This window comes from Oryzias latipes, chromosome 7 (assembly GCF_002234675.1).
Source record: "Oryzias latipes chromosome 7, ASM223467v1".
NCBI classification, from domain to species: Eukaryota; Metazoa; Chordata; class Actinopteri; order Beloniformes; family Adrianichthyidae; genus Oryzias; species Oryzias latipes.
Window position 1 is genome coordinate 16,176,671 of NC_019865.2, and position 144,179 is coordinate 16,320,849.

At 38.2% G+C, this 144,179-nt stretch overlaps 6 protein-coding genes across 9 annotated transcripts in view; 2 read left to right on the plus strand and 4 right to left on the minus strand.

The window, feature by feature from the left end:
* The first annotated feature begins 10,244 nt into the window (after positions 1–10,244).
* LOC101165305 (poly(rC)-binding protein 4) lies at positions 10,245–45,223 on the plus strand. 2 transcript variants are annotated; one of them, XM_011477233.2, is made up of 14 exons: positions 10,245–10,569; positions 25,405–25,595; positions 25,698–25,721; positions 26,969–27,001; positions 28,451–28,567; positions 32,312–32,443; positions 33,612–33,740; positions 35,293–35,367; positions 36,634–36,705; positions 38,608–38,649; positions 38,742–38,817; positions 39,132–39,181; positions 42,327–42,496; positions 44,306–45,223. In XM_011477233.2, the coding sequence occupies exons 2-14, from the start codon at positions 25,488–25,490 to the stop codon at positions 44,649–44,651; spliced, it is 1,374 nt and encodes a 457-aa protein (XP_011475535.1). In that variant the 5' UTR covers positions 10,245–10,569; positions 25,405–25,487; the 3' UTR covers positions 44,652–45,223. The 2 variants fall into 2 exon arrangements, with proteins under 2 accessions (XP_011475535.1, XP_020560385.1); XM_020704726.2 differs by lacking the exon at positions 10,245–10,569 and adding an exon at positions 12,122–12,242.
* Positions 45,224–46,565: 1,342 nt separating this feature from the next.
* On the minus strand, positions 46,566–92,822 carry LOC101165978 (dedicator of cytokinesis protein 3). 2 transcript variants are annotated; one of them, XM_020704728.2, is made up of 54 exons: positions 91,923–92,822; positions 84,824–84,907; positions 84,122–84,162; positions 81,820–81,875; positions 77,966–78,062; positions 75,861–76,009; positions 74,517–74,601; positions 71,750–71,791; positions 70,951–71,105; positions 70,671–70,752; positions 70,518–70,578; positions 70,285–70,432; positions 69,183–69,271; positions 68,072–68,197; positions 66,361–66,485; positions 66,115–66,277; positions 65,912–66,018; positions 64,845–65,016; positions 64,672–64,769; positions 64,490–64,573; positions 64,294–64,394; positions 64,123–64,204; positions 63,594–63,764; positions 62,760–62,952; positions 61,629–61,756; positions 61,282–61,428; positions 61,065–61,163; positions 60,893–60,987; positions 60,670–60,745; positions 60,430–60,530; positions 60,293–60,351; positions 60,041–60,189; positions 59,850–59,935; positions 59,718–59,744; positions 58,604–58,699; positions 58,464–58,524; positions 58,266–58,359; positions 55,591–55,739; positions 54,892–54,978; positions 53,987–54,091; positions 52,959–53,100; positions 52,609–52,775; positions 51,972–52,058; positions 51,711–51,890; positions 51,541–51,624; positions 51,344–51,460; positions 50,935–51,056; positions 50,478–50,613; positions 50,284–50,365; positions 49,959–50,074; positions 49,767–49,851; positions 49,564–49,686; positions 49,405–49,487; positions 46,566–49,224 (listed from the first exon to the last, which is right to left on the minus strand). In XM_020704728.2, the coding sequence occupies exons 1-54, from the start codon at positions 91,957–91,959 to the stop codon at positions 48,616–48,618; spliced, it is 6,240 nt and encodes a 2,079-aa protein (XP_020560387.1). In that variant the 5' UTR covers positions 91,960–92,822; the 3' UTR covers positions 46,566–48,615. The 2 variants fall into 2 exon arrangements, with proteins under 2 accessions (XP_020560387.1, XP_020560386.1); XM_020704727.2 differs by having other exon boundaries at positions 50,935–51,059; positions 91,923–92,821.
* A 1,553-nt stretch (positions 92,823–94,375) lies between these two features.
* dcaf1 (DDB1 and CUL4 associated factor 1) lies at positions 94,376–110,077 on the minus strand. Its single transcript, XM_011477235.3, has 25 exons — positions 109,842–110,077; positions 107,822–107,952; positions 107,668–107,744; positions 107,505–107,578; positions 107,292–107,405; positions 105,891–106,028; positions 105,178–105,774; positions 104,698–104,799; positions 104,450–104,608; positions 104,106–104,285; positions 103,742–103,951; positions 103,425–103,594; positions 103,154–103,278; positions 102,638–102,873; positions 100,992–102,067; positions 100,709–100,907; positions 99,771–99,853; positions 99,266–99,350; positions 98,921–99,154; positions 97,906–97,999; positions 97,260–97,364; positions 97,088–97,161; positions 96,913–97,008; positions 96,537–96,816; positions 94,376–95,580 (listed from the first exon to the last, which is right to left on the minus strand). The coding sequence occupies exons 2-25, from the start codon at positions 107,932–107,934 to the stop codon at positions 95,525–95,527; spliced, it is 4,677 nt and encodes a 1,558-aa protein (XP_011475537.2). The 5' UTR covers positions 107,935–107,952; positions 109,842–110,077; the 3' UTR covers positions 94,376–95,524.
* Positions 110,078–110,099: 22 nt separating this feature from the next.
* LOC101165553 (protein SSUH2 homolog) lies at positions 110,100–116,080 on the minus strand. Of its 2 annotated transcripts, XM_011477234.3 has the most exons (13): positions 115,860–116,080; positions 115,706–115,773; positions 115,105–115,206; positions 113,911–113,986; positions 113,681–113,810; positions 113,474–113,534; positions 111,746–111,867; positions 111,579–111,641; positions 111,416–111,498; positions 111,210–111,302; positions 110,980–111,085; positions 110,658–110,765; positions 110,100–110,570 (listed from the first exon to the last, which is right to left on the minus strand). In XM_011477234.3, the coding sequence occupies exons 1-13, from the start codon at positions 115,880–115,882 to the stop codon at positions 110,430–110,432; spliced, it is 1,176 nt and encodes a 391-aa protein (XP_011475536.1). In that variant the 5' UTR covers positions 115,883–116,080; the 3' UTR covers positions 110,100–110,429. The 2 variants fall into 2 exon arrangements, with proteins under 2 accessions (XP_011475536.1, XP_004070564.1); XM_004070516.4 differs by lacking the exons at positions 115,706–115,773; positions 115,860–116,080 and adding an exon at positions 115,437–115,612.
* Positions 116,081–127,847: 11,767 nt separating this feature from the next.
* On the minus strand, positions 127,848–140,589 carry LOC101166474 (protein SSUH2 homolog). The gene is made up of 11 exons (XM_023956680.1): positions 140,438–140,589; positions 139,839–139,914; positions 139,609–139,738; positions 139,403–139,463; positions 129,667–129,788; positions 129,528–129,590; positions 129,365–129,447; positions 129,159–129,251; positions 128,872–128,977; positions 128,378–128,485; positions 127,848–128,294 (listed from the first exon to the last, which is right to left on the minus strand). The coding sequence occupies exons 1-11, from the start codon at positions 140,535–140,537 to the stop codon at positions 128,154–128,156; spliced, it is 1,083 nt and encodes a 360-aa protein (XP_023812448.1). The 5' UTR covers positions 140,538–140,589; the 3' UTR covers positions 127,848–128,153.
* A 1,776-nt stretch (positions 140,590–142,365) lies between these two features.
* The window catches only part of rpl32 (ribosomal protein L32), a 3,307-nt gene continuing 1,493 nt past the window's right edge, over positions 142,366–144,179 (plus strand). The window contains exons 1-3 of the mRNA XM_023956679.1: positions 142,366–142,481; positions 142,997–143,097; positions 143,181–143,362. Of these exons, the coding sequence (XP_023812447.1) occupies positions 143,002–143,097; positions 143,181–143,362 (278 nt within the window). The 5' untranslated portion in view covers positions 142,366–142,481; positions 142,997–143,001. The remainder of the gene's footprint in view (positions 142,482–142,996; positions 143,098–143,180; positions 143,363–144,179) is intronic.

Below are 144,179 nucleotides of genomic sequence, written 5' to 3' on the forward strand. Positions count from 1 at the left end.
TTTGACTAGAAATCTATAGCCAACAGTTTTAAGTGTTTTATTAGTTGGTAACAAATAGTCAGGCAAATAAGCTATCGTATTCCACAATAGAAATATCCAAATTCCTTTTTTTAATGGGATACAAATAAGTTTTACATATACTGACAGAGGAATCTCTTTAAGACTATGAATGTTATATAATTTGGAAATCAAGCAGAAGACAAACAATCTTATTGTGTTTGGAGAGAAATATATCGGACAAAAATACTGGGGTTGGCTTGCTTTTTTTATTTTTTTAGATAGGCATTAACCGGATCTCTTGCCTTGTTATTTCAGTCCCTCAGGGTAACCATGGATGTCAGATTTACTCACAGTTTGAGTCCTGCAAATGTGGGAGAGTTCAAACTCTGAAAGTATGACATGCCAATGAAACCTGACTCCATGTCCTCTTCTCTTACCTCTGTGGCTCTAGATAACTATTGACCTCCTATGTTTCCTGTCCGTGGCAGGCCGAGAGATTTATTAACTAAGAGGAAAATGTAAGGGCTCAGGAATGTGCTCTAGTTTTACCCATCTGACCTGACGGCGACTGGCACTCCTACTTACTGTGACAGATTAGTAAAAATAAGTTTATACAAACTGCCAAGTACCTGACAATCAGAGACCCCCAGCTTGGGAGCTAAAATGGGGAAAAGGCAAAGATCTGGGTCACAGCTGTTCCCGTAATGTTAGCTATCAACCTTTGTGATGGGTTAGGAAACCACAAGCCAGACAACTAACACAGACAGATTAAACCATGAGTAAAAGCCTTGGAATGTCCTTTATTCCCTTCTTGTCACAAGCTGGAGCTTGCATGTACCTGTGTATTTGCGTATAGGAGTCACACTACACTGTAAAATATTGGAGTTTGCTTGTTCCAAAACTGTGAAAAGAGAAACAATTTTTCCACTAGGTATCTACGGGACAAGTCATGGCAAATTATATAAAAGTGTTCAAATTTAAAGCTGCTTAATGTAAAAACAGAAATCTTAAATTGAAAAACCTAAACAGTTTAAAGTTATTGTTCCCGTTTTGAGTCTTCTGACAAATATTCATCAGTAAGTCAATAAGCTAACAAAAAAGGCTAATTTTTTCTCAGATTTCAGCACAATTTCAATTTATCAACAGCATTTTAGGAAAATATGTAATTTTTCAAAAAGGGGGCGACAATTGATCGGATACAACCATACCCACTGTGTTCAAAGAGGAGGTCTGCAGCATAAGAAGCTGCCTATTCTGTGTCTCCACATATCCACCCACTCTGTGGTCCAAGGCTGTCTGTGTGTTACAAGAGAAGTGACGTGGAGGTACCCAGACGCAGAGAGGAGGAGGCAGGAGGTTTCAGGGAAAACAGCAACTTTAATAAACTAAAACAGGCTAACAAAACCAAAAAAACCACTGCAGAGCAGGCTAGAAGAACTCAAAACTCAAAAATGCACTTGAAACACTAGAAACATGGGAACGATAACCTATGGATCAGCACAGGAGGAAGGGAATGACAGGACTTAAATACATAAAGGACTGACCAGACACAGGTGAACACAATCAGGACTGATGGGGAAAAGGTAAAACTCAAAACCAACACAAAACAGGAAAACCTACAAAATAAAACGGGAAGTTAAACTCAAAACATCACAGAATTAAAAAAACAACTAAAACACAGAAGCAAAGAACCTTAAACCGTGACACTGTGTTGCTGAGTATAACACAGGGAGTCTCAATGATGCAGTAGGGCTCTCAGTGCAGGGACCATGGCTGTGATGCCAAAGTAGTCTTATCCAAATCTGTCGACACAGTCTCATTTAACAGATAAGAGGCTACCCTCGGGCTGGCAGGAGATGGAAAAATACAAAGCCCCTCTTGTTGCTCACTTATCATTCTCACATTCCTGGAATGAATATGTGCATGTTTATGTGCAGACAACCAAAACCAGAATGAGATTTTTTTCCCCCTGCTCATATAGATTTTAATTCTAGGTAAATATGATTTTAATCTTACTTTTCTTTCAAAGAAAGCCACTGATGCTACGGGCTTCTAGCCTTGCAGTATCTTGCAGAGCAGTAAAATAGTGCTGGTGCAAAGTCAAATGTGACCTAAATCTGGAAATGCTGAACTTGCATTCCAACCGATGGAAATCAAACCATGTAATGAATTATTGGCCTCACTGCAGTCTCTGACGGCTTTTTAATCCTTAACACAAATGTGGATCACAGTTCTCATGCTTATGACAAAACAACCTCTTTTTTGTTTTTTAAATTTTTTTAAACTTGAACTCACTTATTGTTAAAGAACATAAAAAAGAAAGCTTCTTTGTTTGAATAATATATGATGTTTTCCATTAGTGTGCCACTTTTTAACAATCTTTAACCAGAAAGTTTGAAGATTAAAGCTTAATCCTTGGTCGAACTACCGGTAATCAGTTACCAACAGTAGAAAATGTTATTCTATCAAATGATATAAATATAATTTATCAATCGTCAATATATATAAATCAGAAAAAGACAAAACAAAGACTCTTTAAAGTCCTACTCTGATCACCTTTTGATATATTTTAAAAGCATTCCCAGTGGTTTTTTCCTTGTTTCTTTGTTTTGTTTTGTTTTTTGCCAAAATAAGAAAACATGTTGTTTTCTAGGACATATTTGGTTCTGCAGAGTGGCAAAAGTTCATTAAAAATTCATCTCTAGAGTTTTTGTCTGTTCCTGGGTCACAACAACTTAAATTAAGAAATACACAGAAATGCAATTTTAAGCTTAATTTTCTTTATCTATGTCCTCCATCATCAGAAAAATGTCACAAAAATATGTTAAAACATCAAAAAGATTATTTTTATTAGAGTGGGTCTTTAAAAATGCCCCAAGATTTACTTAATCTACTGACATAAGATATTTCTTGTATTACTATAAAAAGAAACAATTTCCAGTCTTGCCAGCATAGTTTATATCAAATGTGACAAAATGAAAATAAAATAGTTAAAACGGATGAATAAACAACGGCCTCGGTAGTTCAGGCTTGGAATCACAGATATGGGCAAAACCCAGTGCTTTAATCAGTTCCGAGATTTTTCTTTTGGTTTTAGCCACACAACACGGGCCTTTATCCTTTAGATAAGGACAGCACCCCTACAAATTATCCACACAGATGAAGACCTGGCATGGGCAAATATGATTCAAACAAGAATGTGCTTGTTTTTTGTTCAGAATCTTTTGTTATTTGAGGATGCATATATATCAGCCGTTGAATGCAGGGATACCAGTAACAACCAGCTCAGCGAAAGGCTCTGCTGTGAACAATCTGGAACTTTCAAAATAGCCCATGCTGCTTCATTGTGTTCTGTCTCATTACATTTTCTCAAACCTCAGTGAAAGATCAAAGGCTGTCTAGAGGTGCTTTGAGTCTCTGAAGAGATTGTATTTCTCTGGAAAGGTGCAGTCAAGGACTTTGATGTGGTCCTAGGACATGATACCAGCAGTAAGTTTTTTAAAAGCTCAATTTCACATTTCTGCACTACAGGATTTACAAAGGAACGTTCCCCTTTTTTCTGCCACATAAACAGTTGCAGGGATGGTGATAATGTAGGATTCATACATTTCGCTTCATCTACGGCTTTTGTAATTTTGTTTCTGCACATTTGACAAGAATAACAAAATGCTCCTCATACTAATCAGATTAAGTTTCTGTCTGCAGGCTGCTTTAACCACAACAATGGTGCCACAATGGTGCTTGCTTAGCACACTTGTGCACCTGCACATGACACATGATCCCCTTGCCCTGTCTCAGACATGCCCCGAAGGACCCCTTCTCCTCACATCCACCATGTCAGCCTTACTTTAGAATTATTATTTTTTCATAGATACCAAAGAGAGCATGTGACCCAAGGCTTTAGCTTTGGTCTTGTGGCTACGACATTAAGAATAAAGACAAGCACTTGCACTTGAAAATGGTTTAATCAATTCTGAAATGTGGTGTGGGAAAAGGTTTCAGTTATTACTCTGAATAAAAGCACTCATTATCACCATATAAAAGAAAATGTAGCTTCAATAAAATTGCAGAGGGAGAAAGAGTGAAAATTTTATGCATAGAAGACTAAAACCGTAGCTTCAAAGGCCTCTCAGTTTAATGAAATTATTCTAACACAAAGTGGTGTCAGAGTGTACAGTTTAGTTTAATCTACAAATATCTTTGCTATCAATTTAAACACTTAAAGTTGTTTTGTGTCTTTCTCGACATGTCGTGAAATTTCTGCATTTGACATGTCTTTCATGACAAACACTGCTGGTTGTTAGTTACTTTGTGGTTTTCAGGAGTGACGTGCTTGAAGCAGCTTTAAAGTGCTAAGAACTCTAACAAAGTTCTTCAAGGACGCACTAGAAGCATTTCTGCTCATGATTTATTCTCAAAAATAATGTTTTATACCAAACTGACATTTAATAGATTTGCTTTACGACAGAAAAGTTTTTTTATTGAGATTCAATTGCTGATTTTTTAAAGTTAATGTCTGTCCAGCCTTACATAAAATCTAAAAGCATCATATTTGAATTTAAATTCACAGCAAATGTGTCAGAGAACTGAAGCAAGCAGGTCAAAACTACATACATTTTCTTTTGTCTGTGTCCTTTCTTTTTTTAGCTCCTGGACATTTATTACCTTTTAAACTGTAAATGGTTGCGAGATTGCAACAGTCATTAACTTGAAGTCACAAGTCCAATATTTGCTGTCTATTAATTCTGTTTCCCCACCAACTCCTGTGGGAAATAAATGAACTGAGCTGTTGAATGCCGCAGTGGTCCACTTTGTCTTTTACTTTAGTTGTTGGTCCTGCAAAGAAAATACACACAGAAATTTGAGCTGTCCAACTGATGTAGAGCTGCAGCTTTAAGAATTGTTTTAGTTCAATACATTCAGCTTTTTAATTTGAGACTTTTGTGAATGATTGGCTAAAAAAGAAGTATGTGTGTAAGTGGGTTGCTTATCGAAGATTAGTTTGATTCATATCATCTTATTTTACATTTACCTAAAATGGTAAATATGAAACACAGATGTGTGCCTTTTCTGCATGCATCCACAAACACATTTTGTGTGGGTGGTGCATGTACAGTTGAAACCACTCAGAGATCTGGACCAAAGTAATTCTTTTTCTGAAAGTTCTTTAACAAGTAATTTCCCCTGAATATTTAAATTCTGATTGTTTCTGTGAAATGTCTTGGGCTTTGTCCACATTTGATCAAATCATTTCCTGTTCGCTTTTAAATGCAATTTCATGCATCTTTAATGAAAGTGAAAATAAGCTCTCTAAATCACACCCCCCTAATGCAAATCAGCTCCACCGCCATAAATATGTAAGGATGCATGTCTGAGAAGGTACACGCAGGTGTGTGTCTGCTTTATTTGCATTTCCAGCTCATTTTGAACATTGAAATAGCAGCTTTGGACTTCTCTTTATGTCAATGAAATATTAAACTATTTCTTCTTCGTTTTGGTTTGTACTAGGAGTCTCTTTCATGTTTCATAAATAAACACCAGAAAATAAATATCGGGCCATTGCTTTTTGCTTGAGACAGAATTAAAGATGATTTTAACTTTCATGAAGATCAAGCTGAAGCAGACGCTGCTTTAATGAAAGATTTACCTTCTGTGAGGATCAGGCAAAAGCAGAGATTCAGCCCTCCCTCCCATATGTCTTCACTCACCATTAGACAAATATAGGAAAACCGTGAATTTCCACACATACATTTTTAGACATGTGCCTGATAGCAGTTAAAAGGAAAAAGGTGCGCTAAAGCTTTTACCTTTTCCCATCACTTGATATGTGTTTTGACAGCCATTCAGTTTGAGGATTATTTCCTTGACTAAAATGCTTCAGGTAAGCAGAAAAAATGTATATTCTGTGTCCCCAGGAGAAATGAATGTCTACCAAGAACTGCTGATTGGAGCTCAAACAAAACACTTGTGACTGTTGATTGTCAAGTAATCATTTTATAAGGTGCCCAAGGTGTACCCCGCCTTTGTCTAACAGTAGCTGGGATAGGCTCCAGCAGCCTAGTGACCGCAAAAGAGATTAAGCAGGTTTCGAAACGGATAGCTGGCTGGATAAAAGGTGAGTTACAGCTACACAAACACAGGGTGAAGTTCTGACAGTTTAAACAGATCTTTTCATTAATGATCAATATTTTCTGACCAGGATAAGTGCTATCTCCAACAAAATAAAGTAACAGTATTACCTCAGTAATAGATTACAAAGTTCTGACTTTTGAAATAACAACAGATTGTGAATTTGGTGCATTATCCCTTAGCTCTTCTATGCTTTAAATTGCTCAACACAAACCCTGGAGGAAGGGTGGCCATCCATCCATCCATCCATCCATCCATCCATCCATCCATCCATCCATCCATCCATCCATCCATCCATCCATCCATCCATCCATCCATCCATCCATCCATCCATCCATCCATCCATCCATCCATCCATCCATCCATCCATCCATCCATTCATCCATCCATCCATCCATTCATCCATCCATCCATCCATCCATCCATACATACATTAATCCATCCATCCATCCATCCATCCATCCATCCATCCATCCATTCATCCATCCATTCATCCATCCATCCATCCATCCATTCATCCATCCATTCATCCATCCATCTATACATTCATCTATCCATCCATCCATCCATCCATCCAACCATCCATCCATCCATCCATCCATCCATCCATCCATCCCACTCTTCATTGACCAAAAGCATTTGAGAACTTTAAAAAAATATATATTATTGTAGCACATTTTATTTTAAAGGGCCTATATCATGCAAAATCTATTAAATTTTATTTATACAGCCCAATATCACAACACTGTCGTCTCAACGGGTTTCACACTGGTAATTGTACAAAAACATACAATCAGTCATAAAATACATTAGCTGATTGCTAAACTAAACTAAACGATGAAAGTAAACCGGTATCCCTGGCCTAAAACCAACCTTTTTGAATTTTTAAGTGTTTTATAATGTTAGTTTCTCACTATCAACAACCCCAAAGCAGTATTTTCATCCATTCACGTTTTTCTGAGCAATCCTCTGAAAAAACTCCACTCTGAGCACGAGCCCCTCCCATTCCATGAAAATGAGTAGGTTCTTTCAGATATATATATGAATGAGAACAGCCCCTTCCAGGAAGAGTCTGTGCTGCCGGCTCCACCAGGCTAACACACACACACTTTCTCTGAGGAGCTAACAGTGATCGTCAACAAAACGCTTTCCTTTTATCTGCTCAATATGCACATCCATCTTTGCAAAAACGTTGGATGTTTTTGTGGACGAAACGCAGGCACGCTGCCGAGGCTGACTCTAGGTTGATATCATGAATTGGGAGGCAACTATATGGTGCGAACGCTGGTGCCTTACTTCTGGGTAGGAATAGAACTGTGAAAATAACTAACTACTTTTTTAGTGTGCCTTTGAAAGGCATAAGAAAAGCATGATATAGGCCCTTTAAGTACTTCTGCAATCATCAATGAGATGTGACATTATTTGCACACAATGAGTTTTAAAGCTGCAACCTAATTTTGTGTGATGGTATTTCTCTTGCATTGTTTTTGAAACATTGCAGAGTAAAGGTAAGTGAAAAATCATTGGTTAAGACATTTTTGCTAATGCTATCACTCCATTATTAGGCAGCATAATGAAAAAAAAAATTCTTTCTATCCTCTCTATCACAGGGTAACCAAAACTAAGACTGTGTGGGAATACTCCCCTTACTAATTTCACTCACACAACTGGTCCTGCTGGAGTGATGTGTGCATGTGGAACACAATTATCAAGTCAGAGGAGAGGAAAGAATAGCCTCATGTCCCACCTACGGAGTCTTAAATGCCAAGACAAGGAGGGAGTGTTAATCAGCTGAGGGACTGCCTTGTGAAACACAATTGCATTTGTGCTCACAATGAAAGCACACCTCTTAAATTTCTTATTTCTGTTCCTGAGAACACTGTTCCGGGTACTTCCATTTCAGATTGCTCTTCAGTCCTTTCCGACATGCTGCAGTCACATTTACTGCTCGGGTTTCATGTGTCCGCTTTCCTCTACAGGGGCTTTATAACAGCTAAATGCTATACAGGCCCATAACAATCCTTTGGTGAGTTACTAAAAGGCTTATAGATCTATAATATAGATTTAATGACAAGTACTCATAATCCTGGTGCTATAGAAATATGCAGAAGAAAATAATTTAAATTGAGTTTTTTTTTAAAGCTTTGTAAATGTTGTCATTGTGAAACCTTACACTGAATGAATGTAACTCTTCCAATAGGAAGGTCTAATCAAGAAACATTACTGAAGTGTGGAATATGTAGAACAGTAATTTAAAGTATGATATTGCTGCATATTCAGGCTTTTTTTTTCCCCTAACTAATGCAGCTTTTACTCATTTTTGCCATATCTGTCTTTCACACAGCTGGTGGCAGACCCCCTCTCAACATGATGGATTTAAGATCACATAGCACCTCCTACTGTTTGAAAAAAGAACATCTATCACTTTTGTCAGCTCATATGGACCACAGCAGGTTGTTCGTTAAAGGTTTTTTGTGTAGTTTGGTGCCTGATACATGTGGTGTCGCTGTAGATACCCCACAGAGCTAGTTTGTGAGGGATCGGCTCGCTCTTTCTTAGCCCTGTGATGTGCTTTGAGGTTGCAGTTGATTAGAGCTGTTTTAATCTTACCTAGTGAATGCAGTTAAATGCAGTTATTTCATTCACTCACAGAAACACACTTGTGCCTCATTTCCGCCATGTTGGATGTGATTTTTCAACCTTTAGCCATTATCACAACCATTACCACCAGGGGTGCATTGCTTAATCGACTTAATCGAAGAATCAATTTATATTCCTACAATCCAACCATCGTAGGAATATAAACATGGTTTATATTCCACCACGGTGTGGTAGAATGTTCCAATTATGTTCCGCTTGTATTTTCACATGGAAAAACAACAGTGGGTGGGCTGAACTAAACTAAAATGGGAATGAATATGTTATTAATTCTTGTTTACTTGCTTGTTTGTACACATATTTAATTTACACTTGATTCTCTTGGAAGAAAGACGAGGAATTTGGAAAACTTCACCTGCACTGTTCAGTACGCAGATATTGTAACAAAGACATCAGTAAAGTTGTTATTATAGCTTTACAGTGACTGCAAATGCAATGTTTTTATTTGTATAAGATGAAATACAAGTGTGAGTTTCACCATGATACCAAATAAAATTCTTTAATCAAATTGCCTATCGTTGTTCTATAGGATATCAAAAAGTTGAGTGGATGCATACTTTTGGCATCTTTGGCTATCTTAGCAGATAGGCTACAATGGTTGAATTTAACCCTTGTGCTATCTTTGATGACCCCACCCTTACATTGACGTGTTCTCCCTAACATGACAAAGGTGGATGAAGGTGGAAAGATTTCATGTAATCCATGGACACCAGTGAGGTTCACAAATCATTGAAGAAAAAAGGTTCAGTGCACTGTCTAGACTCTAGTGGGTCTAGATGACCCAACTCCCAACGTTAAAGTGCCTAGGATAGCACAAGGGTTACAAGAGAACTATTCATAACTTTCCTTACTTTTGTTGTGTTTGTTAGACAATTAGAAACGATTAAATAAACCATTCATAAATCTTCTGTATATTTGGTTAAAAAAACAAACAAATAAACAAACAAATAAATAAATAAATAAATAAATGAATAAATAAATAAAAAACTGCAGTTTTTTAATTCATGTGGACAACTCAGAATGAAAAACACAAGTGAAAATGCTTCGTTTTCACAGACCATTACTGTGAACAAGACTTGTAATGTAAATAAAAACACACTAGATGGCACCACGACAAAAGAAAGCTGCCAATCAAGCCCACGCCATAAACTTGAAAGGAAATCATTAAGCTCAGGGGGAAAAAAGATATCGTCGATAATTTAGTGTAAGCAATAGAATGCATTAATACTGAGAGGAAGAAGGAGAAAGTCTGCATACTGTACGCTTTTATTACCAGCATCTCTTGACATTGCAAGAGAATTCCAGCAAAGCAAGAAAACGTCTCCATTCCTTCATTCAGCTCCCTCTCCTCAATTATCCAAACCGCGCGCAGAAACATGGGTGATGCTGAATAACCATAAATGTGCCAACCTGCGTGCGTCCGGCGCGCGCCACTAGCCCACGGCCCGGAAAAAATTATGTCCCCGCAGGACTTCACCCAGCAAACATGCACGCGCATGATACAAACAGCTGAGCTAAAACATTATTATTGGCTCACAATTTTTCTCCCTTCGTTTTATTTTACGCAGAGACAACTCTCCCAGCAGGAGATTTAGGTGCGCGCGCGCACGCGCCAGAGAGCAAGAGAGAGACAGAGGGAGCACTCTGCTTTGCTGACACTGGGGGAGGACAGTCCGCACTACACCCCGTGTGTCCCAGACATGCGTGGATACCTAGCGTGATCGGCGGAGATCCATGGAGATAGTTTAGTGGAAAGTCCAGTAACATTTTACATGAAAACAGGTGAGTGACTAAGCTCGTTTTTTTCTGCTCGTTGTTGTTTGGTCTGCGCATCGCCGGTTCTACAACTTAAATTGCTCCTCCTAATGAAGTCATAACATCTAGTATATCTGCAGTCTAATAGCGACTTTTAGTGTTTGTATTTCATCGAATGTTAAGTGTTTGTGTCCAGTTTAATCACCACACATTTTTGTATGTCTTAGAAAGCCAAAATTGAGCCTAACTTTACCACTATCCCTGTTTTTGCATAATTAGAATTATGGATTTGAATCCATGTTTATGAGAAGTGTCTGACATCTGTGTGTGTGCGTGCATAATGAACACTCTGACTGGCATGGTAAATCTGGAATATGGCAGAAAGTGTCCAGATGAGCAGATGAGACAACTGGGCTCTTGTTTGTGGACGGTTATATGTTAATAAAAGTGAACCCCAGTGATTCTCCAGGCCAGTGCAGAACACAAAGCTTGTTCTCAACAAGTCCCGTACAGTGGGCGCCTGGCTGCTGGTGCTGAGGCAGCGAGTGTGTGTGACAGCCCCATTATTCACCAAGAGGCCTAATTGCAACAGCATTACACACTTGATAGAAGATCAGCTTTAGGAGAAATATGGAAAAGGAAATGCGCCAAGAATTTGGCTGCAAATTTGCTGTTAGTTCAAGCTGAAAAAAGAAAAATGTATGGGTTATAATTGGTCAACTTTAGGGGAAGTTCAGCTGCACAGCATGTGAAGACTCTGAAACAGACCATCTTTTGTCCCTCCCTTCTCTTTGTTTAAGCAGTTTTCTGGGACAAACTTGCAGATTCTATAAACATTGGTCTCAATGTTTCTTTTAGATTAAAGAACAAAACAAGACCGCTTCAGAGGATGTTTCCATTTTATCCTCTATATGGCTCGGAAATCTAATCCTGAACCAGAGCATAATTCAAATTCTTCCAATTAAATCATCAGATTTAGAACCTGACTTGTTAAAAACAAAATTTAAAGCAAAGGGACACTATCAGAGTCTTGCAAGCCACATTGGTGTTTTGAGAGAAGCATGGTGAATGAAACACACTGTATGGGAGCTTCCATGAAGGATGAGAACATGGTTTAGATTTATCTTCTTGAGCACATAGTGGAAATCAATAAGGAACATAATTTTATTCAGCTGGTGTGTGGTTGCAGTGAAGAGGAAGCTTTTCTGGTTGCAAAGACACTGCTTTGCCTGTTTCTACAAACTAAAAAAGAATGTACAACTTGGCTGATGCGAGATACAGCCATGTTTTTAGTAGCTCTCAGGGGTATTTGTCTATTGTGTACTGCTGACTCTTTATCCGGGTTCAATTCAATCTTTTAATGCACTCTTAGAGTCAGGGCTCTAATAATAAATGGAAGAACATATTCAATAATGAAACTCCACCTGCATTTCTGCTGTAGATTGAGGGTCGGGGCTGAGAGCCTTCATAAATAACAGAAGCCAGTCCTGACACGTGCTCCTCCAACGCCTGGGAACTGCCAATAATCCCTCTCATCTTGTAATATGCTGTTGTTGCAGAGTAAGAGGAGTGCAGAAAAACAGTTTGGGTTTGGAATCTTAAGTAAGCCACAGCATCTTAGCACAGATACGAAGACAAATCATAGATATGCATCCGTGTCTGCTGACAAGGAGAGTGTCAGAGGAGCATTCTTGGAAAATGTAGGTATTGGTAAACAGAAGAAGACTCTCACTTTTTTTTTTTTTTGTGATTACCCACCTTGAAGTGTTACTGATTTTCCATGCATGTCTGGAATTAGCCCCACAACATTTTTATGTTTTTCACATGTTCTCTGTCTTGTCATGCTTCCCATTTCATAAGACAAATTAAATTTGTCACCTCATCTCAAGAATGAATTTCTTTGTTGCAGCTTTGCAGTGATCCAAATTAATTTCCTCTTCAGTCTTCTGTAATTAACCTGCTTTAAAGTAATTAACCTAAACATGTTGCAACAAAACATGCTTATTTGGTTTGCGATCTTTTTATCAAACACTCATGGTTTGTCATGGTGTGGCGCTTACAGCGTTGATTCATTTGTTTCTTTCATCTAAAAGAGGATCTTTTTTTCCATGAAAACACAATGTGACCCTGGTCTTAGCACAGACGCAATGGCTGACAGAGCTTCAGGCTTTCGCTTGCAATGAAAGGATAGCTCTGTGTTTAGCTCCACGGACCGACCCAGCGGGCCTCGTGACTCGCTCGCAAAGAGTCTCATGAGTGTGGTTTATTTAGTAAAGAAGTTAACTTACAATAGTCACTTTTATTCTGTTCTGTTGAGGAAACTACTGAGGAGCGAAACGCGGGTATATTCTCCAGCAAGTTTTAGACATTGAACAAGAGAGCCAAAAGACTGCACTTGTGACTGTAATTTGCAGAGCCTTGCAGGGCACTAAATGGAGGTTTCTCTCTAGTCTGTAGCCATTTGTATGTGTGTGTATTTTTCAGAAAGAGAGAAGGTTTTCATCTTTGTTCAGCTGGCGAGTGCCTGAAATATTTATCAGGGACTGCACTATTTTTGGGTTTGTGCTCAGTTGTTTTGGAGCTTACGTAAGGTGAACCTTTGTCTCAACATGCATGGTAATGTTTTATTCTAAGTAAAACATTATTAACTCTGTCACCTTGTGCATACTAATGCTGCGAACAGCACAGATTTTCCGCTAAGTTAAGGACTTTGGGAGTTATCTCTTAAATGGAGGAAACACTCCTACCCCATCTGTCTAATGTAAACTTCAACTATGACGTTTAGTGGAGGGGCTTTGTGTCAATTATGGAGCCTCTCTAGATCATCTCAGGTTTCCTGTTTCCTGGAGATATTGATCACCTCGTCTCTCTTTCCTCCAACTGTCTCCATCTCTCCTTTTTTCTCCTCCTGATTTGCCTCTATAGCTCTCCTCCTTTCTCCTCCGAGGTGTCAGATTCTCTGACTCATTCCCTAGTGTGGAGGATGGGAGGAAAGCAGGGATGAAAGAGAAGAGAAAAAAATCTTTTTGCACATCAAGAAAGTGACCTTCATCTAGTCCAAAAAAAAGGATGGGGATAAAAGCTGGAGTTAATGTCCTGCCAAACTGTAATCTCTGCTGTGCAATTCAGAATGAACCAAACGGGGGCTTTCAGATAATGAGAGTCAAGGGTTGTAAAGCAAAGTAAATAGGAAGCTCCAGAGTTGTTTATAGAGCGTCATACACTTCTCACATGCTGCTTCAGTATTGCAGCAGGGAATGTGAAAAGAAATCACATCATCATGTTTTTTATAGTTTGGCTTAATGACAAGTATGTGACGTACAGGTCATGACTGAACCGCCCCCGTGCTGACTAAACCTGGCATTAACACACACTCTGAAAGTGCCACTGTGTCGCTGCAAGTAACAGCTGCTTCAGAGATAACAACTGACAGGCCAGAAATGCAGCCCTGTAAGGCTGGTTATCTGTGTTTCTGGGCTGCTTCAGTCCTGCTGATAATGAGATAAACGAATGAACTTGGACAGAACTAATTAGAGGATTGGATCTTTACAAAAGACAACAGCATCAAAACCTAATCAATGGTTGTTCAAGGGTGCTCTTATTAAAATAACCTATCAGTGAAAAGTACTCAAAACTGTTCTGAAAAGGAAAGAATAGAACATGCGACCATAACAAAGTGTGCTATAATGCTGTTGCCTTGCAGCTAAATGAGAGAAGTTGATCTGTACGAACGCTTTCAACGTGACACACAAAACAACCTTGGTGGAGTCTCTGTATGATTGACTTCAAACAACATTTCTAAAGTCTCAAATAATTTAAAAAATGTGAGGATTTTATTCATTTAAAATTAAAGTTTTTTTTTTATGTGGAGAATTTAAAATAAAGATGAGCCTCTGTTTACACCCACAGTTGTTAGACCCTGGTGAGGTTAAAGGCCTGCAATACTCACACCTCATCCGTCCGTACAGATGAAGCAGAAACAAGCATTCTCACAATAACCGTGTCAAGATGCTTAACACAAATCACTTACCGTATTTTCTAGACTAGAAGACGCTCTGAAGTATGTTGCAGCTGCTAAAAAATGTCTAATAAAGAAGAAAAAATATATAAGTCGCACTGGAGTACAAGTTGCAGTTTTGGAGGAAATTTACTTTGCAAAATATGCCAACATTTCATCTGTAAAGGTAATTCGTAATAAAAAAATAGGTACGGGTTAATAGCCGACGAAGTATGCATTATCACTTTTTAATGCACGCCGTGGAAGCCTGAAACGTCTGACGCAAAGCTTCCACGAAGTGCGTTAAAAAGTGATAATGCACACTTCGTCGGCCATTAACTCGCTTATACTATGGTCACGTACAAAAGAAATAAATAGTAACCAGTTTTTAGTCCTTGTATTTTTTTCCAATTTGGATCACTTTTCTCACAAAAAGCAGACTATTTGTTACAAATAGTCCGCGTTGCGCCGCACCACCGCTGCAGTCAAGATTCGGCGATATAAAGCGAAATATATATGCTGATCTTTCCAATGGGTTGAATAAAGCATCAGTTCAGAGAGAAAGTTCACCTCTTACCGCTTGTTTTTATCCAGATGATGAAGCAAAAGGTTGTTTTAAAGATGCCGGCAGAGTGAAACAGAACATTTAAGCTAGGTGACCGGAACTTATTTTTTCACCGTGCGGTTATCCTGTGGTATATCACTTTTTAATGCACACCCAGCAGCCAATCAGAATTGAGTATTCACCTCGACCATGATATAAAAAACAATAATAGACTGAAGATATGCAGACTTCACTACCATAGCGCATTGATGCTTATTTAGCTGCATGAAACATAGAAGGAAGCTGGTATATTAGTAAAACATATTTTAAATCACTTAGTCTGTTGAATTCTTCATCCTCTGTGTCAATTTAAAACAACTCTGCCAAGCCCGGCGTAATGCTACGTACACACCAGCTATATATGCACATTCAAGAACGCTTTTAGCATACAGTGTTCACACTGGAGTGTCGCTACCCAATACTAGTGCATGTACAGTCAGGACCATACTTATTTGGACAGAGACACATTCTTTCTAATTTTGTTTCTGTACATTACCACAGTGAATTTTAAATAAAACAACTCAGATGCCATTGAAGTGCAGACTTGGATGACATGGATTGAACAAAAAGATTGCATAAAAATGTGAAAAACTAAAGCATTTTTTAAACACAATCCCTTCATTTCATGGGCTCGTTAGTAATTGGACAATTGCCTTCCATGCTATTAAATGGGCAGGTGTGGGCAATTCCCTTGTTGTGTCATTATGAGTGAAGCAGATAAAAGGCCTGGAGTTGATTAGAGGACTCATGCTTGCATTTTGAAGATTTTGCTGTAAACAGACAACATGTGGTCAAAGCAGCTCTCCATGTAGGTGAAAGGAGCCACCATTAAGCTGAGAAAACAGAAAAAAAACATGCCAGAAATTGCTACAGTATTAGGAGTAGCAAAATCAACAGTGTGGTACATCCTAAGGAAGAAAGAAAGCACTGGTGAACTCAGCAACGCTAAAAGACCTGGACGTCCACGGAAGACAACAGTGGTGGATGATCGCAGAATCATTTCCATGATGAAGAGGAACCCGTTCACAACAGCCAACCAAGTGAACAACACTCTCCAGGAGGTAGGCGTATCAATATCCAAGTCTACCATCAAAAGAAGACTGCATGAAAGTAGATACAGAGGGTACACTGCAAGATGCAAGCCACTCATAAGCCCCAAGAATAGAAAGGTAGATTGGACTTTGCTAAAAAGCATCTAAAAAAGCCAGCACAGTTCTGGAAAAACATTCTTTGGACAGATGAAACCAAAATCAACCTCTACCAGAATGATGGCAAGAGAAAAGTATGAAGAAGGCGTGGAGAAGCTCATGATCCAAAGCACACTACATCATCAGTAAAACACTGTGGAGGCAGTGTGATGGTCTGGGCGTGCATGGCTGCTAGTGGCACTGGGACACTAGTGTTTATTGATGACGTGACACAGGACAGAAGCAGCCCAATGAATTCTGAGGTGTTCAGAGGCATACTGTCTGCACAGATCCAGGTGAATGCAGCCAAACTGATTAGGCGGCGTTTCATAATACAGATGAACAACGACCCAAAACATACAGCCAAAGCAACCTCGGAGTTTATTACAGCAAAGAAGTGGAATATTCTTGAATGGCCAACTCAGTTACCTGATCTGAACCCAATTGTGCATTTCACTTGTTGAAGACTAAACGTCAGACAGAAAGGCCCACAAACAAACAGCAACTGAAAGCCACTGCAGTAAAGGCCTGGCAGAGCATTCAGAAGGAGAAAACCCAGCATCTGGTGATGTCCATGAGTTCAAGACTTCAGGCTGTCTTTGCCAACAAAGGGTTTTCAACCAAATATTAGTAAAGACCATTTTGTTTTCAGTGATTTCATTTGTCCAATTACTTACGAGCCCATGAAATGAAGGGATTGTGTTCAAAAAATGCTTTAGTTTTTCACATTTTTATGCAATCTTTTGTGCACTTCAATGGCATCTGAGTTGTTTTATTTAAAATTCACTGTGGTAATGTACAGAAACTAAATTAGAAAGAATGTGTCTCTGTCCAAATATTTATAGTCCTGACTGTGTCTGTAGTTGGAAGAGGCTTGGTGTGAAATGCTGAAGTGGCGCAAATCTCGCAAATCTTTTTTCAGGCTTTTTTTTACACAACTGTATTTAAATATATAAAAGACTTGGTGTCATATAACTCCAATTATTTCCTACTTCATGATCAATTTTCAAATGGTTGGCACTTGGCCATGCAAGACTACCAAATCCGAGTCCGCGTTCAACCGGTTGAACGTTCAGTGCATTCAATGGCCGCACGTTTTGTATGTAGAACCCAAAACAGACCTAAAAATGTTTCGAACGTAGAAGCCCGAAATACGTGTTTACATAGACTTTTCATTGGAAATGGCTGCTTGATCGCGTGTTTCTGAGCCAGGTATGAAAGTAGTGTTGCTATTTTTTTTTAAATATACTTTTAAACTGATTTTAAATCACATAAGATGCACCCCCCCCCCCCCCCCCCAAAAGTGACTTATACTAAGAAAAATTTGGTGATTTTTAAACATTATTGCAATACAATGTCATTTACACTTGAAGCACAAAGCTTTGCTAAGGCTACAGAGACAGATATCTCCGTCACTATTGTTCTATGAGCAGCTAAAATATGCCAGGAAGCCAGATATGTCTGTCACTTTCCTTTATTTCCAGAAGTGTTTTTATTTACACAACTAAATAAAGAAATGTGTTGAACTGCATGTTTGTTTTTTGATCTTGTCTAAAGTTTTGTGTGCATCATTTTTCCTAACATGAGCTAAACAATAATTATAATGATTAAAAAAAAAAAACACTAACAATTATCCAGGCTGATATTTCCTTGAGGCTCATTTTGAATTAGGTGTGCTTTTCAACAGATTTGTCTTTATATGCCACGTATTTTAGTCATGGATGAGTACGAGTTTTAATTTGCTAACCCCCTCCTGCCGCATGTTAAGCTTGTCATCAGCAGTCCACATTTAGGCGCCGTGGCTGCAGTGAGTACAACTGTTGGTCCTCTCTCAGAACAGGGAAGCCAGGCTGGCTCCAGGAGCAGGATGCAGCTCAGGGTCCGATAACCCTCTCAGGGGCTTTGTGGCTGACAGGCAACTTGTGCTGCAGGCTGACACGGTTGTGCTCTAACACCAGATGAAGCCGGGCTCTGTTGGGAGAGTGCAGTCCCCTCTGTACTGAGGGCTGACCCATCTCATTATATGTGACAGAGCTGAGACAGACATGCTGAGAGATGAAACACTGCTCTTTAATTTCAAGCCTCTTCTGTTTCACAACTAAAGCCCTCTTCACCTGTCCATTTCTCATTTTCTCTTTTCAGGAGAAGGACGGAGAGCAGGTTCAATTTAGAAATTTTGTAAAGCTCTTGAAAATTGCATGGATAAAGATAAGCGTACACTTGTGATGTAGAAAGGTTTGGCTTTATTCAGTCCCGAGTTGATGTTCTTTTAGTCAGAGACACATAGCACAGTTTCTCATGTTATTCACAGTTTAGGTACTTTAAGACAAAAATATATATTTTCTTATTTTGTTTTTTTGCTTTAATTAACCATCTCTGCTGTACGGTGGCTCTGACGTGTAAATCATATCAACAAAATCATATTAAATATCACGATGACAATCAAAAAAGCAAAACAAATTAAAAAAACAACATTACAGATTAGAAATAAAAACAAAATTCCAGACAACAAAACAAACTAACACAAAAAACATACTGGTAGATTAACAAAAATAATTTCCAGAAAACAAAATGAAATGTAAAAACAACAAAAACATTAATTGCACATCGCTGATTGGATGATGATATCCAGTTTCGGTTGATATAATGGACAAACCTCATCATCGTGTCAACAATTTTTCTGTTGTATCTAGTTTCTTATTTCAATTTTTAACATTTTACTTTGCTTGAATTAAATAGCTTACAACACTGAACAATATCTTTAATATTTCTGGAATATTTTACAAATAACTGTAACTAAAAATACACATTTCATACATACATAACATACATTATAATATTTTCTTTTTGCAGAGGTATTTGTAACATTTATGCATCTCTTACCTAGTATGGATCAAAATGTCATGCACTGCATTTTTATGTCTTCCAGTTTATCTAAAGCATAGTTTTCCATTGTCTTTCTCTGTCAAACTCTTTTAGCTGCAATTTTCCTATAATAGAGTTAGCATCCTGCTATGGCACAGCTCTGAAGCTATTTCATATTAGTGATGCCTGCCAGTATAACCCGTGGATGTGATGTAGTTAAAGCCCATTCAGTCTTTTAGAATATTTCCTTTGCTTTTGTGAAGGTCGATTTCATCCAAATCTTGGGGTTGATGTAACAAACCTGCTAAAGGGCTACATTACGAGGAACGTGACTCCTCCTTTCACACGCTTTTATTCTCAGCATACAGTCAGATGAGTAAACACAAACTAATCCAGAATTGACCTCCTCTTAGCTCTTTGTGAATTTTTGGCTACAAGATAATCTCCTCAGTACTTCACTTATGCTTGGATGAATGAAAAAGTGTTTGACCACAACAGCCCCCTTAGAAATAAATAAAAAAAATCATACCCCATGGACAGAGTTTCTTTAAATGAGAAAAAAAAGCTGGGATGGGGTACGAAAGTAAGAATTCTAATTTCTTTAAAAATCTAGTCACTAAGACATGTTTTCTCAAATTAAAATTATTTTGCTATAGAAAAACTTTCTTGAGGCCAATATTTGTCTTACAATACTATAAATAGGACACATTTGCTTGAAACAGGGGTCTTTTTACTTTCTTAACATAGACATTTTTCAGTGTAAGAGCTTAATGAAGATTTTTTTTCTCCATTCTTTTTTTGGCGTTACAGACATCCCACCTACTCCAACTTTGCTGTAGTTTTAATTGGTATATGATTGAAGAAAATATCAAATTTTTCAGTGGATTGTCTCGATCAAAGCCTGTCTACATGTATGCGTGTGCATGCTTCTTTGTGTGTGTGTACTGAACGAACTGTTGGCTCCTTTTATCCTGGCAGCTGTATATGAGATTATTATTAGTGTTTTGTTTTGCTCGTTCCTTTGAACGCTGTGCTCTGTATCTGCGTTTTAGTCGGGCGGGGGGCTGAAAGAATGGACTGTCACCTCGTGGCCTATGTGCGTGTGTACTCACATTGACACCCTCTCACTTACTGGTCTGCATGTGCACACCCTATAGTTCACCTGGTCCTCTTGCCTTCTGTGTGTCCATCGAGGAGACACACAATCCCCCTGACCCATTGCATGTGCTGTATGCAGAAGGGAACCCTGTTTCTGTCTTTCACCATGGAGACCAAACATGTCCTCATTCCTTCTTCATGTTCCAAGCCAGCGCAGAGCTGTCTGTGGTGTGAGGGACGCGGTTGTCTCAGAACAGGTGTTCGGCGCTCTAGATCCTTTTCATCTTGACACCCGGAGTGGAGGGTCCTGAAAACACGGCAGAAAAAGGAGAAGAAAAATATTGCTGGCTTTTGTCTGGAGATTTCTGCTGGATTCTTTTTATTCTTGAAATCTTTGAAGTATGTTTTACACAAGTTTGACTCAAAATAACAGCTCTGGTTTCTAATTGCCATCAACTAAAATGATGGATTATAACAGGCTGTGGTTATAAATCTCTCACATATTATATACATTTCAATAATAGTATAAAAAGTAGCTCCTGGTAAAATGAAGTTTTCTTAAAAATGTCCTCTTATGTGCATCTAAATTATAAGTGGGGAATAAATCCTTTACAGTCTGAGCATTGGTTTGCTGTACTCTACTTTAATTACCGTACATGTAATGGTGAAAACTTAAAATGATTTAACAAACCTAACGTATCTCAAAAGGGTTATGTAAATACAATAAAAGAATCAGGTAAAAACAGAAAAGTTCAAACTTCCTAAAATTTAATCATATTTAATTTAAAAAAGAAACCAGAAAATGAATCTTAATTTGGAAATGCAAGTCAAATTTGAAATAACTTGACATTATTTTAAGCTACACTAATACATGAATTTCATTTTGTTATAGAAAGACCCAGTTGCTCTTTAAACCTGTATTTTACATCTCATCAATTTGGAAAATATGACTTATCTGATAGATTTTAAATATTTGGTACAAGAAACAATTACCGGTATATGGTGTGAAGCAATAAAATGTATGTTTCCACTAAACAAGCTACAATCGTTTAATCTTTGGGAAATCTTAAAAATGCACCAGGATTTTTATTTTAAAGATTTCTACTGGATTATTGTATTTTTCTTTTATCCATATCAAAATGAAACGAGGATCTGGAAGCAGTACAGCTACATACTAATACACTGGGTAATTTACTGTAATAACTTGCAGCATGATACTTTGTTACTGCAGTGCACTGCGAGCAAAGAAGGCTGAAATTATGCTTGACACCAAGCTTTTAACCATGCTTAGAATCTATAAGATTGTACCACCGTGTATAAAATCATGTTATAGGGGGGGTTCACATTTTGCTTGGGCTGACCTGCTTTGATTCTTTTGGAGGTGAATATAAGCTCTCAATTTATGCATGAGCACAACTGCCTGCTACATGAGAAGAAATTCCTTTTTAATTAAATTTTAGATGGCTTTAATATTTATCCTAATTTAATAAAAATGATGAAGACCATCACATTAGCCATGTGAAGAAAGCACACACAATGTTAAGGAAAAGGGGTTGGAAAACTAGCTTTAATTAAGGAAATAAAAAAATAAACATTTTTTATCTTGTTTGTGTGCAAAGTATTAACAGTAGTGTAATAAGCAAATAAAAAAAACAACTTTACCTCGTATTCAACAATATTCAATTACAAGGTTTAGTAGTATTATGAAATTGCAATAAAGCAACAAAAACCTGTTCATCTGCATAAAATAGGAACACCATATGCTACGGCTAAGGGCTAACGATTAATTATAATTACCGGCAATAAGGATTTTCCAAAGGGGTTCTAGTCTCTATGTTTATTAATAACATTTAATGTAAGAATTTGGCAAAACTGGTATTGCATCGGAAACTCTCCATGTGGAAGGTTCACAGCACTTATGACACAGGTAGCAGTACAAAACCACATTTACTTTTTTCTGCAGAGGCACTTGTAACATTTATTCATCTCTAACCTAGTATGGATCCAAATTTAATGCATTTTTATGTCTTTAAATTGTTCTAAGCTGTGGCATCCCTGAGATACTTTATGTTTAATGTTTTAGACATTGAAATTGCGTTTGTAATCTAATTAGTTACGGCCAATAGGTACATTTTAACATGTAATCTTAGAGGACAACATTTATTTACATGTTTGGTCAAATCAAAGTTACTTAGAAAAGCTAGTGAAAATTGTAAACATTTTCAAACATAAAATGGAAAACTTATAACACAAAATTCTAACCCTTAGCTTAAAAAATACATTAAAGAAACTGTCAGAATCTGACAGGTGTGATTTGACCTTTTTACCTAGCGTCTAAGACTGTATTATGTAAAGTAGAATTTTTTTCTACTCACGGTAAGTACCTTTAACCTTTACCGTGAAATGGGTTCAGTATGTGAGTTGCAGAGGATGAGGTGCTTGACATGTATTTACAACCAAACTGTGCATCAACGGAAGGTTTCTGATTCTTGATTTGAAGAATCTTTATTATCAACGTATAAGATAGTGGATTTTAGAAGAGCATTTATGTTATCACTCTTTCCAATGATAAATGTATTCATTATAAATTTGTAAATGTACAATGTACACATTTACAAATAAAACAATAAAAAATGCCTCCTTTTGATTCAATGTGCCAGGCATTTAGCTCCACCAAGACCTTCCCTAGAACTCACAGTTCTAGGGATGGTCTTTTGCTTTGTCAATTGTTTATTTATTAAAATGTGTAGTAGGGCTGCACGATATGAGGAAAACCCGCGATATGCAATATTAGAGATTAATTTTGTGACAACGATATAATTTGCAATATTTTGTGCAGGCCTAACGTGTTGCAAAATGAGAAATTTGTTATTTTAAGGAACATTTTTATAGATGATCTGCTATTTCAGTATAAAGCTTTTTTTTTTAATCTTAAACCCAAAATGCAAAAAATCAATAATAATAATAATAATAACATACGATAATAATTTCATGCTTTCCAATATTAAATTTGTTGTTTTAGTTCTGTCACTTACTTAGATTTCCAATTGTGCCTTCTTTATTTTTTCCATTAAAAAGATTTGTATGAGCAGTGACTCACAACTGAAGCGCCAATGTGATGTATTATGTTAGTAAATGCTGCAGGGCCAAGGTTAGTGTCAGTAAAGCAGGACAATGAAACAGTCAGTCCAACCTTGGCAGACTGAATTTTAGCAGTTTGACGCAGTCTGTACTTTGTTAATTCTCTGTTCAGCATAATCAGGTCTAATTTGGAACAGAGGGGCTCTGTTCATCCTGGAACGCTGCTGCTTGGAATTCTGGAAAAAAGGAGTTCCGAGGTTCACCACCCTCACACTGACACAGAGCACATGCCTTGTTATCAGCCCACAGAGATGCACATAATGATCCCTCCAACCATTAACTCCTAATGTAATAAAGCTCTAACATTTTAGTCTTCTCTTTCAGAGCCCAAAGATAATAAAGTTAGCCCACTGGCTGCACAAATGTGCTCGGAGATAACACTTGTTCAGGATGCATCAATCAAGCTTAAAGTCATGATCCGTGGGTTTTGCAGCTGTAGCTAAAAGCAAAGAAAAAATACTTCAGTTTCTGTTTATCTAAAGTCAACCTTCAGGTTCTATGTGATATTAATGTTAATTATATGTAGATGAAAATTTAGGCTGATGGTTCTGCAAACTGATCCAGTTAGAATCGCTTTTTACATAGTAAAACAAGGTTGACTTGACTTTTTAATTGAGCAAAATAAAGTCGCAAACATATTTTAACAGACTAATATCTGAAGATGTGTGCATCAGCTATTTGGTAGAATAACACCGTGCAGGAATGACACATATTAAAACAAAAAAGAAAGAAATCTCAAAATAACTCACCAGAAAACCTGCAGATTTGTAAAAAGACATGCTAGCACAAAGATAAGGCAGTGTTGGCAGGGCTTGGGCTGTAGGCTGGTAACCGTTGCACTGTAGGCTGACTGGCATGCGTGCGACGAACAAACAAGAAGCTTTGATGAGTTTAAAAAGGAATCATTCATTTATAATTGAGCAAAAGCTTAATAAGGAAAGTGCCTGCAGACAGAAACTTAAATTTAATTAAAAAAAACACACCATCTTTAAAGTTTTTGTTAGTATTAGTATTTTAGTTTGACAAATACAACCCCTTTATGTTCTGCCTATGGAGGTTATTCTACAAACACTTGTTCAGTTATCTTTGTTCTTTTACCCTCCATGCTGACAAATGTCGCAAATATAAATTTGAAGGAAACATGAGTGATTCCATGAACTAATTATACACACCGCACTGATGCTTGTGTGCCGCCAGGTGACTCCCACATTAATCATCACGCTGTGAGCCACAAAGCTGACATGCATACAGCCTTTGCCACATTGTCATTCTGGGATCAGTACATATGCTTCTCATTTGCTGCCTGTGCAGAGGTCCTGCTCTGTATTTTTTTCTAACAATGACATTTGAATGCTTTAGCTGAATGAAGTGAAGCGGATAAAACTTAAAAATGCTCTAAAATATTCATGTATTTTGTACAAAGTTGAACCTATTAATTTTGTATGAATCTAAATTTTAAGCACATTTCAATTTTTATGTATATATATACCATGAATCTAACTGAGAGAGAATGTTAAGAGGCAAAGGCACCATGATAAATATCAACAGCTCATGCAGAGCTCGTTGGATCCCAAAGCTCTGTCGAAATGCTAATGCTGTTGGTGCCTCTAGTCAATAGCGTTCACATGCAAAACTGCGTTAATCATGACCTTGTTATGAATATAACCATCAATATTACACTGAATTAAGCAAATTAAAATGTTTCATAAAATGAAGCCTAAAATTATAGCTGGTTGCATGAAAGTTGTTTATTTCTTCGGTGTGCGGCATATGGATGCTCTTTTCTAAGGAATGATCCAATTAGAGTCAATATTCTTTTAGCATATTCAGACAACGAAGTTTTTGAAATTATGTTACCTTTTAAAAAATTCAGCGTCGCATCTGTGAAGTTAATGACTGATTCAAAGGAGCATATGTGGGCTCATAAAAAATGGATCAACTATCATTTCACTTTCTTTCCTTTCTCTCAGATCTTCCCTGAAGGAGCACAGACAGGCAGAAAAACGCACCCCAGCCTTCGCTCAACTGCATGACCAGCGAATGAGCCTTGTTCATGCGTCTCCCTGCGTTCCACTCCCACATCACTATGAACTGTGAGCAGGACTTCGGAGATGGGGGCTTGGGAGTGACCCTCACTCTACGACTGCTCATGCATGGAAAGGTTGAAGAAATTATGTATAAAGCAGCGCTTTTAAAGTTATACTCTGTAATCACATTTATTTAACTTTTGTGTTTTGTTTTTCTTTCTATTTTATGCTTTAAGGAGGTTGGAAGCATCATAGGAAAGGTGAGAACTCCTACATATCTTTCCTTTATCAAATATATTTCTTATATAATCCAAGTTGTTATTTTAATTGGATGCTTTTATCACAACAGGCAATTATATACAATTATTTTCTGAAAATACACTTTATTATAATAATCTGAGGAGACTTTTGGGATTAATGTCCAATACACCATTTGAGGGTTTTATGTGAGTTTTCGCTGACACTTTCTTTAGGATGATATTCTGTTCTCTTTTGATTCTGCTTTGCAGCCGCAACAAACCATCCAACAAATAGTTGTTGTTCTGAATATCCCCATCTGTAATATAATCTCTTTAAAGCACCCTTTCCGGGACCTCCTCACTACCCCCAACTCCCATAAAGCACCTCAGCAATCCATCAAGCAGAAACATTAGTGCACCGACTACAAGCCTTGTGCTGAAACTGAGCTCTGAAGACATATTACCACTGACCACTTTTGGGTACTTTTAGTGTCTGCTGGGAAGGGTTTGTCGGGAATGCGTTGCTTCAGAAATCCTTGCAATCAAGCTTTAAAAACAGTAGAAAAAAAGCATAAATTCAGAAAAGAGGGAAAAGGCAAGACTTTACAACAGAAGTGAAAGGTGTTGAATTCATAGCAAAGGATTAAAGAGTGGGACACAAAGGGAGAGTTTTCCATGAGTGACTAGAAAAAGAAAAGCTATTTATTCTGCAGTACTTGGTCTTATAACTTGCATCCTCATCCCGTTGGTAAACCGCTTACTTCTTCCCCATCAATAGAGTACCAACACCAAAGTCACAATAGAGCACAGACACTAAATTTTCCTAGGACATGATAATGTGTGGTACATGGGTGAGACAATGTTTCTGGTAATAAATACTTTTGTAAAAATAATGGTTGACAGATACATCAAGTACATGAAGGTGTGAATTGTTTGAAAGGAGCTAAATGAAGAGAGAAACAGGAGAGAACATAAAAGCCAAAGGAGGATGTGTTGCAGTCTCTACAAGTCTGGCAGAAATGCTGTTGTCTTTAGCAGCATTTGTTCACACACACACACACACACTCTGCCTGCAGCATGCAGCCAAACCCCAAATATATGTATCTTATACAAATTATGTGCTAAGATGCAAAGCAGCTTCAAACCCTGGATTGCAGAATTTCATGGTCTTAGATGTCACATTGACTGTGAGAGCGACAGAGCTGTGATGTATGAATTCAAGTATGTTCAACTCTCTTAAAAGCTGTCCTTCAACTTGTCTTTTGCAGAAAGGAGAGACTGTGAAACGAATACGAGAAGAGGTACACTGTCCTCATTCTGCAGCATATTTTAGTTCATGTTTTCATTGTTATTTTTCCATCTTCTAAGTCTACCCCCCACCCCCAGTTCTTTTTTAATGAATCTCAAGAGTGCAGCCAAACTAAAACCCGCTCGGTTAACTCTGATTAGTCTGACACTGCTGGCAACATATTTGATTCTTTTACAGCTGAAAAGGTTTTGTATTGTACTTTATGAGGCAGAAGGATAAACAGAGGAATCCGTGCAACAATGCGACTCTGCAAAACTGCTATATGGAGCAGTCAGCCATGGAAGCTGTCCAGCCATCCATTCAAACATCCATCCTGCCAGGCAGTTTCGGCCTTTGTTGCCACCCTGTGAGCTTCCTCCTGTCTGTCCCTCTCCAAACCTTAAAGTCACACAGGGGAGGATGACTCATTGGACTGAGAGGGGAGCATATCCCAGAGCTGAGGGATTGTCATGGAGAAATGTGTGAGAACACATTTAAAAAAAAAAGACGTATGAGAAAATTGATTTATTGTTCAGGTTTTTTGTCCCAAATAAGAAAGTGTACTTTAGCCTTTTTTTTTTTTGTTTTTTTGTCCTTTTTTTTATAGCACAGGACGTGCATTTGGACACACTGGCTAGATTGAATTTCAATGACAAGGAAGAAAACTCGATTTGTTCTTGGAAATGTGCATATCTGTTTTCTGAGTAAGATCTGAGTAAGAGGATGGATACCCATTTCCAGCCTGAGAGGCAGGAAGAATTTGTTTGAAAAATTTGTCACGCAGAATACTAAAAGGGCTTTTTAGTATTTTGAGAGCCACAATACACAGTTAAAGACTTGTAGAACTAATAAATAGGTGTCAACATTTCTGTTAGGAGTAAGATCTTTAATTTCTTCAAATTAGCTGGTAAAATAAATAAATAAATAAATAAAATAGGCAACATGCATTAAAAGTAAAAGATAATAAATAAATATAAATGAAAAAAGAAAAGCAAGATAATCTCATCAGTTTTCAGTAAAAAAAAAAAGAAATCAATGGAACGTATCAATGTAGAAGTAAAACTTAGAAGATTAAAACAAACGGTGTGAAAAAATATATATATATAATATTATCTTTTTTTTTTGCTGATCCTTATGGCTAAAAAAAGGTTAAATCTGGTCGCAATTTTTTGTGTGAAAAAAATCAAAAGCTTTTTGAGAGATCAAGAAACAAATTTAAGCGTACAGTAGCATAAATTCTGTTAGACTAAATTCACATTAATCCTGTAAGATTAATTCTCCAAAGTAATATGTTCCCTCAGCAGTATGTTTGCCTTTTTCCTTTTTCTTTACTCTGAGATACATAACAAATAGATGATGACTCCAAAGGAACCCATTAGTAAAACATCATTTTGAAAAAAAAGCTAAAACTGATTGTGTTGCAACATTTCTTTAATTTTTAAATCGTCTCTTTGCTTCACAGAGCAGCGCACGTGTCAACATCTCAGAGGGCTCCTGTCCAGAGAGGATCATCACCATCACTGGTTCAACAGACAGCGTGTTCAGAGCCTTCACCATGATCACATATAAACTGGAAGAGGTAACTGGAGTGAATGAATTTTGGTATTTTTAACTGTCTACTTTGTAGGACATTGTATTGTATTTGATGCAGGCATTTTTTTTGTATTCAGATTTTTTTATATTAAAGCATTCAGGAGAAATCAAGAACATGCATGTTAGACAGAAGTCTATTGTAATCTGGTATGAAAATAAAGAGATAAATAAAATGAGAATCTGGCAATTAGTAATTGAACCACAGTGGAATAATTAAATCGGATTTATCAAAATTTAGTTTTATAAGTGGCAGTGTTTTAAGTGATCACACTTTAATAAATGGAGAGCTGCATTTTATTTTGCTCTGTATTTGAAAATGTGGCCCCTTTGCACGTCTTTTTTATTTAGTGAGGATAATGTGTGTTCTGAGAGTGGATTGCACATGTCATTTTTATTATCCCCATAATTAATCACTTCAAGAGTAAACCATTTTTTGTGCAACTCACGATAGTGTTGCAGATTTGTACTCGCTCCTGCTGTGTGTTCGTCTGATCTGAGTAATAGATGACAGTTTCTTCGTGGTGTTAAATTCTCAGGAGACTGTTCATCGCTGCATCTGCATCAATTAAGATGAAGTCATTTTCCATCACTTTGGCAACACAGCAATTTTTTTTCTTACAAAACAGCTGCTCCAGATGACATAAATTGAGTAAACACATAGTGACTCCTGCTGCACAGTGCCGTTTTCATTAAAGAACACTTGCACTCACCTGTCGTCAACTCTGAAACTCCTGAGTTTCTATGGTAACATGCTTGCTAACCCACTGGGCTTGTAGTTGAGTTATTGAATTTCAGACAGCTTCAATTGGAGATAAAGGACAACAATTTTTTTTTTTTTTTTTTTTTTTTTTACCAACCTGGTGTCAGACTTAGTATTTGCTTCTCTCAGACTTATGTAAAAAAACAAACGAATTTTTCTTCTGCCAGCTGTTTCTTTTTAGATCTCCAATTGTAGCAGGATTTCTGTGAAATGCAAAGGATATAATTATCAGCTATTATACACACTTTTTTTTTCTTTTCTGAGGTGATAAAGCAAAGCTTGAATAAAATCCTCGTGGAGTCTTTACCCCATCAGCATCAGCATTTGGGATTTAGGCTTTGGAACTTCACAGCATAAGAGCGGCGTTTACGTAACTTGCCGTCTTAATTCCAGCAGCTCGCTTGGTGAGCCCATTTTACCATGACACCCCAAAGTATTAAATCTTGCACAGCTGTTAAGGTCTGGCTCATATTTTTAGATCAAATTAAGAAAATGATGATGGTTGTGCTGTCCATTTCTAATGAGACAGGACATCAAAAAAAAAGCCTGATCTGCCTGGCTTAATATAGACACAGAGCTGAGAGGCACAAGAGGCTCATCAAAACATGCTCTCAAATATGGAGAGCAGATGCTGGAAACATGCATTTTCTCTCCTAAGTAAATCTCTTGAGGCTACAGATCCACACTGACCCCAACTCAAACTGGTAACATTAAAAAAACAAGAACAAACAGAATGTTTTGCATTCTGTGACAGCATTGCTGGTGGTTTGAGATAGAGCACAATATATTTACATTTCAAAGCTTTACAGGGAGACAATTACAGTTTTTCTCAGTCGCTTTAGTACAATTCTCAGATCAGAATTGAAGTTTGCAAATACGTGTGTGCATTTCTCAAAACAATTTGTACAAACAGCAAAACACTATGGAAACTAAGTCTTTATGTCATTGAACGTGTCAGTGCCATCAGAACGACAAGTCATGGTGTCATTGTCTACGAACAAGACAGTCAAATTACTTAGTCATGTTGTCAATATAACTGTGTACTTTAGAGGGAGGTTCTGATGTAAACTATGGCTAAAGTTTTGATGACAATTATTGTAAAATGTAAGTTACACCTTTTTTGTTTGATTGCAAGAGACTGGACAAGATTCACATTTACATTTTTATTGTTCATATTGTAAGTTGTTGACAGACCATGTCATACCAACATAGAAAAAACCCACTGCAAACAGTAACACAAAGGGAAAAAAAAGAATGGACAATATTCTGTACAACAGTACAGGCAGTGCATTAGGAATCGGTGTGGTCTTCCTACACCTCTTGTCGTTCCTGTATGTTAGGCCACAAATTCTCATCCACATCACAGCAAATATCCTCTCTTGCAATGCAGCGAAATATGTTTGTCACATTTTGACAACTTTGTCAACCATTTTGCAGTTAATGACTTATACGATGAACTAATGACTAGGTGTTTTGAGGAGTAAGACTGTTGCACAGTGAACTATATAATACATTTTGATCAACATGACATAAACAGTTGATAGTTCAGCAAAGAGCAGAGAATTGTACATAATCATTTGCATGGATGTACCAAAGCAATTGCAACTTGTTCAAAGAAGTGAGAAACTGCTTATATGATGTGCACAAGTGACATCATGATGTGAAGATTGAACAAATAGTTTGGAGAATTTCATTCTGATCTGAGAATTGTACTAAAGCGACTGAGAAAAACTGTAACAGCTCAGTCTCCACCCACTCCATAGAAGACTAACGTTTGTTGTCTGACAGGCAGAAAAGAAACACTTTAGTTAGGAATAAAATAATTGTTTTAAGTTGAAAGGAAATGTACAACCCTTGTGTATTTTTATAACCTTTGTGCTTTTTTACCTAAAAGTCTGTGTCCTTTTTCTTCCACATAATCACAAGCAGCAGAAAAATTAGGCAAAATGCCACAGAACCAATGAAATATACTTTAATGGAACCAGATAGTGTTATAATATTTTTTTTTAAGGCATGCTTATTTGACATAAATTGAGCTGCTTTACATCCTCCTCTTTTTCTGTTTTTCCTCCATTGCAGAAGTTTCTGTTTGCAGCAGGTTGGTTTTGTATTTAAATGCTGTTTGAAGTGGGAAAGACTATATTCCACTTTGTTTTATTTTTTATTTTTTGATCGATAGAGAAGGGACGTAAGAATGAAAAATAGAGATTAATATGTCAATTCACATAAAAGTTGTTTGACATAAACTGAGAAAACTTAATGGTTTAAGGTCGCTGATTTGGAGCTTTGCAAAAATGTTCCTGATTTCACATGCAGAAAGGATGCAAAGTTCTCTAACTCAATGTTACAGCCCAAAGTAGACTTTTTTTTTTCTTCCAACCAATCTGCTGAGGTTAATGTTTCCCCTTTTCTATGCACTCCAGCAGTTTGTCTAAATTATTAAACAGGCTTTTAGACCACATACTGGACTGGGATAAAGACACAACACTGTTAGCCAGCCTCCTGTGGACTTCTCTCCTTGAACATTCAGGACCAAACACAGGGAGAGGTTAATGAGGTGCAGATACCGGGTTGCTTTTTGTTCTGTCAGCCTCTCTTTTAATGTTCTACCCAACATCATGGATCCCACAGTTTTTCTGTCATTGGATTTATTTTGGGGGAGTATTATTTATAATCATTTTGCATGCCACAGGTTTAGCTGTTCCTGAATTTTCTTTTTACTGTTTTTTTGAATGTTGAAATATAATTTAGAAGGAGTAAAAAGAAGATTTCTGTCTGATTCATATGTATAGATGGCTAGATTTTGACTTAACTTAATTATAAAATGAAATAGGGGCATTTTTTTATCAAAGTCGTTAGCAAATTCTCTTTAATTATTCCTTCTCAATGTTCCCATAAACCCTAGTGGGAAATCTCTTATTAATGAATCCCTTTTTTCTCTTCTCTCTTTCTTTTTATTATTATCTCCAGGATCTAACTGCGTTGGTGGCCAATGGGACCATCAGCTCCAAACCACCTGTCACTCTTCGTCTGGTCATCCCCGCCAGCCAGTGTGGCTCGCTGATCGGGAAGGGCGGAGCAAAAATTAAAGAGATCAGAGAAGTGAGCAGACAAAGACAGAATTTACTGAATTCAAGCAAAAGCTAAAAGAAAGACAAGAATTCACTCCCCAAAATGATCAAGCTTGAAGTGAGCTTGTTTTAGGCATGCAATCAATGTCTCTGATGATTGAAATCTCATTAGTTTGTAAGCATTTGTTTCAAAAAATACATTTTGCACTAATCAAAATTCAGGAGCAGCCTTAAAGTGCAGAATAGTTTAAGAATTAATCGAGCAAACATGTTATGCATGGGGCTCTGTTTTGTGCAGTCTGAGTTTCAGAAGACCCCAGTGGGCTGAGAAGCTCCTTCAGCATTATGAATTAAAAAAGGGGCTGCTGTTACCCTAACAGCCAAAATGCTTCTGACTTAACCAGTTTAAAAATAACATTCCAAAAAGATGAGTTGTACAGTTGCATTTTGAAATTTTGCACAGCTGCTAAAACCAGACTAATTGATAAGGAAATTTGAACTAAGCCCACTTAAAGCAACATGCTGTGACTCAGCTGTGGCAACTTTGAAGGGAAAAACGCCTGACTGCATTCACGCCCAGATGAAACATTAGGATTAATCTCATCTGATATGCTGCCAGAGACATCGGACACAGTAAGGTTAGCTCTATGTCAGTCTACAAATAGGATTTCTCTTGTTACCTTGCTTACTTTAGTAATGTGACTTAATTGATTTATTGAGGGCAAGATCAATCTTTTTTGTCTTGTTGTGTCTTCATCCCAGAGCGGTGTCTGATTTAAATATTAAGGATTTTAATGTGTTGGGATTTTTTTCATTTTAACGCAAGGAAAAATATTTTTTTTCACATCTTACAAAAGAAAAAGCAGCACAGTAACATTGATTTTAGAAATTATGACCTCACTAAAACAATAGCTTTCTTTTTGTTTTCATAACTTTTCTACAATATTAGAATTAGGAGATAAAAAGCATAGAATTTCACAATTAACAGCATATCGTTTCAACTGATCGTATAATTTTTAATTCTAAGTTAATACAAGTTTAAAACAATTGTGTCACTTTTAATATAGATCCTAAAGGTCACCCCTTATTGAGGAACTGGAAAAATTCATGACAGTGTGATCATGACATCCTCATCCTGATCATTAATCCTCGTCTCCTGAATCAAGCTAATCTCTTCTTAAAAACATTATTATTCGCAGAGCACTGGAGCTCAGATCCAGGTGGCAGGGGATTTGCTTCCCAACTCTACTGAGCGAGGGGTGACGATATCGGGGAACCAAGACTCTGTAATCCAGTGTGTCAAACTCATCTGCACTGTAATCCTGGAGGTAAAGAGCACACCTTTAGTATCATGCACACACACGAGATGATAGAGATTTGCAGCTATGACAGTGGAAAGGAAACAATAGTGATTGATGTTTGCGTTTAACCTGTGTTCATTGTCTTTTTGACTACAATAAAAAAAACACATCACTCCTCTTATTAAACCCCAGCTCTCATGACTGTGTTGTGTAGAAGTTGAGGGATTCCTTATGTGTTGCTGAAAACCCACATGATGTTGTGAGGGAAAAAATGAGGTGGATGGAGGTCCTCCTCTGAGGTGAAGGCTCAAAACTGTTAAAGAAGACACTAAGCTGCTTACAGAAAACAAATTGGCCTGTAGCAAAAAAACTGAACACCTTTAGACAACAGCCCTCTTGAGAATATCGAGAAAGAGATGAGAGAAAAACATCCTTAAGCACAGTTTCTCCCTGTGTGTGTTAATGGAAGTGCACAAACGCGTTTTTGTTTTAACACTGCAGCTGGACCTGACTGACTAATTGCTAGTTTGATCCAGATTTTCCAGGGCTTTCTTCAAAGGCTCGCAAGTTTCATTAGAATTCTGTACCATCGGCATCTTGCTTTTGGCTCAAAGATTTAAATTATGCAAAGTTATACAAGGAATATGCTGTGACTGTGCCACATTTTAAACTCCAGTGTATCGCTAACACTGCAGCTACATGATAAGATAAACACTGTCTTATATATATATATATATACAATATCATTCTCTTATTTTCTGTGGAAAAATTGAATCTTCAAACATCTCTTTGTCGGTGTGTTTGGGATTTCTCCAGTGAGTGGGGAGCGTTAGACACCAAAGTGCCGAGCTTTTATCCCCTAAGAGTCCCAGTACATGCCTTTACTAACTCAAAGTATAATTAAGAATATCAAAGAAAAACAATGGGAATAATATGAGTTTAGTTCACCCTAAGTTATTGTTATAAATCTTAATGTCAACAGATGTCAAGATATACAATTTATCTTGTGTTTGCTATTTGAGTGTGAAACACACAAAACAAGTAGATGATTGTCCACAAATTCTTAGGAGAACAACCAAATAAATGAAAATGAAAGGAAAAATGAAACATAACTTAAATGAAAAAAGTAAATGAAACTATTGAATGCCCGTGGGGGAGTTTTGTTTGGGTAGCACTGTCAACTCACTCCAAGGCTGATTGGCGTTCCGAGTCCGACGCCAGCTGTCCTTCTGACTGTCCTGACCTTTCCTCCTGACCAGCCTTAAACTGTCCCCAACAACAAAACAAAGGAGATGCAAAAAAAAAACAACTTTGCTCCACTTCATGGTTTAGGACTTGTTTGCGTTGACAGCAGGATGTAAAACCCTTTTATACTCTTGATATCCTCAGTGCCACATTTCACAAGTGAAAGGGGGTTTCTCTTCAGTGATCATCTGAATTCACTAAAAAAGGGTTTAAAATTGTTATTTTATGTTCTGTATTATTACAACACAAAAAACACCCTTGTACTATACCTTGCAGAATAGCAAGTCTTTGATTTATAACAAGTTTAATCTAATGATGTATTTTAACTTCTCAGTCTCCACCAAAGGGCGCCACCATCCCCTATCGACCGACCCCCTCACCTGCTGCCCTCCTCATTGCAGGAAACCAGGTGAGACAACGGAGCTCATATTTCATGAAGTGTATTTCTTGGAAGTTTTTTTTTAATGAAAACAACAAACCTGTATGTGTAAATCTTAATTTGTGAGGCTTGTTATATAAAATAACTGGGATGTTAAAATATTATGCTAAGGCATTTTTCTTGGCTAATTCTTTATTTGCCTGTGTTGTGAAAGAACTCAGTAGGAAAAAGAGTTGCATTCATGGGTGCATGAGGATGCCATTAAATATGTTAGATACTGCAGTCATTAAAAAAAGGGGCAGAGTGTCCACCTTCTGGTGAAGGGAGTCACAAGATTAGCAAGTGAGACTGGAGAACTACTGTCACTTCCAGCTACAGCTGCAGCCAAAATATTCTGCATGGCTGTCAGCAGTTCTGACACAGTATGTGCTGATTGTGACTCTGCTCCGTTTATGGGAGAAAACTGTGTTCTTCATTTATTTCGTATCAAACAATCTAATAACATTCTGGGTAAAAACGTCCTCGATTGGCTGCAGTAAGAGCTGGATTATGATGAAGAGGCATAAATTGCCTAAGTAAAGTGTGACAAATGTTATGGATGAGTCATAACCCTTAAGCCTCACAGATGTAAAACTGTCAGAAAGGCAGAGTTGAGGAGGCCATCTCTGAATGTATTCAACTACAACTTTTGCTTTTTGGTCCTTTCTTGTACGTTAAAGTATTTTAGCTAATTCTAACCCCTAATTCCTTTTAATATGAACATATTACTATGTGTTTATTTATTTTAATTCAAACATTTAATGAGCAATGGGAGGATTAGTCTCTTGAGAGGCAACATTTAATTCTTGAGGGGTTCCCTTTTTTAGATTTATAACAAAAAAGAGAAGATGACAATTAAGCACAAACCATAGAAGAGAATTAAAGAAAATACAAAATATAACACATCTTAGTTATTTAACCAACACGCACGTAATAGCTCTCACTTTTACCTCTCAGTTTTACAGAACATTTTGAATCAAACACAGAGCATACATTATATGGATATATGCTAAGAAAGAAAAGAGAAAGAAAGAAAGGGGAAAAAAGACATTCAAACCATTTAGGGATGTGGAAATAAAAACAAGTAAACATTTTGAGAGAGCTCTCTCAAATAATGTTAGAGATGTAATAGAAGGAACAGAAGTGGAAAGGTTATTCTGTTCTTTGGCAGCGCAAATACTAAAAGCATTAGGGCTTAGTAGTTTTGATTATGGGTGATTTTTGGTGATTTTGGTTTATGTGTCTCTGGGATTTTAGGTTTTTGAGGCATCTGATTTTGCACCACACCCTCTGTACTCAGTCACCCAAGGTGGCCTGGACCTCCAGCAGGTAACTACACAACCCTCATAACATATTATTGTTATTATTTTTAATAAAAAGTAATCCCTTAACTTCTATGTGGAGAACAGGAATAAGCATGAGAGCTGTGTGGACCTGAGTGTCGAGAGCAGTTGTGTTGAGAGGGTTGTGCAGTATGTGCACAGCTACATACTCCATCATATGGCATGAGGCATTAAACGCAACAGCTGAGTGTACAGTAAGCTGCAGCTATTGTTCTATTCTGTCAAAGAAGCTCTAAACCCTCCTGAAACTCGATGCCTTCACACCACCACATCTCTGCTGTCTCTTTTTTTGTCATGCTCGGCTCTGCACCGCAAACATTTTGGCTTAAGAAATATTCCTCCCATGACAGCAACAGCAGCAGCTACTGTCACAGAAAAGCCTCTAACTGTGGGAAGTGAAATAAAAAAGGCATTATATTTTGGATACTTTGTTTGTAAAATGTATATTCACAGCCATAAATGTATAATATTTGTTAAGTCCGCAGCATAAACACAGCTCTAGTATATTGATGTTGTGCACGGGACCAGCCTGTGTCTATACTGGTAACAGAAGCCAGACTGCTGGCGTCAGACGGAATTGAGTTAAGCTAAGTGCTGTCTAGTGGAAGACTGACTGCAGCAAGGGATAGATAGATAGATAGATAGATAGATAGATAGATAGATAGATAGATAGATAGATAGATAGATAGATAGATAGATAGATAGATAGATAGATAGATAGATAGATAGATAGATAGATAGATAGATAGATAGATAGATAGATAGATAGATAGATAGATAGATAGATAGATAGATAGATAGATAGATAGATAGATAGATAGATAGATAGATGGATGGATGGATGGATGGATGGATGGATGGATGGATGGATGGATGGATGGATGGATGGATGGATGGATGGATGGACGGACGGACAGATAGATTTGAGATCTGAGTTGGATGGATGGACGGACGGATGAATATGTAGATAGATTTGAGTTGGATGGATGAATGGAGGACGGATGGACGGACGGACGGATAGATAGATTTGAGATTTGAGTTGGATGGATGGATGGATGGATTGATAGATGGACCGACGGACGGACGGATGGATGGATGGATGGATAGATGCATAGTCTAGCATATCCATCCTTTCAACTTTTAAACCTGCTTAGTCCTGTTCAGGCTTAACGGGGTTGCTGGAGCCTGTCCAGCTACTGTTGGGCTGAGGCAAGGTATACCCTGGACGGTTAAGCATAAAAGTCTAGCAAAAAATACAATGTACATAAATATATAGATACACTTGAAAAGCAATGAAATTCCAAGAAACAAATGTACTATCTATTTTTCTTACATTAAGATAGAACTTGTGCTTTGTCACTTCATTTGATTCTCCATGTTGCAGCAAGCCAGCTCCACCTTTTGATTAAGCTCCCCCCGAGTCCTGCTTTTTTATTATGGAAAGGGGGAGGGGTTTCCATATAGCAGGCTTTGCCTAAAACGGTTAAAGTCCTTCTTCATCTTTTTAGTAGACCCTTGCTTTGGGGGGATTTTTAAATTCAGCGTTAAAATGTAGTTATTCAAATTCAAGCACTGATGTTTTCTGCTTCATATGGTGCATGAAAAATTTGAAGTGGTTTATTTTCAACCATTTTTGAAAATTTAGCATTTAATGTTGATTAAAATTTTTAGTTCAAACCTGTATATGTTGACTTTTTGTTTATTATGTACATATATGAATATTTTACTGTCTCCTCCCTCTTTATTTATCTTTTTTTTTCTAAACAAAAAAAAACAGCATGTGGAGAAAGCGAAGCACTTTCATTATGGGGCTACAGATTTATTGCTTGTATGTGTGCTTGACATCTTTATTGCTTCAATTTCCCTAATGCAGGATGCTCTCTTTCAGGCATACGCTTTGCAAAACCAATATGGCATTCCACACTCAGAGGTATGAATGTTTGTGGAAATATTTCATTTTAATCTCTTTTGAGATGCCATCTTAGAGTGTCAAAAATCAGAGTCTACCTCTTTATTTTATAGCTGGCCAAGCTGCATCAGCTGTCAGTGCAGCAAGGCCTGAGTCCCATTGCCCAGCCAGCCTCCACAATCATGCCCGGTAAGTCGTCTCAAAAAACATTTGAGTTTTTAACCAAAAAGTGGAGAAACGCTATTATTAGCAGCATAAAAAAATGAGCGTTTCATGATGACAAGCAACAAAAGCTTTGTAGGTATCTTGTATCAACCAATCTGAAAGAGAATCAATTATCTGCAGAGCGTTCTGCTGAATCACAGCATCGAGAGTGACAAGAGAAAATATTGTCTTGCTAAACATCAGCCCATTTAAATGGAAATAATGTTTTATGCTGGACTGTTGTGAATTTGCTGAATTGATATAAAATCAAAGACTTTTGCTGCATTTCCTCCCATCAGGAATGGACTCAACCTCGCAGACGTCTCAGGAGCTGCTGATTCCCAATGACGTAAGGAAAAAGCGCTCTACCTAAGACTCGAGTTTTCAAATCAAATCTTCATCTCCCGTTTATAGCACAGCAGCAGAAGGGCTGCCTGCATTCAGTAAGATCCTGCAGTGTGACTTCCAAAGAGATAAAAGGCATGGCAGTAACTTGCTAATTATACTCATTATTCCAAGCTCAGACCAAACCAAGGTTACAGGGATTTTCAGATGATATGGATCCTTTAGCGTTATTGTATGGGCTACAGTTGCAGTGTCTTAGAGTGACTCCCAGGAGTGATCAGTGAATCCTCTCATGTTCCCTGACCTACTTAGAGGCTGTCTGCTGTCAAAACAGCCAATAAGAAAACAGAGAAAGATCCTTTCTGTCTTCGCCTCTGCAAGGGTTTGATGAGGAGACTTGGATGTGAGAGCAGGCATCACAAAGAAATAATCAGTCTGGCATTCTTTCTGACCGGCATGGTCATACATAGGCGTGGACCGGTTCTCTGATGCATCTTTTCAACAACAAAAACAACAACGTACCTGCGGGGCCACCTACAATAGCTTTGTCATGAGGAGAAGAGCACACAAAATTAGACTAAATGACTATGTCAAACATAAACAAGGTTGTTGGTTTTTTTTTTGTTTTTGAGTCAGGGTAAAAACTGTCAACAAACAGGAGGAGAATTTCTTACTGCTTCTAAAGAGCTCTGAATGTTGGCACCATGACGGGTTAAGGTGACTGATAAGATGCAGGGAATCATGGTAAATAATAAAAATGAGCAGGATTCCAGGTAGTTTTTTTTTTTTTTTTTTTTTTTTTGAAATGGTTTATTTCAAGCAATTAAGTACAAATAATACACAACAGCAATATAATCATCAGTTATACATTGCTTGAAAGGGAGTGGAAGGAAGCGAACTTATATATAGTAATGGAAGAAGGCTCTGGGTGTCACAGTTTAAGCTGTTTTTACCATAAATTGGAAGAGATGTTAAAAAGGATTTTATGCTCCACTGTCAGCACAAGGAAGAGCAGAGTTTTTGTTTTTATCCAACCTGAGTTGAAAATGTTTCTATGTTTTGCTGTTAGTTTTGGAGCCCAGAGAGGCATGGTTCACAAAAACACAAAAGCTGTTCTGGAAATGTGCAAACGGGGGATGTTGGGTTCTGGGATTCTAAACATGGAGCTGTCGACTGGAGGTGAAAAGGAAGACCAAAGAAATGATTTATAGATGCGGTAAAAATGAACATGCAGCTTGTGGGAGTGAGATTAAAAAAAGGATCAAAAGGAAATAGGTGATTTGGTGTGGCAATATCAAAAGAAAGAATATATATATATATATATATATATATATATATATATATATATATATATATATATATATATTCATTTAGATTGGGGTTTAACAAATAAGAAATATTGGTGCGCTTGATTATATTAAGACTTCTGCTGTTTCACTTTTATGGAATTCCTAACTTAATTTTGTACCTCAAGACAACAAAGTATCTCCATGTTCAGGCTTGATGTATTGGCAGATGCCAGGAACATTTTTAAAAACGTTGGTAGGTTTTATGATCCCCCAGCCCCTGGTAAGAAGGAATGAGGGACTCCAGTGCTTTACATGACAGGGACAGCTGTGAGCTCCAGCCATTGTTCCAGAAGAGAGGACTTACAGCCGTGACCGAGCCTTGACTGAGCCCTGTGCCGCCCCCCCCTACCACCAACACCCCCCCCCCCCACCCCCCCAAGGCTGACCACACAATCCCACTCTGTGCTCACACACCGAGCGCTCAGGGAGGCCTGTTTGCACACACAGATGCTTTCAGAAACTGCAGTCAGCATTGTGCTGCACCTCAGCAGAAGGTTTTGCTGGAGGAAAATGGTCGTCCCCGTTCTCAAACCCGCCCGTTCAAACGGCTACCTCAGCAGGAATTCAACAATATAAAAGCCACGTGTGACTTGGAAGCTGCAGCAGCGTGGGGCATTGCTGTTAATGAACGCTAAGAAAACATCATCATGTGTGGAATGCTCCTTGTGTGCAGCTGAAGTTTGCTCAGCTCTTTTCATATTTTTATGAGGTTGTTCAAACAGAAATGACACCAGCCTGAGGTCACACACTAAAGTGGGAGAGCTGTTGACAGCTGGTATCAATTGACAGCTGATGGAGATTTTTGGACTCAGTGGGGGAGAGGTGCTATCAGAGATATGAGGTCTGCAGCCACCATTGTCTCTAGTGGAAACTCTTCAGGCTGACTGCTCTTTCTCTGTCGCACCCTCCATAAATTTTTTTTTAAAAAAAGCCAGCCAAGCCAACCTGGTCTCTGTGACGGATCAGTCATGGTGGATTCTTTAAAAAGGAATTTTATAAATATTTAGCTAAAGAAATTGTGTGTGCATTATGATGTGTGTTCAAATTCCATCAAATTTCCAAGCACTACATCACCATCCGTTGTTCTTGCTGCACATTTGACATCACACCCCTGACAGTCACCTCCTGACACCTTGCACTTGAGTTGATATGTGGCTTTAGCCACGGTTCTGCTTCCTATCTGTTGTCACCAAAAGGGTTAGGGGAAACAACAGCAGAACAAAAGTGAGAATGTATTTTAGGAATGCAATAAATGCTCTATTGTTATTATCTAATCTGCTGTGATCAGAGAGGACTTTCAAGCTCATGGGACTTGATATTATATATTTATATATTATATATTATATATATATTTTCTCATTATGCTTTCCATCAGAAGCATCTAGCTGGTGTGGTTTTGGGAAGTGATTTGTTTGGGAAGTCATCACCACTCTGAGGAATCAATAACCTTTTAGCTACTCAGATTAATGAAAGGCAGATGTGCCTCCTTTCATCTCTTTTACCAGTGCAGACACAGTAGCAATTAGGGGAAAACTTGCAGGGAATGGGGGGGGGCGCATTAGACGCAGATGATGGATGGTCAAACCATTGAAGACAACCAATACAATGGCAGGATATGAGTTGGTGTGTATCAGGTCAGCTAACCAGCAGGCCTACCTTTCTTTGGCCTTTATATCAGAATCTGTTTCCTTTGCATAGAATATGGTATAAGATGTTTTGTTTAGACTTGGATATCCACTGGTATTTACTGTGCGTGGTCATTGCGAATCACATCAGGCTCGCTCCTCTGTTCCTTTGCAGTTGATTGGCTCAATCATCGGCCGTCAGGGCACGAAGATCAATGAGATCCGGCAAGTGTCGGGAGCTCAGATCAAGATCGGGAGCCAGCTGGACGGGACAAGCGACCGCCATGTCACCATCACAGGAACACCAGTCAGCATCAACCTGGCCCAGTATCTCATCACCTCTTGGTAAAAAAAAAACTTCTGTTCAGCCAAAGATAATTTGAAAGGGTCAGAGGTCATCTGTGAATTCTTATTTTGGTCTGGTAAATGTGAGCATATTCGTATTAGAAAGTCAAAAGAGACAGATTTTTATTTTTTGAATCTATTAGAAAATATTATGACAACAAAATGAGTTACCGTTTAGCTGTGCACTACAAATTATTTGATATTTGCAAAAATCTTAAATCTTGTTTTTAGACTTTCAAGATATCTTACCAGGTTTGAAGTTGTTATAGCTTCTCTTTGCTCTACACCTTTCCAAGCTTTTCTCAGTCAAGATATTTTGTTGGATTAAGAGCTAGAATGTGGAAATAGAGAAATTATTATTCAAATGGCTCTTAATCATGTTGCTCCATACTCCTGACAATAGAAAAACTTAATTTAAGACTCACAAACTCAAATTTAGTTTTTGGTTCAATTTTAAGGATATTATTTTAAGGTTCAGTTAAATGTTAGACAGCCATTCATTGTCATTAATTTAGAAACAAAAGTTTAAATTCATGTTGTAAGAATAGGTGCTAGTATTTTATACATTTTATGAGGTGTTATTAGGATGGGACACTTATATATTCTCATTTTGTTTACATTTTGGTCTAAAATAAGTTCTTTCCACTTATCACACTGTTTTTTTGTCATTGTTATCAAAGTGAAATAGAATTAGGTACATAACTAAAATAGTTTGCTTAGACATAGCAAAAAAAAAACTTTCATTGGGCTGTATAATATTCAATTGTAAGTAATTATTTCTCACATTTTTTAGCTTATTTTTCCAATTTTGAATACTTGTGTGAAACTCCTTGTTTCTAGATTTTTGTATCTTATTGTTAGATTTTTTTGTTGAATAAAAATGGCTTGCTGCATGGACAGATAATAGTTATTTTCCACTATTCAGGCTACCTGTTTATGCCATGTACATTTGTCCTAAAAAATTACAAACTTTTTTACTCAAAATTAAAACGTTATTGCATGTCCATAAACTCTATTGTTTTAATGTGGGAGTTAACATGAAGTATTCCAAGTATGACAGTCATTTTTTTACTTTCCCCCTTCTAACACTTGATGTGTTTGATGTAAGTAAACATGTTCAGAAATTGCTGATCTGCATTTGGCGGCTAAACACAAGAACACTGCGGCTTCTCCTGGGAATGAACAATGCTTAAAACTTGAGAGAAAAGACGAGTGAGCTCTTTATTACTAATAAAGCACCCTTCCATTATAACAACAAAGCAAGACGTTAATACGAAGGTACAAAATTGTTTTTCACTATAAATAGAAATTCCTTTCCCATTGTTTCATGGTGCTTAGTAAGCCACAGCTGAATACAACACCACAAGACCTTATGCAGGAAAACAGCTGCTGTCGCACTTCAGGGGAGCAGTTTGCTGAGTGGGAGTAATGCTGCTATATTTTCCTAAAAAAATTTAAATAATTTTGTGTTTACATAAGTTTTATTTTTTATTAATCAAAGTTGTTTCTGTTTATTTAATCATATCTCTAAAGTCTGTTTTAAAAGTTACTTTAAGTTCAATTAAAAAAAAAAAAAGGTGACACAGGTTTTTAAGAACATCCTTTATCCAACTTTTCACAGCTCCTCCATGCAGAAATACTCTTAAAGAGGTGTTAATAGGTTTATTTATTAGAGGAGCACTCCATTTATTAATTTCTAGAAAAATCCCCTGGAGTTGCAGCAATAAATGTATCCTGTAATTCAATCTTGTCTCCATGCTTTTCTGCTTTCCCTCTTTCTTTCTTTCTATTCTCCACCCGCCCCTTCAGCTTAGAGACAGCCAAGTCCACAGCCCAGGCAGCCACCATGCCATCTCCAGTCGACCTTAACATGGCCTTCACTCAGCCGGCCTCTCCAGCAGCCTCCCCTGCACCTACCCTGACCACCGTGGGGACACTGACCCCAGCTCATGTGCTCGGCACCCCTTACGGCGCCATGCCCCTCTCCGGGTTGCTCGGGATGAAATCCGTCCCCTTTCTGACTCTGTCCAGCCCTGCCCCCACTGTGGCTGTCACTGCAGCACCCTCCCACTCCACTCTTGCCGCATACACGGCCAAAATCTCCTCAGCCAACTGCATTAAAAAGCCAGAGAGACAGAAGTTTGCTCCGTATTGATGAAGCCTCCACGTGTGCAGAGTCAGATGAAGGACACCTGCAGTGTTCTTCCACAAATGCCTGATGTAGCCATAAACGCCAGAAGAGATGCTCCTGACTTGGATTCTGTGATGCACCAATAGAGACCAATGGAAAATGCCATTTACTGCTATTTACAATTATGGATAATTTATCAGTTTCCCATCAATCGATGATTTTATCATTACCATTATTCTTGGCATAAAAGGGCTGGAACTTAACCTGAGAGACACATGTTTAACGCTTTATTCATGCGTGTCTCAAGTTAGACGTCAGCAAGTATTTATTCCCCAGTAAATTTGTAAGTTGTATTCAGATGACAAATGATGCTTTTATACGTCTGTTTGCCTGTTGAAGTTTGTAAGAAAATTTATAAATGTCCAATGGGAGTTTTTTTTTTCTTTTTTCTAATTAATCTGTGCAATGGTACTGTACTTTACTTTATAGCAATGTCTGTTTTGTTGGTTTTATTTTGAATGTGAAACCTGTTAATCTTTATTTATTTGTATTGTTTCATTTATTAAAAATCTTTGTTTCCTGACATGGCAGATGTATTCGTCTTTTTTCCGCTGCTTGGAGGCTTTGGAAGCACAAACCAAATCAGGACAAATGAAGCACAGGGAAACATTCTGTTGGACGGCTTGCTACCAGATTTGAGGTGTTTACTCACAAACAGCTTGTCATTCTGGTTGGAGGATTTTATGAGAGATGTCTTTCATCATTGAGCTCCTGTGCCCAGAACAATATGTGAAGAATGAGACAACACAAGCCCAGAGGAGCAAACTTCTCCACTTCTATGACAGACATGTACTTGTGCTCATACAGAAACAGTCACATGCTACCATCTGCAGACTCTTTGTTTCTCCCCTAGGACAAAAAACAGAGATTCCAAGGCAGAGGAGTTTGCGAGGTTAAAAGGAAGGGAAACATTTTTTTTACCCCAAAACAAAGCAGGAGTGAGGAAAAATGTGGGTCTGCAGGAAGGATTCAAACATGAAGCATCTGCATGCAGCACAGCGTCATCCTCAGGAGACACAGCAGGGATCTTTTCATCCGGTCTTGATTTTCCTTTTTTTGTGCCTGCTTATGCATGTGGAAAAATCTATCTATCTATCTATCTATCTATCTATCTATCTATCTATCTATCTATCTATCTATCTATCTATCTATCTATCTATCTATCTATCTATCTATCTATCTATCTATCTATCTATCTATCTATCTATCTATCTATCTATCTATCTATCTATCTATCTGTATAAAGTGGATTTTTTTTGTTCACTTGTTTGTTTGAAATATTTTCTAAAGTGTTTGACTTTTTTTGTTCTGCTCTTCTCTTGTTTTTCTTTTTTTTTCCGAATCTTCTTTTTTCCCTCAGTATATTAAGCCCCTCAGGGCCACCATTGTCCCTTGCACAGAAGCATCTTGAATTTCTAACGAAGATAAAATAACTCATGACTGGAACAAATACTAAGCTCAGAGCCTCACTGTACTAATATTTTCATGTCTTTAAAAAGCATACATTGACTTTAAGGGATATCCATGTTAATAATAATGTATTTATTTGCAACGGGCACCAAATGCTTAGCAGACAAAGCATAAACTCAGTAATAAAAATGAGTTGCATGGTGTGTGACATAGGCAGGCATCATTTTAATGTTCTCCTTAAGTATCTGTGTGGGAAATGGCTGGTGCGTTGTGAAATCATGTTTCACGCATTCAGAAAATTACATGAACCGTCAGAAAGCAGTAAAATATAAACTACTGCTTTCTTTTGCCTACAGGACTTAGTCTTGTTTATTTTTGTTTCAAATGTCGCCATCTGCTGGCCACCACAAGAACTGCATGCTCTCATTTTTTTAATTTGTTTATTTTAGAAAAAGCCACAAAAAGGCGTTAGAGCTGATAAAAGATTGTCTTTAATGTTTGGCATTGTTAATGAATTCCATACCACAGCAGCTATGGGAGTAGGAAAACCACTTTTACAACCAAACACTTTTTGATCATGCTAACACCATCTGTACAGGAAAGCACATTGAAAAGTGTATAAAGTCTTTATATGAGAAGAATGGTGGAGACAGCCACGGTCTAATGGATTTGTCCTTTTCCAAACACTGATTATAGATATTTATCAATTACGTTAATCTCTGGAGTACATGTATATACACAAAAACAAACAATGATAAACCTCTTTAGGGCTTCTGCAATAGTTCTCAAAAATATTTCACAATACTGGTGTATGTACAATAACAGAATTTACAATGAAAAATTCCATCTTACCTATATCTGGAGTATTGTTTTAATGATCAGTTATCCTAGCTTCTCTCAAGCTCACAAAAGATACTCACAAAAACTCTATAATGTGTATTAATTTAAACTCCATACAAAGTAGAGCCTCCCATACAGCACTTGTGCCTTCCGTCAGTTTCTGGAATATGTTTTCACAATTGATGAGCTCACATACAAAAATAGAACTTGTCTAGTCAACTGACACTTTGATGTACAGTAACACAAATAATCCATCTGCAAAGAAAAAAAAGTTTAAAAAAAAGAAAAAAATAGTTGAAATTATTGGCAAAATACACTCATAAGATAACAGGACAGTAATCAGCGCTGTTCTTCTACTCAGTAGGTCTGGCCTTCAGCTTTGTCCTGAAACACGTCCCTCTTCATAAAAACATAAAGTGATTGAGAAAGAGCTAGTTAATATATTGGCACTATAAAAACAAAAGCATGAAAGATGAAGTCTAAAACATTTCTTGGTATGTAACACTTTTCCTATTCTTTCCTCCCTTCAGAGTTTTCGTTGCAGACGGAGGGAAAATGCTGTTGTTAAATGAGCTTCACACACTCCGGGTGTTCGATCGAGACTGCATTTGAGTGCACTTAAGGCAGGTAGGAGATTACAACACTGTCTGTGAGAGCCCAATGCCACCGCGGCTGTCCCCGGTTCACAGGTTAGCAGGACCTGACAGCCACAAAGAGAAGGGAAAAGATGAAGGGAGAAACAGAGAACCAGGGTTGGCTCTGAGTGCCCAGCAGAGAGATGAGGTGAGAAGTTGAGTGGTATGTGTCTGTCACCGTCCTCCAGTTCTGCCGAACACTCTCATTCCTCTTGGGATATCATTGCCACACAAGAAACAAACATCAACCTCCTCAGCAGAGACTTAACTTAAAGCACTTAAGCAAAAACCAAGATTTGCAGCTTGTGCATTACAAGAAGAGCATCATATCTGAATACATTCACGTAGCTTTCCATACGCACAGTATGGATGGGAAATCGGCATTGACTGTTCATGTTCTCTGAGACGCTGGTCCGAAAAGAGAGTTGCAAATTCATCCTCAGAGACCTGCAGTTCACACCAGTAGATATGAGTCACTATTAAGGAGCACTTAACAGTGTTTCTGAAAAATATCATGGGCACAAGCCTTTGAAAACACTAAAATGTAGCAAATTTATCAAAACAATTATTATTACATATGAAGCATTTAAAGCAGAAAAGTCACTTCACTGAGAAAAAAAAAAACACTGTTTTTGTGAAAATGACACAAAGAGCTGAGACTGCTTGAGATTGTGGTCGTTTCACAAAATTGTTGAACTTTTTAAAAATAAAAATAAAAAATAAAGACATGCCCGCACATGAGTTGTACTGTTGAGTACAATCAATTTCCATTTTTGATCAAAAATAATATGCCTCACTGTTTCAAAGGTATTTTTTCACATTTTTGTATCAAATCTAAGAAGTCAGGTAGAGCAGTTGTGCCTCAAAGTAAAGCTTGACGGAGGTTTGTTTCTTTTCTTTCCTTCATGAGCACTGTCATCACAACACCGAAAGTAGAACCAGCTGAACGTGCATACAAGCTCTCCGTCTGTTCCCTATTAACAGTGCAAAGGAAGGAAAGAAGACAAAATAGCTCTAACTGAAATTTAGCTGAAACCTCGCTGTTACTGAGTTTCCTCGTGCTCCTCACTGATGCACTGCTCCCATGCGTGTTTCCCCTGGTCCTCTCTGTGGCCATGAGGTGAGTGGAAGATCCTGCGAGGCAGTGGAATGGGCTGAGGCGGCAGCTCCTCCTCGGGAATGCAGCCCTCTCGCAAGTAGGGCTTGGAGGGCACGGCTGGAGGCTGAGGCCGGCGGTAAGGAATGTGATGAGGGCCGTGGGTGGGAGCGTGGTGATGAGGCGGCATTCCGTGGGAGTGGCTGTCCATCCCGAGGTGGGCGTGAGCGTGAGAGTGCTGGTGTGCGTGCAGATGGGAAGCAGGGCTGCGGTAATGGAAAGGCCGGACAGGGTCCATGGAGTCGATTTCCGAACCACCGTAGTGAATGTGCAGGTAGGGGGAGGCCAGGTACTCCTCGGGGGGAGACCACAGGTGACTGGGAAGAGGCTCCAAGGCATCATTCCTAATCGGACCAGGATCGGGATACTGACCTCCAAAGTTGCTCTCGCTTAGAGAGGAAACGCCGCTGCTGGCGCTGCCTGACAGAGTCGAGTTACTGCCACCCAAAGCTGACTGGGGACTGGTGGGGGAGCCAGGGATCGGGTGAAGAGGAGACTGGAGACATAAAAACAGTAGAGGTTGGAGGGTTTTCTCCACAAAACGAATACTAACATGACTCTGACTGATGTATATTAAGAAAAGGTTTAACAAATTCCAGAGTTGATGGTCTTCTGTACAAAAGCGGAGGACTTTTCCTCTTTAAAAGCGAAAGTCTAAAATTTATTATGATGGTACCTTCCGGAGAGATCGGACAGGCAAGGAAGGAGGGGGGTCACTGTTCTGGTGGTGATACGCATCACAGTGCATCACGAAATGTCCTGCAGAGAGGCAATAAAAAAGCTGAGCAACATAAGTCACAAACATAAATAGCTGTAAGTGGAGGTGTCAGCATACCTTGTGGGAAGGACCTCGGTGGAGCAGGAGGCATTATGACTCCTCCAGTCGAAGGCGGCATGTAGGCAACCTGGTCCCTGTTATCTCCATCCAGACTCCAACTGCTGGGAGTGTTGGGAAAAACTAAAGGGGGAAAGAAAAAAGGTTTCAACTCCTTTCATGGAAAACCTCCTGGTGATATTTGGTATGTTTCTGGAAGTTACCCTTCTCTGGAAGATTCATGTGAGGATCAGCACAAGGCTTACATGGGCTAACTTGCTGAAGTAAGGCACGCTGCATGTGGTTGTTCTAAAAAAAAATGTTTAAAGGTTAGAATCTGACCACTCTAGAATTTATCAAACAAACTTTTTCCATAGATTTAATCCTTTGAACTTTTTATCACGTTGTTGCCACACCTGTCCATTCTCTGCCAGGTTGTAGTACATAGAGTTGTTGGCCCTCTCACGATGAGACGGCAGAAGTACCATCATGTCTCGGTTGTGTTTGGCTTTGTCAGGCAAGGATGGAGAACCTGCGCAGAGAAGAGTTTTCTATGATCTATAATGTTCCCCTAAAAAGCGATTGGCCTTGTCTTTGATTGAGGTTCACTGTTGTTGAAAAACGGATGATTTTTACTTTGTGGTTAACTTCTAGTTCACATGATTTGTGAGGAATGAGCAAAGGTCCAAACAATTGAAATATGTAGGGCGTAAGTGGGACTCAAGCAGCTGTGATGCTCACCTCTGGCACTTGACGGAGCAGAGTTAATGATCTGGGAGGAGTTTGAGCGGATTGAACTCAGGCTGGAGGACGAGGGACTGGGCTGAAAAACAGACATTTTCTCAAATTCTAAAAATGTTATTTTAAAACTTCACTAGTTCTAATGAACTGCACAATTTAGTTCTTGTCACATCCGCTCCTGTTTTGAGCTCTACCTGCATGTGCAGTGCTTCTTCAGGATGCTCCCCCATCAAGCCGTCAGTCATAATGACCAGGTTTCCTGCCTCGCTTGAAGTGTGAGAGGAGAGGGAGGAAGACGAGTGGCGAATCGAACCTTGCAGATTTAGGGGGCTGCAGGACAGTAAACAATGGTGACTCTAAAGTACATGTTGATGATTCTCTATCTCAGGAAACTGCAGTTTTGGGGCATTTTTCTGATGATGGACATATATAAAGACATCTTAAAACATAAAAATGGATGGATGTTTTCTTTTCTTTTCTCATCAGTTGTTCTAAACATGATCTTTAAATTGTAGAACTTTTAGGTTTTCATGCTTTCTGAAGCCTACTTTTTCTGTTCCAGGCAACCTAGGTTCTTGGATACCATGTTGAGCTGTTTAAAGAATTGGAGTGTTGATGGAGGATCTGGATGTGTGTGTGTGTCAGACTGACCTGTGTCTGTGAATGAGGCGCACACTCTCAGGACTCATGTGGTTGTGGGATGAGAGGATCCCTCTGGGAGAGTTTCCTCCTGGACAGCCTGCTGGGCCAAATCGATCAGTGCTCGGCACACCCTGCTGAGATCCAAACGTGTGCCGTCTTAAATATTTACCCACAGGCAATCATGCATTCACGTCCCATTATTTTCTGTTTGCTATTTTTATATAAGGTTATAGTCCATATTTTAAAAGAGTTTTAAGTATGTATGCCTTGACAGCTCAGTGAAGCTTAACATTTTAAAATTGTGTTTTTCATAAAGCGAGTGCTCATTTTAGAAACGATTCTTTTACATTTTTGCACAGTTAGAAATTGTTACCTCATTCATCTTTCATTTCGTACTGAACCATGCAGGTCTACTCACATGGTGCAAACCAGTTCTCATCATGTGGAACTGATCTACAAGCTTTTTGTGCAGAGGACGCATTTCTGGATGCACAAGTTTCTCATGTACAGCCAGCCCCACTCCAAGAATGTGAACCTTTGTAAGGAAAAACAAACACAAAAAAAAAGTAACTAAAACAGTTTTAATATTTGTCCTTGTTTTAGGCAAAGTCAAACCTGTTCCTGCATGAGATCCTTTAGATGAGTGATCCTCTCTATGTCCTCGGGGTGACTATTAATATAGTCCTTATCAAAAAAGGCCTTTTAAAGAAGATGAAACAAGATATTTATTAAAATCAGCTCATGTTATTCACTCTTTCTATCCTCACTCTACCCCTGAGCAGCACCTCCTGATATCTGGCGATTCCTCCATTCACTGCAGCATCTATGACTCCATTGAGGCACATGCTGAGCGAGTTGATGTTGCCATGATGCTGTCTGTGTTGGTACTGGCTGATCAAAGTCCGCAGCTCCTGGGTCTTATTCTCTACCACGTAAATAGCGTTCTCCAGGGGGCTCACTTCCACCTGAAAAAACAAAAACGCAAGAGATTTATCAAAAAGTGTTTATTTGATGCATTTTATAAAATGAAATATGAAAATCCTCACCACTTCTCTCCTTTCCACCTCTGCCCAGCGGGAGATCCCAGGGAGAGGACGAGACAGGATGAGAGTCGTTCTCTCAATCCACAGACTCTGTGAAACAATCAGAATCCTTTTTGGGTTTTTTTGAACGATGATCAACAGATAGTAGGTAGCAGATTATGCAATAGATAAACAGTCAAATTGTCAGATGTAAACAGTTAAATCCACAGCATATCCTCAATATTCTGCCAAAAAAACAGTTTAAAACTCAAATGTCGGACATTTTAATGTAATATATGCTTCTTTTGATCAATTGTTTGAAAAATTCTACCTCTGAAAAACCTAAATGGATTAGTACGTCTACCTATAGGCAATATGATGGCAATGATAGCTTTGCCCACAGCTTTAACATTAACTAGATTTAAAAAAAAATGTATTCAACCAAGGAAGCTCTTGCAATTGTGACTTTATTTGCAAGAACCCTATATTCAGATCAGAATAACATATTTTCTTGGGTACAAAGCAAATATGGAAACTTCAGACGAAGGACTTTTAAAAGTGCTCCCTCTGATCTAAGCATTTCTGTTAGAAAATGAAACAAAACAAGGACAGAGCTGTAAGACAAAAGTAGGCAAAGAGCAGCCCTGCTGGCTCCTCATACCCTGAACTCGTTCTCACGGTCCTTTGGCACCTTGTGGAAAGGCCTGTCATAGTGGAAGCGGCTGACATTGTTTATGCGGTAGAAACTCTTGATCCTCTCGGGCACTCGCTCCAACTGAGGCACATCAGAGATGTCTGACACTGGAGTCACTGTGTAGATCTGCAAGTCTTGATGCCAAGTGTCAAGGAAGTGACAGACAGTGGGTCTCGAAAGCATAGTCACAGAAGAGAGGATATTCAGTCTCTGCAAACTCAGAAAATCTGTTTAAGTTCAAGTCAAATGTTTCATCATCAGATCATTAAATCTGTCTATGAGGTGCAGCTTTAGCAGCTGGGAAATTTTAAGGATACACTGTGCGTCGCTCTGTAGGATGGTGTCATCCGGCTGATTTGTGTGTTGCATGGCAATGGCTTGAGGGAATTCCCCCAGCATCCTTTGCTGGAAGTCCTCAAGTCGTTCATAGTCATAGCCACGACAGACGAATTCCTTGTTCTGCAGAAAGAGGATAAATAAGCTGAGTTTTTTTTTCCTTCACGTTCGTCAGACTTGAACTGAACCAGCTAAAAACCAAATGGGATTTTCTCAGTTGTCCCTGCAATTGATCCAACAGCTGTTGCTTAACTATTTGAAGTCAGTCAGTTAAAAATTGTAGTCAGTTTTTCTTTCTAAAACCTCTAACAGTTTTAGCTGACTTGGTTTTCTTAAAATTCTTGCAAATCTGCAATGCTTCTGTGCCGTTTTGCAAACACTGAACCCTCCAATGTGCCCTTCTGAATTCATGGTATGTATAGTTTCCATATTAAGCCAGAATTAAAGGTTTGCATTAAAAAGATGCAGGAATTATTATTTATTTAAGTCTTAACTAGGTAAGATTAAGCTTTAAATGCAGATATTTGTTGTCAAAAATTCACATGCGTACACTTCAAATTAAGATGCGTTTTAAAAACATTTAATTTGTGTAAAAATATCTTATAATTTCCACAAATAAAACACTTTTAAAACAGAGGGAAAAAATGTAATTTGAAAGACTAGGTATTTCCTTACATTTTAAAGAGATGCATCAGTGAGATTCATGAATGTTTTAGATTTTTTCTGATGTCAAACATTAACATTCTGATCATAAGCGCATGAATTTAAAGAACTTGAACAGACTCATTCAGAACCTGAATGCATTTAAAGGCTTAAAATTTGATCAATTTTTCTAGTTTTTTGTTTCAATAACTGCTAATTGATTTGTATTTTAAATTCAGTTCAAGTACAGTTTATGAATCTCCAACATTATTTTTTTCATATATAAAAGATTTGTTGTCAAAAAGGTTCCCTGCAGAAATAAAGCAATGAATTAGTCAGTGGATAAGATGAGAGAAAAAGATCTTACCCTAAGGAAGAAAGGAAACTTCTTCCCATAGAAACCCATTTTAAAGAATTCAGGTTCAATTCGCTGCTGTTCAATGATGTTGTCATAGTATGCTGCCTCCATTTTCTGTGATACAAAGATACACATGCACATAAATCATGACAACACACAATACTACCTCGTGTTTAGATTATAAATTTGTGTAACAATCAGGTAAATGGGGCATCAGGCTCTATGTCTGTGACATCTGCCACATAGTTATGTGGGCGTGTCTGTGGTCATCAGCTGTTTTGGTGGTAGAGAAGGATGGTCCATGGCCCTGCAGGTGATTTTGCAGCATGCACATGTGAAGGTACAGATAACCACCTTCTAAAGTTTTCTCTTCATTTAGGGTCAAAACACATGTCTGAAAAACAGCTACAACAAACCTCATTGTGGTCACTAGCAGCCTCTTTAAAACTGCACTTCTAATTAACACATTTCTATGTTGACACACTGACCGCTGCATAGACCTCACTGTGGTTTACCTTAGCACAGCTTACTTTTACGTAACCCCTTGATGCCTGAATTTATTTCCAGCCATGAAAAAACCCACCTGTTTTTGTTTTAATGTAGGAGCTAAATTAAGGTAACTTTGGAGCCTGAAGTGGTTGAATGCACATTTGCATCACGGGGATTTTTAGCTGCATGATCAAACTCAGCAGAATGCTGCTTGGTTACAAACAGGCAGCAACTATAGTGAGCTATAAACCTGTTATCTCCTTATGGAAAAGTGGGAAACACATTTGTTCACATGAAAAGGAGAGGCTGTTTGATACTGTTTGCACTTCACACCTGAGTATAGCGGTTCTGCAGGCAGCTGAAAATGTCACCTTCTAGCAGAGCGGAGGTGTGTTTTTCAGACAGGAGCAACGGACTTTACTCACCCGTATCCAGCTAAGGCTCTGATAATCATACAGAGTCTCATACTGGAAAGCCAGTTCTCGGCAGAGCGAGATGCCGTACTCCCAACACTGCAAAAACACAGTTTCATTAAAATTTGTAAGAATTTGTAATCTTACAAATAGTGTTCTGCTTTTCTTCAGTTTATATAATTGACAAGGTCTTTTTAAATTATTGTTTCACACAAATGCATTTCAGCAAAACCTTTTTCTAATTTTACACAATAATTTTCAATAAATTAATTAACAATTTAATTGGTTTAAATATGTTTAATTACATTTTTTTATAATAATATTTTTAAACCCAGAAAATGTCCAAAAAACTGATCATTTTGAAAGTTTGTTTGACATTCAATAAGAAAATTAATTGTTTCAATCCTTCAGAGGAACATTTTATGTTTTGCCTCCTTGTTAGTGTGTGATGTTGTAACCATAACTGTATGTTATCACTACATTTCTGTAGGTTGTTAAGAAAAGGCAACAGTCTGCTAACCTGTTGAGATTTTTTTGTTGCTGTGATTGTCCAGCACCCTAATCATTATTACATAGCCCTGATTTTCTCCCTCTTGTTTCAGGGTGATGTTTTGTTTTGCAGTGTCAAATAAAGCAAAAGACTTGGTAGTTACACTGAAAGTCAGGCTGAAAGGCGGTGAAATAAGGGTTTAAGCAGTAAACGTCACTTGCCTTGCCCTTGTTGAAGTAGTGGAGTATTTTACGGCTCAGGTTTTCTTTTCGTTGCCACTCACTCTGACAGGGATAGTGTAGGAAATCCCTCAGAGGCCGGTCTTCCCACTGCAGCAGCTCCCAGTACAGCAGCAGGGTGAACGCTGCCTCTGTAATAATGGAGAACAGAGAGGAATCGGGAAAAGAAAATCACTCAACAAATAACTATTTTACACACTCTGGACATGAAGATAAGCCAGTAAAATACCAATTGCCTGGGTAAGGGTCAAGGAAAGTAGCATTATAACACAACAAATCTGAATGAAGAATTGTTGACTAAATAGTTGAGACAGTATTTCAGCAAATGGCTGACTTCGCTGCTGTTATTTATCCATATTATTCTTTCTATAATGCAGAGTGATTATTTTTCTTCCCTTTAGCTTTTTAAGTTTTGCTACAAGCTCAAGTGACAGATTGCATTTAGTAGTAAAGCAGACTGACAAATTGATAGTTAACACTTATTACATTACTTTGGCTTATTAGTCCTGCTAGTGATTTTTTTTGCTGATGCTTAAAAAACTTTTTTTCCATTTAACCCCTTGACACCCGTTGATGCATATATGCAAAGACAAAACATGACAGCAAAAACTTGTCTTTTTTTTAAAGCTAGAAATAAATTCAGGCGTTATGGGACTCATTTCATCGGCACACAGCAAGCTGCTTAAAAAGGTAAAATATATATATACACTATATATAGACAAAACCTGACGTTAGTTTGAATAAGTGAGAGTATCAAAACCCTAAAGTCTCACAACTGCTGTTGGTCATATTTACATGGGCAGGAGGATTCTGTGTGTAGTGCCAGACGTTTTATCATCATCTGGTATACAGTCCCAGTGGCATTAATGTTCTGCAAAACCTTTTTTGTCACCAATTTAGTGTGACAGAATGTGTGGATGGACTAAAGCTGAGTGCACTGAAAGGGAAAACTGTGATTTTCTATCTGTTGCTGTATGTTGTAACCAGTTTCAAGAGTTCTTTCATCCTGACTCATGATCATAAAGTGAGATTGCAGATTTTTACAATTCCACTAAATTACCTAACAGGAGAAATGTGTTTTGATTACTGTAAAAACTAACAATCCAGTTTTATTTAGGCAAAATAACTTGTGTATTTGAGCCGACCAAACAACAGGTGACCGTGGAGTGGCTTTGGAGTAAATGTGTGTTTTGTAGTGGTTGATGTTTTTGGTGCTTGATTCCATTACTGTCTGTACATGTCATGTAGCAGCATGCCTGCATGAATTAAGAGGAGTTTAGTAGACTGCATGCGTGTTAAGCAACAAAAAATTAGATAAAGTCAAATACATAAATGGAACAAACTTTAATTAAAAGTTACTGCAAGATTGTCAGTTTTATCCTCACTTAGCAGCTTTACTCACAGTTGTATCTCCTCACTAACAGACAACTCTGGACTTTTTCTCCAGTAAAACCAAGAATACAGTATCAGGGCCGGTCATTGGGGTCAAAACCCAGTCACCTTGTGCATTAACACATATTAAGCAGTGTGCTGATAAACAGGTTTTCACATGTTAAACAGGGAGAAATGGAAGAACAGCTGGAGCTCATGTGAGAAGTGCAGGGTAACTCCTAAATAAAGTTACAGACAATGAGATAAAAAAAATAAAATGAAAATAAAAACTGCAGTCATCCTAAAGAGGTAGAAGCAGTTAACAACTTCTACAATCTCAGTGACACTTCTGCACAAATCCGTCAAACTTTCGTGAGAACATACACTGCAGGACAAGGTATTTATCTTAATACAAATTTTCATTCATCTTCTTAACCGTTTTTTCCCTTTCGGGGTCACAGGGCTGCTAGATTCTATCCCAGCCACTTGTGGGCGAAGGCAGGGGACATCCCAGACAGGGCGCCAGTCTGTCGCAGGGCCACAATCACACACCCATGCACGCACACACTCACACCTTTAATGCAAATTTGTTTTACCCAGAAAAAATTGAAGATACTACATTCTGATATTTTTTTAACTTTTTATACTAAAATCCATTAATTTAGGAGATGTCAAAGAATTAAAAATGCAAATTTCTCATTAAACTTACTCAAGCATTTTTAAATTGATAAAACCAAATAAAAACAGTCAAAGTTACAAAAGCAAATACCGCAAGTTAACCCCTTGATGTCTAAATTTACTTTAAGCTATGAAAGAAAAAACAAATCACTGATATTTTTGCTTTCGAGTGATACTAAATTATGGTAAATTTGGAGCCAAAGTGGTTTAAGGCATATTTGCATCAAGGGGTAAGACAAAAATTATAGCATAAATTTTCAATTGATACCCACATTTTTTGTAAATACTTTATTTTAAAATAGTAGCATATAGCAGTTTTTCAGCAAAACAAGACATATTTTAATAACGAACTTTTATATATTTCTGTTATTTAACCATATATTAACCCAAAAAAGATATAAAACAAATACTGCATAATACAGTTTACAGATTTTATATTTAAATAACTGGAAATCGGGGGACAGGATTATTATTTCAAGCAAACTATATGTCATTCTTAAAGTTATCGATGTCAAGAGACACCTATACTTTTTTTCAATATGTATTCAAATAATATACCAAAACTGTAAATATGGATCTCACAAATTAAGAAAAGATATTTGAATTACCTGTAAAATCCTCTGCTTGCAGATGCAGGTCACACAGTTTATGGATGTAACGGATGTACATGTCCTCTTTGTTCACTTCTGACTTGTAGAAGTTCTGATGTTCATTAAAAAGAAAATATACAGATTTAAAAACCCCAATCTACATGTGATAGTAACAGAAAAAAACAAAAGTACAAAACACTGGCATGAATGTCTCACCATCAGATTGACGGAACCACCAATCTTTTTACTTTCCACTTCATCTCCTTTCATGCAGTCCCTGGACAAAAATAGATCTGCATGACTGATCTGTAGTTTATCTTCACAAACCAAAATATTCAGGATGTAGAAAATTGCACCTGTAATCCAAAATGCGTTCCACAAGTCTTGTGACAGATGTGACAAAAGAGATTCCAGTTTCTCTCCAGGTTTCCTGCTCTATCTTCTCCAACAAGCTGGGGGGGGGGAAACAATAGAAATACAGAAGTAAAAACGTGAAATTAGATTTTGAAAGTGTTTAATTGCATTCAAAGAATTTTATTTGAGAAAACAGCATAATTCCTTCCTATTTTTTTAGATTCTTAAAATGCAGATGATCAACAATAAAGGATGTTTCTTCATCGTTTAATAAAGTGAAAATTAGGATTGAAATGAAGAAGCACTGACTGAGAAATGCATGTTACACTTTAAGAAGATTTAAACTGAAACATAGCAGCAAATTGTTGTTTATCAGATGCAGCTGATCAACATTAAATGTGACAGCCTCTGTCTGAGCAGAAACTATGACAATGTGCCTGTGTGTAGCACTCAGTTGTTAGTTAGGAGGTCGAACTACTCTCTCTGATCAATATGGGATTTATTTTAAAGCCGTTTACAATAAGTGGTCTATTTGAAGCGCAAAAGAATACTTTCAGGGGAAATGTCTAAAGGGAAATGCAGTCAAAACAAAGCAGAATCTCAGACGGAATATCTGAGGTACCATGTTAAAGGTTAATAATTAAGGCTGAAGAGCACTCCATTAGAGGATTTTGTTCGAAACAGAAACTCATATTCTCTATTACATGACCATACAATAAAAACTTGTTTTGGAACCAACCAACTACACTCTAGTTCAACGACAAGTTCCACTCTTGTTGAAAATCAAACCCAAAATTAATTGAAGAATTTGGTCAAACATTTTGGGCAGCAAGTGATAACTGCAAAGAAAAAATTAGAAAGAAAATAACTGCAACAAATTATATGGCTGCTGAAAAATAATCTACAAACCAATGATTCATGTGTGGACATTTTTTATATTTTTTACATCTGGTTTCTTTAGGTCAGCATTTTTTAAAATATAAAATGCATTGATAGACATCTTTGGAGGACAGATCTTTTGCAATAACAAGGACCAAATCAATACACCCTTTAATGTAAAACCTAACTTTAACCAAGGGTTTGCCGCTGTTTAAAATGTAAAGAAATATTCCTTACCTTGGATAAGGACCAAACAGCTGCGTTCTGGGCACAAAAAATAAAAGAAGAAGATCAGTTTAGAAGAAAATAGTAAAACCTTTTATTTGAATGTTTCTTTATCAACATGCTAAAGCCATATTTGATGCTTACAGCAGGCTGAACAACTCTCTGTGGTTGTCGTCGCCTTTCCCATCTGACACCATGCTGTCCAGCTTGTCCATTAGCTCCGCCTCCACCTTTAAAAACACAAACATTTTAGCAAAAGGCTAAAATAGTGAAAAACAGCTGCGTATTAGTCCAGTGGATAGCATTTGTTTAATGTTTTCTTCATAGATAATGACCTGTTTGAAGTTGCCATTTTTCCGCTGTTCCCAATCCATCATGTCATGAAAAATTGGAATCATAATATTTCGAATTTCAGGCTGAGGCACTAGAGTCACTCCCAGAAAAGGGCCCATCATTCCTGGGATGAAGTGGGGTTTGTTTTCACCTGAAACGCACAAACACCTCATAAGAATAGATAAATAAAAAATGTGTCACTGTAATCTGGGGCAAGCTTAGTTTGAGTGAGTGTGCATGTGTTGCAGCCACACCTAATTTTTGCCACATGCTGCACAGCTCATAAGCCATTATTACTCTCATGTCACTATACCTGCACAGAAAAAGTGAATTTCAGATAAAATTAGGTAAATAACAAAAATGTAACAATGAGTTTTAAAGTGTATTTTACTTGTCGAGGGTTTTCTTTCTCTTGGCAGGGCCAAGAGCTTCCAGTTGCAGACTGGGCTGGTTGATGTACAGGACAGCAAGGCTGAAAAAGGAGTTCCACACCTGACGCAGAGAGAGATGTGAACTAAAGTCAATCCTTTACTAATTTAATTATAGAAGGATGCATATTAAAAAAGATCATTTTTAAACATTTTGTGACTTTTTAAGGTGGAGTGTTTTCTCCAGCTGAAGAAAGGCCAACCTTGAAATCAAAATCTGCCTCGGTGAAGTTTTTGTGCAGCGCCGGAGAGAGAAACTGTGTTGTCACTACGATGATACTGCAGAAAAGCAAACATTACACTGTCAGCTACCAAATGAGATTGAAACCCAAAAAATTGGTTTTGAAAAAAAATGCACCTTTTACCTTAAGAGCAGGACATTCAAAAGCATTTCTAATCTAGGCAGAAATTAAAAAGAAAACTCACTGACTAGTGAGAAGCCTCATGATGCTCCAGTCTCGGGGGAAGATAGTCAGCTTCATCAGATTGCGAAATACGCAGAAAATCTTCAACAGGAACTCCTGTGGAGAAATTTTTGTTCAGTCGAGGTGTGCGGCAAAAAGACAACAGAAGCTGCAATTGTTGCAGGTTTCCCCACCTTGAGCTCTTCCTTGCTGTGGAAGCTATTGAGCAGATGGTGAAAGTGGATCTCCGTCATTTGTCGCAGTAGAGAAAGAAGACAGGAAACATACTCCCCCTGCATAAAAGTCCGTGTCAGACACAGAGAAACTAAAACAGAGGCAAAATAACTCGAAACATTAGACAAAGTTGACTTTTCTGGTCCTCGTCAGAGGCACTCGGAGCAAAAGCCTAACCGTTATCTCAGCAGTGCACTGGGGACAGCGCTGTCCTCTGGAGGTCTCCACTGAATGAGATTTGCTCATGATGGACAGCAGAGTCTGCAAAAGTACATCCAGTAAACTCTCCACCATCATCTCTACCTCCTCTTGAACAGAAGACTCCTAAACGGAAAGAAGGGAAACGGGTAATGTTTCACATTTTGTACTGAGAAAATCTACACATGCTTTGGTAAGAACTATCTGTTGGAAAAATAAAACATCTTTTAGAACTTTCTCATTGATATAAAAAGTAAATTTGATATTTTTGGTAGTTTTGCTTTTTTGCAATAAATGTAAAAATATCCATTCACAGAGTACAGTACCATAGAGCTTGTTTTAATGATGGAAAAGATGCTGCTCAGGATTCCAGAGCATATGAGCAGCTCCCTCTGCTGGCGAAGATGCAAATGGATGTGATGCAAAACTACTGGCAGCAAAATACTGCGGGACTCTGAGGAACGAGACAAAACAAAAATGACAATAAAGCCTGACCATTAAAGTGTTAGACTCTAACAGGAAAGCTTCCCAACCAGGTTCATAAGCAAAAGGGAAAGGGTAACTTTACAAGTAACAATTTCTTTGTTACAATGCTCTTGTGCATCAAATTCTGCATTGTTGGAAAGATTGTTTATTACCTATTTAAACGGTGTCAGAATTCACAAGATACATGCATTGGAGGGCTGTTGCTATAAAATGCTCCTATGGGCTTCTGGTATCTACAGGTGCTGCCAATCAGGCATCTGATTGGTCAGTAAAATGTCTGCGATAATAGGCCATCTCCTCTCCTCACTGCGTGAGCACAGTTGTCCTCTACAGGTGTGCAGTCTCCTCCCATTTCTGTTACTGGAAATACGAGGATATTCATCATTGGAGGCAATGATGACAACACAAAGGAGATATTGAGATGAAGGTCTGCAACCGATGGCAATCCTCTATTTCAAAGGCCTAGGATTGAATTCCTTCAGGATGAGAACTCTGACAGAGAAAATCTCCAGAATTTAGAAATGAAGAGAAATGGGATGACCTCCCAGCAGTCCTGACCTTAACCTTCCTGAACACTTGGATCTGGGCGTGCTGTTCCTGCCAGAGTGGCCAACACAACCATGCCAGCTGACTAGCGGGTTAAAGAATGGGATGTCATCCCACCGCAGTGGGTGACCAGGCTGGTGACCAGCATGTGTGCCATGAGTGTGTTCTTTCACTCGCCATTTCATTAAATAGAGTATTTTTTCAATGACACCTAAAATAATAGAACGTTTTGTCTGGTTTTCCAAACAATTTCAATTTTTCAATTTGAATTTTATTTGTATTTGTATTTGTATTTGTATTTGTCAAACAGAATTATGCAAAAAAATAGCAATTTTACAAGGACATAATATAGCAAACATTCATGACCTTACTATTTATTCCTCACTATTTAATTTTTTAGATTTTAAATTTAAAAATCATCTTACCAGGGAAGAAAAAGAGGCGGCTCTCGACGGTACGAGCAATGGATTGCAGTTTAACAACATCCATAGACTGACCAATATCCACTGTGCTGGGCATGCTCCCAAGAGTGCCTCTGACATATTCAGCTACCTCCTGAACAGTAAACATCTGCAGCAGCTCGTCAAAGATATCAGGGAAGCTGTTCAACAGGGCTGCCTGTTGAGAAAAGGACACAGAAAAAAAGAAAAAAACTCAAACATATATTACACTAAAACAAACTTGGAATTGGTTTATTACAAAATATAAAATATTAAAAAAGACAAACATATACTAATCTCTGCTATTATTACTCTTAATCACAAATAGACATACAGTATTTGCCCATATGCATACAGAGCACGACACATTGAATCCTTTAAATGCAAAATTCATCAAGTAGAGTTTAAGAATAAGGGAAACAAACACAAATTTAATGTACGAACAATGGTTTTGTAGTCATATAACTTTTTTATTTTTTTGTTTGTTCTCAGCTATACAGTTGAAAATTTTAACCAGTTACAGCCTCACAACTACTTTAAGATGTACTGTTCTGCTAACTAAAGGAAGGTGATGGTTGCAGAGCGCTTGCTGCATTGCAGAATCAGCACAGGGGGGCGCTGTGACTTACAGATGAGAGCGAAAGCTTAGGGCATGACCACAGAAAGCCATGCAGCTGATCACACACCTAAACTAAGTTTAAGTTCAAGCAAAGGACAGGGAAACAGTGAATGTTGAGCATCGATACAGGGTGACAAAAAAACCTAAAGCAACAAAACATAAATTTAACTTGTCGTTGTTTGATTCCCGACGTGACTGACCTGTGTGAACACCAGATTCTCTGAGCTGCGGCTGTCCAGACTTAGAACGAAGCGGATCGACTGAAAGAGCTCCTGGATGCTCACTCTGAACTGCTCTTCCTCCCTCCCACAGGTTGCTCTTGAGTACAGGATACGGGACTGGACGATGAACTTGAACAGATATTCTAGTGCCTGGGGTAGAGTGTTGGACAGGAAGACATAAAGGCACACGTCAGGTCATATTTTGAGTTCCTTGGCAGAAAACCAGGACTGATGGTGGCCTAAAGTTCACATTTGAGACATCAAAGACTTTAGCTTGGCAACAGTACCATATGGCTCCAAATATCACATGAAAATGCTGCACCTAATCTCTGCATGGCTTTCAGTATTAATCTTTAAATAGCTGTTCTTTCAGCGGGGAGTTCACTTCTTAAGGTGGTGTCACGTTACTCTTATCAGATTCCTCTCTGTTTTGGCGTTTTCTTGAGCTAACAAATCCCTGCTGAAGGAGCCACAGCAGAGCTACACGGACGTGAGCTCAGTGTTTTACCCTCATGGCCTCCTGAATGTGATCCTGTCTAACCACTTCAGCTGAGCGGTCCATGTACCACTTGAGGCATCGAATCAGCTCCCTGCAAAACATTTGATGGAAGATGAGAACAATTTTATAAAAGCTGGAATGATTTCAAGACAAAAATGGAACTCAATAAGTGTTTTTTACTTGTATGCCAAAGCACCAGCAAAGTGGTTCTGGATGTAGGCGTCCATGACAGGTCTGAAGTGGTAGAAGCGGCTATCCCTGAGTAGGTTAATGATGTACACCTGAGCACACAAAAACAAAAGCTTACACCTATTCTGACTGTTTAAAAGGCACAAAACATGACCTTTTAATAATGTCAGAGCAGCTTTGTTCCTACCAGAGACTGGAAAACCAACGGTCCATATTTATCAGTGTTGTCGTCTAAAAGACAGAAGAGCGTATCTAGGACATCTCTCAAGAACTGCAAAGAAAAAAAGAACAAATATCAAGGCAACATGAAGAGATTGACAATGTACTAAAATAGAATCAAAGTAAATAGAAAAAGGAAATGACGGTGACCTTGACAATCTCCTCTCCACTAATCTGACGGAGTCGACCAAGGATGTCCAGTATTCTGTCCGGATGGGCCTTCCAGTTCAGCAAAGCCAAAAGGTCCACTTAAAGAAAAAAGCCAACCATGGTTACATTGAATAACAGCGTGACACGGATCAGGAATAAGCATATATGATTACCGTTTTGTGTGAGTTTGGTGGAGCAGAGTATTGTGGAGACCCAGAAGGTTTCTTTAGGGCTCCTCTGGAAGGGCAGATTGGCAGGCAGGGTGGGGCAGCTGTTGAAATCCTCCTTACAGCAGGGCAGGCTCAGGTACAGGCCCTGGTTACTAAAGGTGGTATTTTCATCACACTAATGAGAGAAAGAGAGGCAGCCAGGATTAACAAAGAATTGGTTTAAGTAGCCCATTTAAGTCCAAACTTGAGTTTTGAAGTTGTCTGTGAAAAACGTAATTTGTCTGTTTTTCTTGGTGATAAAACCCTTTCTAAAAAAAAAAAAGAAAATGCTCTCCAGTTAAGATTGATATATCTTCAAATGAAAAACACTTAGATTGTAACATGTCAACATTAATTGATTGATTAATTGGTTTATTTCACGGAATAAAACAAACACAGGAAATAAAGACTACAAAAATACTTAGATATATCTACTCCATTTGAGATATTCTTTCCCAAATTAGAAAATTAATAAAGAAAATAATGCGATCATCTTGACAATTTAATTGCTTAACATCCTAAATAGACATATTTGCCATTATGCTTACAGTACTCACAAAATATCACAATACATTTATTGTCAAATAGAGTTTATTGAACTGCTTGACAGGAAGTCATCCTATTATAATTTATAACTTATTTTTTACATAGTTGCCCTAATCTGGTTCCTAACATCTGTTTAAAGTGAATGTTATTTATTAAATAACAAAAAAGAAAGGTCCTATTGGATATCATCAAACCATATTATTACGCTATTGCAGAAATCATTTTTCTACATAGTGTGACAAAAATGGAATTCCTTTTGATTATTGGCATAAAGCCTCATCGACCATGCCGGAGCATTATAGTTTTCAGGCAAATGGCCACAAATTTAAATTGAGAATTCGTTGATATGTTGCAAAATTTATCATTAATTTAATGGCCACAAAGTGCCCAAGTCATGTAGCGAAAGTAAGTATTAAGTATTAATAAAACCTTGTAATTAAAGAAAAAGGTCATTGTATCTTGTTACATCACTACATGTGTTGTACCTTGTACACATAAAGCTCGTGGATCTCATCTGAGAGCGTGGTTCCATCTTCTCTCATGAGAGGGGTGAAAGCAAAACCAAATAACTTTTTCTCCCCTTTATCTTTAGCTGAAAGAAAGAACACCACATTATCATGCATCATAGGCAATTCTTGAATGAAACCATCGCATTTAAGCATTTACAGATTTTGCAGTATTGACTCACTAGAGCAGTGTCTGAACTCAAAGCGCAGATGGGAGCCTCTGAAACGATCTATGGGAATCGGTAACTTGACCATCTCACTCCAGCGCGGGCTGTTGTTGTGGTAAAGGACAAATGAGCGATACTCTGAGCTGTTTAGCTCCCCGCTGCCCAAACTGATGCAGTCCTGCAAAGCAGAGTCCAAAACAAGGTTATACTCTCTTTCATTCCTCCATAGGACGAAACTTGGGATGTGTTTATGCAACATACCTTGAGCGTGTCTCCATCAGCGTAGAGCACATAAAGTGTGACTTCAATGTTCTTCTGGACACTCTTCCCTCCCCTCTCAAACTCCCCCCGCTCCAGGGTTAGATACAGGTCATTCCGGATGTCACCTTTAATATTTGAGAAATTGAGGTACTTTACTCAAGAGAAAACATCCCTGATTATACAAACGTATCTCATCCTCCACCATTATTTTGTAAAGATGAGAAACATAAAATTGGATTTGCGGCTCCGAAGGGAGCTGCAGGAAAAATAGCATCCAGTCTTTGAACTCAAATGGCTAAAATGTGATTAAGTGAAAGAAAGTCAAGAAAATGTGGTTTCAATTAGAAGAAAACATGATCTCAGATTAAAAAAAATATTGTAATCTATGATGCCAATGTCAGCTCTGCACATTAACAGTAAGCGGTCAATACAAGTTAAGCTTCATTGATCACATTAGAGGCCCTATTATTTTCAAATCCAAATGCCCCTGTTGTTTTTCAGCTTGATTCACATAGAGACCGGCTCAGTACATTTAGAGAGAGGTCAGTGTTTAACAGAATGAAAATCAGTGGCAACACTGGAGCATGATATTACAGTTATTTATAAAAGCAGATTACACTTATTTATATCTTGAATAATTTCCTTTGGGAGAAATGACTCACAGTAAAACTAGACAATATTTTGAGTAAATTGGTCAAGGGGGTAGAGTAAGGAGCTCAGGATTATACATTTTTAGTGGAAATAAAAGACTCTAATGTCAGAAAATTCAATTAATCAGGTTTGAAGACAATTTCTCTTCCCATATTTACCTGAACATTTGATCCACATCTCAGAGGCATGGAGTAATAAGAATGGTAAAGACACACTCCAATGATAATCCTGTTTTCTGTGTAATTGACATATTCTTGGCATTTTACTCATGATGGAGGACATATAGAAGTAAAATTAAGCTAAAAATTGTATTTCCGAGTATTTGTTTATTCAAATCTTGGTGAATTAGAAGCGGCTAAAAAATGCAGTTGGAAAAGGCTTGTAGGTGTGGCGTAGAACCTACAATGGTAAGCCACAAGCTCCCTGCTCCACTCCATTCTATTTCACCCATTTACAGTCAAATAGACCCATAAACACCTTTGTTTTCCTCGTCTGAGCTGGCATCCGGCTCAAAATTGAACAACTGGCTAGCTCTAATACTGCTTTTGTTGCATTGCTAATGTTAGGTTGGGGTGGCTTAGAGGCAAGCGGGAGAGAGTGTAAACAGATTGATGACAGGAAGTAGGGGCGGGCTTACTCCATAGCAACGGTCCCACCCAGAACTCAGAGGCAAATTTCTAAAGAACTACTGCAGCTCTGCAGAAACTATCCTAGAAAATGACACAGGTCTTTTGATTGAAATCTTTTATGATATATCATAATTGAAAGACCACTGGGGATGTTTTTAAAATATGTCAAAAGATCATCAGAGTGGCTTTTTAATATGTATTTTTTATTATAATAACTATATACTGTTTCTTTTCTTTCCAGTTATCATGCAGAACATTCTATTTCAGTCTGGAGTTTTTTTCTTCCTACCACCCTCCCTCTTTTCTTATCTGTTTCCTCTTCTTCGTCATCTATGACCTTCACCTTCTTTAATTCCTCCAAGCCATCTGGCCTCTGGTTTCCACCCCCTCTCTCTGTACCCATCCCCACATACTGCTCCCTAGCTTCTTACCTGGCAGTATGACATCTGGGAAACCCAGTTTGCGTGTGAGTGCCAAGGCCCTGTTGAAGACAGCCTGGTTCTCTCGTCTGATCTGCTCCAGCTCACCTCGCAGCAGCTGCAGGGAAATGATTAGGCCTAGGGGCAGAGGCAGGAGGGCAGTGGGAGAGCACGTAAATTTGAGGGGTGTTGTCCGGTTGGGAGGAACATGAGCAGGGGGTGCGAGTTGAGGAAAACAACCAAATGAAACAGAAGATCAGAGATGGGAAAATGGAAGGATAGCATGGTATTTAAAGGACATTAGTCAGAATGTGGGTGGAGAGAAGACAGACAGGAGGGTGGATGAAGAGACGTGAACAGAGCCAGAACAGAGGGACAGAGATAAATTGGTGTTGCATGGTTTTACACAACGAAAAGATGGAGAAGAATAAGACAAGAACAAATCTTGAGACATTTTCATTCAAGGATTTGAGCCAAATCCTAACCGACTTTCGATTTTCATAAGATACTGGAAGCACAAATGCAGTAAATTAGCAGCCACTCTTAATTAATATTTTATGATGGAGCAGCTGGCAATTTGGACGACATAACAAATGGCATCATCTAATAGTTTGTCACCATCATCATCTTTAGTCCTATGATCTCAAAAAACATTGGAAAAAAAAGAATATTGTTTTTTATGTGTAACTATTATCAAAAGCTTGACCTGATACTTGACCTAATCCTACTGATTTCTCACAGGTGCTGCCTCCTGCTGCCCATTTAAAAGAATCCAAATGCAGAAGATTAAAAGATAAAATATGTTCAAAAAGGCTACTTTGAAATTAGGATATAAGGATATGCTTTAGGATATTTTACTTTTTAACAGTTTGAAAGTTTTTTTTATCATTTTGATTTAATAATGCTTGTTTTACATGTAACTGAGAAACTTGAGTTACTGTTAATACTTTAATGTTTAACTTTCTGCTGTGGAAGAGCAAAATTAAATCAATTACAAAAATAACTAACTCCAGGTGAACATATAAGGGTCTTACTTGCACAATTAAACTTAATATTAAACATGTAGCCACTAATGTCTGTTTAAGATTTCAGAAAAAAGTCGATTTGTACAAAACATATTTACCATAGTTGGTGCTTGGGGCTGAGTACTTGGTGTTGGACTTGCGGATGATGTTTTCATGGATCTGGTACCACTCGTTCTCGTTATTACATCTAGAGAGAAAGAGGGTTGGATCAGGTTGTTAACAACAGAACAATTTGCGCATCCAGATGGAGGGTTCAGGACTGAGCACACGGGAACTACATGAACAGTATGTGTCCCTGAGCTGATTTCCTCCTGAAGAAAAGGTAGCAGAATGGGGGAGTTGCTATCAAGCAGCACATTAGCCTAAATGCACAGCATACTAAGCAAACCTGACAGCCAGCTCTCTACCAGGCTTTTTCATTACTGCGGGCCAAAAGGCCCCTGGGAAAGGCATGAGGAAATGCACAGACTGGAGCTTTATAGGAACCGACAGTTTGGAGGCAGATTACCACTGAATCACTGCATGCTTTTTAAGAGGAAGAGCTCTTTGTTTTAGCAGAGCAATCCAATTAAAAGGAAAGCTTAGGATTTGGGACATCTTTACCTCATACTGAAATATCATACTGTCATGTAAGCACAAGACAATATGAATATCATGAGGATGACTTTAACTTATTCTGCGGCAAAGCCTCATAATGACCTGTGACCCAGAATGGAAGCTAAGAGGGTGAGTGCAGCTACAAGGAAGTGGCTCTGCTGTTGATGGATCAGGAAATATGCTGAGCTTGCTGTGATTTTGCTTTGTCCTCTAACTTTGCTCAATTATCTCTGCGTCAACCCTCAATCTCCTTCCCTCTCTGCATCCCTCTGCCAGTGGGTTGGCGGTTGTTCAGGAGTGGCTGTCTATGGAGAAGCCTAACAGAGGTAGCCAGATTCACATCATGCCAAGTGACCTATCTCAGACCCGGGGTGTGCAACTATTGATTTTCCAGAGGACAATTTATTATCATTCTGGTCAAAAGCGTCAACAGAAAAGCATTGGTTTGCCACGCACATCTTCACAACATTCATACATTCCTGCACTGCAGCATTGACTCTTTGAGCATCAAGTCTTAAAATAGGGAGACCATCAAAGCAGAAACCCTGTGACAACTTCAGTGTTCCCCACACAGATCTGGAGCAGCTTCACTGGTATACTCACGTGTAAATTTTGAGCACAAAGTCTTTCTCCTCTTTGAGGTCTGTGATGGTGTGGAAAACATCACTCATGGCAAGCACAGCGCAGCCATACGGCCGTCTATACTGTACGTGAGGCAAGCCTTTCTTTGAGTCATTTAGCAGCATACGACCTGAAAACAAAATCATAGATAGCTTGTTTGGAAAAAAACGGACATATCAGAATTGAGAAAATGCTGTCTTTGCTACTGTGTTTACCAGTTCTAACAACATGTGCAACAATGTAGAGATCTCGCTTCAAGTCTTTACTGCTTAGGTCCTGAAAAAATAGGGGGAAAGGGATCAGTAAGGATCAGATAGGAAGGGAAGTAGAATGTGTCTGTGTTCATGTTAAGATGGCAAATATCTTACTGTGAAGAGGGCACAGAGGCGATCAGCCTTCTCTGGGTTCTTTGGTCCTCCATTTTTGTTCAATCTCACCATGAACTTCTCACTGCAAAAAAGACAGCTCACAGTTTCAGAGTGTCTGTCAACCACAATAGTCAATCTGCTGATCTGAGACTGTAGTGTTGCGTGTGTGCCTGTGCATGTGTCTGTCTGTCTGTCTGTCTGTCTTCCAGTACGGATGTTGCTCATTGCACTGTGATGCCTCTGTAGGTTTTTATAAATTCAGGCGTATTTCTCCTCATACCTGATTTGTTTGGCCTCGCGTGTGTCATAAAGAAAGAAGAAAACATCTGCGTCTTCACTGATGCTGTTGTAAGTAAAGCTCTTCAGATTGATGAAGAGATGGTGCGACACAGGAACACGGCAACCATCACCATGGCGCTGCTTCGAGCTGTCACTCTAGGATTAAAAAAGGAAAAGACCATGAATCCGGCTCCTGTTACTTTATTGATTTTTTCGAGGATTTTTAGCAAAGAGAACATAAATCTGTACACATATGTATGATGCATATTTATATACAGTTCATATCCCTAGAGAAACTGTTGAAACAACCAAGAAAACAACATGTCCTTGATAATTTCTTGGCTTTATAGATTAGTATACTTTCATATGTTTGAATGTTTTTAACCAGAACAAAAACTTTTAATGGTCCATCCTAGATTTCTTCTGAGTGAGGCTTATAGGCACATGTGGGTAAATTTGTAGATAAGCTGGTAAAGTTTTTCCACCTGGCTGTAAAAGAATACCACTGCTTTAAATAATAATATTGATTAAAAGCGTCAAACATTGAACTGTGAGCCAGTTTGAATGAAATTCACTGGACAGAAAAATCACAGAACCATTTGTGCATGCATTGTGACATATGTGATCCCAGTGGGAATCAGTCCTTTCACCCTGGCAGAGTTTGTCTGAGATTTCCACAGAGCATGAAAGCCCATATGAATCCTGCAGATTAGAGACCGGCTCGACAAAGAACGATTTGGGAACTAATGAGAACTAAAGGTGGAATAACGGATCTTATAATAAAAGGTAAATGACTGTACCTGGTTTGTGCTTTGCTGGCCACAGTGTCTGCTGGATACGTGCTAAAAGAACAAGAATGGTACATTAGAAATGTGTCAGATCAGTCTGTGTAGTCATTACACATCCCACATGATGAATGTATTTACATTCTAACAGCTTCAGAAAAACAGTTCTTGAGTTGTGCCTTAGTCAGTGCTTCATAACAAAGAACATTTCCCACACATATGCTATGGAGTGGCAAGAATAATGTTCCTGCATCCCTGAGAGAAGCCCACATGGGGCAAAACGTGAGCATGAGCAAGAGAAGAGGACAAAGCCAACATTGCCCACACACACACACACTCAATAACAGATTTCACTCTGCTTAGCCGTCTAAAAGAACTCATCTTCCATACCTAAAGAGGCGCCAAGGCCTTGTGCCCTGCCAGATACAAGCTTGCTTTCATCGACAGAGTCGGGAAGCTTTTTGGCAAGGAAGAGCTTTGCTGTTGTTTTTGAACACAGCATTTCGTGCACAAATAATCTGCGTGTAAAGCTGAGAAACATGGCAACGGGATAATGGGATGCTGCAGGGCAGTTTGAGAATGTTCTCCCCAACACACAACGCAGGGAGCTGCAGCTACTGACCAGTGAGGATCTCCCTCCCAGATGATAGTTTCCTACACAATTACATAAAATTTCATAACATTTGTACTGTAATGGCGCATCTCTTAAACTGGATCTGCTTCTGTTTCTTTCTCTTTGTTTGCACATAGGTTTTAAAACCCCACTTCCCTACAACCATTGTACATTTGAGTCATGTTTTCATGGAAAAGTGTCTCTTGTCTGATTATGAGTATACAGCCAGCAAGACAAAAGTACGTCATTTAGGGGGGGAAAGCAATAAAATGTTTATTTTTATGTACTTTCCCATAGGGCTGTCACTTTTGATCACGTCTGCATAGCTGGCTAACAATCACACTTACAAGAGCCACGTGTACGCAAGAAAAAAAGAACACACTCAATATGACAGTGGGATAAGCAGTAAGGACGTGTCACAGCTATCACAGCTGAAACCTGCATTCTACTATAAATCACCGTCTTATGGTTAAATCACACATCCCTAAATCCAATGACCAGTCCCAGATTATCAATTGAATCCATGGGGTACTATGAGCATCTGTGCAACTTTTTTTTTGTTTGAATCAATTATGCAGTGTCACCCAGAACTAAATTGTGTGTCTACATTTTAGGAATGGACGGGTTAAGAGTGTACCAAGTGAAATAAAAGGTTTTGATTGGATGAAATATTTCAGGGACATGTTTGATATGAGAGTTGGTCAATCAAAAGCCTGTATTGTGCGATGGTCTTTACTATTCTTGAGTGTTTTCTTGATAGAAAATACAGCAGAATGGGGTGATAAAAGGTATGAAAAGATTTATAGCAAACAACGAATTTAGGAGTCATTGATGGCAGCAAGAGTCACAGCTTAGCATGGTCACAGAGAAGCTTCCAGATGATTTTGAACAGTTTCAAGCATTCCCGGATCCGAGTGTGAGGCTTAGAGTTGTAGATTTTCTTGTGGCAAACTCATGCAATGTTCTGGTTGGTTTGTGGACTTTTAGTGTTTAGTGACTGCTTCATCCACCAGTAGCTGCCTTGCTTCTCTGATGTCCTTTCCAATCCATTCCTGGAAGCTTGTATTGTTCTATATGCCTGCTTATCTTAGCTGATGGCTAATGGGGGTACTGTTGTACTGTTACCTTTCTTGGGGTTCTTCAGGATCAGGACTGTCTGTTCTTCAGCTGGCCTGCAAATCCGACAGCTGGAAGATTTCTCTGCATTCAGCTTTGATCTTTGAACCTTTGTTTCTTGATTTTTGTGGTTCTTCTATAGGTAAGCATCTTAAGGATAAATGTTGCTGTAGTGTGTGTCAGCTCATTGGTTTCAGTGATGGTTGTAGTAGGGGTTATTTGTAGTTCTGCATTTACATCGTGCAATAGACTCTAACACCACACTGATCAATCTTCAATCTAAGGACAGATGTTCTTGTGTTAATCTGTTAATGCTTGTTATTTGGATTTAGTACCAAATTTCAAAATCCTGGCTCCTCTTTGCCTTGGCATTCATGCAGTATCCCTTCAATTTTTAGTTGGGAGAGCTGTTACTTCATACTAATTTTGGAACATCTACCAGTTGTTGGCCTGTTGCTTTTAGATGGTTGGTTTTACAATTCCTCTGTTCACAAGATTTCCATTGCTTGTCTGGAAATGTCTTCTTAGCATCCCTTTTCTCACCAGCATTTCCTGTCCTGGTTACCCTGGCACAGACTTTTGTAATCCAGTCAGTACGACCATTTCAGTCTGTGCTTTGCTCATATCAGGGGTAGGCAGGGTGATAGTGTGACAGGGTTTGAACCAAGGTCTCTCATGTGAAATGGCCAGAGCTTACTACTTCACTGTTCCATGTTGTAGTTCTTCAATATACTGTAATATACTTCAAAAATATAACAGTAGCCCAGAGGCCCATAATTCAATAATGTGGCCCTGCCAACAGCACATTCCTATATGTAAAACCGAGCTGGGTAGTGACAAAAAACAGCCTACAATAGACAGGCACATCCCCAGGTACAAAAGCATGTAGTGTGCAAGTCAGTGAGTCATAGCTTCAAATATAGTTCATTCATGCTGCAGGGAAGTAGCTAACTGCACATTAGGGAATACTTCATTAATTTACTGCATTTAACAACTCGCTGGATGAGTAAGAACAGCATCAGTTTGCCAGACAAAAAATACAAAGCAACATACCAATTTGTACAGCTCTGATACACTGATCTGATCTGGATCCACCATTTCAAATTCTTTTCTGGGAACAAGGTCCAGTCCAAGGTGCCTGGTGAATGAAAAGAGCAGAGAAGGGGTTTGATTAATTAAAAAATTAGGACTTTTGATTCTATACACCCTGCTTATCATATAAATCTAGAAACATTGTGTTGCCACATTTTAAATTTATAAAATAATTCCTGATCTGCTCAAAATTAAAGAAAAAATAACCTAATATTTTGAGTTACTGGGGTAGAGGGATTTATCTCCAACAGTTATGCTTTCAATTTTACCACCAGATAGTTCTGTAAGGGACATAATTCATTCCCTTCTTTTTTTCTAAATGTCTTAGAGTTTATAATTCTGTTGTTTGATATCGTCTTCATATTTAATGCCCTTTGGTTAAATGTACTTGTGTTTCTAGGCTGCTGCTAATAAATATCTTGGAAATGTATCATGTATTTTACAGTTTTATAATAACAATCATACAAACAAAACTATCAAAACAACATCGCTTTAAAAAGATGATATTTTATATGTTTGCATGAAAGGTGTCCAATTCAAATCAGGCTTGTTAACAGTGAAAAATGCTTGAACAAAGTTATGAATGGTATTTATAAATTGAAATATTTTAAGGCCAACTCAATGAGTCCAAAAAACTAAATGTAAATAAGAATTTGGTTTTCTTTGATTCCTAAGAAATCTTCACTGAATCTCAGAGAAGTGAGGAAGACATAAACTTTTGCATTTGGAAAATTAGACTTTCAAAGTCTCCTATCCACCCAGCATGAGTTTTTATCATTAGAAACCTAATAATGTTGGTGTCATTTTCACTCATCCAGGTCGTGAGAATCCCTTCACACCCCAACCCCCTGGAGCAGGTGGATCAGAGTCACAAGTGACTTCATGACTCACAAGTGTGAAAAATTCAACAGCTTCTACAGTCTCAAACTCTCAAGAGTCCATCGACTAAAAGTGAAACAACTCCGAAATGTCTTTTAGAGCGAAGAACTTATTCCCTTCATAATAGAAACCAACAAAAAGTCTACTTAATAATGCCCCAGGTTTATCCTTTGTAATGTAAAACGGTTAGTTATTGTTGACTTCAAGTCTTACAGTTGTATATGTGTACATTGAATGTTTAGATCATGTTGTTCAATCACACAAAAAACACCAAACCTACATGACCATAAAAAACCCAATAGAAATTTTAATGCATCCTCATCTTGTTTTTCCCAGCCCTAAAAGTTGTTTTTTAATCTGAATAAAGTTGGAAAAGATGCTATTGCTGCTCTGTTACTGTGTTAACTAACACACTGGATCACTTACTCATTGCCCCAGTCAAGTCGTACGGTGATGTGCCTCTTGATCTCGCGAGTCTGCTCCTGAGAGAGGTGACCCTGAATCAGCTGCCGACGCAGGTCGATGAGCTCATTCATCACATGGCGCAGCTTATGGAACAGGTCCACCTTGTGTTTCTGTTGAAGTCGTCAAAACAGTTTGTTTGACTTTGCCAGATGCAGCATTTTTGTGAACATGCACTAAACCTTTCATGCATTAAAAACCATTATAAAACCCATACATTTAGACTCTCGTCATTCTCTACAGACAAAACAAAATGGTTTTTTTTCCCATAACCAACATGATAGCAAATTTACATATCTGCAGAGTGATGTATTTAGTCATTTTTTACAGACAATCCACTGAAAATAGGGCCTTCTCAAAACAGATTAAAAAAATATAGAATACAAGATGTTCTTTTCTTGTTATAGGTAAATAAATCTGCCAATAGAACTAGTTGAATTTGTCTTGGTAAGAATCCCTCACATAAGTTTTAATGTCCTGCCCTTTTAGACTAATTAAATCTTAAAATAAGCAATAAACACTAATATTTAGGTATATTTTTTTAGTAATTGGAAATATTATGTTTTAAAATAGGCGGGTTTTGCTCAAAAACATGAAGTTTTATATCTTTAAAGTAGGTCAATTTTTCCCCCCCAAATGCTGCAAGTGCTGCAAAAGTCCTCATAATTTCTAGACAATGATTATCTTAAAAGTAAGACTAGATTTACACATTTTAAGATCATTTTTTTTCTTAAAAATTCTATGATTCAAAGAAAATGTTTCAGTTTCCTTAAATCAAGATGGTGTGTTTCCTGAAACAAGCACATTTACCGTTCACAAATACAACTTTTGCTTAAAAATAAATCTTATGTAAAGGAAAAAAAACTGATTTCATTGCTTAAAATAAGACGTTTTGACAAGACATTCAGAATTTATTGTCTTAAAACAAGTCATTACATTTTTCGGAAAACTCACTAAGAAGTTAGTGTTGTGTTATATCAGGTTAAGTGAGATATTTAAGCGTAAAACTACGTTTTAACAAATCCTCATTGGGTTTGAGCATGCAAAAGTGTACAATACAGATTAACTGAGGACAAACTCTGCATGTTTTAAAAAGCTGGGATCTGCTCAAAACAAAGATTTTAGTACAGCTTGACGAGCCTGTTGGGACCAGAGCTAATTACATACATTAAAGCAAACAAACAGCTACGCTTATGTCCCTGTTCCCTGAAGTAATGCTAAAAATTGAATTCACAACATTATGGTGGCATAAATCAACGTCAAGGCAATCCCACGTCCCGTTATTCTAGATGTAACTGTAGTAAGATTGCCCCTATCACGCAGAGGACGTGCACCAAAACCAGCACTGTTAAATCAAGGCTGCACATTAGTCAAGCTTCAGAGGAAGTTACATCATCACATCAATGCCACAGGCTGCTTAGTTGCTCAGAGCATGAGCAGTCCTCCGTGAGAGGTTATGTAAAAATGCACTGCCAGCTCTGCAACTTAGCCATTCAGCTCCAGTTTTTAAAATTCTAAACCCCACTAACCACTTCTGCCTGCTCCCCCGACACTTAGCGAGATTAAGGAAGTTTTAGTTTTTTTTTTTTTCTTTTTACTAATCACTTTTTTCCCAGGCAAAGAAAGGCTGACTGAAGATGGAGGATTTTAAGATGATGCAGAAACTACTAGATTAAGGTCAAGATCAATCAATGCCTGAATGACAAAGCATGAAATTGTATACGACAGGTCTGTGGGCCATTAACTGAGTTCAGCCATTGCTACTGCTCCTGTGAAAATGGGGTATCAAAATACAGAGTGACACTCAGAATAACAGGCTGCTAGGAAAATAATTAAAGGAGCTGTCACTGAGCGTTTGGACCATATTTGAGGTACACCAACAAACCAGTCTGGTTAATACAAGTGTTGAAAATGAGAAGCACCTTCCATCAGAAATTTTGAAAGAATACAAACAATAATGGAGTGTTTTTGTTTTTAATTTTAGCAAAAAAAATATTTTCAAAGAATTATGGTGGGTCCACCTTGCTGTTTTTGTTTTATTTTGATAAAAAGGAGATACAGCCACTGACCACATAAAGCTGCTTCCACAGGATGCCCCACTCCTGCAGTGTGGAGGTGGTCTCTGTAATAATAGGATCCTCCAGAGGCACTACTGTCTCACACAACCTAGAGAGAAACACAAGCGAGAGAGCAAAAAAAAACAACATAAGCGTGACCATCTTCAATTGTAGACATTTTATTTTAGTTCTGTGATTTTTCATCATCTCAGCCATCAGTAGTGGTGAGATTTGTTAAACTGTTGGTAAACGGGGATGTTTTCTTAAACCTGTCTTAAGCCAGAGGCTATGACGTTCCACTTGGCCTAAATCACAGGTATACTAAAGGCGCTGACATTAAAGTACCCAGTATCAACAGACTTTTCCTAAAAAAATAATACTAATAATTTCTCGTAGCATGTTGCAATAAATAAATTTAGCAAGAGAAACTAAATGTATATTTATGGGTTGTGTCCTAACTCCTGGGAAAATGTAAAAACATTTTCATTCTCAAAACATTTCAGCAGTTGGATTGGACTTTGCTGGTGCAGCCAATGCATGTGCTGGGGTGACACTGTCTATTATTTATGAAACAAGGCAAGCATCACCATCTGTAACCCAGAGTGTGGTTGATTATCCATGGCGGGGATGCTTTAGGAGAACTACACAGATGCAGAAGGTGTGCCATCTCATTAACTTTATATCAGAGAACAAAACAGATTCCCCGAAGTGCAGCTACAGCAGTGAGGCAGTAAGATCATGTCAATTTCAAAGTCAGTGCTATTAATGGTTTCTGCACGAAATTAAAAGCAAAATGTGGTAGCTCTACTGAAGGATACTGATATGATGTCCACCGCAACCACATTTACAGGTCACAGTCAGTGATCACACCATGCTATAATTTATTTATATATGTTGAGCGAAATTTTTCTTGCAGTTTGTGTTGCCACAAGCTATTGTGACCCAATTGTTGTAAGTGTGTGAAAACTCTTGTGTGTCTCCTTTTCTTAGCATTAAGCAGATGTTGCAGCAATCAGGTGAGACAGTCAGGTTAGGCAAAATTAGATAAAATGGGTGCTTTTGACGCAAGCTGAAAAAACGGCATCAGACAGTACACCAAGGAGGATTGCAGAAGCACAAAACAAATCAATCTTACATCATTCATTAATGTGCTTAAACTTTAAGGTCTGGCAGTGATGTCACTGTTGAAAAACTTAAAGCTTGAAAAAAGTACCTTGTTATAATGAGTTATACTAATAAAAAAATAAGTAATCCATCTCTTCCTGCATGGTAATGAACAAGCGTGATGGCAAAAAACCTGGATATTTTATCACATTTATGTAGCAAATCTAATTATCCTGAAAAGAAGACTAATGTATACCATTAAGCACTCAAATCAAATCAAAAATATTAAAAGAATTGTTTTAAATCTATCCCTAAGGAACCAAGCTGCTTAAATGATGTCACTTATTCTCTGATAAGAGGAGCAAAGTAAAAACTTTTACAAACATAAATGCTGCTGATGTCTTTCATCCATAACTTAAAAGATCTACACAGATTTTTACAAAACATTATTACTTTTGAGGATCTTTTCACCATCCCAAGCATATTCACTTGGTTTCCTTATCTTTATCTCCCATCACTGCTGCAGCCCCTACATTTTATTTTGTTGGATCTCCAACAACCTCAATACGTGATGAGTTTAAATAGTTCTCCTGATTCCAACTCCCTCTTTAAGATAACATCAAACATGAACATACCCAAGATCCCTACACACACGTCTCGTAACTGAATTCTGATAAAAACATCAGGACTTTCTTTGTTTTGAAGGAAAATTAAAAAGCTTACGTTAAAAGTTAAAACAAAAATGTAAGTAAATGAATTAAAATATATTGGTTCCATAAATAATCTTATTTAAAGTTTCTGCATATTTAGCAATAAACCAAGATGAATAAGAAATTATTTAAAATTCCTTTTTTTTGGGGTGCATGGTGGGGCAGTGGTTAGCGCTCTTGCCTCACAGCAAGAAGGCTCCCGGTTCAAGTCCCAGCTGGGGGAACATCAATGGGGGACCTTTCTGTGTGGAGTTTGCATGTTCTCCCTGTGCATGTGTGAGTTCTCTCCAGAGTCTCCAGCTTCCTCCCACCGTCCAAAAACATGCTTCGTAGGTCAATTGGCAAATCTAATTTGTCCCTAGGTGGGAATTTGAGTGTGCACGGGTGTGTGATTGTGACCCTGCGACAGGGTGTATACTGCCTTCGCCCATAAGTGGCCGGGATAGGCTCCGGCAGCCCCGTGACCCCGAAGAGTATCAAAACGGAAGAAGATAAAAAAAAAAAAAAAAAAAAATTTTTTTGCTACAGACATGGAGAAATATTCCTGAATTATTTCACCACCACCCCTTTATGTAACTTGCCTCTTAGTTTGTTTGTCTTCTTTTAATCTATATGAGAACTCCTTGTTAACCAAGTTTTAGCAAGATAGGATTTCATTATACCTTTATCAGGAGTTCATCATTAGGCAATGGTTATTAATGAGTTAGCATGTGGTTGGTTTCTCTTTACATGTGAGAAAACAGATGAAAAAAAATCTTTTGATAATTAATCTAAAAAAGCACCAAGTTTGTTATCCCTATTGGACGCATTGTTTTGAAACATGTATTAGTAATAAATGACACAGAAATTAGAACAATTTTAGACAATTATAAACTTTTTCAACCTTTTCTTCAATTTAATTAACTCATGCGTTCCAGCATCCTAATTTAATTAAACACTATGGTGGTCTAAGTTTATCACCATCTTCTATGATGACTTTGGTCTGTGTACTATTTATATTTGTGTATTTGTATTTCAATTCAACATGTATTCAATAAAAAAGCTGTTCTGTGGGTTACGAGGGATTCACCAATGTTTATGATCAGATTATTACTATCATTTGTTATTTTATAAATCGTGCGGCGTCTGTCTTCTTGTTATGCTACTGTAATGTTCACATTTTCTAAAAGATGTTCTTTTTTTAAATCAAGTCCCATGATGTACTACAAGAGTATTTCACAATGGAAATTGTAATTGATTGTTTTTACAGTGAAGGCAACAATCTTCCATGGCTTCTCCTGTCATGCAGAGTGCATGCAGAGATCCAACAGATTCATGCAGGTACTAGTGCCAAGATGAAGGAGAAGACATGTGCTCCATTTGTTTCAGTTCAGACATGGTCATTTCTATAGGATTAGATGGTAAATGTAATCCAAACCCAACTGCTGATGAAGTTGCCAACCAATGCAAGTCCATTCAAATTCAGAAAAGACAAAATTTTTCAAACTCAAATTAATAAAAATGTTTAAAAACCAAAAACAGCCCTAACTGTGCATTTTCGAAATAATAACACAATAGGCTCCAGTCCATTTTAATCAGGGTTTTCTTGGCATAAGAGCATGTCTTTTTCATTAATTACCAATACATTTGTGGAAAGTATGCAAGATCCATATTTTCACATTTAGAAAAGTATTCATTTAACAATTATAAGTATGACACTGTTTTGTGTCAAAAACCAATCATTTTACCCTTAAAAAATTACTAAAAACAGCTCACCTCTGCAAAAATGTCCTTTAAACTTAATTTCTTTAAACTCTTCTTTATGTAACAAACAACAAACAAGGTTTCCAATTGGCCTCTTTTTACATTTATGACCTCTGTTTGAACTTAAGCAGATAGGTAAACTGGCATCAATAAATACTAAATCTCAAGAAAATGTGTGTCTATAAGCATTTTACTCATTTTTAAATGATTCTCTTACTGATACAAATTTAGCATTAAGCCAAAAAACAAAGACATTACTGAACTTCCTATGGGTGATTCTGGAATAGATATCTTCACAATTCAGCTTACCCTCTGTTTGTGACTGTAGATTTCTTCAAGTGGACATAGCTGATAGGAAAAATGCCCTGTGGATGAAGAAAAGAGCAGGAAGGTTACTAATTCTGGAGCACAAAACCAATGTATATTCAGAGATCTTTTGTGCTGGTGCTGCAGTTTAATCTAAATCACACAAAGCTCTGCAACTTCAACTTCACATATATGTATATGTATATAAATATATATATGTGTGTGTGTGTGCATTGCCGTGTGTGAAAAAGACTGAGTGGTTCCAGTTGCTAATCCTCCCCCTAATTTTCCCTTCCTTCTCTGCCAGATGTGAAGAATGGGTGAAAGTATGCAGAGCTAATTCTTTCTGTGCAGAAAGAGTATGGGGGCGAAGCGGGAGTGTGGGCAGAGCACATAACAAAATGGAGGGGTGTGGGTAAAGGACTTTAAATAGCTGATGAGATAAGGACACCACCGAACCACTACCACCTACATTTACCAGGACTTGACAGTTTTGTGCTTCCTTCACAACAGCCTCACATAACACTTCAGCCTTTAATGTTTTAGCTTACAGCAGAGTCGAGTTGCGTAACAGCAACAGTATTGTATATTTCAGCTGTGCTGTCCTGTTTGAGAATTTTACATGCATGTCTAAAGGAAAGCTGCTTTGCTACACTTAATATACTACGTATTTTCACTGTGTAAGAACAAAGACTTACACAGCTGCTAATTTGTCTGTATGAACTGCAGATAAGTTAATCAATGATTTAAAAAAATCTCAGAATTTAGTTTCCTTTTTCAGGCTTGAAGAGACAATTTAAAAATTAATGAAAGCGGAGTTTGACCCCACTCACTCAGAATCTGAACTTAATCTAAACTACAGACTAAAACACGGTACAGTGTTTCCCCTCTTATTCGCATTTCAATATTCGCGGTTTCACGTATATCAGTTTTCGGTTTCAGTTACGTGACTCCACCAGTTCATCACAAAAACTCAGACAACTCAAGATGCTTGTATAAGATTTTGCACCCGATGAAGGTGCTGCTCGAATTTCTGAGGAGGGGAACGGACATGTAGAGCACACCGGCCTGTCGGCTTACTCGCCAGCTGATAAAGAATATTTCACACCAGTTCCTGAATTGCTATAACCGAAGTTTGTGCCCCTGCATGGAGAAATGGCATCAGCTGACTGAGAAGCAGACTGAAAATATCCTGAAATGCTGAAGAAGATCATCGCAGAGAACAATTATCGTTCGGATGAATGAATGATTGATGGCACCAGCCTCTTCTAGCAGAAGCGACGCTCAAAACATGCTGCTGCCAGACTGACGCGCTGTGCACGACGCTCAAATCCTGCTGCAGGACCTCTCACACTTAACTGATTAAGGAGGAAGCACAGCCTCCTGGTTTTAAGGCAAAGAGAGACAGAGGCTATGTCTGAATTACCACCCTAATTCCTAACTACTAAAAAACTATATGGTGTGGGATTATGTAGTAAGTCAAGCTTATGAACACATGATTGGACAGGTGTTGAACTATGGCAACTGAAAAGTATGATAAATCGCCGGGAAAAGTGGCGTAAAGAACTGCGTCTTGGCCATTAAAAACGATGGTTTTACGCTCAAGCAGCTAATTTGCTCCACGGCAATGGAGAGGCGGTTGATGGCGTTAGCCACATAGATTCTCAACAGCTCCTCTTAAATAATTTACTGTTTGTTTTCCTACCACCCTTCAACATCTTCTTCTCTTTCTTCAGACTTTGACAGTTAGCACATTTTAAAAGTGCAATCTATTGACAAGACAATAAATGTAAATCTAGTATTAATTAGCATCATATAAATATGCGTTCCAATTCCTTTCCTCCTTGGAAATGTAATTTTACTAAGAGAATGAGCAACTCCTGACAGTCACTTAGCAACCCCTAGAAAAAAATCCTGGAGCCACCCCTGATTTTTGATGAGTAAGGATCGGTGACAGACATTCTTAGGCTCCGGGTCGAGGGTGGCTGTCCATATTCGTGGATTCTGCATAGTCAAGGATGTCTCTGGTCCCTAACGCCCATGAAGAAATACTGTACTAGTATTTAGAAGCAGCTCTCGGAGTTAAAATAAAATTCATTTTTATATGAACATGGTAAACATATAACATATATATGCTATAAACATAGTATCCAAAGGATGTAAGGTTTTTTTGAGAAATGCAGTCACATAATAGCCGTTTTGCAAGACATGGCATTATTAATGTGAAATATCCTTCATACAAGCTATTCTTAATTTAGATACAGAGCACAGCACCCATAACAAGCACCAGTTGGGTTATAATTACCTTGATAGAGGGTTTCTTGGTAGAATAGCCTCTATACCAACCTAAGAAAAGAGCAAATAGCACAGTAAATATTTTTATGTTTTTAATGTTACAGAATAAACAGATGAACTGATTTATTTAACAGTCTGAAGATGAACCACAGTACTCTGTTGTTATATTCCTATTTATACAAAAGTGTTTTCTACAAGAACCAACCAGGTTGCTTCCCTTTTGTTTTGAAGTATTTCTAGTTAAAATATTTTTTGCAAAGTTACAAACCAGAAATAGTCATTTAATAAAAAGATTTAAAAAACACATCCAATTGCGAATTCTAAACTGAACATCTATGACCTCTGATGTGTCAGCACAAACCTGCTTCAGAAACTGTCCTAAAATTACAGCTGCACATCTTAAGGTAGCTTCTAGTTATAATGTGGAAAACCAAACTAGAAACATTTTAGTGTCAAAGACCTGAGAGTGCTCTGAAAATGAAAATAAATAAATAAACATTACAAAGTGGTGGAGGATGTGCTGTGCCATCATATTTAAATCCCTTACAAGTCCAAAATGTGAAAGAATGTTACGCACGGTAAAAGATTTATCATTGATATCAATAACGGAAATGCATGGCTTAAACCTGCTTCCCAAACAAAACCCAGACATGCAAAGGGAGAAGATAAAAAAAAACTTCAACATGTTAAATGAACACAAAGCTATTTTTACCGTCACATTTTTCCAGAATCTGTACTGTTTCCCCAATTTCCAGGATCAGAGCTTGACATACTGATGATCGGAAGTTGCAAATCACTGCAGAAAAAGGAAAAACAAATATATTCAAAATTGTTAATGTCAACAGAAGTTTTGATTTGTGGGGAAAAAAATGATGCTTTGATTCACCTTTGTGACCTCTGACTGAAAATGTTAAGTTGCTTTTCTCACTATTTCCACTCAGCAGCCAGGCATGTTGGTGTAACCTTTTAGTTTATAATTATCTTATAGAATCATTAAAACACGTGTTACGTAGGAAGTTTTGCTTAGTAAACTGTAAACATACTCCCACCCCGAAGTAGGTACACATGGTAATAAGCAATTAATTCTTTAGTACCCTGATTTCATGCTATGTAAAGATAAATGAGCTACATCCCGAAATAAACCCCCCCACAAACAGCTAATAATGCAGTTTAATGCTACTTTATAATAAGTCTGCATGAGCATGAACCTTTTGGGAGACCTGCTTTTTTCAGTATCTTGCGGCCTTTTACTGTACACAGCAGCATCCTGTGACACAAACACTGATAACGTGATTATTCTCTGGAGGATGGATGCCACAGTTAAAGGCCTTGACAACCGCATTGCCTCTGGATCCTGTTATTATCTGTGCAGCACTGCAGCACTGAAACATGAGTCGAGCCAGTCACAGTGCAGAACCTCAGTACAGGGAGACTTGTTTGAAAATGACAGTGCTCCGCGATGATTTCAAAAAACCTACAAACAGTGGCCCTTCAAGGAGTTTGGTGTGAATCATTATGCTAATGAACTAGTCAGGGGACCCAGTGAGGGGGAGGAAGAGAAGGAGGGGCTTTAACTCAGCACTGTTACTTGTTTGAGGGGAACGGGTGCTCAGTTCCTGCGCTTGGGTAACTATGGGAACAGTTCATCTACAAACTGGATGGCTTTCTCAACTGTAACTGTTGCTGGGATCTAGGTGCTTTAGGATGAGAAGCAAATGCTTTTTGCTTTGCACCTTATCTAAAAATGATCAGCTCAGAAGGGAGGACAGCATCCCTGTCACACTCTTTGTCAGTCTGCCAGCTTTTGTTAAATGAGAACTAAACATTTTCAATTTGAGAGTATGGTTCTTTATTAAACTCATTTGAATTGCAAAACCCACTCAACTCCATTGGAAAACTCTTCAATGGGGGTCACAGCAAAATTAGATGAGATTGTTGTGTTGGACAGAGATGGCCACACCATGTTGGTGTGTTTGCCTTAAGAAAAACACAAAAAACAGGTTGTGCATAAACACTAAGCCACACGTTCTTTCTCAGAACGTTAGCTTTTGTCCAATCCAAAAATCGACAAATTTCATCTTTAGACTTCAACATGTTGAACGTAGGATGTTGGAAGGACTGTTAGGACAGGGAGTTGAAAATGTTGGCAAGGCAAGCATTTCTACTAAGCAACAGCATATCGGTCCAGACTGTCTTCTTCATGATCCATGATGGATTTCATGATTTATCCAGCAACAAAGAACTGAATTGAAGAATCCTCAAAGACCCAAAAAGGATGATGTCCGCCACCTTTTTCCCACTTCCAATGTTTCATGTACACAGATCATATAGATATGTTACCCCTGGAAAATTGATTTACATCAAATACAGCCGAACTCTTTCCATGTATAGAACCCAACAGAAGAAAAATGACTCCCTTTTTTAATCTCACATTATTTACTTAGGGTTCAATCCTTAATTCTTTAAAACTGAGAAGTTTAAACATACAAATGGATTCCCTGATAATCTGATTGGCCTAGCTGGCAGTTTAATGGCTCATAAATATATAAGGCAGTCAATAAATTTACTTTCTGTTATTGCATAGCATAAAAGCCCTGAGTCTTTTGGAGGGGAGGGGCTGGACTGGGTGTGGACTCCCGCACTGAGATACTGAAATTCATGTATAATCTGATAAAGTTGAATTGTTTAATTTATATTACTTTTTTGTGTCACAAAGTCAGAGTAAAATAAAATCTGAAAATGAAAACCTTACTAAAAACTGCTTGCTTCAAATAACATTGAAGAAGTCATTTTGGAAAATGCAATGATTTGTTCCTAAATTGAAACATAAATCCTGTGCAAACTAGTTTATGCCATTCATTTATTATTAGTTTACTAGTATAAAATTACTTTTTGGAATTTCAACAGGTAAAATATCGAAAAACTTTGGAAATCCTACACATACAGAGGTTTGACTCTTTAAAGACTCACTCTAATAAAAATTGTGTTTTTGGTGTTTTTAACATGTCCTTTTAGCATTTTCCTTATGATGGCAGACATATATAAAGAAATTTAAGCTTAAAATGGCATTTCTGAGTATTTCTTTATTAAAATATTTAGTGCAGCAGATGAAAAAATGCCACTTGTAAAAGCTTGTCACTTTGACACATAGATGCTGCAACGGCAAGCCACATGCTCCCTGCTCTGCTCCGCTCTGATGCATCCACCTATGGACGAATAGATCTATTCGCGACTTCTTTTATTTTGTCCAAGCTGGCATCTGGCTCAAAACTATAAAGCTGGATAGCTCCAATATTGCTCGCCATTTTTGTTCCACTGGTAATGTTAGGTTGGGGGAGTGAGGGGCTGTAGCTAGCAGGAGAGAGTGTAAACCAGGGCTGCCCAATTCGGATTCTCATAAACTACCACCCTGCCTATTTTCCATTTTTCCTTGCACTTCTTGCTGCTGATTACTGGAATCAGGTGAGTTCTGGAGAGATCTGGAAAACAGGCAGGGTGGTAGATCTCCAGGATCAAGTTCAAGCAGCCCTGGTGTGAATAGCTGGATGTTGCAAAGTCGGAAAGCACTTACACTGCACCAACAGTCACGCCCACAACTGAATTTCTAATGAACTACTGCTGCTCTCCAGAAACAATGCTCAAGAAAATGACCCAGGTTTTTTGATTTTGCTTAAAAATGACATAATCATAATAAATAAATAAAAACCTGGGCACGGTTTTATTTTAGAGAACATAGTGGAAAAACGTGAACTATTCTACAATTGTATATCAAAGAATTTTTGATTGTCCCTGTAAAACAGTTCAAACGAGTGTTAACATTTACACTAAATCCAGTGGGTGCTCATCCAAGCAGTACAAAAACTATATAGTACTCTGCAGGTCTGTAACTCTAGTTTACCCTTTTATTCACTGTCCGTGATCTTGTTTCGTGTTACTCTGTATCACTGCACAGCTTAAAGGAAACATGTCAGAGCAAATGAGATCATAATTGGAATGTATTTTTCCAGTATAAAGCAGGAGACACTTGCAATGTGTTCAAGACAAAGTGCTGATTATTCAATAGTGTCATGTGTGGGAAATGCACTAAAGCAATTTGGTAAAGTTTAAAGTAGTGTGTACGGCCTCACGACCTTCTGTTAGAATTAAATAACGGAAACATAAATCATCTACTCATACAACGTCCCAAAGGGAAGAAACTACACATAAGTGAAAATCTCCTCATGTAGCAGGAGAACACAGTTATGAAGGGAAAATATTAACTGTACTGATGAGCTGAGTTGTAAAGGTACCACTGCACACCTTTAGCAAGATTCAGCAGATAATTCTTTTCTTTAGATGCTCTGGCTCTGATCCACTTAGCTTAGGCTCTGCTCTGTGTTTCACCCACTGAGTCAGAGTTCACAGTGACTTCAAGTGCATCTGCAGAGGCAGTTTACAGAACCAAATTCACACTCTGCAAGCCATTTCTGCCGCAAATTCAGAAAAGAATTTTGGCATGCTTTTTTTCAAAATCGGAGTCCCACAAATGGAGAGCTACTCACAGATAATTTATAATCCCACTTTCAGGGTGAATCATCTATTTCACACAGTAGTAAAATGTGACATATGGAAACCCCTTGTCCCCCTATTGCTCACAGGTGAAATTTCATCTAAACCTTGAAACACACAACCCGCTGAAACATGTAGCTACCTCTTTATGAATAAATGCCTAGCAAAGAGATTGTTTTATTTAATTTATAATAAACTCAATTAGCAGGAGATTTTACCTGTTAGCTCGTGTTCACATGATTAAAACGTTTGTGAAAACAAACATCAAAACAAGTAACTTGTTAAAATACATATTAGTTAAATAAATTATGACTTAAATATTTAAATTCTGAAGTTGAATAAAACTGTTTTTATATGTGTCGAATTTAAATCTGTTTCTACCCAAATCTAAATTGTTTTCAAAATAGTAGGGGTGTAACAATTAAATGACTTAATCTATTAATTACCTTCCTACAATCCCAACAGATTGATGTCTGAGGCAAGTTGTAAATCGAATTGATCTATACCATTATGAGATCATTTCAAAATGAAATCAATCAACCTCCAGCATATTGATATTGGAAAATACCTACACATCTGATGGCAGCAAAAAATGATCAAGCCACCATTACAGTGCAAAGTGTGGAAACACTTTGAATTTCGCAAAGACGTGTGATCATACAATGTGGTAGAATATTCTAATTATGTTCCCTTTGTATTATTTTGATGTGGAAAAACAACAGTGGGCTGAACTTTATGAAACTAAAATGTGAAAAGATTTACCATGAATTCTTGTTTACTTGTTTGTTTCTTCGTGTATTTAATTAACACTTAATTATCTTACAAGAAATAAGAGGAATCTGGAAAACCTCACCTGCACTGTTCAGTACCAAGGTAGTTATCTCTGAGTCACACTGGTTGAAGTTTTGGCTAAAGATGTCCTGGATCCATTTTAGGTCAGTGAATTGGATTGTTCAAAATAAACCAATATTGACTATGAATCGTATCATCAACCACAAATTATGATATGAATTGAATTAAGACATTACCCCCCTACAAAAGAGCATTAAATGCCATCGTGTCTGAATAAAATATTTTATTACCCATATGTGTCATCAACAAATAGGACAAAAGAACCATAGAATTGCAAAAACAAAACAATTATTACTTGCAATTTGGTAATGTTATGCTATTAATTTCAGCTAATGGATTATGGGATTGAGTTCATGTGCTCTCCTGCAGTTTTGTGACTGAGTAGCATCCATGAAGCGACAGATAAACCTTCTGATTCATTTCACTCTGTCATGTGGGCAGGTAGAGCCTTGCAGGCAGAGTTCTCTCCAGTGCAAGTGTGAAGAAATATTGATGCTTACGTGCAATCCATCAGTGACTCATTTTCAAGTAAAACAATTACGGTTTGCAAAGCAGAGGCACCCCAAGAGGACAGAACAGATCAGCAGTTTTCACACAGCAACTTTGATCATCTGTAGTTACAGTGTGATAATGACCAAATGCTTTTTTACTAATTTTTTTTGTTTTATTTTTTTTTTATTCCTACATTTGCAAATCATAAAAGAGTCACTAATATATCAGACCAGCCATCACAGAAACTGTTAGCTTTTTTGGGTGAAGCTGCATGCAGTACTGGAGTGGGCAAAGTAATTTGCCAACTAATATTTCTTACATAATAAGAACCATGAAAAAAACAATAGATTATTTCTCTAAAAGTGATGAATTCCACCTGAAGGGGTGTTAAACACTTTGTTTTAGACTAAGGTTCTCAGGGTAACCTGGTGGCTAAAGAACGACTTGCTTTTCCGCCGATGGGTCGCGGCTCGCTTGATTATCTTTGCTTGGTATTATGTTTGAGAAGCAGACAAAGTAAGTAAAGAGAAAGCAAAATGGTGTCAACAATCCTCATATTAATCAGCCTGAAGAGGGAAAAAAAACTGTTAACAGGATATGGGATGTGCACTGAAGGTGCACAGCGTGGGCTTCATCTGCATTGTTGCTGCATGAATGCTGAAAGGAGCCTTTCGGCCTATTATATGAGGTGTAAGGGGGGGAATTTAGAAGTGATTTGGGCAGGCTTTACTGCCAGGTAAAAGTACAGTATGTACTGTCCTGCGTGGCAGCTTCCATCATGTCAGCACCATGGACAGCATTCTCTTCACAGTTCAGCACCACGGAGAGCTCCCTCCTCACCAGCTTGCACAGAACTGTTGCTTCCATCCTTCTCGGGAAAAAACACACACACCTACATCTGCTTGCGGTTGGGAAAGATCTGCAGCGCCTCTGTGATGAATGGCATACAAACGAGCAGAAGCGATGCAATTACTACACAGAAGTGGTGGACAGTCGCCCTGCAGGCTTTACAAAAGCATCATGACGAATGCTTTGCCTTCAACCAAAGTGTACATATGTGGGCGTGTGTATGAAGGTGGGAGTATTGTGAACGAGACACCATGCAGTCCCGCAAGTATAAGCTGTAGAGCAGCTGGACATGACTCATTCCCCGACTGAAAGTCCGTATTGTGATCATGCGCTATACGCACTTTTTTTTTTTTTTACATAGAAATGTCAACTTGTAGGTAATTTTTTATCTCTTATGTTGGCTCTTTGGTTCCATTTATCAGCCCTAATTACTTTAGGATCATCTTCCTGTCATTGTGTATGCTGGTTCCACACTGGGAGCTCCATCTATAAGTCAAAGTGCGCACACGCGATGAAGACTTCAGGTGTGAGACAGCGTGGTCACTGTCGCAGAAAGCGTCTACAGGTAAACTCCCAGCTTCACTACACCTGTTGGAGGGATGCAGTCACGATGCCCCCTCGTGGTTCCAACGCAAATCGCGTCTCGCGCTCTTTAACATAAATATACATCTACATGAAACCAGATTGTGCAAATGTGCCACATTGACGCATTTTCTTCACAGAAACTCAAACCTGAGAGCTGGGAGGGAGCGGGATGTAACAGCCCGCCTTCGGCTGTGTACAGACTGCGACGGCATCTTTAAGGTGGTGTGGGTTGTGGGCTGTATCATCCCACGCAATTTCCCTCTATGCAGTCACTACCCGTGTATTTCAGCCATTATAAGACTATGTATTTTGGATGTGAAGGCCATACTAACAAAATAAATGCCATCTGAGAGGATTAATCATGTTTCTTGTGTAAAAAAAATACATTAGGAAAATGCCATCACGACGTTTTATGGCTCCAATTCTGATCTTACGGAGCAATCCAAACGTCGCGAATAAGCATTAAATAAATAAAGTAGGCTCACCAACTCCGATTTTCTCCTCTTCTGTAGGTATCCACATATCTGGTTATTTTCTCTCCGGTAGAGAAAGCCACATTATGTCGATATCGTGAGACGATGCTGCTAAATAAAATTTAAAAAAGAGAGAGAGAGACCGCGCTAGATGCTCCACATTGTCTCGGCTGGTCGGACTGGGACTACATGTCTCCCGGTTGGAATCGGGGTTTGGATCGTTTTGCGTGCGCCGACAGCGCAGAGGGATCATCAAAGCCTCCGTATTCCTGCTGTATTATGAACCGGCGTGTGTCTCCAGTCTGAGTCTGATGCAGTCTCCGTGTCCACCTAATGTAACGCACACACGCGCAGGCGCGCACAGACGATGAGCGCCTTTTTGCTTCCCTCAAAAAAAAAAAAAAGGATGATTGCATCCGATTTTTAAAGCTTTCTTTCCGTAACTCCTATTTCAAATGTTTGTGGTTATCTCTTTTTGTCTCTTCCAGGCGCGCTCGCCCCGACCTCAAATGGCACCGTGAAGTGTCTTGGTAATTAGTTGTCCAGCTGGTGCACGAAAATAGTGAGAACACTGCAATACAGTAAGCTGCGCCATCTTCATGGCCGTCACATGACTTGTTTGTCAACACTAATGTGTCAAGTCTTTGCAAAGAGACGCGCCTCCTCTTCCTCCCTCCGCATGCCTCTCCCATCCATCACAGCAGACACGAGCTGCCTTTTGTTGGTGGGAGCTGCTGGGAAACTGGCCTCTGAGATGGAAGGCGCGCCACTTCAGCGGCCGCTGGCCATGAAGGATAGCTCCCATTGTTACACATCAAGCCACGATCACTATATGAAGGGTGGGGGGCGCCTCCTGGTTGAGTCATTTCCAAGAAGTATAGACCCACTTTACCAGTGGTGCTTTGTCATAGTGCAGTCAGGCCCCCACAAAAAGTGACACAACTGATTCTGATGAACAAGTCATCCTCAAGTTAGATGTGGACAACATGAGACACCACCAGCTGTTTTGGTGCATGCCAGTCTTCTAAATAACAATATGAATAATGTTAATGATAAAACTATTAAAAACGCTTATTTTCTATGTTTGGTGTGAGAATGGGGGTGGTAGTATCATGCTCAAAGTTGGTGTTGGTGCCACTGGAGTGAATTAACAATATGAAGAACAGTCGGTTCTCTTTCTCTCACAGACACCACATACTTTGAGCCTAGAAATGCATTCTTGTTACAGCAGGGCAGTACAGAATGGACAAGGATGGCTTCAGATTTAAAACCAATTTTTACTTCAATATCTATGACTTCTGCAAATGGTAAAAAAAAGTTTATTTTGTTTAAAAAAACAATTACAAAGTTCCACAAGGGTCAGTGCTGGGTCTATTTTTTACTGCAATAATACTTTATTTTCCTAATATTGTTTTTTTCTATTACTTGTATCTTGTTTGCTGATGACATGACTGTTTTCATTTTATGTCATTGATCACAGATACAATGAAATTGAAAGTCCTGGTCAGTGCAATACTCACACCTTTAAAACAACCCATGGTAAATATGTACTACTAAAAACAATAAATACTACATAAAAAATATATAAAAAATGCTTCAAACAGAACACCAACTATACAACCATCAGGCTGCTGCAACAATGTGCACCACCATCTTGGAAACCTTGAGGAACTGTTGGATGCAGTGGAAGAGGGGTTACATATTGAACTTTACAAAATGTTGAATTATGTTTGGGAATTTATGATTTAGCAGTTACAGCTTACTTTAGACAAACTCAATCTAGAAAGTGTCAGAGATCACATTCTGTGCCGCTTTTTATTTGCAGATGACTATATTAAAAACATAACTTGCTTTATATATATATATATAACATGTACAAATATCAACATTTTGTTTTCAAATTGTTGGTTTTTATTTATATGATAAAAGTATGCAGCAAATGTGGGTGAAACTAACTTTCAAAATAAAACCAAGTTGTTAAAAAACATTTGTGATCCAACTGTCAAGGCAAATAAATGCACTGTATTTTTTGAGGGGAAAAAAGATGGATTTATGAACTAAAATGTATAGGAATAAAGCAAGTTAGTTAAACCAATGTCAATGTCAGAGTATAATTTGAATTTTTGAAAGCTTTTTGAATCACCTGAGTCCAATGTTGATAAACAGGTACCATCTATTCCATTGTAGAAATTATCCCTATGCTCCTTCAAACATTAGATTTGCACTAATTCATTCAAATGATCTGTTTTTGTTTTGTCTTTAAAATTCACAATGGAAAAAGCCTAAGGAACTTTATTGCATAATAGTATAAATAAATTGGCCTCCCCTTGTTGCATCATCACATCACACTGTATAATAAGAAAATGTGTTTAACTTTTGCTGTATTTGAACTGTTCCTCTTAAAAAACAGATTTAACATTTGTCTGCAAACATGGGTCACTCTTCTTCAAAAAAAAGCACAGGAGTCAAAGCACAAATTGTTCCGTTTTATTTATAGTAAAAATACTTTAGATACATACAACCTGTACAGTAAATGTGTTGAGAAACTCAAAGGTCTCCAAAAGGGAAAAGTAAATCCTAGAAACAAGAGAACCAAAAAAGTATACCATGTTGCACTGCGTTAAAGTGTGCGTGTGCTAAGCCTTTGCTTTTTCAAAAATGACAGTATCCAACATGTCAGGGGGGAAAAAGAAAAAGAAAAAAAAATTCACACACAGCATATTTTTGCAGCGTTAATCACAGTTTCTCAATATTCCAAGAATTGAAACGGTTTAACCATCAGTCCGCTAATTAACCACTCACTTCAATAACCAATGAGATTTGAGAAATAAAACAAAGTTTTCTGAACTTTATTTAAATAACTGGACCTGTGCTGGTTCCAAGCACACAAAACCCTGCATTTTTCCAACCCTGCGAGCATCCATGGAAGTCGGATCACTTTGTGAGCTCAACCATAAGATTGTAAGGAGCTAAAGACATCCGCTGCCTGCTGGACGGCTGTGAACTTGTGTCACTGGTGTTGTTACAATGTCTGCACTCGCTGGAGTGACAGCTTGATCCAATTCTTCTGTTTACATAACAAAATCAGGAGACAACATCTATTATTGGAACTGCTGAGTGGCTCTTTGGCAATCAAGAGCCCCGTGTGTTAAGATCCCTACAGCTGCCTAATTCACGGATGTTGTTGGGCTGTTTTTTTTATTTATTTTTTCCCAGACAAACTACTTGCCTTGCAACTCACATGTTGTCCTTCAGTCAGGATGGGTAGAGAATTAAAAAGGAAAAGTCAGTTGAGAAGAACCATACTTTGTGTCTTCAAAGATGGAGAGAATGAATCAATTTGAAACAAACTGGCTTTTTAAAAAGCCAATAAAGTGAGAACTTCTAAAACCTTTTTTCACTACATCTACATAGTGGCCTTTTTAAACACATCAAACCAATTTTTAATAGAAAGTTATATACTTTACAATCATTTTTGCCCAATGCCATGTCTCCATGTTCTTCTCTGCTCTTTCCTACCAAGGATCATCTGTGTTTGAGACTTTTGTAGATTATCAAGACAAATAAACTGTGGTTTTCCATGGACCCCACAGTCCTGGACGATGGGGGTATCTTCACTCATTTAGGGATAAGATGATGTCATCCTCCAGATCGGAGTTGTCCGAGCTGTCTGTTGGTGCAGCAGATCAAATGGAGATTTGGATATTAAACAACAAACATTTGGTCAGAGCATCACACTAGAAGAGCAAACGTGAAGGCTTTCTAATTCGTTTTTTATTTTCATACAGGTCTTTGGTTTACTTGCGTCTTTATTCTTAAACTTACTTCTGAAATATTCAAATTTTATTTTTAAAAATAGAAGATAGTCACTCAAAAAGCAAAACCCTTTTTTTGGAGGAAGCTTAAGGTTAGGTTAACGTTTTTTTTTAAAACTGTTCTTAAAATAAGTTAAACAGGCAACAATGAGGCTTTACTCTAAAGATTTTGAAACATGTTTTTCTGACTGGGAAAAAATGTGTTATTACTGAAGGAATATGAAATAAAACTGTTTATGTAGCTTTTAAATTAATTCTCTTTATTTGGCAAAGTGTCTGACAAATATGAATTGAATTGCAAGTCTTAAAAATTAAACAGCAGTTACCACTTTGGAATCATGTGGCACCATAACAGGCACCCAAACACAAAGGAATGACTCCCAAATGAAAACCTTTTTGAAAGTGCAGCAGAAAATAAATGCACATCCACCTCAGGGAGCTCTATGAAAAACATTCCTGAAGGACTCGATTATTCCCCACAATCAGCTGTGTGGAAGCAATCAGGTGGTTGAGTTTAAGGTCAAATCTATGCCAGATCATTCAAACTGTTCTTTTTTATTCTTTTGCTGTGATACAAATAGCAAAAGAAAACTGGCAGTTCATTTCATTAATGCATTGATGAGCACCACTGATTAGATGAAAGACAGTGGCCCTAATAATATAAGTTATCAAAGGTTGTGGTTTACTTTATAGAAAATATGTAATTCACGCTCAAGTACAGAAAATTCTGTTTGAGTCAATAAAACTGAGTTCTTCCAGCAACTTGTAAAAACTACTTATAGAAATGTGTAGACTGCTCACTTATACTCACCATTGTCACCTTCCAGGTCTGCATCGTCATTGTCAGAGTCATCCTCTTCATTATCATCGTCCTCTTCATCCTCATCCTCGTCATCGTCCTCCTCGACGTCTCCATCGTCTTCAAGAAGGCGTGCGACTTCCTCATCGGATGGAGATAATGCTTCATTGCCGTCATCGTCATCATCCTCTCCTCCATTCTCGTTTTCCAGCTCAGCAATGAGAGGATCCGTATCAACGTCATCATCAGAATCGTCATCATCGTCATCGTCTTCGTCTTGGTCATCATCCTCCTGCAACACAAAAAACAAAACTAAAGTTTCAGTCATAAAGTGCAGGTATAAGATCTGCTTCTCAGTTCAGATTTTATGAAAAAAAAAAAGTTTAACCTGATCTTCCTCATCCTCCTCCTCTTCTTCTGCAAGTCGCTGCCGGCCGACTTCATAGAGGCGACACACAGTGTCAGTGTTGACAGAGTCTTGGTTCTATTGAAAAGACAATAACATAGCTTATTTTTGGAAACTTAGGCAAGCCAAAAAGATTCTTTCAAAATATAGAATTTACCTCAATCACAGCCAGATAGCAGTCTTTTGTATCTGTGCAGAGGTCAAATATGTTCCTCTTCACATCTATAGTGGCTGCAAAAACAAATGATGTGTCACTTTCCTGAGAAATTCAAGTCTTTTTAAATCAAAGTCACATAAACATCATGATCAGCTTCTTTAGAAAATCTTACCAATGGGTTTGTAGTCTGTAGCATTAAAGGTCCTAAACGATGAGCCAAATGGACTTTTCATCTGCATTTCCATCATTTCATCTTCATCATCAGCTTGCAGCATAGCTACAAACAGACACAATGACAGACAAGGTTAGAAAACAAAGCAGCTGAAGCTTTTCTGCCCCATCTGCTAAATAATTTATTATTAATATTATTATTACTATTATTATTGGCAGAAAATTCAACTGAAAAGACACATTTTTGTTTTCTGACGTGCTGAATTTAATTTACTTTCTAAAGCATTTCTAAAAGAAATTCAACTGAAAAATAGAAGTGACAAACTTTCTTTTTCAAATAACAGCAGAATACATTTACCGTAACCATTAATTTAAAAAGAAAATTATTTTAAATTGACCATCTGTTTTACAAAATACATGCAATTATACATTTTAAAACAACTTTGGAATAACTTTTAATTGTCATTGCATAAGGCAAATCAAAAACCAAATGAATTAGAAATGCTAATATCAAGTGTCTTTTTCTTTGTGTTGTGATGTCAGATTTTCCAAAACTGGAGTTATTTAGATCTCTTCTCCTGTAAACAGGCCTGACAGTTTGTGGGACGGACGTGTTGAATCGATCCCCTGGTGATTTGTATACTTGCCTCCATAGATGACAGTCCCGCTGTTGTTGAAAACTATTCTGCACTGGTCCAGAGCAGGAACGGTGTGGAGGAGGTGGAAGGTGCGCAGATCCCACTAAAACTGGCAGTTAAGTGGCATAATATTCTTTTTTTTTCCCAGCCTTTGTTGACATTTTAATTTGCAAGCCACACATTTACCAGTAATGTTACAGCCGATTCTGGTTCAAGTGAAAGAAAAACAGTTTCATTTACCGCCTCAATTTAGGACTTCTGTGCATTTTTGCTGTCTAAAAAACATCTACCGTATTTTCCGCTATAAGTCGCCCCTTTTTTTCACAGTTTGGCAAGGGGTGCGACTTATACTCCGCAGCGACTTATATTAGAAATAAATTGAAATAAATACATTGTTAACCCTCCTGTTATGTTCATTTGTGAGGAACAGAGATGATGTTCCTGGCTCAATTTGATGTATGAGGTATGTTAAGTGTTAAGAGGATGTTAAGTGACTCAGAGAATCAGCAAACTTTTTTTACAGTAAGATCTTGAAGGCTAAGGACATAATCTATTTTCCAATGATTTCATAGATTCAGAAATGCAATAGAATTGACAACTGTTTCTACAAATACAGGATGAGAACAGAGTATTAGTTAGCCAATGATGCTTCATGAAAGGAATAAATAAATAAGTATGAGAAAGAATTACTGTGAAATTATGAGATAAACAGTCTGCTATGATTGTGTCATATGAGGTTGTGAAAGTTATTGTATCTTGGTCTCAGATTTTGTCAAATAAATTTTCCGTCAAAATGCGACTCCAGTGCGACTTATCTTTATTTTTTTCTAATTTATAATGCATTTTTGGGCTGATGTGACTTATACTCCGCAGCGACTTATAGTCCGGAAAATACGGGTATTATGTGTAAACTTATTTTGTAAAAAATGCAATATCATAGTCTTTCATGTTTAAAATGGATAATTATTACTCGTTTATCTTTCCAAAGCCTGAAAATTTTAATATATTTCAAAGTAAAGGATACAATCTCAGTGTTTATGATGACCTCCAAGCCATTGGGGTGAAACACGCCGCTGATATTCATGTTGAACTTGTCAAACTTGTGAATGGCCTGAGCTGTGCGCACATCCCAAAGCACTCCGTCGTTCAGCACCAGGTCGTCTGTTGGGTTAAAAGTAGCGCAGTTTTTCTTGTAGTTGTTAGCCAGGTCTGGGTTGTTGAGAGTAAGAGTGACCTGTCCGGTCTGGATGTCATAAATCTGGCACAGAAAAGAAAGAAATGTTCACCTTTTTACACTGCAATATTGTCTGCAATTGTATACATTCTTCTAGAAATTAATAAAAAGAAAGAAATGCTCAATTATACATACACGTGCTACATGTTCCTTTGTTCCAATGACACGATCTTGGGAAAGCTTACTGAACTCCACATAATGGTCCCCAAGGAAGGAATGCCTAAAAACAAAACACACACACAAACAACATTCCTGTCAGCCTTTTTAAAACATTAAAAACTTGTGAAGCAGAGAATTCTAAGCTTTTACTGGATGAAGAAACTGTAGTATTCCTGGGTTTTATTCACAGATTGCAGCAGCGGCCCTGACATTTTCTATGAGTTTTGTTAAGCAAAGTCAATATATTGGTACTACCAAATGAGAATCCCACAGCCGTATATTCATATTACTTTTTTTATTATTTATCCTTTTTTGCCTTTACCCCTTTACACTTTCTTATATACCTTCTTGCTTGGTTTGCCAGGAGCACAAGACACAGAAGCCAAATTCCTTGTATATGCACTGTACTTGGCCAATAAAGCGGATTCTGATTCTGGTTTAAAGCTGGTTAGTGTGTCAGGTTGATGAAAACACCACTCACTTCATGATGAACACCGATTTCATTCCCCACAGTGCAGACAAAGGATAACTCCAAGAGGCTGATGTCAAGAGGAGAGAACCATCCTAAAAAGAAACAATTATAAAAATATTGGAAACAGGTAAATATTTTAAAATCATTTTGAATTCCCTAAAAGTAAACGTCCATTATTTATATTTGGAAAATCTGCATTTTCAATGTATTAGGGTAACCTGAAATCATTCAATATAAAAATGTTTTCTTGTTCAAAATATTATTAGTGGATAAAAGCTGCCTGTTAAAAAGCACATTCTTATTTATGGATATTTGTTTGCATTTCTGCCTAAAAAGCACTATGAAGTAATTATTATACATTGTTCCCTCATTTCTGTTCCATAAATAACCTGCAATAAACTGCAATAGGTGAAATCTGATTACAGATGTTTTGAAGGCTGTAAAAGCCCTCAATGCACAATTTATAGACTTTAGTCAGACTGGCATGAAGTTTTTTACACTTTTCTCTCATTTAAACTCTTAAAGTTCAAACCTAGAAAAATAAGTCCAGTACTAGAGAATGAGAACAAAGATCTGATCACAAAGATTTATGCAACTCTGGCAAGCGGAATAAATTCTGTACAGGAGAGGCAGCATGGAGAAGATGGATTAACAGTGTCAACAGCCAATCAGGAGGCAGGAAGTGTACTGTTAAGAAAAGGAAGCAAGGTTGTGCTTGAAAAAAAAAAACATCGGTGAGACTGCGAAAGGTGAACCACAATATAGCAAGGGAACAATGCAACAGTAATTTCAAGAAGACTGTTTTTTTACCAAACAATAAAAACACAGTCCATGTCCATTTCTATTTCATTTGTTTCCTACTGTCACAAGATTCCTCTGGTCATCATCATCATACCTCTACATAATTACAAAGGCATGACACCATCCGCCATGCTTCTGGTACTGACCCGTGACGGCTCCAGGTGCGTGATAGCTGAACTGTGACAGCTGTAGCTGGCTTCCTCCTGGCCTGTAAACACATTGTAGAGCTTGAGCTGCCCTGTACACGTCCCCAGCATCAGAAACCGTTCACGAGCTGAAAAGGCACAACACATGAATCCGCTCTCATCCTCGTCTGCTTCCCTGAACACAGAGATGGGACGGAACCTGGCAAACAAAGGGGAGAATTCGGAAAGACTTTTAGAGGATGACTATGGAAACAAACTGACAGTTGGTATTAAAGCTGCAAACCTGCTAAAAATGAGGTGTCTGTCAAAGCATCCTCCATCTACGCCTCCGTATTTTGGATAAATCACTCTCCGCGTGTGTCTTGAGGTGAAATTGGTGGGGGCTTGGCGTCTCTGCTTGGGCTCGGGACATTGGTGGGGGGTGAAAAGAGAAAAAGGTGGGCAGGTAGCAACTGGGTTTTTACAGCGTGCGTGCTGTTCCCGGAGGTACTCTGTGATAATACTGTCTAAAGCAGGCGGGGAGGGCAGGTGGCGGTCAAACTGCTTCTTCATCGCTGGACTCTGGCTGAAAGCACCATGATCGGACTTCTGCCGCAGCACTCTGGCTTTCTTGCAGCTCATCGTACCGCACGTTGTTTGCCGCTCACGGGAGAAAATGATGCGTCCAATCAGCGGAGAGCTGCTGTTACAATGTGAGGCAGATGTGGAGGGAAGAACATTAGAAGAGCACACAACCGGCTGGGACGTGGAGGGGCGGCTTTGAGGATGACTGGATGCCTGGATGGGAGTGTGTGAGGGGTGGTTCCCAAGTCTTGCCCCAACGCCACTGGCAAGCCGTGGGGCACGGGGTATTGTGGCAACAGGTGAAGCAGGCGGCGGAGGGGCCACAGATGGGAAAGCAGAGGTTGAATGAGAAGTATGTGACAGACATGTCATGGGGAGATCTGCTTCTTTGGTGAGTGCGGTTGCTGTATCATGAAGGCCTTTAGCCAGAAGGTGGTTTCTGATAAGCAGCAGCAGTTCTTTCTCTGGGAAGGTGATTCTGGACTGAGCCACAACGCTTGCTCTCTGCAGCCAAGCCAGGGACACATCTGTCCCAATAAGCAGCGGTTTCCCAGAGATCCTTTCAATCAACTCTGCTGCAAACTTGCAGAACTTCACATGTTCGCTGCGTTTATCCTGCAGCACAGGCTCCTTCATAAGCTGCTGAATGTGTCCGCTGCTGAACAGAGGCAGCTTGCTGATGATCTGTCTGACAGAGGTGGAGCGCGACAGGCCCACCAGAGCTTTGCAGGCCAAAGCTCGGATCTGATCAGCATCTGTGATGGGCATCTTCACCGTCAACAGCGAGAGCAAAACCTGGAAAAAGACAAGAGTATCCATATGTCAAAGAAATTACAGCAACATGAGAATATGGACCAAAAGATCTGCTAAAAACTATCAAAGAAGGTCATCTGTTTAATCTTCTAAGGACTGATCATCGCGTGAAATTTTTTTTTTAAACACTCGAGTCTTAATTTTCCTTGCCTTAATTTGCAGTGATTAATCCTTCTGACACTAAGACTTAAAAATAAAAAATTACACAGAAAAAAAACAACAAAAACTGGAAATTGCTATAACGAGGGAACTCTGTACAACAATCAGCCTCGGATTATCTAAAATGCATCCTCGAAAATGTATATGTATAATGGTTTCGTTCACTGCATGGATACGTGCGTTTGTGAGGCAATTTAAAGCTAATAATGGTTTTTTAAGTGCATCAGGTAAAGAACCTCCAAATCACCACTGCCAGACAAAGTAGAATCTGTCTGTAGGTACAAAAACTTAGTAAATGTAGTTGTTGGAAACAATAAAAAATCTAAAACTATAAAGAAAAGGTATAAAGAAGAAACTTCACATGGGTGGTTAAAAAGTAAAAGTCAGGTCTACCTTGATGCCATTGTTGGACTGCACCACATTCCACATCTTAGTGAGCACATTCTCACTGGATTTGCTCTGCTGTGGGAGGCGACGGCGGGGGGTCCCGGCAATGAACTTGCCGATGCTGCACATGCGTTTGTCCGGCGCGCAAACACAATTGATGATAACTTGCAGGGCGGACTTCTGAATTTCTGCATCATTCACAAAGATCTCTCCCTCTGCTACAGCCAGGACTATACTCATCCCTGACGGAAAAAGAAGACGAGAGAAAGCCTCAAGAATAAAATAGGACTTTTCTGCTCAACACCGCACAATCGATAGGAAGCACACATGAATAAATCACAATACAAATCTGCTGAATTTTATTATGTTAAAATCCAGATTTTAGTGAGTGACTTTAAAAGCCAACACACCCAAGCAACAGTTACAGATGTTTTATGAGATAAAAGGAACCAATTTACCAAATGTATACACAAGCAGAATGAGACTGTAAAAACTTATCAGCATAAGAACATTTCATCTTACCCACTGTGGAAACTGTGGCTCCTCCGTCGTCCAGCACAGCAATAGATTCACACAGCAATATTTGGGTTTTTGGAACAACTGTGAGGATGCTCAGGATGTCAAGGGCATAACGAACTGTATCGCTCCTGAGGGAACAAACAGAACATTCAGTGTCATCCCTGCTGAACTACATCTGAACTCACTAAAGTGCAGATTTAGAAGGTTTTGAACGGTACAAGAGAAAAACACAAGAAAATGAATAGATTTTAGAGAATGGCTGCCCTGTTGTTACCTGCCATAATAGGTCCTCCATTCACAAGCAATGGAGATAAGTTGAAGAAGTAGCTGGACACATGAGAGCTTGTGAAAGACCTCAGCTGGTTCCCAGTACAGTCGAAGAGGACCGTACTCTATCAGAAATTCCATCATTTCTACCACCTGCTCACGACTGTAGCTGACCGCCTGACAGGTAACACAAGAAAGCAAAGTCTTACTACAGGAAAACAAAGAGATTTTGGACCAAATGCAGCTCAAAGTAAGTAGCTACTTAAAATTATCTTTATCATAAAATGCTCAGTGGTTTCAAATCGTTCTCCGTCCTCGGTTTACCTTGTAGTACGGCTGTGAGTGAATGGGGGCACCGCCCTCGGTGCGCTGCAGCGATTGCTTCACCTGTTCCACCTTTATTGCCAGATGGGCTTCAAAGTACCTGCGCAGAGCCATGCAGGTGTGCTTGGCCGTCTGCCTGCTGGAAAAAATCTCGTCATCGCTCAGAAGCGCTCCCTGGTCCTCAGGGTTCAGGATCTCCAGTGTGCTAATCTGAAAATAGTGGAGTCAAGTCAAACATCAAGACGCTAACCATCTGTTAAGTTAGAACCAGCAACTGCATTGACGGTTCAGTTTAAGAGGGTCTCCAACCGGTGAAACAGATGGTCAGGTTTACAGAGTAACACAGCAGACTGGCAAGTCTTACCAGATTTACTAGCCGCCGGAGTCCATCCTGTCTGTCAAAAAGCTCCAGAACAGCACGGAAAGAAAACGAGATGGAGAAGAACATGGTTGCGTGGCAGCAGCCGGAAGCATGTGAGCATTCCAGCAACCAGAGTGTGTAAGCAACCACATCTGACAGGATGGAGTGGGGCAGCATGCACACCTGGACAGGAGGAGACACAGGAAGAAAAGAGTTATGCTGAAATTCGTGAAGGAAAAAAAGTCTTTTAAAGAAATGATTTCATTAAATTGTCTGCAGACATATGAATCTGAAAAAATAAAATCAGCGTGGTGAAATAACTCATTTATTTTTGTAGGTCTTTGTACCCTTTCCATGGCATCTTGGTTGTAGGCTAGATAATAAAGGCACAGTGAGACTCCAGTAGCAGCCATTGAAGGCCTGGGAATTTCCAGCAACTTCTGAACTCCACCATTAGCAACAAACTCGGCTGCAAACTTTTTATGCAAAAGCAGTGAGGCCAGATACTGCGAGAGAAGGAAGCAAAAAACACAAACTTTAGGCGTTTGCTTTTGCCTCCAACTTATAATAGTCAAATGCTGAAAGGAAAGTTTACCTTGAGAGCTTCAAATGTTAGCTGTACATCATTGGTCTGCTTTAAATCCATATAGTGCATGAGTAGTTCACAAGCACCCATCTGCATAAACACTGCCAGCAGCTGTTTTTTGAAGAGTGAGAAGGAAATGCATGTTAAAAAAGGTTTCAGTACTTCAAAAAACCTTTAAATGCCCATTTGTCAAAAATTGTCTCTATATTCAATGCACAAAATGATTAGCTTTACTTCCTCTAACATATAACCTAAAATGACCTACATCAGTCATTCAAAACAACTTTAAAAAAATGTATTCTAAATCGTGCCAGAGTCCATCTTAATCAACAGCCTCAATTATTTCTGCAATTCCAGTGCAACAGTGACACCTACTGGTAGGTTTGTAAATCTAGGGTCAAGTACTTGGCCACAGCTAAGTACTAATAATTAATTAGACAGTTTCAAAGCAGTTTGAAGATTTGTACAGGCTGATGGAAGGAGACCAACCTCCTGATACTCCCCCAAAGGAGTAAGATATTGCAGGATAAGCCTCTGCTCGATCTCGGGGGTTAAAGGGTACAGATGATAGTTGTTGCCGATCACCCAGGGACTCATCTCAGACCAGCTGCTGTTTGAAAGCTCACTGAAGCTCCTCTCTGGCTCAGGCAAAGAGAAACTATGCTTCTGCTTTGACGTCCTTGCAGTCTCCCTTTCAGTCCTTCTTTTCAGGTAACTGCTACCGTCAGGCAAACCTGGGTGCGTCGATAAACCTGAGGCGGACATGGGCTTCATCATGGTTTTAACGGCTGAGTTGACGCGGCTGCTCGTCTTGTGAGGAGAGTTGAGATGGAATGAAAGCTCGTTCTCAGGCTCGTTGGGCGAAAAAGAAATTTCCCGATCTTCCTCTGGTCCCATCCCCTGCTTGTCAGCTCCATTTCTACTTGGTGTGAAGGGCTTCTCTTCAAAGCTTCGGTCAACAGTTTCCTCGTCTAAAGGTAACAAAGGTGCACTTAGACTCTTCCTTGGGCTAATTCGCTTGATTTCCCTCTTGTTCTCGGCATCTTTATCTTGAAGCTCACGCAAACGATGCAGCATCAAAGGAACCTTTCCGATAAAAAGAATTTAAGAAAACAAAAAAAATATTAGGAATATACACTCATATATGTGACATTTTACACTTTTTTAGGAATTAATACAAGATATAAAAAGTCTTTACTGACCAAAACAGAGTTCTCCTCTCTGTAGTTGGCAGCAATGTCCTGGTTCTCCATGGCACCTGCCAACAATCCTGTGGCATAAATTCTGAGAGGCTGCTCGGCCTCTTGAGCCCACTTAAACAGCCGTTCCACTATTCCCTCCTGACAAGACAAATTTGTAAAAGCAGAACACTTCAATTACGAGATTATAAAGCCTAATTTAACGGGGGGATGTGTTAATTAATTTGATGCTTGACCAAATAAAAACATTTGATAAAAAAGCAACCCTTTAAATAGGAAAGAAATGTCACAGTAACATAGATTTACTTTTACATCAAAACATGGTGTTGCAGGAAAGACAAGAAGCAATAATTGAAGATTTAATCTTTCTTGCTATTAATTTTGAAATTACCTACATAGGCAAAAAAAAAAACTAATGAAAAAACAAAAGCTACTATACTTGCTTTAGCTAATGATATTTTACTAAGTACAAGATTCACAAGTATAATAGTTATAGTCTAAGTAGTATAATTTTAACAATACATCAAAGTGTGTGAAAATTTACTATTCCATCACTTCACAGAATAATTAAAGCATTAACCTGCTTTTCAGTATCTGTAAATTAGAATAATGTTGGAATGCATAAAAGCAAATATGAGGCAACTCATATACATTATTCAAACACATAAGCAGTGTGCATTAATGCTAAACAATGTTCCTGCACCAACTCCAAGGCTATGTCCAAATTTTCTTGACTACGCCCCTCACTACTAAAACTATATAGTGCAGGACTATTTAGTATCCTGGATTTTAAAACCAATGCAGACAGACACCATTCTCACTTCTTTTTTTTTTATTGCCAATTACAGCACTGCTTTCCCAAAAAAACCTGATAAGTCCGAACATTGTCAGTCTGCCCCAGGGCAGCTGTGGCTACATCGGTAGATTACCATCACCAAGTATAAATGAGGAGTGAATGAATAATGGGCACGAAAATAATTCCAATCCATTGTTATTATTATTACTTAACAAAGACTATTCATTAATCTTCTGTGTTCTGAAAAACTTGGATAGCTTTTTTAAAAAGAAAAAATTGTTCAAACGCAATACATTGTGGTGTATATTTGCCAATCTTGTGACCGTTGATGCACACTAGATTTTCACAGACTTCTGGGAAATTTATAGGGCAATGGATTTTGAAATTTTAGATTCGGACAGCTCTAGAAAAAAGCAAACGCACTATATAGTCCACTAAGTAGAGAGTAGTGAAGGAATTCGGACACAGCTCGAGTGTTAGCAATTCAGTAAAATACTGAGTAAAATCTTTTATCCTGTGCAGGTGTCCTCAGTACTGAAAGTCATTTTGAAGTAAGTTTAAAAAAAAAAAAAAGAAACACATTGGCAATGAAGTCAGAGACAACAAACCTTTTCTTGAAAAACCACAGCTGTCTCTAATCCAGGCATGATGTTCTGCAGCAGACGGCAAGCTGCTGCATTGAGGGGGAATTCCCTGCTCGTCATCACATAGTTGTTCACCAACTAAAATACAGACGTTTTAAAATGATCTTCTGAGTAGACTATAGAATATGCTTTAACTTTTACAAGAAAAAAAGAATACATTTGCTCATCCATTCTTACAGTGTTCATGAAGTCATCATTCTTGAACAGGATCTTCAGTAGATGCCCTAACATACATTCAGGATCAGCTCTCCCTGGTGGTCAAAAGGGAAAAATACAAAAACATAGAAGAAACTTTAAACTTGTATTTGAGCAATTGTTTGTATTTTTCTCTTCTCCATACCAGGATGCCGATCATCAAACGGGTCGGGGTCTGCTTTGTGGTACTCCTCTGTCTCCTTTTCAACAAGCTCAGATATTCTGAAAGTTACCGCACATCAAGAGATTTAACATCACCTTTAACATCATAAAACACAAAAAATCAGAGACGCACTTACTTTGTAAGAAGGTTAACCAGGTCTTGTGTGCTGCCGTGCTGTTCCCTTTCCCACTGCTCCAGCAGAGCAGTCAGCTCCGCTTTTGAGTCCACACTGGCGGGTGCTGACGCCATTGTGATGCCTAGAAGGGCCTGAAGAACAAAAAGTGCACCCCTTTATTTAAATTAACAAACGGGTAGGAGCATGAAATCAGACAAGTATTGCACTGATAACAGATTTTTTTGCGCCCTCCAAGAACTGGTGACAAATATAACTATTTATCTTAACAGGCTGAATAAAGTCAATTAAACATCCAACGAGATGAACATTAAAACAGTAGGCTGAAATTCCATTCAACACTTATAAACTTTGTGTGAGGAACTGCCTCTGAGGAAGTATGGTGACTTTTCACAGGTGCAACTGGAAATACTCAGAACAAAACGGTTAAAGACTCAAAGACCCTCTCCGATCATCTTTCATTCCATTTTAGAGACATTCCTAGTGGTCTTTTAATTATGATGATGCCATGTTTTACTTAACACACACAAAAATACAAAAAACCTGAGTCACTTTTTAGGACAGTTTTAGTTTCATACTCGGAAACACATTTTTAAGCTTATTTGTTTCTTAATGAAAAAAATGCCACATAATGTTAAAAACACCAAAAACTACGGTATTTTCATTCGTGTTAAAGTTTACCAGTGAAAATGAGGGCAAATCTTTAGCTAACTATTGGGCTCAAAGTGTCAATTTTGGAGCTTTAAAAAAAAAGGGGGGGGGGGGGTCACATAATCCACTAAGGTCGGGTGCACTGAAGACTTGTTTTGGTGTAAACGAATCACGCAGAAAACAGGAACCGATAAACTCATGTAACTTTTTTGCCTGCTGGTAAATAAACAACCAGACACGTCCCTATATGACCTCAACTACCTGGTTTTTTTATTAACCCATGTAGTACTTTTTGTAATATTTCTTGTTGAAGGCATGGTTAACCCTTGTGCTATCTTAGATGACCCCACCCTTACTTTGACGTGTTCTCCCTACCATGACAAAGGTGGATAGAGGTGGAAAGATTTCATGTAATCCGTGGACACCAGTGAAGATCACAAGTCATTGAAGAAAAAAGGTTCAGTCAGAGCACTGTCTAGTGGGTCTAGATGACCCCACTCCCAATGGTAAAGTCCTTAGGATAACACAAGGGTTAATAATTACAAGAAAATTCGTCCTTTTTTAATTCTCTACTGGTAGCTTTTTTTAAACTCACTCTAATGATTTTTTGTAGCGATTTGTTCAGCACTTACTGTTTTCGGCAAGAATTAAACCTAGTAAGCAAGTCGAAAAAAGGGTTGCTTTTTCTGGTCATCTTTTTACTGCTTCCACCCGTCGTTGTTTTATTTAAATAGCGAATCGTTTTGATATTTTATTTCGACAGCTAGTGTTGACTGTTAATCGCCATAATAATGCAAGTCGTGTTTTTTAATTATCTCCTCCAAATGTTTTATCAAAAATCCAGTTAATATTTGATTTTGTATCACAAAAAAAGCGCCAGACACAAAGACTTGGGGGAAACAAACATTTCCGCTTCACTGCTTCATAACCGACTGTCTGCACGTGTGAGTTCCTCACGGGAATGCAACTGTCAAAGTTGACCCGAAGTTAATTGCTTATTAATCTTTTTAGAATTGTCATTTAGTCAGAATTGAAGTATAAGTTATTCATTTAAACGTTTTTAAAGACATTACTTTGTTTCTTTAGCTGTCCTGAGCAACACGAAAGTGCCGTGCTTCATGCGTTGTTGTTTGCTTTGTTGTTTGCTTAGCAAATACAGTTGCTTCACACGGCAGCTGAGCTAGCCTAAAGCGCTAGCTAGACACAATTGTCTCTTAAAACTCTACATTTGTAACGTACAATTGCTCACAAATTTCGGGAATTGAAAAACATCATGGTCAGATGTTTTAATGTCATTTACATTAATAAAAGAACTCGTATTTCAAAACACAAGTGGGCTTAGTACAAGTAAAAGCATCACAGATGAACCTACCTAGTGGTTAGCCAGAGCGCTAACTTTACCTTGCTCCTCCAAGTTCCTGCTTGATATCCTCGATATAAACAAAAAATCGACCTACCAAAATAAGTCCCAATTTAGCTGCTGTTTGAAGAATTATAATACATTGATTACAATTTTACCGGCGTCCCTTAATTCGCTTATTTTACAGCTTTCTGTTCACGGTTTATTATCATTATGGCGAACACGTTCTTGACGTCATTCAACTGCGACCGTCCATTGTTAATGACATCATTCGAAAAAATAAAACTCGTTTATTAGCATTTTTTATGAAAAATATAGTCAACATAAAATACAAATGCATTTAATGTGTAATTATTCAAATATAATAATTATTGAAATATAATAATTATTAAAATCATAATTGGAGATTGATTTAGTCAAAAGGTTAAATTGATAAAAGTCTCATTTTTTTCCTCCATTTGTCCCATATTTTCCCTTTATGCTTTGATTTCCACCGTAATTTCCAACTTATATATGGGTAAGTGATTTCAGTCAGTTTTACTGACCCACACATCCTGTGGCTTTGATTGCTAAAACAGAGCTCATCATCTGCTCCCACAATTACATTACAGAGCAACAACAGGTAGCAGGATAATTATCCGCACTGACTTTGAACTCATTTCCATAAACAAAATAAATGTGGGATTCCCCTTTCCATGTGTAGGTGACTTTTGTGACAGGGATCAGCTCGATGGTTTGGCGCTGAAAAGAAAATAAGGTTATTTTGAATGGATTTAATTGAGGAGATTTTGAATGAATCCAATTATACCAAAATAAATAAATAAACACCTGCCGCAAAACGCGAGATGTCTTAAAATATTTTCCCTGGTGTTCACTGACAAGACGCTGGGAAGCCTGTACCACAGTGGGATCTGGAAAGCCCATCACAGGGTACACCTGAAACAGTCAGTCACAAGCATAACATAAGCAACGGTCACTTCTTAAAATGTACATTTACTTAAGCAAAAAAATACAGAACTGATAAAAACAAAACAAAACTTCCAACTCAAGTAAAAGATTATTTTAAAAATGTAATGATTGTTTACTTGCATAAAAAACACCATTTATGACCAGATTGTATTCTAAAAAGACAGTTTAAAAGCACTGTTACCATGGGTTGGGAGTCTTTGAAAAGCTCCTTGCCAGACACTTCACGAAGATTTTCCATCTGAAGTCCACTGCGCTGTTCCACAACATAATCATCAGTGTTGTTAGTCCTGCAAGGAAATACAAAAACATAATCAATAATAGAAGGAAAATAAATGTTAACCGAATAAGATTATTATAAAGATTTCTCTTCTAAATATACAGTATAGATTGCTGCTTCACAGCTGTTCCAACCATTTCACAGTGAGGTTGATGAAGACAAGAAGCTGCTGTTTTCCATTGCAAATCTCACACATCCTGGATCCTTGCCCATTACAGTCATTGCAACTGTAAGGAAAAACATTTGGAAACTTAGCAAGTTCAAAATTGTGCACACTGTTGTATTTTAAACTGGTTTCCATTTTCGCTTTGTTATAAATCTAAAGGTGTTGACTGCGTACGTCTCTCTGCCTCTGCCATTGCAGTGGTAACATCTGTCATCTCCAATGCGGAATCCAGATCCATTGCACACCCAACAGAGTTTCTGACAGAAAGAACAATTCCATTCATTTGCTTCTTGATTGAAGCAGAGCGGAACCTTTTCATCCTCTGGAAAATACTTACGTTACCAGCTCCAACACAGTCTTTGCAAGGTTTTCTCCCCATTCCCACGCAGCTGTGGCAGTTCTGATGATCAGTTTTTGTTTAAAAAAATAAAAATAAAATACAAAAAACCTACTAATGTAAGATGCAAAGATGCAACTATGTTATAATATTTTCTTATGGCTTACCTTCACAGATGACGTGTATGGAACTTTGATGCACTGCCTCCCTTCCACAAATAAACTGGGTAAGTTTGCAGGAATATCCCAAGGCCCCGGAGGTGGCTGTGCATAGGCATCCACTGTTTGGCCTGGTCCAAATAAAACACCTTGTTAGGCTGCCATAAGGATTGACCCAGTACTAGTAAACTACTAGAGAAAACATTGTTGTCCTAAACTTTGTGCAAATGTACCAATAAGAATTGATGCTACTTTGAAGACAAAAAGTAGAAACACCAAATGTTAGTTTGATTTAGATTTTTCTTTGTTTGCTCATTTTGAATTATATAAATTCAATATTATTGAAAATATAACATTAAATAAAAAAAGTTTGCACCAGACTGAATCATGCTCATGCTGCTGTTAGATCGGCACTGCAAGGGATTGTGGGATACCATTCCCTTTGCCTGTCTAGATGGATTTGGGTTTAAGTGTGGGTTTTTGACCAAATGTTTTTACCGGTAGTTGTTTAGCCGTCTTACTGTGTATTGTCTAGTTATTTTGTCCTACGATGTTTAATTCTTTCTGCACCATGAGTGAGAGGGAGGGAGAGGATGATGAGTTTATTTAACACCCCTACATTCTATCATTTTAATGTTAAAGACGGAGTAATGGTAGATGATTGCATGCTACAATTCCATATTGTTTCTTTCATTTTATTGTTATAAAAATGAGAATATCTACAGGCTAAAACATAGACACATGTAAACACATGAGAGTTCAAGAAGTACGATAAATTAAGATGGAAAAAGATTTAATTGGAGTAATATGACATTTAGATAAATATCTAAATTTAAGTTGTAAAAATAAATATTGAATTGGATAGACGTAAAAAGTTAGGTTAAATAAATTTAACTCAATTACTTGTTACCAATAGAAGTATTTCATTCAAGTGGGCAAAACTGGATAAGTTATTTGTGTGTGTGTATATATATATATATATATATATATATATATATATATATATATATATATATATATATGCGTCACATCGAAAACAGAAATAAGATCAGAAACTCGTGCGTTTAATTTGTCTGTTCTTTTTCTCTCTTTCTTTTGCTGATGATGCAGCCGTGTCATTTTTTTGATGGGTGTATAATCTTCATACGCCGTCATTAAAATCTAGGAGTCCGTCTCACTGAAGTATAGGGCTCTCTTTTTTTCTCTCCACACGTTTCCATGGTGACTCCGGAAATCGGCGATCCATTGAGAATGTCTTTATGTACTTGACATGCACACGCATTAACCGAGGGTTACCAAGTCGAGCGTGATTACGATAACTCATATCCGGCCTTTTGAAACCGACATACCCAGAGTAAGGGTAAGATTTCAGGGTTAAAGTCAGGGTAGTTTAAATGTGCTTTCTGGAATACCCCCCTGGAGGCCGGGAGTTTGAGACCTGTAGTCTATAACAATATGTGTTTCCCAGACAAGCTGGTTTAAATGAAATCATTTTTTGGGTTTTCACCATAAAATATACATAATGTGTTTTTTATGAATGAGTATATTTTTTTATGATTGCTAAATGTTTTTTATAGTTTCCTTGTGATGTGCAAGATAAATAATTCCGGTTTCAATTATGACTGATTTTTGCACACAACCATTTCTTTACTCTGAAACTTCCCATTTCAAAATTTCAAAAACTAACATTGTAAATGTGATTATGAGCAATAAATGCAGGCAGTTACAGATGCATACCAGAGTATGGTTCATTGCTCCATTCTGTAGATCGCGATTCAGTAAATGTCTCTAGGCGATACTGGAAAGAGAAATAAAATATACATCAGACACAAAAATATTTATTCTTGTATTTAAAGATGTAAATGCCAAAACAATACAAGGAACAGAATTTTGATGAAGTTTTTCTTTAATTATTGCCCACACTTATAGCCTCCATTCTCTTACCCTATATGTATTGAAGGCCTCCATGTTGGTGATCACGCCATCTTTTGCAGGAGCAGAGCTGTAGCAGCATTTGCTAGAGGCAAAAAGCATGAAGGCCTCCCGTGCAGTATCTTCAGATATAGATGGGATGCTGAAAGTCAATGTCACATTGAATAATTGTTTATGATGCTTTATAATTATAATTGGGTATTTGTAATAGCTTAAAAAACAAGCTGAAAGAAAGACATTACTTCCAATTTGGCTGTTCTGGTCCAGGTGTAGGCTGAGGACCTGGGTAAGCAGGCATGGGGGGTGGCAAAAATCCCCCTACAACACATGGCAAAGTCCTTTACTCTTATTTATCTGTGCACAGCCTCCTTATGGTTGGGCAGACCTGATCCAGACACAGCTTGGATCAGGTCTGAAATAGCTCAATAATTAACTAATTAAAAAAATATATATTTTCCATTCATTTTAATATTCTTATATCTCAAATTCCTATTTTTTCAGTAATTTCTGAGCATGTTTTTAGGAACTTCCTGTTTGTCTTTTTAATTTTCTTGTGCATACCACAGTTGAAAAATAAAAAATAAAACATTTAATTAATCATGTGTTGTCATGTTTTGATCTATTTTTTTGTGACAAGTACTTTTTGTTGGGTATATTATATCAGGTAAAAATTACCCGGCAAAAGTGATGGTGTAACTTTATACAGCAAAAGTGTTCTAGGGTTAACCATATCTATTAAACCAATCTTTAAATGTGTTGTAACATCCTCGGTTACCAACTGTCATTATGAAGGTTTTCTTGAATTTGAATTTTATTTGAATATTTCTTAGTTGATCTTCTGACATTAAACCCAAGTGTGCTTTGTGAAAGGCTCCAATACATCTGCAACACGTGTTGAGTAACAACTAGCTTTTTTTTTCACGACAATTGCTTTTGCGTTTCTCCATTAAAATTGTGTGTATACAGGCCATTTAGACCATTGCATTTATGGCCCATGTTACTCATCAATTAATCAGATGCTGCCAGTTGTTTTTTTCCCTGTCTTTGGTCTGATTTTTTTAAGTAAGTACAATGACAAATGTTGTATAAGATGATAGGAACAGGAGGAAATGATTGTTTCAAGATTGCAACTACTTTGAACTATGACAGCATTAATCTGTTTTTTGTTTGTTTGTTGTTGTTTGCTGATTTATGGCAGAATACAATCAGTTTTTAAGCAACAGTTACAATAAAAAAAGAATCTAACCCGTTTTATTAAAGTATTTTAAAACGCTATTTTCCAGCTTTTTATTATTATTACTAGTATTTGTTATTGCTGTTGTTCTTCACCGAACCAAACAATATTTGGACTTATCTTTATGGCAACTTTTGCATTGAACTTTGAATTACAAAATTTAGGAAGTTGAGCCATGGGAAATTGTGCAGAATGACAGTACCTCCACCCGCTACTGTTCCTTCATATCCCGGCATGCTGTCAAACATGGTGGCCGGCGGAGCACTCGGGCCGTAGGATTCAGCGGTGGGTGGACCCAACATAGCTGGAACCAAAACGAGAACAACAAGTTCAGTGAGACATTTTTAAACGTAGACCTTAAGATTCAACAAGTCTTCTCAAATGTTTGCGAATAACAAGAACCATAGATAAATTTTGTTGAAACACCCAAACCGCCACGAACTCTGTTACTGAAGTGAAATTTCATTCATGTTTGATGAATTATCTATAATTGAATATACTCCCATGATTCCACGCGGTGAAGAAGCCACTTACCTTGCCCCTCCATGTTAAACATTTTGACACCTTCAGTAACACTACAGACTCTGGACAACCTTCTTCCTCTTCTTTAATGTAAATGTTTTCTACCCTCCGTACGCTATGACAATCTGCTGTGTGCTTGAAGACGCCCAACGTCACAAACAATCACTACGGCTATGACGTCACTCCACCGGAAGCTTCGCTGCAATAAGCCAGATTCCATCGTCTTAAAAAAACAAATAACTGAACAGTGATAAGGTTTAGTATCGTGTCTTGGGTCATACCTGCAGTCCCTGCCGCTGCTGGGGCATAACATGGGTTCGCCACTCCATACTTATTACTTTGACTGCCGCTAAAGACAAAGAAGAAAAAAAGTAATAAGAAGCAACAGTTAGGGTTGCAAAGAACTATTTTGTTGTACATTTGTAAGATTCTTACCTCGCAAGGGGCTGGTGTTCCATTTTTGGAAGCTTTCATCAGTCAAACAGGAGAATCTGAGCAGTGAAACTGAAAGCACACGAAGGGGCTTTTGCGGAAATATATCAAATTGACCACTGACGTGACAAAAAAAAATCATTGACCTTTTACAGAACAACGCCACTCCCCAGCAATTTACCGCGATTGGTTGTTCAGTAACAAACGTTTTTTGAGTGTCTGTGTTTCGTCTATGAAAGAGTTCTTTAAACAATAGCGAACTTTGTTCTCCCTTAAGTGCGTTTTTGAATATGTAAATGTAGAAATAATCTGTTTTATATCTTTATTTATTTTCAGGGGACAATTTACGTTAGGCAAATACAATTAAAAGATTGTGGCTATACGTTTCTGTGACATATACCTGTAATACTAATTTAGCCTTTATTAATTCATGAAAAATCGCATTGCCTCGACACCGAACCACAGTACCCATAAGCCATTGCTGTAAAAAATTGAAAAGTCCTTTTCTTTTCTTTTTTTCTTTTTTTTAAACTTTATTGTACAAAACGGAAGTACTATACAAAACACAATTTTAAGAAAAATAAACTTTAAATATGCCAGGGCAGCATACATATTACATGCATTTTACATAAAAACATTCAGGTTTCTACAACTTTCGTATAAACATACAGCTTTCTTAAGGCATTTTGAGATATTACTGAGATATATGTCAATTTGTTTGAGTAACACAGGGGAAAAGAATAGAAGATGAAAAAATTTGAACTTATGAATATAAAATTTGTCAAATAAAATAATTATTAATTATGTGTTTTTATTTGAGTCCAACTTTTTACTATGAAAAACAAAAATTATATATTCAAAATTTCAGAGTGAAGTTGGGGTAAATATGTTTTCTGATAAATTGTTCCCAAAAGATTTTAATTTCAGCACAGTTCCAAAAAAGATGGTTAATTGTTTCTGGTTGTGTTTTGCAAAAAGTACAGTTAGGATCAATTGTTTTAACGTATCTTATTTTTATTCATTGGTGGGGTAAATTTTGTGCATTATTTTAAAAGAAACTTCTTTCAATTTATTATTTATCATACATTTTTGGGTCACACTCCAGCCTTTCCTCCAAATACTATTGGGAACAAAACGTCTCTACTAGGTTTTAGTACATGGTACATAAATGACATCCCTTTGAAACTGGGCACGTGTTTTTTTGTTGTTGTTCTTGTGTGTAGGAGTAAAGCAGATTTTTCCTGTGGTGGTGCAGCTGCATCCATAGAGGGCATTTCTTCATTCGTAGCACTTGTTTTAAACATTTGGCAAATTTCTTTGGAAACAGCATCAAACACAATGGCATACTCTTTAGGAGTTACAACAAAATTGCATTTACAGCTGAATTCAGTATACCTTAATAAATCCTGTTCGTGTCAAAAAGTTGGCCCACCAGTAGAATTTCTTTCTAAACCAATGTGGAAAAAAACAAAGATTTGTTCTTATATAATATGTATTTGTTGTTCCAAATAAAGAAGTTATGGGGAGAGAAATTGTGTTTGTACAGAAGTGCTCATGAAAGAAGAGCTTGTTTGTGGAATGCCGATAGTTTAGCTGGTATTTTCTCAACATTTCAATGACAAAGGAGAAGAAAATTAAGGTTGCCTTAGTTTGAAAATATAAAATGTGGAAATATATTCCAAATTGAAGTAGGATTTTTTTAGGTAAGATTGGACCTGGTTCATTTTAAATGTGTTATTTAGTGTTGTAAAATCAAGAAAGTTTAGTCCTCCATTCTTGTACGAGTTCATTAAAACAGATTTTTTTAAATAGTGTATACGATTTTTCCAGATAACGTTAAATAAAATTTGGTCAACAGATCTTAGTGTTTGTCCACGTACAGAGATAATGTGAGAGATTCCCTCTGCTTTTGACAGAAGCACTCTGCCCTTTCAAGCCACAAGTTAAAACGTTGTCTAGTTTTCTCTATTACGGGACTGAAATATAAAGAACTTCTCTCTAGTTCGTTTTTGGCAATGGTAATCGCTAGGTATGTTACACTTTCTTTGATGGGAATTTCACGTATGGATCCTGTTTTACCATTTTTAATAGATAGTAATTCATATTTTTTAAAAGTAAGATGAAGTCCAGAGACATTAGAAAAAGCTTTTATAAGATTTAGGACTCAAGAAATTTGATTTCTGTCTTTCAAAAAAGGGTTGTATCATCAGCTAGTTGGCTAATAAGAATCTCTGCCATAGACGGAGATGCCTTTCAAATTATTAATGTAATCAGCCAAGGTTTGAGTGGCTAATAGAAATAGATATGGCTGATGGGGCAACCCTGTCGTATTCTTCTTTTAATATAAAAATGGGGATGTGCATTTTCCATATAAATTTATTTTTACGGTTGTTTAGTTGGTGATAGTAACGTATAAATAAAGACAGCAGGTATTGCAGGCTGGAAAACAGCTGCACTTTTTCAGACCATAAATAAATCATAGATCATTTGTTTATGAACGTATTGAGGATTTTGGAGGATTTTTACTGTTGGTGTTGCACAAAATTAGGAAAATGTCAAATATTTTTGGAGTAATCCCACTAATGAGTTCTGTGATTTAATTTTTGATGTTTTATGAGACTTAAACATGATTTTCACAATAACAGGTTTTTAAATAATCAAATCCCTCTGATACATTTCACAAAGACACACACACACAGGACCAAACACTCACACACAGGACCAAAGACACACACAGGACCAGAGACTCACAGAACATCACACACCAAGCAGAAATGACCTTATTGCTAAAAATGATGTCAGGAGTTCAGCTCTAAAAAATGACAAAACAACAAAGAAAACGGAATAATTTGATGTATTATTTCTAATTATTAATATTTCCTGGCTTTGTTCATATTTGCATAATTTTGACAGAATATATTTATTATTTTGGATTAACATTCCTGTCCGGTTTTATTCATATTTATGTTTAAAAAGTTTAAGTTAAAGTTTTAAACGTTTAAAAGTTTAGCTTTAATGTGTTCAATAAATGTTTATCTTGTTCGGCCCGCAACCTAAAGTGTGTTTTGGATTTAGGCCCCCTTTGGGACTGAGTTTGATCCCCCCCTGTAATCTAGTAATGTAGCTTAGAAAATTCATGCATTTTTTTGTGTGTAAAATGAGCACGTAAAAATAGGCCACACAAAAGAATGTCGTCAAATTGTGTTTGTGTGTGTGTGGGGGGGGGGGGGGGGGGGGGCACCCTTCATACCACTTAGTGCCAATGAAATAGCCCTCAGTCTCAAAAAGGTTGGTGACCCCTGCTGTAGGGTGTCAGCAGCGTGATGGGATGTGCAATACAGAGATGCCCACCATCACCCAAAAGGATCCTACAGGTGGGTATGTTTGATTTTACAATTTATAAATTGGGCTTTTACGTAGAACCCGTGAATTATGGACTGATCCTGGATATCCAACAAAAATATTTAGAAATTTTGCATTAGAATCACATACAGCCTGCATTCGAATGGAATAAAAAAGTTTCCTGTTAAAATAACAAGTTGCATTTTCTTTTAGGGCCTTTATTCTTATGTGGCAGCCATCGATGGTCCCCACAACCTTTTGGAAGGCGGAACACCCAGCGAGCTGCTAAAAAACCAGAAGCGACTTATGGTACTTCATTCCTACTGGGAAGCGGGATGACCCTGTTAATCAGCTGGAGGATGCGGTCTGCCTGTAGACAACGTCCTCTCACAGTGGACCGTGGCATGTCAAAGGCCCTGGCTACCACACTGTAAGATGTGCTGCACGCCAGCCAGAAAAGAAACACCAGGACCTCAGTCTCCTGTGCCTCCCCATAGTGTGAGGAACCCGAAGCTGGTTCACCAGATGCCCGATGGTCCTGCGGGTCAACCAAAAATCCGGTCTTGTGTTGGACTGACCACCAGTATAGAGGGCCAGGACAGACACCTTTATGTTGGCAAAGCAGAGACGTGGAAGACCCTGTAAAATGGAACATTATTTCATTCAGGAAATTAAATCTCATTTTTGGAATGTTTCTATTAATTTTGATGTCTTGCAATTTAGTAAATGAAGTATTTATTAATGCTGGAAAATCTCATGTTTTTTTGGCTGGGTTTTTGGATTTTCATATTATTTTTTTTTAAATGAAATTATTTTTGTTTTAAACAAGTGTTCTTTTTTTTAAATAAACTGATATAGAATCCTTTGTGTTGAATGCTGATGTGGTTTGACCCTGAAGAAGTAAAAAAAACTTTCTCTGAACTCACAAGAGTGTTACATGTATTTAAACTATACAACTCATACTCCAGTGTTGAAAAGGAATGTTAACTATTGCCCAGCAGATGGTGTAACCCTGCGCACAATTACTTACAAATTATGTTTAACAAAAAAACATTTAGGTTTAACTCACACAAGTTGTTTGTGTCTGCGTAGGGCAGCCAGAGGAATCTGGCTTCTCCTTGTTGCCGCTCTATGCTCCATCGGCTCGATCTCACGAAAAACGGTTGAATTAGTGCCAACAGGAACTCGAGTCGGACAGATTCATATTCAAAGACATTTTCAGTAAGGTACAAAGGAAAAATACAGAAAAAATGTAAAAAAAATGCCTCCTCGTACAAGACCGTAAATCTTTCAGTGGCACAAAAATAAAAAATAAACATTGCGTACTACTAACTTGGCGGTTTATTTCTGAACAAATACATTAAATCTACACCAATGTGTTTGTAATTTTATTACTTATAAATCAGCCACGTTTTCCATCATCAGAACATAGCAGATACATAAATAGTCTTCGTAAAATGTTCATATTTATTAGATTTTTACTTTGGAAAATAGGTGTCATGATACGCGTGATATAGAAGTAGTTCGCCTCCAGACCAGGTGGTGGCGGTAATGTACCACTTTGTTTACATGTCAAACGCCATATGAACAAGCAATAGACCTTTTTCGCAAAAACCGGAAGTACGTCATCAACGTGTAAACCTAGTTCCGGTTTGTGCTTCGCTGGCGGAGGAATGGCAGAGCCTAGAGTGTTTTCGAAGAGCCTGAGCTGTGTTCCGAAGTTCACCAGCACCGATGTGATGAAGAGTGTGAAGATGCAATCGTCCACTAAAGGAAACAAATTGGACATGGGATATAAATTCGTCCACGAAGAGTTTATCCACCATTACCAAGGTAAGCTTCAGCTAGCTTTAGCCATAGCCGCATCACCGGTAACTCTGTGTGTTTACGTCAACTGTAAATCCTGGTGTTATTAATTTGTAATATAAGGCATCGCAGTGAATATGTTGTGTGTATGTTTAAGTGAAAAGGCATGAGATTAACATAACACCCAAAAATTTGGTGAAGCTGTAAATAAGAAATGTTAAGTTGCCCGTATGCGTGTTCATTTTGCTGCGGTTGCGGCACTTTCTTCACTTACTAGTATTATTTTTCTGAAAGTATGGTGAGCAGAAGTCCTCTTTTCCTGGACATGTCCTCTCTTTTGATACTTATATAATAAAATAACATTGAACATAGATGAAATGTAATTATATTTGCTTCATGTATGCAGCTCTGAACACCAATTACTCTCGATGAAATATCTCACAAACTCACTTCACTCCTCTTTTTTACAAACTCAAATCTGGTCACCCTATTGACAGTTATAGTTTCATGTCATTCTGAACATTGATGTAGCAACATAAGTATGTCCTAATTTTAACCTATATAATTTATTGTGTCTAGATATCACTGGACGCAGAAAGTGCCAACCTGAAAGCTTTCGTCTGCAGTTGTGTGGCTGCTAAAGGATTTTGCAATCACATAGTTGCCATCCTGTTCCAGACCGCACATTATTCACAGCTGGGTCTGCAGGCTGCTCCACCCCCCTGGCCTGCACGAGTGGCTTGCAAAGATGGCACAGGTGGGTTTGTGATCATATTGTCATTATTTTTTAAGAACGTATGTGTATCCATAACAACTCTAAATTATTATAAAAACACCCCAAGTAGTTACTACAGACTTTAATTGCTTTCTGCCTTTTACTTATAAGGGAATCCATCCTGAACCGGTTAGTGAGCTGATGGTGCAAAAACCCAAAACAGTTGGCAGGGACGGTCAGAGGTCCACACTGTACAAGGCATATACAGGTAATTAACTTTTTGTTGCTTTGTGAGCAAGTTAAGTTTTTTTTTTTTTTTAATCTTATGACTAACCAAATTATGGTTACAGCAGATATAATGAATTAAATTGAAATGTAGTTATGCACTTATGTCTAACTTTTGTGTGTTGTGTTTCTCTTGTGTAGGACCACAGCCAGATCCATATGATGGCATCTGGAAGCAGATTATGCCAGGTGCAGCCCCAACCTCTCATGGTTGTGTTGGATGGGTTTCTGAGATGGAATGAAAGAGAACTTGGATATATATTGTGGCAAATGCATGAATGCATACCTTAAATTACACTTATCTTGTCTTTAACAATCAGTTCAGCCTTCTGTCTTACTGTTGATCTGTAATGTTATTTTTTATTGTAAATGTTTGATGTTATTTGCATACCAAAAAATTAAACGAGGCACAATTTTGACCAAAATTGTTTTATTTGTTCATCTAATTTTTTTGTGTAGTCAGTCACATTTCAACAGAAAAACATTACGAATATAACAATTATATTTAATTAGATTTTAAGAATATGTGGAAACACTAAATTTTTCCATACTATTTGCACATTATACATTATTTACATACCAAACATTAATTCACTCTTCAAAACAAAAAAGTCCATGATAATTTGCCAAAACACGGCGGTTAAGCCAGATCTGATTCACACTGCCCATCAGTGTGAGCGGCACAGAGAGTTCCTGATGTGAAAGGACTTTATCCTACTGATCACTCTTTCCACCATAATTCTGAGGCGGGTGATGGCTGCGGTTTGTTCTGTTTCCTCCTTGCTGAATTGAGTTGAAAGCTTAAAAGGTGGAATGATGATCTTAGATCCAATGTCAGTTAGGAGGTCTTGAACGAGGAACTTTTGTCCGCCATGACATCGTCTCCTGGCTCCAGCAAAGGAACTTGGCTTCTAAGTCATGGATGTAATCCAAAGCCTCATCCAGAGCACCTGTGAAGATAAAGAAATTAAAAATCAGTCTTAATATATTAATGCTACCTTTCAACACAACACAGTAATCATGTTTTGAAAAGTATGTTAAGTATTTAATTACAAATACATTTCATTTATTTTTGTTAAGGAAATTACAAAATGACAAAATGCTCAAAAGTGATTAAATACATGTAATTAAAATAGGTGAGAGCATGAACATCTTTTATTATAAATATTAATTTGTTCAGGTAGAAATGCATGTATCCAATAACGGTACACATAGTTGACTAACGTTAACCAAACACATTATGAACAACCTTACCTGCAGGTGGGTGTGTCACGTAGTCGTGATCCATCTTTACTGTCTTAGCTTAGCCACCATGTCGCTAGTATCTTCACAGCTTAGCTGCATAGCCTGACGTTTGAAGTTCTGTCATATTCTGACTCCCTTCTCAAAGGATCAGTAAAGTTGTTCCAAGGGAAAATACTCGGGGCAACACCACTCTTCAGGCGACGAACGACGCAGCCGCACCACAATCCCGGAGCGAAGTTAGTAAGTGCCGGCAGCAGAGGGTGCTACCTGTGTTTACATTAAAACTATGCCCTTCATCTCTTCGGATCGCCTATATCCATTTGGGTTTCAGGTTTGGATCCACAGGAAAATAATGAAATGAAAGGTAAGGCTGTTTTTGGTTGGAAGACGAACAGCCTGGAACGCAACAGAGACTGCAACTCTTCGACTCTGCCATTCTTCATATCTGCTGCTACGCTAACAGGAAGTTGTTTTACACGTCATTGACGTATTTCCGGTCGAAAAATGCGGAAGTGTGAAAAAGGTCTATGAGTTATATCCAATGAGTTATATCACTAGAGGAGACATAACGTGATTCCTCATGGGAGGAGAGCACCGCCATCTTGGTGAGGTCAAGTTACTACTGCAGTACATGCATGTGAACACATTTTTTGCATAATACCAGTTCATTGTTTGGGTTTCAACTGCCAAAATCAGAGAAATGAGTCCATGAAGGAGGAAGGTATATCATTTCACAGGTAAGTACTATATTTTTTTTCTTTTTATGCTGCAGGGGCTTCATTAATCGTACACATGTTGACATGCATGATGCTGCAGGGCTGTTATCAACATGCTGCATGATGTACGGATAATTTGCTGTCGACATAAATGTACATTTTATTTTGCTAAACCTGTATACAGCATACTAGGCTATTATAGTAATATAGATTTATACATTTCTGACTCAGTGACTGAACTTTTCTTGCAGGTTTCCAAAGGATTCAGACTTTAGGAAAAAGTGGATCTTAGCAATAAAAAGAGCTAATCCAGATGGATCACTGTGGTTACCAACTAGCAATACAGTCTGGATATGTTCAGAACATTTTGTGGAAACACATTTTGATAAGAGGCCAGACTGTTTGCTTGAAACCCGACACCATAACATCTGTGTTACACTAATTGATCACTCACATGAATCAGTATAAATCTATTGTTTTTATTTGTTGTTGTTGTTTTTTTTAGGATAAATCTATTGTTTACTTTTGTACTTCTTTTGAATATTTATTTTATTATTATTATTATTATTAATAGAATTGTTTTTTATTGTTTATTTACTTATTATTTATGTATTGTTATTATTTATTGTTTGCATTGACTTACTATTGATTAATAGACTTTTATATTATTATTTATTGACTTATTATATATTTATTGCTATTATTTATTGTTTGTATTGATTCACTATTGATTTATTATTATTTGTATATTATTGAATTATTGTTGGGTTTTTCTAAATAATTTAAATTACATGTCAAAGAGGTCTAGAACTTCTAAATGTTTAGAAATTATTTTTAAAAATTCTTTGTAATAATTTTTTTATTTGTAAGAACCCTGCAACAATGCATTTTCATTAAAGTTTGAGCTTTTAAGGCTGACTGTTTCTCTTCTTTAACAACAACAAATGATGTATCTATATATATTATATATATATAAATATAATGTATTTACATATATGTATAAATATATATATAAATGTAAAAATATATATAGTATATAAAAGCTACTTAGACACCTCTAAAAGCAATAGAAATCATTGCCATGTGGGCGTCGTCGACCTCACCAAGATGGCGTCGCGCTCCGCCACCGTCGCCCAGGCTTCTAAAACGGGCGTGTCTCCTCTAGTGATATAACTCATTGGTTATATCGCTAGAGGAGACATAACGTGATTCCTCATGGGAAGGGAGCACCGCCATCTTGGTGAGGTCAAGTTGCTGCAGCAGTGCATGAATGTGAACATATTTTTTGCAAAATGCCAGTTCATTGTTAGGGTTTCAACTACCAAAATCGGAGAAATGAATTCCATGAAGGAGGAACGCATAACATTTCACAGATAAGTACGATAATTTTATTTCTTTTAAACCTGCAGGGGCTTCCTTAATCGTACAAATGTTGACATGCATGATGATGCTGCAGGGCTATAACATGTAGGCATGATCATGATGTTTGTTTAATTTGCTGTCTCCATAAATGTAAACTTTATTTTGTTAAACCTATATACAGTATACTAGGACTAGGCTACTATAGTAATACAGATTTATAAATTTCTGACTCAGTGACTGAACTTTTCTTGCAGACTTCCAATGGATTCTGACTTAAGGAATCAGTGGATCTTAGCTATCACAAGAGCTAACCCAGATGGATCACTGTGGTTACCAACTAGCAATACAGTCTGGCTATGTTCAAAACCTTTTGTGGAAACAGATTTTGATAAGACTGGCCAAACTGTTCGCTTGAAACCTGGCTTCATCCCATCTGTGTTACACAAATTGATCGCTGACATAAATCAGCAGGTAAATCTATTGTTTGTTTTTTTTAGGGGTAAACCTGTTGTTGACTTTTGGACTTATTGTTGACTTATTTTTGATTTATCATTATAATTTATTATTATTGACTGGATATTTATTTATTATTATAATAATTATTATTATTGATTCATTGTCATTATTATTAATGACTAATTATTTATATATTGTTATTCATTATTATTATTATTATTGACTTATTATTTATATATTGTTATTATTTATTATTATTATAGACTTATTTATGTATTGTTATAGGAAGAAGGTGGAGATTTGTGAGCAGCAGTATGGTTTCATGCCCCGTAAGAGCACCACTGATGCCATTTTTGCTTTGAGAATGTTGTTGGAAAAGTACAGAGAAGGTCAGAAGGAGCTGCATTGTGTGTTCGTAGATTTAGAGAAGGCGTATGACAGGGTGCCGAGGGAGGAGCTGTGGTACTGTATGAGGTCGTCTGGAGTGGCAGAGAAGTATGTCAGAGTAGTTCAGGACATGTATGAGAGAAGTATGACGGTGGTGAGATGTGCTGTAGGTCAGACAGAGGAGTTCAAGGTGGAGGTGGGACTACACCAAGGATCAGCTTTGAGTCCTTTTTTGTTTGCTATGCTGATGGACAGGCTGACAGACGAGGTAAGACAGGAATCTCCCTGGACAATGATGTTTGCGGATGACATCGTAATTTGCAGTGAGAGTAGAGAGCAGGTGGAGGAACAGCTAGAGAGGTGGAGGTTTGCTCTGGAAAGAAGAGGCATGAAGGTCAGTCGTAGTAAGACAGAATACATGTGTCTGAACGAGAGGGATCAAGGTAGAAGCGTTAGGTTACAGGGGGCTGAGGTGAAGAAGGTGCAGGAGTTTAAGTACTTGGGGTCAACAGTTCAGTGTGATGGGGAGTGTGGAAAAGAGGTGAAGAGGCGAGTGCAGGCAGGTTGGAGCGGGTGGAGGAAAGTGTCAGGAGTGTTGTGTGACAGAAGAGTGTCAGCAAGACTCAAAGGAAAGGTGTACAAGACAGTGGTGAGACCAGCTCTGCTCTATGGGTTAGAGACGGTAGCAGTGAGACAGAGACAAGAAGATGATTTGGAGGTAGCGGAGATGAAGATGTTGAGGTTCTCCTTAGGAGTGACCAGGTTAGACAGGATAAGGAACGAGTACATCAGAGGGACGGCTCATGTTGCCTGTGTTAGCGACAAAGTCAGAGAAGCCAGACTGAGATGGTTTGGACATGTTCAGAGGAGGGATAGTGGATATATTGGTAGAAGGATGTTGGAGATGGAGCTGCCTGGCAGGAGGGCAAGAGGACGGCCAAAGAGGAGATACATGGATGTCTTAACAGAGGACATGAAGTTGGCTAACGTTAGGGTAGAAGATGTCCATGATAGAGTGAGGTGGAAAAGGATGATTCGCTGTGGCGACCCCTGATGGGAAAAGCCGAAAGAGAAAGAAGATTTATGTATTGTTATTATTTATTATTATTATTGACTTATTGTTGCGCTTTTCTAAATAATTTAAAATACATGTCAAAGAGGTCTAAAACTTCTAAATGTTTAAAAATTATTTTAAAAATTTCTTAGTAATAAATTCTTTTGTAAGAAGTCCTGCAACTATGCATTTTTAATTAAAGTTTGAGCTTATAAGACTGACTGTTTCTCTTATTTAACAGCAACAATGATGTATATATATAAATTATATACATACATATTATATATTTATATATATGTATAAATATATATAGAAATATTAATATATATAAATTATATAAAAGTTACTTAGATGCCACTATAGGCCATAGAAAGCATTGTCATGTGGGCGCCGACGACCTCACCAAGATGGCGTCGCGCTCCGCCACCATCGGCCAGGCTTCCCAAGCGGGCGTGTCTCCTCTAATGATATAACTCATTGTGAACAACACCCGAAAGACAAAAGTAGTGAGCATGGGTGTCTGAATTGCTTTGAAAATCCAGAGAACTTTAGGCCGCACTTTATAGGGTTTTAGTAGTTAGGCATTAGGGTGGGAATTCGGATACAACGACTGGGCTTTTTTAGCGTTTATTAGCATTTCCTATGAAAAATATAGTCAACATAAAATACAAATGCATTAAATGTGTAATTATTCAAATATAATAATTATTCAAATATAATTATTATTAAAATCCTACATTAGAGATTGATTTAATCAAAAGGTTAAATTGATAAAAGTCTCATTTTTTCCTCCATCTTTCCCTTTATGCTTTGAATTACACCATAATTTCCAACTCATACATGGGTAACTGATTTCAAAGTCAGTTTTACTGACCCACACATCCTGTGGCTTTGATTGCTAAAACAGAGCTCATCATCAGCTCGCACAATTACATTACAGAGCAACAACAGGTAGCAGGATAATTATCCGCACTGACTTTGAGCTCATTTCCATAAACAAAATAAATGTGGGTTTCCTCTTTCCATGTGTAGGCGACTTTTGTGACTGGGATTAGCTCGATGGTTTGGCGCTGAAAAGAAAATAAGGTTATTTTGAATGGATTTAATTGAGGAGATTGTGAATGAATCCAAATTTACCTAAATAAATAAACACCTGCCGCAAAATGCGAGATGTCTGACGATATTTTCCCTGGTGTTCATTGACAAGTCGTTGGGAAGCCTGTACCACATTGGGATCTGGAAAGCCCATCACAGGCTCGACCTGGAACAGTCAGTCACAAGCATAACATAAGCAACGGTCACTTCTTAAAATGTACATTTACTTAAGCAAAAAAAATACAGAACTGATAAAAACAAAAAAATTGTCCAACTCAAGTAACAAATTATTTTAAAAACTAAAAAGTTATGTAATATTATGTAATAATGATGCTTTGAAGTTTTTAGGTTGACGATTTTAACATCTGTCCGGGGACTACAGATGAAAAATAGCCTTTGGGCTAATTCTGGCGCGTTGCAGCCATGCTTTTAATGTGCACTGTCCCTGTTAAATAAATGAATAAATACAACAAATAAAATTGTTTACTTGCATAGCAAACACCATTTATGACCAGATTTTATTCTAAAAAGACAGTTTAAAAGCACTTTTACCATGGGTTGGGATTCTTTCAAAAGTTCCTTGCCAGACACTTTTCTAAGATTTTTCAGCTGAAGTCCACTGCACTGTTCCACAATATAATCCTCAATGTTGTTAGTCCTGCAAAAAAAATACAATCAATAATAATCAATAATAGATGTAATCTAATAGATCATATCTCTCTCTCTCTCTCTCTCTCTCTCTCTCTCTCTCTCTCTCTCTCTCTCTCTCTCTCTCTCTCTCTCTCTCTATATATATATATATATATACACATATATTGCTGCTTGACAGCTGTTCCAACCATTTCACATTGAGGATCTTGAAGACAAGAAACTGCCGTTTTCCATTGCAAATCTCACACATCCTGGATCCTTGCCCGTTACAGTGATTGCAACTGTAAGGAAAAACATTTGGAAACTTAGCAAGTTCAAAATTGTGCACACTGCTGTATTTTAAACTGGTTTCCATTTTCGCTTTATTATAAATCTAAAGGTGTTGACTGCGTACTTCTCTCTGCCTCTGCCATTGCAGTGGTAACATCTGTTAAATCCAATGCGGAATCCATATCCATTGCACAGCCTACAGAGTTTCTGACAGAAAGAACAATTCCATTAATTTGCTTCTTGATTGAAGCTGAGCTGAACCTTTTCATCCTCTGGAAAATACTTACGTTACCAGCTCCAGCACAGTATTTGCAAGGTTTTCTCCCCATTCCCACACAACTGTCGCAGTTCTGAGGATCAAAGAAAAAAAACACAAATGTAAGATGCAGAGATGGAACTATGTTATAATATTTTCTTATGGCTTACCTTTAATGATGATGTGTATGGAACTCTGATGCACTGCCTCCCGTCCACAAATAAACTGGGTGAGTTTGCAGGAATATCCCAAGACCCTGGAGGTGGCTGTGCATAGGCATCCACTGTTTGGCCTGGTCCAAATAAAACACCTTGTTAGGCTGCCATAAGGATTGACCCAGTACTAGTAAACTACTAGAGAAAACATTGTTGTCCTAAACTTTGTGCAAATGTACCAATAAGAATCGGTGCTACTTTGAAGAGAAAAAAGTAGAAACACCAAATGTTAGTTTGATTTAGATTTTTCTTTGTTTGCTCATTTTTAACTTTATATATTCAATATTATTGAAATGATAACATTAAATAAAAAAGTTTGCACCAGAATAAAATAAAACAATGTTCTAGTTGAAAAAAACATGTGACCAAACTGGCACAACTACTACTTAGGAACGTTCTAAAGATAAGACTTCATATGTGAATGAGGATCTAGGTTCAAACACTGTTCGTGGGTGACACCATTCTCAAACCAGGAGTGCCGCCCAGAGCACTACTTCAAGGCCTGGATGAGGCTGTTTCCGTTAGTTGGTGTGTGAAATAAATGACAACATGCAAGAGGAGGGCTTCAATAACTGTAATCCACACTTCAGGCTTTACATCCTTTGGTGTGACATGCAGAGGCAGGCAAATTTCCATATGTATGTGTGGTCTTTTGTCATCAACGCACACTAAACTTCAAAGGGAAAGACTTCCTCATTTCAACCTACCACGCAGCGGCACACTCACACGCACTGAGGAAAGCAGACAGGCAGGTGCCATGCAGCAACACCATAACGTCATCACTCTTGTGATGAGCATGCGTCTAACTCTAAACAGAACTTAAAGGTACTGGAACGTATTTTAAACATAATCATCTGAGACTTTTGTCCAGCCGCCCCGAAATGGTGCGTAGTACGTTTGCTCCAACAAAAGACAACGAAGGAGCAAAGAAAGAATCTTACAAAGTCCCATTGGAGTCCTCCGCAGGGAGCTCAGGTAAGTTGACTAGTCGTGCAACAGGTGGAGTGTAGGTCTTGTCCTTCACTTTCACGTCAGCTGACCTGACACACCCATCTGGGCTATGGTGCACCTTGATGACATGCCCAATAGGCCATGGTGCCCTTGGAAGCCGGGGATCCACGATCATGGTGACTGAGCCTTCCGTTATTGGGTCTGGTGGGGACTGCCACTTCTGATGTATTTGAAGGCTGGGAAGGTACAACTTGATAAAGCGGGTCCAGAAATGGTCTGTAAGCACTTGAGTATGTTTCCACCGTCTGGCAAGTCAGCCATTTTTGGAACTGATGGCTTTGCTCTCCATCTTTGACACTCTGTGCAGGTTCTCTGGAGTTTCAGAATTACTTCCCTGCTTCGCAGAATCCAGTATTTACGTCGAATTTCAGCAACTGCATGCTGTTGGACCTGGGTGCCTAAGCTCATTGTCATAGTTTCTGATGAGCAGATGAGTGCATGGATGTGAAGGGTCTAGCACCACTGGATGGAGAGTATTATAAGCTAGTGTTTCTGAGCAACAAAGACGGCCACCAACTATGATTAGCTGCCCAGTCTCATCTAACTCAGGGGACAGTTAGCAAGCGACTGAAGAGTGGGATATCCTTGTCTGCCTTCAGAAGCGTTAGCTCATTGGGGAAGCTATCCTCTTGAATGCACTTGAGTAAAAACAACTCAACTTGACGATAATCTTCAGCATTTAAAGAAGTGTCCTCTTTGGCCGCCCCATGCAGCCCCTCTGCTGTTGTATGGAGCAACTCCAGCCGGGAGTTACATTGGTTGAGCTCACTTATCCTAGGACTCGCAGCTGTGGCTGATATCCCACAAAAAGTAGACTTCCTGAGCTCATCAGTGATTGGAGCATTTTTCTCATTAGCTGCTGGAAATGTTGGCCATGTGTCTGGATGCATGTGGAGGAAGAGGGGTCCCAAACTCGATCTGTTGGCTTTGCTGGGATCTTGTAGGGTCCTGCCTCTGGTGATTTCATCTGCAGGGGTTTGAGCAAAGTCTACATAACACCACTGAAGATGTTGGGTTAGCTCTTGGATTTCTGCTACACGTGGGCCAACGAAAATCTTAAAGTAACAAGACTCAGACTGCAACCGGGTCAGCACAGTGGTTGAATCTGTCCACAACAAGATGGCTGCGATTGGCAATGTGAGCTCATCCTCGAGCAGTTTGGCAAGCTGTGCTCCAGTTTGGGCAGCGCAGAGCTCCAACCTGGGAACTGAATGAAGCCATTTTGGGGCTACTCTGGAGCGGGCCATCACAAAGGCAAGGTGAGTGCGATCGTCTTCACAGACCATCCTGAGGTATGCCACTGCTCCATAAGCCAACTCGGAGGCATCACAGAACACATGCAACTCTCGTCTTTCTACTGACGCAGCTTCACCTGCAGGTAGGTATGGACGGCTGAAGACAATCTGAGGGAGGAACTGTAGATCTGCCTCCCATGTCTTCCACTGCTGCATGAGGTGAGGTGGTAGCTGGGCGTTGTCCCAACCTCTTTGTTTATCCCACAAACACCTGATGTTGGCCCTGGTGGTGTAAGGCAAAATTAACCCCAATGGATCATACTGACTAGCGAGCACTATGTAAATGTTGTGGAGTGTGGGAGCACCATACTGGACTGGGCGATGTTTATAACCAAGCATATCAGTGGCGAAGTGCCAACTGAGACTCAGGGTTGATTCAGGACTGTCCGTCCTGTCTTGCATTAACCAAAGTTCTGCACTACTGGAACAGTCTTCTTCTGGAAGGTGGCTAATGACCTCTGGAACTTTGCTAGCCCATTGTCTAAGGACAAAACTAGCCGAAGACAAAAGAGCTCGTAGTTCGTTGACAAGATCTCTGGCTTCTGTTGTTGTTGGTAGGCTTTGAAGATAGTTATCAACGCAGAAACTTCTTTCAATGGAGGTTCTCACCTTGTTTTCTGGCATGGAGTGATCTTTTACATGACGCTGCAGTGCATACGTAGCGCAACACGGACAACATGTGTTGCTGAAGGGCAGTACTTGCCATTCATATTCTGCTAGTGGTTCATCAAAGTCAAGGTTCCGCCACAGAAAATGGAGTAAAGGGCGGTCTTCAGGGAGAAGCTGAACTTGGTGGAACATACCCTTTATGTCACCACTAATGGCTACTGCATGCTCACGGAACCTAAGAAGAACTCCAAGAAGAGAGGCACCTAAAGTAGAAGCATAGTCCTTTCAGACCCATCATTTAGGATGGCATATGTATCCAGAATCTGACCCTTGTTCCGGATGAAAACTGGAACAACTTTGAGAAGAACACAGCTGTTTGCTGCTTGCCTGTCAGGATATAAAACCCCAGTGCATTTCTCACCTCCGTCTTGTGTTTGGCGTGCTGTGGTCTCTTAAGACCTCTTAGAGCGGGGGTCTCAAACTCAATTTACCAGGGGGGCCACTGAAGGCAGGGTCTAGCTCAGGCTGGGCTGCAACTTTAGCGCACATACACGCGCAACTTGTGAGTGTCTGAGAGCCAGTAAATTTGTATGGAACATATACTATACTATTAACTATACTCTATTATTAGCTGTTTTCTGTACAAAATCTACATTATAAATACTTATAAAACTCTAATTCAAATAAAATACGTAAATAATAAAAATCAATAAGTAAATAAATTAGTAATACATTTGTTTATTTATTCCTTTATATCTACTGTTTTCTGATTTATACATCCTTATTAACACAGTTCAGTTCACACTGTTGAATGATAACTATTAAACACAAAAGAAGACTCAAATTATACAGTTCTGTAACCTCTATGAATGGGTTCTTCTGAACACGGTTTCTCTTGCCTTCTTCTTACCGCTGGACACTTGGCAGGACTTCCTCCCATACAGCTGAGACCCTCAGTCTGGCTTGAAGATGATTGTCAGTAAATCTGGACTGTACTTGGACTTATTGAAATTTAAGGTGGAGAAGTCAGAGAGTTTGTGCTCCCAATTTTGAGTCTGTGTTGAATGTTTTATTTTTAAAGTTTACTTTCTAAAACACAAATCAGTAAAGGAGAAACCAAATTCAGTGACCATTTTTGGATTTTCTTTCTTTCTTTGCACATTTAAACCCTGGTCACAAGTTATTTTAGAGCAGCCAGTCAGCCACTCCTATATTTTCATAGTTGCATTCAAACTGTGGTTCGTAAAAGAACGGGCGCTGTTCATTGGAGATCAGAACAATCGTTACCTGAGATCAGAGAACGGAAGGAAATTCATGTTGGCGACACCAAATAAGTGCAGCCATGATGCACAATAAGCGTGTTTGAGATCACCCAGGCGGACGCAACGCTGCGCAGATCACTTGGTGTGTAATGTATGTTTTTATTTTAAGTAGCTGTGCTACATGAGAGCCACACCGCAGCTCCACATCTCCATCAGGGCCAAGTGTCCTCAACATTCCCACCAGCGATTGAACCTGCAGGGAAAACCTCTCAAAGGCGACAGCGTCACCTCGCCTGACGTCTGGTGAATCCATTTGATTTGTTTTAATTGGTTTATTTCAAGCAATCAAATAAGAATAATACACAAAAACAATACAATCATCAGTTATACATTCATACAATAACTAATCAAACTTAGGACAATTAGACATATTAATAAATATTGCTTGAAAGGGAGTGGAAGGAAGCGAATTTATATAATCCCACCCCTGTTCTACCGTAACCATTTTATTACATGATTTATCAATATCCGGTTCCTAGTTTTTATCAAACAGAATTAAGAAACCTGAAATATCAATAAACCACATGACAAAGATGAATTGCTTAAATTATTTTGTAAAAAAAAGAATTTACTTTTAGAAATCAACATGGCAAATGCAGATCAGTTATCCAAAATATATGCAGATTATGTTACTTATAAAAGTAATTGATAAGATTAAAAAATAATATTATATCAGAAAAATAGACATAACACTGTTTCAAAAATGTTCATAGCAAAATTTGATCAAGTATCAAAAGTTAAAAATATGTGCAAAATAATGTTACATTAGGAAAATATGATTAATCAATTTATCAATTTTTTGAGCAAAATTAATCACTTGAGCTATTCTCTTCAATGCAAGCTGAAGAGGTTGACCGAACTTCTCATTTAAAGTTCTCATGGTGTTTGTGAACGGTGTTGGTGAATAGATGTAAGCCTTAGTCACCAGTTTGCATCTTCAACTTCAAGTGATTTATCAGCACCTGGTATTTGAACAGCTCTGTACTGTCAGGAGAGAGTACATTATCCAATGCCATCTTGAGGTGGGCGAACTCTCGAAGGTCTCGGTTGACGAGGTTTGGAATTGATGGACGAGGTCCATGGTAAGTTGCATCCAAGCTTAAACTCTGACCAAACAACTGACTAGGTGCAGGGGGACAGTTAGAACAAGGGCTAGCCTGAAAGATGACATTTGGAGAATTCACGTGCTTGTGTTGAAGCCAACCTGATAGGCGATAGAGATGCTGGAAAGTGATCAACATAGTTTTGTTGTGTTGGCACAACATAACGGTTGTGCCAATTACTGCATTTGGGGGTTGCCTAGTCAACAATGACTGGCTTTGCTGTGTTAAGAGTGCTTGGCTGAGCCAATTCTGAAGCTCGCTCATCATTTTATCAATGCGCTCCAGCATAGGTGAGTGGGTTTCTAACTGCTCCTTTTCCTGACAGACTGGAAGTGGGGGTGCTGGCCAATCTTCTTCTTTAACTTTTTCCTCCTTTTCTAGCGGGTCAGTTTATGTTCTTTGGCTTGATTGGTAGGGTGGAGCAGTATTATCAGAGTCAATCATGCTTAAAATGTCCCCTTGCATCGCACGAATGTCTTCAAAATCTGCAGCCATCTGACTGTGATTGCTGAAGGAGGAGCCTTTTCTGATGGATCTCCTCAAGCTCTGGGATTGGGGAAATAGACTGTCGTGGCTTCGGTGACAGATCATATTGCAGAAGGGTTTGGTCTCTCAGCCGGTATTGCATAGTACTAAGGGGTGATTTCTGGACCACTGGGTTTTCTCGCTCATGCCACAGTCTCTCAATATCATATCTGGGGTCCATTTCTGATGCAACTGAATGTCCGTCTGATGTCTCTCCTGCTGCTTCAGGTGAATCGGTCAAACGTTCTCCTTTCTCATGTCCATGGAAGGTCGGATTGTTGAAATCCACCACATTATTTTCAAATCGAAGAGGGGGATGAACAACGCGTTGGGGACGTGCACCACTCGCCTCATAGTTCAGAGCCTCATCCATCTTAACTGGTTACCGTAAGTGCAGTGTCATCTGGCTCGAAGGACCATATGTAAATGAGGATCTGGGTTCAAACACTGTTCGTGGGTGACACCATTCTCAAACCAGGAGTGCCGCCCAGAGCACTACTTCAAGGCCTGGATGAGGCTGTTCCGTTAGTTGGTGCGTGAAATAAATGACAACATGCAGGAGGAGGGCTTCAATAACTGTAATCCACACTTCCGGCTTTACATCCTTTGATTTGACATGCAGAGGCAGGAAAATTTCCATATGTATGTGTGGTCTTTTGTCATCAACGCACACTAAACTTCAAAGGGAAAGACTTCCTCATTTCAACCTGCCACGCAGCGGCACACTCACACGCACTGAGGAAAGCAGACAGGCAGGTGTCATGATGACATCATCACTCTTGTAATGAGCATGCGTCTAACTCTAAACAGAACTTAAAGATACAGGAACGTATTTCAAACATAATCATCTAAGTCTTTTGTACACTGTAGGAAGAATTTACTCAGTTGTTGTACATTACAGGTGGCCACGGTGTGGTTATAGGTTGGCACTAGGGCTGCACGATATGAGGAAAACTTGCGATATGCGATATTAGTGATCAATATTGCGATAACGATAAATTTGCGGTAAATAAACAAATAGAAAAATAAACAAAAACATCATTCCCATTTCATTGCAACAGTTTAAAAATTATACTCCAAATGACCCTCATCGACATGGGGGACAAACGTCAGGGTGGCTAACCCTGGTCCTCAAGAGCCTCAACCCTGTCTGTTTTCCAATTCTCCCTAGACTGCTCGATAATGATAACCAAAATCAGGTGTGTTCAGTCAATCAGGATGTGAAATCACTTGAGTCAGCCAATCAACAGCAAGCTGGTTAAGGAGACCTGGAAAACAGGCAGGTTTGAGGCTCTTCAGGACCAGGGTTAACATAATAGGCCTCCATCTGATTGGTCAACAATGGGAAGGCGTCCATCTGATTGGTCAAAGCATAAAGGGATTTATTTGATTCGTTAAATGCTTCAAGCTGCTAGAAGATTGTTTTAACACATTTTGGGTTTGCGATTTATTGCGATATTCGCCGTCTTTTGCGATATGCATATTGCAGAGCTGGATATTGCGATAACGATAAATTTGCGGTATATTGTGCAGGCCTAGTTGGCACCAGTGAAAGAGAGTGTAGCTGCCATCATAGTGTGAATGTCTGTGTGCATGGGTGAATGGTACTGTGACTGCAAAGAGCTTTGGGACTTTAAGGGAAGTAGAAAAGTGCTATATAGGTATACACCATTTGCCTTTTTTTTTAAGTAAAACTCTGTCAATACAAATCATATTGTTAAAAGTGTTTTTTATGTTGTTCGGAGCTTGAATAGTGCAGCTCATTTCCTTTTTTTTTTTCCTCTACAGACTGAATAGTGGGTCTCAGACTCAAGGCCTAAAGGACCGTTTTTTTTTAAGATGGAGTTTTCAAGAAATCCTGCCTTATCTGCTGCTGATTACCTAGACCTGGGGCCTCATTTATAAAACTTTGCGTAGGATTTGTGTCAGAAGTGGCGTACGGATGAAACATAGGACGTGCGTACGCACATAGAAATATTCGGAGTTATAAAACCGTGCGCACGCACATCCTACGCATCTTTCCCTTAATAAATCACAACCAATTCTAAATGCTGCGCAGCTTTTGCGGCCTCATGACACGCCCATAGTTGCCCATAAATAGTCCTTGAAACGCCCACAAATGAATATTCATTGATTGCGAAACCATGCCAAACACGGAGAGAAAATCAAAAAAACGTAACTTCACTCAATGTGAAGTAGAAGTTATCGTTGGCGAGGTGGAAAAGAGGAGAATAATGTTGTTTGGAGGGCACAGTGTGGGCTTTACTAATGCCAAAAATCGGACCGTGGCCGAAATAAAAAAGAAAAGGTCGGACATCAAAGTCAAGGCAAAAAAACGTCTAGCGCTGAACCATCCCCCCCCCCCCCCACACACACACACACACACCCGTGTCCGCCACGGGTGTGGGGGGGGGGGGGGGGGGGGACACCAGAGCTGACCCCTCCTGATGAGAGACTGGCGGCTATAATTGGGGAATCCCTTTTAAGTGGAGTGGTGACTGAGGCGCAGGGGGACATCGACGCGCCAGATGCACCGGGTGACACACCCCCAAAATCCTGCAGAGGAAGTCGGAACCAGCTCATAAGCCACTCGTCCTCGTTTGCCAACAAGTCTCCTTGCTGTCTAAAGATGCTTTCACTCCGAATTCTTCCATTTGCCACATCTTCTAAGAGCGCAAGATCAGCCATTGTGCGTCATTACGCATTGTGATGGGGCATTTTATTTCCATCTATTTAATTGCATCTGACAAGCTACAGATGTCGGGAATAATCGACGTGGAAATGGGAAATTGTTCAGCGCAAATGTAATTTCTTGTTGCTTTCTGAATGGTTGAGACATACGCCATACATTGTTTTATCAAAAATAAAACAAACTAAAGGCATATGCATGAATACCATAATTCCGTACCTTATGAAGAAATGTTTTACTATGAAAACAACTTTCCCCAGTGGACAATTAATGCATCTCTCTCTATCTATCCATCTGTCTGTCTGCACCTATATCTGCTCCGCCAGACGTACACATTGACGAGAATATCAGTTGTGTACATTATTTCGTTCTGTTAACTATATTATTTATATTATTTATGAGGATGAATTGCACAACATGCCAATATTGCAGAACATGTTTCACTTTTCTTTTTGCAAATAAGTGTTCATTTGAATTTCTGTTGTAATTTTCGTTTGATTTTTTTTTGTTTGTTTCACTGCTGATCGGTCCAACGGGTGTTCGTGTAGGCTGTTAATTGTAAGACTTGCTTTGTGAAGTCTTCATGTTATTTATGAGAGGCAGTATTGTCATTTTCACTTTCACGTGTTTCTTCCATCTGCCGACGGTGTCGCCGTTTCTCATTTCACCTGTTTTTGTGCGTACGCCTGGGTCAGAGCTTGCGTGAAGGACCGCACATTTTCCCGTCAAGTTTGCTTTTTATAAATCTCAACTATTGCGTAGAGAGTGGCGTACGCCTTCTTTTGTGCGTACGCAACGTTTATAAATGAGGCCCCTGGTGTGTTAAACCAATGAGGAGCCTCAATGGCAGGTTAGCTGGAACACACTGGCCCTGGAAGCCGGAAGATTGAGACCTGTAATCTGTAATAATATGTTTCCCAGACAAGCAGGTTTGAATGACATCAATTTTAGGGGTTCCACCATAAAATATGTTAAATGATTTTTTCTGAGTTAGATATTTTTTATGATTGCTACATGTTTTCTATATTTTCCTTGTGATGTGCAAGACAGTTTCAATTTAAGAGTATTTCAAAATTGCAAAACTAACTTTGTAAATAGGATTATGAGCAAGAAATGCAGGCAGTAATAGATGCATACCAGAGTATGGTTCTTGTCTCCATTCTGTAGATCGTGATTCTGTAAATGTCTCTAGGCGATACTGGAGAGAGAAATAAAATATATATCAGACACATTATTCTTGTATTTAACCCAAAATATGGAAATGCCAAATCAATGCAAAAAACAGAATTTTGGTGAAGTTTTTCTTTAATTATAGCCCACACTTATAGCCTCCATTCTCTTACCCTATATGTATTGAAGGCCTCCGTGTTGATGATCACGCCATCTTTTGCAGGAGCAGAGCTGTAGCAGCATTTGCTAGAGGCAAAAAGCATGAAGGCCTCCCGTGCAGTATCTTCAGATATAGATGGGATGCTGAAAGTCAATGTCACATTGAATAATTGTTTATGATGCTTTATAATTATAATAGGGTATTTGTAATATTTTAAGTAACAGGCGGAAAGAAAGACATTACTTCCAATTTGGCTGTTCTGGTCCAGGTGTAGGCTGAGGACCTGGGTAAGCAGGCATGGGAGGTGGCAGAAATCCCCCTACAACAAATGGTAAAGCCCTTTAGTCTTATTTATCTGTGCACAGCGTCCCTCTGATTGGGCAGACCTGATCCAGACACAGCTTGGATCAGGTCTGAAATAGCTCAATAATTAGTTTTAAAAAAAATGTTTTTCTTTTCCATCCATTTTAATATTCTTATATGCTTCACTTACAACAATTAAGCAAACTTTCTTTCATAATACTTTAGTTTAAAACAAAAAGGATGTGCTAAACAATGACTGTCATGTGCCTAGATTGCAAAACAACCTCATATCAACTGTCCTTAAAATGATTTCAAGGTATGTTTCAAACAGCAGGTGACTTCCTTTGATATTACCAACTGTCAAAAGGTCTTTGGTTTGCAATTTTAAACATCTCAGTTGCTCCATATATGTTCTTTTTAGACAGCCAAATAAATATCTTCACCATAGAGTACAATCGCCGGGTGATTTCCACACAGGCAAAACTATTTAACTGGATTTAGGAAGTTGAGCCATGGGAAATCGTGCAGAATGACAGTACCTCCACCCGCTACTGTTCCTTCATATCCCGGCATGCTGTCAAACATGGTGGCCGGCGGAGCACTCGGGCCGTAGGATTCAGCGGTGGGTGGACCCAACATAGCTGGAACAAGAAACGAGAACAAGTTTAGTGAGACATTTTTAAAATGTAGACCTTAAGATCAACAAGTCTTGTTTCCGAATGACAAGAACCACAAAATACATTTTGTTGAAACACCCAAACCGCCACGAACTCTCTTACTGAAATTCGATTCATGTTTGATATATTATGTATAATTGATTATCTATCTATCTATATACCCAGGCTGTGTCCCACCAAGTGGTAAAAGAAGCCTACGAAAACTTTGGTTCACAAAACCAATTGCAAAAAATTTAACGTGATTAGGTTGATGTCTAATTTTGACTATTATTGTATGTGTTTTCTTCATCTCCTGCAAATTCAATGACAAAATAAAATTTAGCAGATACCTTTTTTAATTTCGCCATCTGCGTTGTAAATGTCCGCCGGCGCCGCCATGATGGAAAGGTCCTATGCTTTTTGAACGTTGTATTTTTATTTATTTGTTTTTCATACAATTAACAACAATCAAGAACTTTAACAAATATTTTATTGTATTTTACCCAGTATTTTTTATATTTCTTCAGACTTTAAACACTATTAATGTATTTATTTTCTTACTTAATTCGTCATGTGTTTTCACATTTGATTTCTGTTTAATTGGATCTGTCACCTGGTTATTCATATTTCATATTTATATATACATCTATTCCTCTTGATTCCAGATTCTGTGCTCCTCACCGTACTTGATTTAGGTCAAGCTGAAGATTTACTGAGCCCCAAAACATCTGTTTAGCTTTGAATACTGTCTCGATTCTAGTCACAAGTCATGTTTATTTGATCATATGGAAATAAATATAGATTTGACATAAGCTTTGTTTTTTTCTTGTAGTTCTTTTCACTAGCTTTGTAATGATGCCTCCCTCTCTTGAATCGGACAAAAAACAAGAAAGTTATGACACTTTGAACCCTCTCGTCCTTGTTTAGGGTCACAAAAATTGTACAACTTTGCTGTTTATTTGGGGAAGAAAATCTGACAAAATTTGAAAACGTAAAGTGGCATAACTTTTTCATTCTTTTAGTTATCTGGAGGATCCTCATGTCATTGGAAAGCTCTCTTTAAGCCCTTTCCAATGACATCAGATAAATCCAGTTAAATTCGAAAATTTAGACACATCCCTTGTTTATCGTGTCTTGGGTCATACCTGCTGTCCCTGTTGCTGCTGGGGCATAACATGGATTCGCCACTCCATACTTATCATTTTGACTGTCGCTAAAAAAAATAAGAAAAAAATAAATAAGAAGAAGCAACAGTTATTTGGGTTGCAAAGAACTATTTGTGTGTACATTTGTAAGATTCTTACCTCGCAATAGGCTGGTGTTCCATTTGTGGGACCTTTATCAGTCAAACAGGAGAATCTAGCAGTGAAAGCACACGTATTGCCTATTGGGCTTTTGCAGAAATATATCAGACTGAGTACTGACAAGTGACAAAAAAAATCATTGACCTTTTTCAACGTCACTCCCCTGTATCACACCACGATTGGTTCTTCAGTAAAAAAAAAAAAAAGAAAAAAAAAACGTTTTTGCGTGTCTGTGTTTCGTCCATGAAAGAGTTCTTTTGAGAAAAAGCGAACTTCGTTCTCATTGGTTTTCCCTTAAGGAAGTTCGTTTTTGAATAAGTAAATCATGTGAAAGTAAATGTAGAAATAACCTGTTTTATGTATTTATTTATTTTCATGGGACAAATTACGTTAAGAAAATACAGTTAAAAGATTGTGAATATACGTTTCTGTGATATACAATACTAATGTAATACTAATACTTCTATAATACTATGTAATACTAATTTATCCTATAATAATTCATGAAAAATCGCATTGCCTCCACACCGAACCACAGTACCCATAAGCCATTGCTGTAACCACGGAAGTCCTTTTCTTTCCTTCCGCCGTAGACGAAGTCCCTTTTGGGTTTTCATCGGCGGGTGAGTACAGATAATCTTAAACAATCCTTGTATTTTTGGACCTTATGAAACTGTTTTGACGTGTTTATGCAACTACTAATAATAATGCTACATTTTAAACGTAACATTTGTCTAACATATCACAAATATCGCAGTAAAACTGGTTAGTCATGAGAAAATGGCTAATGCTATGGAGGCCATTACCGTCATATTCCTAAAAAGAAGGTAATTTGCAACAAAGGCATTTCAAATGGGCTGTTTTTTGGAATCCCAGGCGGTGAAATACTAAATTTTTGAAGCATAAAATCTAGTTGTACGTCTGACCTTTTGCTTTTAAGCAAGTTACTAATGCGCTACACGGGCCACTGTTACCAGGTGTCGTATTGCTAGCAGTTGTCCACATGGTTACTATAAAATACAATCATGTTTTTTTTTTTTTTTTGCTTAACCGTTAAATTATAGAATAATTGTCTATATCTTACTATTATATTATTATGTCGGCATTAATCGTGTTTTCTTTATCTGTGTTCATTCAGTCATCATGGCTGCCCTCAGACCCCTAACGAAACCCAGGCTCATCAAGAAACGAACCAAGAAGTTTATCCGTCACCAGTCTGACAGATACGTTAAGATCAAGGTATGGGCTCCATACAAGCTACAAATACCTTTCTATTATGATTAAATATGTTGTAAATGTTCGTTTTTAATTTCTTTCTGCAGCAAAACTGGCGCAAGCCCAGAGGAATCGACAACAGGGTCCGCAGGAGGTTCAAGGGCCAGATGTTGATGCCCAACATTGGTTATGGTAGCAACAAAAAGACCAAGTTCATTTTGCCAACCGGCTTCAAGAAGTTTTTGGTCCACAATGTCAAAGAGCTGGAAGTCCTGATGATGAGCAACAAGTGAGTTCCCTGATTGTTTGGCCCATGATGTTTAAATATAAGGTTTCACTACAGCATATAAGCTCCTTTTGGTAAAGTTGCTTTACTTACAGACAAGGTCACTTAAATGCTATAGTTATTGCAGAATAAATATTTAATTACATTTTCCTAAATCACTGTAATATTTGAAATATAAAAACGTAAGAATTAAGATCGGGTAAATTCACAAATCTTCCGAGTTTGATAGTTATTACCTTGTGTGGAAAATAAATATATGGTCTACACTTAATTTATTTTCCTACATTAATGCATACATATGTGGTTTTAAGCACATGATATTGAACTTTAAACCGGAATTTTTTTTTTTTTTTTAAGAGTAGACTTTTGAGATCAGGTGTTCTGACAATGTCTTGACAATCCAGTTAGAAAGTTTGCTCTGTTGCAGAAGGAAACAATTTAGTTTATATTTTAGATGTACATTTGTGCAGGCTTTTATATTTCCTTTGAAGAAACTCAATATTTGAATTTTATTTTTGAATGTCTACAGACCTTTTCTGTAAACTTTAAAATTACCTGATCATGTTTTGAAAAATGTAAATATGAGTTTCTACTTATTTCCCAATAGAGATTAGTTTGGTATATTTTACAAATTGTTTTGATATGGATAAATCAAACAAAAACTGCTTTTATACTTAAGGAATGACTCTGTAATCTGTTTTACTGCAGACTTGCATCCTCAGATATGTTGCCTGGTAAAATCTAATGTGGCTAGCAGCAATTCAGTGTGAGAGGATCTTTTTTCTTTTCTGATCATTGGCTCTAAATGTTAGGAGGCCTC

Bases quoted from the DNA above. Each gene is read 5' to 3' on its own strand.
- LOC101165978 (XM_020704727.2), bottom strand. From the start codon at position 91,959: ATGTGGATACCTACAGAAGAGGAGAAAATCGGAGTTG. The intron at 59,745-59,849 runs GTAAGCATCAAA...TTTTGTGCCCAG, and splicing joins AGAGAGTTGTTCAGCCTGCT to AACGCAGCTGTTTGGTCCTT. The intron at 51,891-51,971 runs GTGAGGATTTTC...TTGTTTTTTCAG, and splicing joins AGGTGGAAAGGAGAGAAGTG to GTGGAAGTGAGCCCCCTGGA.
- LOC101166474 (XM_023956680.1), bottom strand. From the start codon at position 140,537: ATGTTGGGTCCACCCACCGCTGAATCCTACGGCCCGAGTGCTCCGCCG. The intron at 129,448-129,527 runs GTAAGTATTTTC...TCTTTCTGTCAG, and splicing joins ACTGTGCTGGAGCTGGTAAC to AAACTCTGTAGGCTGTGCAA. The intron at 128,978-129,158 runs GTTGGAACAGCT...TTTTTTTTGCAG, and splicing joins AAGATCCTCAATGTGAAATG to GACTAACAACATTGAGGATT.
- LOC101165305 (XM_011477233.2), top strand. From the start codon at position 25,488: ATGCGTCTCCCTGCGTTCCACTCCCACATCACTATGAACTGTGAGCAG. The intron at 32,444-33,611 runs GTGAGCAGACAA...TATTATTCGCAG, and splicing joins AAATTAAAGAGATCAGAGAA to AGCACTGGAGCTCAGATCCA. The intron at 35,368-36,633 runs GTGAGACAACGG...CTGGGATTTTAG, and splicing joins TCCTCATTGCAGGAAACCAG to GTTTTTGAGGCATCTGATTT.
- LOC101165553 (XM_011477234.3), bottom strand. From the start codon at position 115,882: ATGGAACACCAGCCCCTTGCGAG. The intron at 113,987-115,104 runs GTACTGTCATTC...CATGTGTTGTAG, and splicing joins AGGAACAGTAGCGGGTGGAG to GGGGATTTTTGCCACCCCCC. The intron at 113,535-113,680 runs GTAAGAGAATGG...TTCTCTTTCCAG, and splicing joins AGGCCTTCAATACATATAGG to TATCGCCTAGAGACATTTAC.
- dcaf1 (XM_011477235.3), bottom strand. From the start codon at position 107,934: ATGGCGTCAGCACCCGCCAGTGTGGACTCAAAAGCGGAGCTGACTGCT. The intron at 107,579-107,667 runs GTATGGAGAAGA...TTTGACCACCAG, and splicing joins GTTTGATGATCGGCATCCTG to GGAGAGCTGATCCTGAATGT. The intron at 99,854-100,708 runs GTCAGTACCAGA...GTTTCTTTTTAG, and splicing joins CGCACCTGGAGCCGTCACGG to GATGGTTCTCTCCTCTTGAC.